This window comes from Ornithorhynchus anatinus, chromosome 16 (genome assembly GCF_004115215.2).
Source record: "Ornithorhynchus anatinus isolate Pmale09 chromosome 16, mOrnAna1.pri.v4, whole genome shotgun sequence".
NCBI classification, from domain to species: Eukaryota; Metazoa; Chordata; class Mammalia; order Monotremata; family Ornithorhynchidae; genus Ornithorhynchus; species Ornithorhynchus anatinus.
In genome coordinates, this window is record NC_041743.1 from 10,685,817 (window position 1) to 10,817,106 (window position 131,290).

The 131,290-nt window shown below is 43.4% G+C and overlaps 1 protein-coding gene across 1 annotated transcript; it reads left to right on the top strand.

Moving 5' to 3' along the window:
* The first annotated feature begins 12,876 nt into the window (after positions 1–12,876).
* On the top strand, positions 12,877–112,035 carry LAMC1 (laminin subunit gamma 1). The gene is given in 32 exon segments (XM_029080974.1): positions 12,877–12,988; positions 13,392–13,494; positions 13,598–13,956; positions 78,231–78,535; positions 80,184–80,314; positions 82,405–82,571; positions 85,212–85,400; positions 86,158–86,275; positions 86,437–86,535; positions 86,632–86,768; positions 87,235–87,357; positions 87,453–87,642; positions 88,339–88,451; positions 89,276–89,497; positions 89,618–89,806; positions 92,182–92,427; positions 92,821–92,974; positions 93,864–94,006; positions 94,957–95,135; positions 95,381–95,537; positions 99,434–99,461; positions 99,463–99,524; positions 99,527–99,615; positions 100,964–101,043; positions 101,555–101,692; positions 102,268–102,412; positions 102,687–102,836; positions 103,048–103,162; positions 103,877–104,076; positions 104,205–104,363; positions 107,327–107,426; positions 109,009–112,035. Coding segments are annotated over 32 exon segments (4,959 nt in total). The 3' UTR covers positions 109,266–112,035.
* Positions 112,036–131,290: the final 19,255 nt, after the last annotated feature.

The following is a 131,290-nucleotide window of genomic DNA, read 5'->3' on the forward strand; positions in this document are numbered from 1 at the left end:
AATGTTTCAGTCACTTAGAAGAGTGCTTGGCACATATTAAGCGCTAACATACTGTAATTATATATTGCTTGGTATGTGGCTACTGTAGTGACTAACTGTTACATTTAGGAGTAAAGACCAAAAGCAGGATTGGGAAGTACACTGCATTTTATCCCCCTGAAAATTCTAAACTGGTTCTTGAATGGTTGAAAAGGTCATGTAATTTGCTAGGGCATAGCTATCTTGGATAGTTACCTAAAGGTACCTTTCAGCCTCATTTATCTGGATATTATAATACCAAAGGAATGATCACCAGAAGTGACTTTGGGATGCTTAAATTATCAAAATTATCAAGGTAATTTTCCAGTGAAGGACCTAACCTTTTAAGTCTCTTATAAGTAGCCAGCTCAGGCATTCCCAAGTGACATCAAATGCTCTCAGAACTTTGCTCCTTGACTCACTCTGGTCCATAAATGGATGGCTCAGGTTATCTTTAGTGTTGTACTTATATAATAATTAGGTTTATCTTCTGGAAAGTTATCTCTTTGCCGATTCTGAAAAGTAATTCAGAGTCAACTGCCGCCTTCTTCTGTGTGATCTTCTGGAGCACAGTCTTAGCATAATACTCTGAGTTGGAAGCATACCCTGATAGTGGTGCATCCTCAAACATCAACTCCTAGGATAGGTTGAACAAGACTGGACCTAAGACACAACCTGATCTTTTTCCATTCATGTGGGGGAAAACTTAAGGGAAAACGTCTTCAATTCTGACATGTTGAGCTGAATTGTCATAATAAAAGCAAAGAATCTTGATAAACTTCTTAGGCCATTCAACCTTGTTTAGTTGTTGAGGCAACCCAGGACTGTCTAAAGTACCATTCTCTACCTGGAAAACCCTTTATAAAACCAAACATATCCATCAGTGACTCACAATTGAATCTTGTCACTGAACTTTGCTACTGCAAAGCACTTTTTCACTGATGTGAGGACATGTGAAGAAGTAGAAAACCAAATTAAGAAAGCTAACATATCTTTTGGGAGACTGTCTGTGGTTTATCAAGTTTTAGGCCAACAACATTTGCAGAGCAATTTTATTATCCAACCTTCTATATAACTTTTGAGTCCTGGACAGGCAATGCATCTGACTTCCTGAATAGTTCTGGTTCCAATAGCATCACTTATGAGCCAAACTTAACATCAAATGGCATGACAGGATGCACATTGCATCACAGCTTCCCTGGACAGGACATGTGAGGAAAATTGGCACAAACAGGAGTTAGGGGACCTTAATGAAGAGGGCAGAGGCATGGCTGATGAAGCAGTACAAATAAATGAAAAGTTTGCTATGAGGCCTAGGGAACAGAGTTCCTTCCTGCTGCAGCTCCATCTCCTGAAGGGACAAAAATCAGGGTGATAATTAAGGTTGATGATTTTAATGGCTACAGGAGCCATAGTAGAGATGGCAGAGATTCCAGAGACCTGAATGGAGCAGCAACAAAGGTGGATCTCCATCTCCCTTAAAGACTCCATATCTGTTTCTCCCCTCAGTCCACAGAGTGTGGTGTTTTTTTTTCCCTCCAAGTCTCTCGCTCTTCCTCCCCTCCATCTCTGGATCTACATTTGCATTTCTGCACTGCCCTATCTGTAACACCTGGTCCAAGCGTGAAGTTTATGTAGATAGTATATATACATAGTAAAGCATGGTGTATATATATAGATACACACGTACACGAAAATGGGTCTGAGTAATTATCCTGCTTGTAATACCTGAGTGTGCTAATAATAATTGTGGTATTTGTTAAGCACTTACTGTGTGCCAAGCTAAGGGCTGGGGTACATACAAGATAACCAGGTTGGACACAATTCCTATTTCACAAGAGGCTCACAATCTAAGAGGTAGGGAGAGCAGGTCCCTTATCCTTATCAAGTGACTTGTCCAAGTTCACACAGCAGGTAAGTGGTGGAAATGGGATTACAACCCAGGTTTCCTGAATCCCAGCTCTGGTTCTCTGATTAAACCTGGTTCTTGATTCTCTGATGCTACTTCTCCAATTGGCTCAATGGGCTCCTGGTTTGTCATTGATATGACACCCCTGCCTTCTTTAGGAGCGAAAACATGGATAAGGTGGTCTTAAAGAAGAGTCAGTCACCAGGCCTTCCCTATTGTACCTCCCCGTTTGTCACTGGCCCAATACTTACCCTTCCAGGAGTGGGGCTCCAGGCTTCATTCTGAAGAGTGAGGGCTGATCATTGACTTTTTTCCCACTGATTATTGGCTTTTCCCTTCTCTCGTGCCTTATTTTTTATAGCATTTGTTAAGTGCTTACTATGTGTCAAACACTGTTCTAGGTTCTGGGATAGATACAGGTCAGTTGGGTTGGACACACTCCCTGTCCCACAAAGGGCTCACAGTCTAAATAGGAGGGAGAACAGGAGAATTCAGATACAGAGAATTCATTCATTCAATAGTATTTATTGAGCGCTTACTATGTGCAGAGCACTGTACTAAGCGCTTGGGATGAACAAGTCGGCAACAGATAGAGACAGTCCCTGCCGTTTGACGGGCTTACAGTCTAATCGGGGGAGACGGACAGACAAGAACAATGGCACTAAACAGCGTCAAGGGGAAGAACATCTCGTAAAAACAATGGCAACTAAATAGAATCAAGGCGATGTACAATTCATTAACAAAATAAATAGGGTAACGAAAATATATACAGTTGAGCGGACGAGTACAGTGCTGTGGGGATGGGAAGGGAGAGGTGGAGGAGCAGAGGGAAAAGGGGAAAATGAGGCTTTAGCTGCGGAGAGGTAAAGGGGGGATGGCAGAGGGAGTAGAGGGGGAAGAGGAGCTCAGTCTGGGAACGCCTCTTGGAGGAGGTGATTTTTAAGTAAGGTTTTGAAGAGGGAAAGAGAATCAGTTTGGCGGAGGTGAGGAGGGAGGGCGTTCCAGGACCGCGGGAGGACGTGACCCAGGGGTCGACGGCGGGATAGGCGAGACCGAGGAACGGCGAGGAGGTGGGCGGCAGAGGAGTGGAGCGTGCGGGGTGGGCGGTAGAAAGAGAAGTTAAGTGACTTATGCAAGGTCACGCAGCAAGTGACTGGCAAAGCCAAGATTAAAAACAGGTCTTCTCACTCCCAAGCCTATGCTGTTTCCACTAGGCCATGCTGCTTCTCATGCTGCCTTGCCTAGTTACTGCCACAGCTCTAGCCTCCTCCTCTGTTTGAGCAGTTCAGTAGACTAAATAGTGGACTTCTCCCACCCTCCCACCCAGCAGCTGCCACTGTAACCCCAAGCCCTGCTCCTGTGGGGATGAAGAAGGGAAGAGAAAGAACACCAGGCTTTCCTGTTAGCTTCTGCCAGCTCACTGGTCTACTGTGCTCCACCTCCAGCAGAAATGGACTGGAACTATGGGCGAAGTCCCAGGGAAGACGGTCCAATCATTAGGCTTCCCATCATGTTTACGCACTTCAGCCCTCACCAGTGCCAGGCTAGCACGGAGCAGTGAATACAGCACAGGCCTGGGAGTCAGAAGATCATGGTTTCTAATCCCGGTTTCACCACTTGTCTCCTGTGTGACCTTGGACAAGTTGCTTCACTTCTCTGTGCCTCAGTTTCCTCATTTGTAAAATGGGGATGGAGACTGTGAGCCCCACATGGAACAGGGACTGTGTCCAACCCGATTTGCTTGAAGTCATCCCAGGGCTTAGAACAGTGACTGGCACATAATAAGTGCTTAACAAATACCACAGTTATTATTGCCATTTTCTTTCCCCTGGAATAAGATTTGAGGAAACTTCAATGAGTCTAGTTTTTTACAGTGGGAAATTTGGGGGAAGTAGAATCGGGGCAAGGTATAGAGAAAGAGGAGAGGGAAACTGAGAACACAGGGTAGGTAAAGTAGAAGAAGAAGACAACAATCAGATTAAAACAAGAGTACAGACTATAGGAGGAGAAGAGGAGAATAGCAGGGGATGATGGTGCTTATTGTACATAACTGTCCTGTATATTCAAAGAAGTTGGAATTGACAATGAAATTCACCTATGACTGAATTGGGTGTCTGAAAAGTCCTAGAAAGGAATTAGAGACAGACAGGAAAGGAGAAGTGACCGAGGAGGAGGAGGGAAAGAGCAATCGTTAGTTAACCCTGGGAAATCATGCCCATTGTTACCAGTGTTTGTGTATTCCCTAAATTCTTGCCATAAGAGGCTAGAACTGTGTTAAAGGGGACCAGTCTTGTAGAATGTAAGCTCCTTGTGGGCAGGGATTGTGCCTACCAACACTATTGTTCTTTCCCAAGTGCTCAATACAGTGCTCTGTACATAGCGCTCAATAAATATTACTGATTGGTAACACAAGCCTGTTTTTCATACAGCATACCTCAGTGTCGGAAGAAATGGTTTTGCCCACGTGTGCTTGAAAAACAGTCACCTGACAGTACAGGTGAGTACTACACCTGAATGTTCCTTAATGCAGGATACAACCTCCAGGCTCACAGGAGAGCTAGGTATATTATTTAGTTGTCATCAGTATCATTAATATTGGGATGATGATTGGTTATTCATATTTTATGGCTTTTTTCACAAGGGCCTAAAAGTATCCTACAGTTTTTGATTAAGTCCTGAAAACATATCTGGAAAGGGAACTGTGAGTTATTATACCTGTTTCATAGTTGGGAAACTATTCTCCAAAAATACTGTGCTTTAGGCATTCAGGTGTGAATCACTGGAATTTAAGAAACAGGATCTAAGTGTCTTCCAAGTACAAGAAATAATCACAAAGTAAAAGAGACTCAAGTAAGAGCAGTACAGTATATTTTAGATGGTGATACTTCAACATTTTACTTAAGAGTGGAACTGCTTATACAAACATTAGGATGGAGTTAATTTTGAAAAATGAATACCTAGCCCATGTTGGGCAGCTCCTTTCTATATCTATTTTGGCTTCCTTAATATTATTTTAGTCATAAGGGTTATATCCTCCCTTGAGATCTACAGGGCGGATGTGAGATAAGCAGCAGACAAGGTATCTTATTTTGGCTTTGTGAGGAAATGTGACTTCGCCAGATGCTTCCATGCTCCAAACACACTGGCTCCAATGCGTCTCCAAACTGGACTTACCCTGGCTGAATTAGGTGCTTTTAACTCAACATGCCATTATCTTAACGTTCTAGAAAATGAAGATTATTTCAAAAAGGGGGAAAAACTCTTCGATGCTGTTTAGTATCTCTGGAGAATGATGACTCTCGATAGTGGAATGGTTGCACAGTTTCAACCTCATGAGACCAATTTTCAGAAGAGCCTCCTAAAGTTAAATTGTCACAGCAGGTCATATTCTAAAGGATCTACAGCTATTAGATACCATGGTTGTTGGCTGAGTGAAGAAGTTTGAAATGGATTCCCTTTAGGTTAAAACCATTGTTATCATCAAAAACAACCACAGTGTTTATTGAGCCATCCTGTGTGTAGAGTACTGTTTTAGGTGATTGGGAAAATGCAACTTCAATTAAAGGACAGGCCCCTGCCTTCCAGGGGTTTATGATTGAAGCTAAAAAGAATAATAGTAATAATAATACTGGTATTTATCAAGTGCTTACTAAGTGCCATACACATTACTAAGCCCTGGGGCCGATACAATATATAAGTAGATGGAACACAGTTCTTGTCCCAAATGTCCACATAGTCTAAGAAGGGAGGGAGAGCAAGTATTTAATCCCCATTTTAACAGATGAGAAAATTAAGTTACAGAAAAGTTAAATGACTTGCCTAAGGTCTCACAACAGGCAAGTGAAGTAGCCGGGATAAGAACCTAGGTCTCCTGGAGCTTACTTTACATCCATGGTCAGCAGGGTGCTAATGATCATCAATCCAGAGGTGGAGCCAAACTCATAGCAAACCTCAGGGATTCATTACTCTGACATACCCTTTACGTAAAGCTGCTATAATACCAAAATTCCTTCACGTGGGTTCTCGGCCCTGAAATTACAGGCTCAAGGCTCTTCATTCCTGATGAGGGTCATCAAATTTGGAATATCAAAAAACTAGGTTACATAAACTCTCAGGAGGAAGAGTCACAAGAGAGGGAAGAGGATAGTTAAGTTGGAAGGAAAATATGGCTTGGCTAGGCTATTTTTAATTTGTTGTTTGGTTTTATAGTATTAGTTCTTTGAAATTCGTCATCACTGTCATCACTCACCCCTTTTGAAGACTCCTTTCTCGAATCCAGCTGATCTGGGGAGAAATGTGTCTCAAATCTACCACATCAGGAAGTCCTTCCTCTGTTTTGGGCGTAATTATTACTTTAACCCTCCGATTGTCAACTTGACAACTCCTTTCTAGGGCAGTTCTGAAATGGCATGGAAAGATTCATGATTTTTTCCACTAATTTTTGGATGCAGCATCATTAGGTGACTTAAAACCTGTTGGTTGTCCAGTGGAGAGATCACTGATCTGGGAGTCAGGAGACCTGGGTTCTACTTTCGGTTCTGCCCGTGGCTGGGTAATGTGCGTGATGACCATATATGTGATTTTCAATATGCTACACTGGGGTCCTCCTTCTGTCTCTGGGAACATGACTCAAAGGGATGGAAGAGTACAAGTGATGCTGGCACAAACCACTAGTGCTACAATACCCCACTGTGCGTCTGCTATTCCTGACGGCAGACTCTATCACCAGTTATCTGACCTGAGACATCTGCAAGGCCAGATCATTCTGATAATGATAGGAAAGCAGAGTGACGGTAATGAAGATCCATCATCGGATGCAACCTTAGAGGAGTGATGAAGAGGGAACATTCCAGAATGTAAAAGAAGTATAAATAAATTCTGCTTAAAGCCAAATGAAAAGAGATGATCATTCTTGATTAATTCTTTAATCTTTTTTCCCGCCCTCCAAAATAAAAATAATTTGAAAATACTGAAGATGTGCAAATACAATTGCAGGAAGTCAGACCAACTGATCCTTAAATACAATTACCAGCTCCTGTCATCTTGGCAATCAATGAACCAGAAGCTGTTTGAAACTGGAATGTTAATGAGGAAGACTCCTTCTGTAGGGAAGGCAATAGTCAAGTTTAACAATAAATGCCACACTTTAAATTGGGACATATTTTGACTTTCTGTCTAAAGAAAATTGCTCCTCTTGATGGATCCTGAGAAATACCATGATAAAATAGCTGAACTTTGTTACAGCATCACAGTTCTGATCCTCTGCAGTGAAATTATTCATTTTTATAGCTACTGGGTCCTGTGAGGCAGCTTTAACCATTTTAAATGGCTTGTTTTTTCCTTTGTTGTACTCCTGGCTGTTGGGAGTTTCCATAGTGCCAACTTCCCAGAGACCACTACTGTTTCTATTTGTTTTCCCACTCAGCTGTTTTCCCACTCAGCTGTTTTCCTACTCAGCTGTTTTCCTTCAGCCCAGCATAACTGGGTTTTACCCCTCCTAGGATTTTGAGGGGCTGCCTCCATTTTACAGAGTATTGTTGGGGGTCCAGTCCCATTGATCCAGTATCATATTTGGTTTGCTTATTTGCCTGCGTTGTGTGATACTCATATTATCCTGCAGTAGGCTTGCTTTCTCTTTCCTTTGGCTTTGCTCATTGGGAATGCCAATCATCTCAGCAGACCTTGCTAAACAGAAATGTAATAATAACAATTCTTATATTTGTTAAGCACTTACTATGTGCCAAGCACTGTTCTAATCACTGGGGTAGATACCAGGTAATCGGGTTGGACACAGTCCCTATCCTATATAGGGCTCACAGCCTAAATCACCTTCTCCAAGAGGCCTTCCCAGACTGAGCTTTCCCTTTTCCCTCTGCTCCCTCTGCTGCCTCTCTGCCCCCCCTTCACCTCCCCTCAGCTAAGCCCCTTTTCCCCCCTTTCCCTCTGCTCCTCCCCCTCTCCCTTCCCCTCCCCTCAGCACTGTGCTCATCTGCTTATTTGTATATATTTTTATTACCCTATTTATTTTGTTAATGAGATGTACATCCCTTTGATTCTATTTCTTGCTATTGTTTTTGTCTGTCTCCCCCGATTAGACTGTAAGCCCATCAATGGGCAGGGATTGTCTCTATCTGCTGCCGAATTGTACATTCCAAGCGCTTAGTACAGTGTTCTGCAAATAGAAGCGCTCAATAAATACCGTTGAATGAATGAATGAAAAAATCCCCATTTTACAGATGAGGGAACTGGGGCACAGAGAAATGAAGTGACTTGCCTAAGGTCACACAACAGACAAGTGGCAGAGCTGGGATTAGAACCCATAACCTTCTAACTCCCAGGCCCATGCTCTATCCACTAGGCCTCCATTTGGGCAACTCCTTCTCGATAAGGGATCAACAGTAGTCTCACGAAGTTTATCACAAACTTATCTTCCACTGAAGGAAGAAAACGTACCCAGTTGTGTCATAACATTTGCTTTCACTAGGGGCTTTGGCTAGAATGCTGTTTGGGAATTAGGGAACATTTGTACAGCAATTTAAGTCTGAGCTTCAAAGTGTCAAATAAATGGAGTCATGTATATGAATGCATGCATGTGTGTGGCACTGAAATGCATGCCTACAACAGGGTGAGCTTCCTTAACATGGGATACTGGAAAAACCTTGGAATGCTCTACCTCAGTGGTAGCAGCACAGCAGTTGGAAAGGAGTGAGTGAACCACCATCACCCCCTTCACCCTGGAATCTGCACTATCTCCAGACTTAGGGCGGGTTGGGGGTGGGGAGTGGAAATAAGCTCAGCATTCAAGCACCTGGGAGATGGCACGGTGGATGATGAAGAACTGGACCAAACCGAGCCAGGTTGGAGAAGAAACCTGTGGCACAACCCTGCACTCCTCAGGCAATGGTACATTCTCGGAATCCAGCCCACCTTCCCAGCAGTGCTCACTCCCCACGAGTTCCCCAAACGGTGCAGACCCCCATTCAAGTTGCCACCCGTGTTCCCTGCCCCGACCTACAGCCACGCCAGGCTGGCTGTGGGAGCAGGTGGGACTGACACACCCACAAGTGCCACCCCACAACGGGGATTTCTGCCATTCCCTCCTGAATCAGCATGAAATCTGGCACAGCCATGGTGGAGCAAGGCTCGGCGCTTCCAAACACTTCCTACTGGAATGTTCCAGCACTTTTTAAAAATCAAAACTATGATCCAGTGAGTGCTACTTGACTTGCATTATTATTATTATTACTTTTGCCTCTAACTACATGAGAATCCTGAAGGCCGTGCTTTCTTGGAAATGTGGCAGTTGTTATTAAAAGCCCAAGAACTTTCAGCAGGGGTATTTACAAAAATCTATTTTTACTACTACTGTATACCCTCTTTTAAATAGAACCATATTTTGTGTGGGCCCCACCCAATCTAAATGGGATAAAAACATTTTTCAAGGTCAGGGGTTACAGTGGCCTTTGGTGTGGTTTAATTTATGCTAAAAGTCACCTAGCATCACCCAGCACCACCGGCAATTCCAGTACCTATGAGCCTATCCCTTGCCACCTGAAGTCCTGGATTTTTTTCTTTTTAATGGTATTTATTAAGCGCTTACTATGGGCCAGGCACTATTCTAAGCACTAGGATAGATACAAGGTTGGACACATCCATGTCCCCTGTGGGGCTCACAGTTTTAACCCCCATTTTACAGATGACGTACCTGAGGCACAGAGAAGTGAAATAACTTGCCCAGGGTCACACAGCAGACAAGTGGCGGAACTGGGATTAGAACCCATTAAGCCACACTGCTTTTCAAATTGCAAGGAGTAGTGCTTGGAGAACACGTCCCTCAGCTCCAAGGGTACATAGCAGCAGCTTGGCTTAGTGGATAGAGCATGGGACTGGGAGTCAGAAGCACCTGGGTTCTAATCCCGGCTCTGCCACACGTCTGCTGAGTCACCTTGGGCAAGTCACAATTTCTCTGGCCCTCAGTTACTTCATCTGTACATTGGGGATTAAGAATGTGAGCCCCACGTGGGACGGGGACTGTGTCCAACCTGAATAGAACATAGTAAGAACTTAACAAGTACCGTTATTATTATCTCCAAGTTACTTCTGTTGCAAACCCTTTTCCCCATACCATCATCAGTGACAATGGGAGCAATGTGGGATGTTTTAGCCCTGGTACCTCTTCCAGAACAATTTAGGCTCTGTTTTGGTTGGTAATCAAATTGACAGCAGATTCAAATTTCCACCCATCTGAGGTCAAGTAGTTTATTTCCAGTATAGAAAAGAATTACAAATGATTTCAAATTTATTTTAAAATGAGTGACAAAGGTAGTACTGTATACTTTTATTTGCTCCCACCAACTGCATATATTTGTGTCTTGAATTGGACTATACTCAACTCTGCATCCACAGCCTTTGATAATATTAACTATCTCGCTTCAGGTTAATAATTGGTGATCTTTGTACTATTGTAATGAGTAAAGCAAACCTCTCAGTTACAAATTTCCCATTGGGCTTTGAAGGGAAGTGTCGGAGACCTCTGCCTGATATAGTCAATTTGTGTTAAATCTGAACTCCTGATATGCCTGGAGCGGGTGTATATGAGACCTGATTCTCTTTGGTGTAACTGTCTGCTGCTTTAACTTTTCAAATTTTTATTTTTTTTTGGTTTAAGGTTTGGGTGTGCTTTCATCACATGTGTGAGAAATAATCTCTATTAAATCCATTTCTTACACACAAATTACAATTCCTGACCTTCTACCTCCCAGCCCCATGCTCTATCCACTATGCCATGCCACTTCACAAATGACTTTTTAAAAACAACATAGTTTCTAGGCAGATAAGAGATACACGGAGACAGAAAAGAAGTTAAGAAATGGATAGAATTTCTTGGAATAAAGAACATGCTGGCCAGTAATAAAAATTAAAGTAAAAAACTTCCCTGGAATAATAGGATCTTTATAGTGTGAAATTCAAGGTATCGGTACTTAAATAACAGATGAGATTCTGGTGGTGCAATGATGAAGTAAGCAAACATAATCTATAGTTAGTAAAAGCTCACAGGTGGCCTTGGACATTGGAATACAAAAGGGAACAAAGGCAAAGGAACACATTTACTTTCCAGTGGTAGTATGTACTGCATTGTACTAAACGTTTGGGAAGTACAGCATAATGAAGTGATACATTCCCTGCCCATGGGGAGCTTAATTCTAAAGGAGTTTACAATGTCTAGTATTTCAAAATGTGTTATGGGGCATCTTAAATTGGGAAATTAAATTTTCATTTAATCATTCTAGAGGAGGATGAACTGCTGCTCCAAAAAGATGACATGCCCTGTTCCTCTTCCTTCATTGTTTGCTTATGATGACTACAGGGCTGCCCTAGACACGTATGATACTGTGTGTGCTATGGATAAAGTTAGGATGTTATGTGGAAGTTTGCCCAGATTACTGACTCCTAACCACAACCCTTGCCCCAGAGCCTTATCCCCCTTGCTGGTGCCTCACAATCCAGGAACACCTTCTGAGTCACAGGATTTGGCAACAAGAACCAGGGCAGAGAAAGATTGGGTGCTTCCAGGTTTTTAACCGTTGCCACTGCCCCCCTTAATAGTGCACTGAGGTGGCTGCTTCTCCGAAGAAGCAGACTTTAGAAGTTAGCTTAGTTCATAGAGTCTGCCTAGGTCAAATCCATGTCCCCTAGTGGATACAGCATGAGCCCGCGAGTCAGAAGGTCATGAGTTCTAATTCCGCCTCTGTCACTTGTCCACTGTGTAACCTTAGGCAAGTCACTTCACTTCTCTGTGCCTGTTACCTCATCTGTAAAATAGGGAATAAGATTGTGAGCCTTATGCGGGACCGGGACCGTGTCCGATTTGCTTGTATCCACCCCAGCGATTAATACAGTGCCTGGCACATAGTAAGCACTTAAATACCATAATTGTTATTATTATTACCCAAGGTCTGCATTAAAAAGAATCCACATCCCCCCAGAGCGGCTCCGGAAGTGAACCAGTTTCTTGGCAGCCTTTCGGGCCAGGGATGAGCTGGTGTAATAGTGGACCCCAGTTTAGCTCTACTTGAGTTGTGCCCCATCCAAGGCCGGTCGGTCTATAGAGTTAAGGATGGGAGGAGATGGGAATGAGGCAGTTTGAAGAGGCATTAGCCCCACTTAGCTGACGACTGGCCTTTCACCTGCCTATCTAATACTGTCTTACAACATCAGCACGGCGGGGTAGGAGCGCAAAACGTGGTTTGACACAAGACCTCATGATCTCCTGGCTCAGTTGGCAAACTGAGTCATCCTGGCAAGGAGAAGGTTCCGTGACTCAGCAAGCCCGAAAAGGAGGATGTCGGAATCCAGATAATTTTCAGTCTTTTAAAGGCAAGTTCGGGAACACAAAGAACACACTGGAATAATCTTAAGAGTTCGTTCGCTGCACCCAGGGGGAGAAGCGTCAATTCCATTCCCAGCCTCTTCACTTCCTTCCTTGCCACCGTTAAAAAGGCCGAAGAGCAAAGGGATTTAAAGACGGGAAGTCACTCAAAGATGCATTTTAATGCGGCCGTGAGGCCCTTTATTTTTATTTTAAAATAAAATTTATTCTCCAGAGGCCGTGTCGGCGCGGTGAGGGGGGTGGAGGGTCGGAAGACTGTCTGGGGAGAAGGTCGGGCTGCAGGGACTGGGCTCAGGGCGACAGGATGGAGGCCCCGGGGCCCTCCGGCCGCCGCGGTTCGGTCGACGGCTCCTCAATGGGGCGAAGGCAGCCAAGCCGGAGCCCTGGAGGCGAATTACGTGAGGAAAGAGGAAATTAGCGGCCTCCCCCTCGCCTCCTCCGCCGCTTTAAAATTCCAGCCCTTAGGTGCAGCTTTGTTTAGCGAGGCGGAGCTCCCCGCCCGCCAGGCCGGGCTCAGGGGAGGCGGGCGGCGCTGAGGCGTGTCCCCTCAGCGGGGCCGATGGCCGCCGCCTGGCCCCAGGGCGGGGACGGGACCCCACTCCCTTCGAGGGGGGGCCGTCGAGGAAGTCAAGCCTCCACCCTCCGAAGCCGGCGGCTGCCAACTGAATTAGGCGAGAGGTCCCCCCCTCCCTCGATTTCTCCCCCTGTGCGCCCCGGCTTCGGCCCTTGCCCCTTTGTCGTCGTCGTCGCCGCCCCCCTTCCTTCCTCCCTCCCTCCCTCATCCTCCCCCTCGGCCTCGCGCGGCCGGAAGCCGGCGGCGCGCGGAGGGGAGGCGGAACAGCGCGAGGAGGCGCCCCCTCCCTCCTCGCCCCCGCCCCTCGCAGCCCCCGGGCGCGCAGGCGCAGAGGCGCCGGCGGGGCAGCCCGACCGTTCCCGGGTGGGCGGGGGAAAGGGGAGGGGAGGGAAGGAGGGGAGGGAAGGAGAGGGGAGGGGACGGGACGGGACGGGCCCGGCCGCTCCGACGGGCGCTCGCCGAGAGCCGGCTCTTCTCCCCGCACCGCTCCCCTGCTGCAGCCCGGGCGTCCGGACTCGGCTTCGATCGCCAGCGCAGCGCCCCACCGGGACCCGAAGAGCAACAGCGGCGCCTGGCTGCCCGTGCCCCCGGGGAAGCGGGAGAGCAACATGGGGGGGAGCCGGCGGGGCGGCCCGGGGCTGCGGGGGAGGCCGCGGGCCCCGCTCCTGCCTCCGCCGCCGCCGCTGCCGCTGCTGCCGCTGCCGCTGCTGCTGCTGCTGCTGCTGGCGGGCGCCGTGGGCCGGGCGCCGGCCGCCATGGACGAGTGCACGGACGAGGGCGGGAGGCCCCAGCGCTGCATGCCCGAGTTCGTCAACGCCGCCTTCAACGTGACCGTGGCGGCCACCAACACGTGCGGGGCCCCGCCCGAGGAGTACTGCGTGCAGACCGGGGTCACCGGGGTCACCAAGTCCTGTCACCTGTGCGACGCCGCCCAGCCCCACCTGCAGCACGGGGCCGCCTACCTGACCGACTACAACAACCAAGCCGAAACCACCTGGTGGCAGAGCCAGACCATGCTGGCGGGGGTGCAGTACCCCAGCACCATCAACCTCACCCTGCATCTGGGTAAGCGCCCATCGTCGTCGGCGGCATCCCGCTCGCTCTCCGTTGAGCGCTCGCCGGGTGCCCGACACTCTTCCGAGCGCTGGGGGAGATGGACGGTATTCGGGTCCGTCCCAGGCGGGGCTCACGGCCTCGATCCCCCTTTTGCGGATGAGGAAACTGAGGCACGGAGGAGCGAAGAGGCTTGCTCAAGGTCACAGAGCAGGCAGGTGGCGGGGTCGGGATTAGAACCCACGTCCTCCCACTCCCAAGGCCGGGTTGCTTTCCACCTGACCGGGCTGCGCCGCCCCAGGCCCACTGCCCACCTCCTGGGCTTGCATTCTGCCATCCGGACCTCCCCTGTTTAATAATAACCGTAATGTCGAGCGTATTTGTCAAGGGCTTACTCTGTGCCAAGCACTGTTCCAACCGCAGTGGGAGATAAAAGGTATTCGGGTTGTCCCACGCGGGGCTCACAGTCTTAATCCCCATTTTACAGATGAGGGAACTGAGGCCCAGAGAAGTGAAGTGACTTGCCCACAGCCATACAGCTGACAAATGACAGAATGGCATTAGAACCCACGACCTCTGACTCCCAAACCCCTCCTCTTTCCACTAACCCACGGTGCTTCCCTCCTTCTAGACTATAAACTCGCCCTGGATAGGGAACGCGTCTACCAACTCTGTTGTATTGTAATTTCCCGAGCGCTTAGTACAGTGGTCCGCACACGGTATGCACTCCATAAGAGAAACAGCGTGGCTTAGTGGAAAGAGCATGGGCCTGGCAGTCAGAAGGATCGGGGTTCGTTCATTCAGTCGTATTTATTGAGTGCTTACTATGTGCAGACCACTGCACTAAGCGCTTGGAAAGTACAGTACAGTCCCTCCTCCGCCACTTGTCTGCTGGGTGACTTTGGACAAGTCACTTCACTTCTCTGTGCCTCAGTTCCCTCATCTGTAAAATGGGGGATATGGACTGTGTCCAACCTGATGAGGTTACATCTATCCCAGCGCCCAATACAGAGCCTGGCACATAGTCAGCACTTAGCAGATACCATAAATGAAATGAAAAAGACGATTGATTTTTGCCTCCCCCCCTAGTGAGGACCCGAAAGCTTTTTTTCCATCCCTACAGGGGGATGCATCCCAACTAAAGGCAATGCCCCAACTCCTTGACACGTACTGGCTTTGATTTTCCCGTCTGCCGACCCCATGCCAAACTCATTTTGGCGTCCAAGCTCTTAGCAGAGTGCTCTGCTCACAGTCAGTGCTCAGTAAATACCACTGAAGATGGTTCCTCCCTCTTGTACCCCCTGCCTGTTACAGTCTGATGTGGGTCACTTCTACATCTTCCCTGATTTAGAGAGAGGGAGGGGAGGCAGACGGACCCTTAGCTCCCTTAAACAATCAGAGACTTGTAATGCTCTCCTTGGACGCTGAATATTCGGTCCGGCACTGCAGGCCAAGGAGACGAGGGGGAAAGGATCCGAGTTCAGAAGGGCATTTGTGGTGGGAAGTAAATGCCTTTACTTGCCCCACCCGACGTTGCCTTCACGTAGTTGAACCACAGATTCACGTTAAAGGTTAAATTGTTTCTTTGTGCTGCACAGATTTAATTAAGGTCCACAAAGCAGCCTCAGTGCTAATCCCGGAGCAGCGGAAACAAAAGAGAATGTCTGCACCGACTGTAATTGCTGGAACAGCTTTTTAGTGTATGCAAACAGGTCGAATTTACAGCAATTTCTCTTACTTCAAATAGTGTTTAGAGAAACGAATTAAATAGCCTGCTGAATAACAGCAAAGGGATGTATAAGAAAAGTTTGATTATTCAAAAGTTATCTTCAGAGTGTTTCTCTGAACAATGTTCGGAATACATAAACCTAAATCCTCTAGTCGACTCTCCCGGGAAGATCTTATGGGTAGATAAATCTCGAGTTCTGCATTGATCTATAGAGAAAGAGCTATAGCTCAGTATGCCTTAAGGGTTGTAGTTTGGGAGGCATTGTTATATTAAATCTGCCACTAATGAAATTCCAGAGAGATCAAACAGGCCCAAGACCCAAGTCTTCTGCCCAAACAGAGTAAATTCACAAAGCAGAACTATTATATTTGGAAATTGGAAGGGAAAGACCGACAGGACCCGGCTACGTTTTGGTGCTTCCCTCACCTTTCTACTCTGCGCCTACCTGGTGCACTTATTTTGTATTTCTAGTTTTTATGATACAGAATCAGGTTTGGCCACTTTACGAGGTTGCTTTTAATGGAGTTTGTTTTAAATAGCCAACTTCATTAGGTAAACAGGATCTAGCCTATTTAAGATTAACTGTAATATGTTTTTAGTATGTGAACATTAAAGCAGCCGGAGCAAGGGTGTTTCTTCTGAGAAGTTCACTGAAGTAAAAGTATAGGGGCCTAAAGCTCTGCAGTGGGCAAAATGGTTTTGCATAGGGTACATCCGTATATGTGAATACAGCCTTCCCATCCAAAAAAAAAACCGCCGAAACATGCCGCAATGGAGAACTAGTAACAAGTGCCATCCTGTGAAGTTTTAGGGGAGGACTCTCCCAAAATCTTCTGATTACTGTACTGTTGCATGTGGCTCCTCCCTCTTCCATCCCAAGGCTATCTCCTCCTCCCCGCTCAACCTCACTCCTTATGGCTTTAGTCCCAAAGCAGACTAGGGAATATTTGAGATTTATCCAGTCGATTTTATTAGAGGATTTAACCTGCTGAAGAAAATTTCAGGAGTGAATTTTGAATAACAAAAAAGAATTCACCTGCGCATTTCCAAGTGCTCAACAATGAACAAAAGTAGAGTCTGGTTTAAAACAGCGTAGATTTCCCCGCGTTGTGATATATGATTTTTGCGTGACCCTGGGGCAGTAGTCGGCCTGTGACTTAGAGTTTCTCAATCAGAAAAATGGGACTAGTGATGTCGTTCTTCTTGAAAGGGGTATTGTGAAGAACTGCTAAATGATTGCAAGGCATTTGGGAAAGTATGAATATAAAATAAGGAATCCTTTAGGACTGACTTCAGTAAAACTTGTTATCTGAAAATGTGTGCAATTTTGGTTTCCTTTGTCAGCAGAAAAATATCAAAAACTCAAAGTGCACCATCCAAATGGGAGATTCTGAAAGGAACAGGTATAGTACACTGGAGTTATTAAATATTTTTGGAGTAGGAAGAGCTATAAATAAGTCTTAATGGTTATTTCAGTAGCTATAGCTGCACCTGTAGCTACATGTTCAGTAATGTACTTTAAAGGAAAGGAGGTGTAAATTTTCTTTAAAGTATCAAACAGCAACTGTCCTTCTTAGTATTAAAAATGTACTACTGGCAGTGCTGGTCACCAGCTTATACTGGAACAGTAAGCCTGCTTCACTTTTTCAGAGTGTATCTCTATGTAGTTATGAGTTTACAAATGCAATTCTGCAGGCTCTTTCACTCTAATCATTTGCACCAGTGCTAAATGTAATCTTTGTGCATCGTAAGCACTCGGTAAATACCACGGCTTGCTTGACTGATAGGGAATCCTAGATTAAAAATTTGATTTTCAAATTGAAAAGTCCAGGTACTTTAAAATACATTAACCGAAATTGTTGAATTGTAGTGCATTACTATACAGTGATTGTGATTTGAAAAAACATTGTGTCAAAATCTTTATAATTATAGAATTTCATTAAAATATTCCAGCCAGGTTGGAAGTTTTTGTATTTGTTCTGAGCCCAGAATTAAACTTTGAGTGCAGTGAAAGGCGAATTTAAAAAACAGCACATGCGCCTGCGTACACCATTAAAAAAAAGTGCCAGTGGTGGGTGGGGGCATGTTGGTATGGCCTAAGGAATGTATTTAGATCATTAATGTATGTTGACGTTGACCTTTCTGTATATTTGAATTTGAAAATAAAGCATCTGATACAGTGTCCTCATCTTCTGCGTTCTCAAATGTTTGGTAGCTCAAGTAGAATAAAGACAGGTGTTGAAAAATTGCATGGGAAAGGTACACTCTGCTGTAACTGATTCTCAGCTAATGTGTAAAGGTGAGTAATTAAGAGAACCTACTCAAATCCTGTGACGCTGGTGAAGAAAGGTTAAACCTCAGTGACTTTACAGACTCTGGCCAACCAGTGAATTCAAGTTCCATGACTGTTTGACCATGTGACTATTAAATCACACATTCAGTTCAAATTTCACATGCCCTGAGACTGTGATATGCATTGTTCTGCCCCTTCAGAGCATGTGAAACTTGAAATAAGCATGAAAGACTGGAGTTTAGCAACCTTTTTTTTTTTTTTTTTTTTAGCCTTTCTTCTGACAGCATGAACTTTAAACCCAGCAAATCCTGGGTAGCAAAATCTTAGTCATCCTTGCCTGCACATAGAAACTTGTGTTTATTGACATAGATTAGCTGGTCAGTTGATCTGATACTTTTCTTTGGTGTGGCAAAATATATCCCAAGGAGAATAAGTACAAATGATTTTATTGCAACATGAGTTGATTCTGCAGTAGCTTCAACTCAAACACCATAAATAGTAAATCCGGATGCAACATATTGTTGAATGTTACTAGTTAGATTTACTGTGGGAACCAGAATTGAACTAGTTGTGTTACAGAATCTTAGACTTGGGGTTGGGTGTTTTTTTTTTTTTCATTTAATTTCTGGGAACTTTTGTGCAGCTTTAGTTAGAGGTTATTCTCTTTAAATTGAAGGAAAGTGTGTTCTTTGTGTTTTCTGAGAAATAGTGTTCATAAGGGTAGCTGATACTAAGAGTTTAAATGTCATCTTGTTAAACATTCCCATAGTCTCCTCTTATTCACTTGATAATAAATGATTGGATAGAAGTCTAACATACAAGGATTTGACTTGGGTCAAGGTAGGGTTTTGTTTTTTTTTTTCCATTTTTAAAAGTAAGGAGGAAAAAATCAACTACCAGGAAGAAAGGTAGTGATACAAGACAGTCAAAACTTAAAGTTATAAAGAGGGTAGAAATTAATACTCTGCGCTCATTTGACCAATCTAATTGAGCATATTTTTATGTTTGTCTCTCCTTAGAGTGCATGCTTCTTCTGGTCAAGGATCGTCACTGTATTGCACCAAGTGGGCACCCAATAAATACCACTGCTTAAATGTAGGAATATTAGTGTAGAAATTGACAATGCCCCTTTTAGCTTCTCTTTAATGAACTTTCTTCTTTCCCTGGGTTAGAGATGCAGGGGTATAATTGTAAGGCATTTTACATTGCATTTTGCTTGGTGGGCATATATATGAGTAATATTTAATAGTGAAGAAACTGTAGTTTTGACAGGAATTCCTTTGGAACCTTGGTTAAATCGGGATCTGGGAATAGCTTGCTGAGCGCTAGAGTGACTTCACTGTGGTATTTGTGGAGCCCTGAGGGGACTCTATTTTAGTTAGTCTCACAAAGACTTGATTTACATTTTGCAGGTTTCAACTTGTGTAGTTAAAGAGATCAGCTTTTTAATGGCCAGCAGTTGTTCAGTAGGGTTATATGAAATTGCTTAAGGCTTTCCATTCCCACTCTGTAATTCTTAAGTTTTCTCTAAATTCCTTTTCTTCTATCTCTTTCCGAAGCTATCGGGAATATTTACAGAGTCAAACATTTATTTTTGGAGAGGGAAAGAACTGGAGTTGCTTGGTATTTTTCTTCACAGAATAGCTTCTATTTGTGGTGATAAAAGTCTGGATCCCAAACCAGCCACATAGAAGCAGGGACATGCTATTAGGTACCATGTTAGTCCAGTTACTGTTCAAACGTAGGAATTGGAGTGCACCCCATTTTAATCAATTAGTCATATTTATTGAGTGCATACTGTGGGCAGAACACCGCATGGGACACTTGGGAGAGTACAATATAGCAATATTACCAAGTTCGTTTTTGTTCTCTGCCCACAACAATCTTACAGTCTAGATTTTAGTTTAGTTATTGTCTTCCTTCCCCTCCCTGGTAATCGACTATATTAACCCTGCCCCTTTCTCTTTCCTCCCTTCTCCCCTTTAGCTTTCTCATCATCATCAGTAGTAATTATTGAGCGCTTACTGTGTGCAGAACACTGTCCTAAGTGCTTGGAAGAGTACGTTCAGCAGAGTAGGTAGACACACTCCCTGCCCACGATTTCACAGTCTGCCTCATCCTGCCTCTCCTGCTCTTCCTCCTCTAGGCCAGTACTCTCAGTGCTGCCTCTCCAACCATGACTCCATCCACCCTCCCGTGGACTAGTGTTCCATTTCAGTGCTAAAACCCCCTCATATTTATTTGTTAGTATTTATTAGGCATCTACTTTGGGCAGAGCACTGCACAGAACACTTGCAAGAGTGCAGTAGAGTTAGTCAGTCATATTTAGTGAGCACTTGGTACTAACAGACACAGTCCCTGCCCACAACGAGCTTAGTCTAGATGGGGAGGCAGACATTAATATAAATTAATAAATTACAGATATGTAGATAAGGGCTGTAGGACTGGGAGAAGGAATGAATAAAGGGAGTAAGTCAGGGTGACACAGAAGGAAGAAAAGGAAAAGAGGGCTTAGTCAGGGACTCTTGGAGGAGATGTGCCTTCAATAAGGCTTTTTAGTGGGAGAGAGTAATGGTCTGTTGGATTTGAGGAGGGAGGATGTTCCAGGCCAGAAGCAGGATGTGGGCGAGAGGTCGGAGGTTAGATAGACAAGATGGAGGTAGAGTGAGAAGGTTAGCATTAGAGGAGTGAAGTGTGCAAGCTGGATTGTAGTAGAAGAGTTGTAGTAGTAGTAGAAGAAGGTGAGGTAGAGGGGGCATGGTGAGTGCTTGAAAGCCAATGGTGAAGAGTTTCTGTTTGATGTGTTTCCCAGCTCTGCCACTTGTCAGCTGTGTGACTGTGGGCAAGTCACTTAACTTCTCTGTGCCTCAGTTCCCTCATCTGTAAAATGGGGATTAAGACTGTGAGCCCCACGTGGGACAACCTGATTCCCCTGTGTCTACCCCAGCGCTTAGAACAGTGCTCTGCACATAGTAAGCGCTTAACAAATACCAACATTATTATGTGGAAATGGATGGGCAACCACTGGTGGTTCTTGAGGAAACATGGGGACTGTGAGCCCATTGTTGGTTAGGGATTGTCTCTATCTATTACTGAATTGTACTTTCCAAGTGCTTAGTACAGTGCTCTGCATATAGTAAATGCTCAGTAAATACGATTGAATGAATGGGGAAACATGGCCTGAACATTTTTATAGAACAATGATCTGGCCAGCAGATTGAAGTATGGGCAGGACTGGGGAGAGACAGGAGGCTGGGAGGTCAGCAAGGAGGCTGATAGAGTAATCAAGACAGGAAAGGATAAGTGATTGGACTAATGTGGTAGCAGTTTGGGATGGGGAGGAAAGGGCAGATTTTAGCGATATTGTGAAGGTGGAACCAACATGATGTGGTGATGGCTTGAATATGTGGCTTGAATGAGAGAGGGAAGTCACTGAAAATGCCAAGGTTACAGGCTTGAAAGACAAGAAGGATAGTGGTGCCATCTATAGTGATGTGCAAGTCAAGGGGAGGACAGGGTTTGGTTGGGAAGGTAAGTTCTGTTTAAACATGTTAAGTTAGAGGTGACGGGAGGACATCCAAGTAGAGATGTCTTGAAGGCAGGAGGAAAAGCTATACTGTAGGGAGACATCGGGGCTGGAGATGTACATTTGGGTATCATGTGCATAGAGATGGTAGTTGAAGCCATGGGGGCGAATGAGTTCTCTAAGGGGAATAGAAGGAGACCCAGAATCTTGAGGGGCAACCACAATTCAGGGGAGAGACAGAGGAGAACCCCATGAAAGAGACTGAGCAGCCAGAGAGATAGGAGGAGAATCAAAAAAGGGTAGTCAACGCAGGCAAACTTGGATAATGTTTTCAGTAGAAGGGGTGGTCGACCATGTGGAAGACAGCTGAGAAGTGGATGAGGATTAGGATGGAGTAGAGGTTGTTGGATTTGGCAAGAAGGAGATCATTGGTGACCTTTGAGAAGGTGTTTTCTGTGGAGTGAAGGGGACGGAAACCAGATTGGAGGGGTTCAAGAAGAAACCAGATCGGAGGGGGTCAAGAAGAGAATTGGAAGAGAGGAACTTGAGACAGTGGGTGTAGACAACTCACTCAAGGAGTTTGGAGAGGAGTGGTAACTGGAGGAAGCTTTGGGGTCAAAAGAGGGTTTTTTTAGGATGGGGAAAAATGGGCATGTTTGAAAGTGGGGAAGAAGCCATTGGTGAGTGAATGGTTGAAGGTGGCTGTTAGGGAGAGGGCAAGTGTTGTGATAAAGTGCAAAGGAATGGGTTTAGATGTGCAGGTGGAGGAGGTGGATTTTTGGAGACGGCAGGAGATCTCTTGAGTTACTGCTGGGAAAGAGGGGAGAGTTGGAGAAAGGGCAGGAGTGGGGAGGGACTGGAGAGGAGGAGAGGAGATTTTAGGGAGATCTCTCCTGAGAGCGCCAATTTTCTCAGTAAAGTAAGTGGCCAGGTCATTAGGGACAAGGGATAGAGAGGCGAGGTCCTTGGAGGAAGGAGTTAAATGTCCGGGAGGGCAATGAGCATGTGTGTCAATAAGGATGGAGAAATAGATAAGATTAGAAGATTCAGTGTCTTCCTTCTAATTTAAAGGAAAAATAAGGACTATGGTTGTAACAGTAAAATCGCTGAGAACTGAAGTTGTGTCTTTGACCTCTATTGTACAAGCCCATCGGTGAGCGGTAGAATGCTAATAAATACTATTTATTAATTCAGAGACAATATTTTACTTGAGCCTGATTTAAAAGCCAACTCTTGGCCTCTTATAAGTGCTTCTAACCACATGTCCCTTTTGATGGGTTTTTCTGAGATTGAGGCAATGGTAATACCTGGAATTAAATGTGGTTTTGCTTGCACTTGCTATCTACATTTAAAGAGCAGTGTAATGGAGGTATCACTCTTGACCAAGGAGATGGAGCATTTATATCCCTAATGTTTGGGATTCCTCCCCTTATAAATAGAGTTGTGTTTTGGAGTTGTGTTATGGAGCTTTTAAAAAGGAGACTTGAGAGCTTCAGTGTTAAATGAACTCCTACAGGCTAAGTGATTAATCTACAGGGCAAAGGATCTTTTAATGAGAGTGTTTACATTGCTTCCACTGGAGTGTGATGTATGGTAGCCCTTATATAGAGTTATAGGTAAGGTGGTTCTTGTAAGTAGTTTTTTTGTGCAGAATATACATTTTCCCAGAAAATAACGGCAAAACAATTGCACCCTTTGCTGGCAAATAAGTAATCAGATACTATTGTCTGTGTAACTGGACTGAAGCAGCAAATAATTCACTTGTTAACTGTGTTCAGCTGGACCCATTGGACTACTCTGATGCTGTTCTGGCTCTAGAGAAAAGAATTAATTAGTGTAGGAGTGTGCATTATCACAATCCATTCTAACTCCTACGGAGGAGATTTTTTTAAAAATCAGCCTTTATCTTTGATCTGGCTGAATGAACTCTAGTCATCAACTTCAAAGTAGAAACATTTTTGAATGACGATGTTGCATTTTCTCTGTAGTTTTGCCTGGCATGCTGTAGTTGTACTGAGTTGGTCTCTGCCCTTCAAACTGTCTTTAAACTGATGAAGTTAGATATTTATATTTTGCATTTCCTCAACCACAAGGGCTTGAGTTGGTAGCCATGTGGACAGCAGTCATTTATGAATTGCTCTTGGTCATCATCAATGATATTTATCAAGTGCTTACTTTGTACAGAGCACTATACTAGGAGTTTGGGAAAGTAATAATGCAACAGAGTTGGTAGACAAGTTCGGTGGCCACAATGTTATGAATTTTGAGGTATTGTCTCAGACAACAGTCTCATTAACAGCATCTGCTTTTCCATGGGATTTGCCACGGTGCCGGCCTAAAATAACATGACAGTCACACTGCTGCCCTGTGCTGAGTAAATTATTAGTGAAATAAAATAAAACAGACCTGTCTTGCTTAACCAAGTGGAACATGAGATTTCTTTTGGATTGAGGGAGTGCTAACACATTAGGGAGGTCATGTAGGAGGTTATTTTCTTTGAGGATGGATAAATTTGTATGGTTTATCCTTTCCTAAGTCTGGTAATGTTCCCTCGGCTCTTTTGTTTCCTCTTCTCAAAATGGCAATCCTTCTGCTTTGGGAGAGACTGTGGATGAAGCTAAGGGTCTTTTTTTTCTATTGCAGAAGGTGAGTGTATCTGCTAGATTGTACTCTCTAGGAGAGCTCGGATCATGTCTACAAATTCGACTGTACTCTCCCAAGCACTTAATACAGGGCTCTATACAGAGTACATCCTTGATAAAGGCCACCGAATGATTAGCCTGCAATTTCATGTATCCTCTTCTGAATTCCTGTGGTTCAGTTATTGTTGTTTCAGGATCATCCATTTGAATCTTCTTCTGGACCAGCCTGGCTCGGGGTGGTATCTATCCAGTCTCTCTGAAGAGATGTTACTGGCTCCCTCCACTTAGTATTCATTCATTCAATAGTATTTATTGAGTGCTTACTATGTGCAGAGCACTGTACTAAGCGCTTGGAATGTACAAATCGGCAACAGAGAGAGTCCCTGCCCTATGACGGGCTTACAGTCTAATGGGGGAAGACAGGCAGACAAGAACAGTGGCAATAGGTGTGGTACCAAACCCTAAGACAACTGTAAGCCTACAATCACAGTCAGTATTCCTTGTAACTGCCATGAGCCCCAAAGTAGCAAGGTCATCAGCACCTGGGTTCTAATTATGCCCCACCACTGCTTGCCATGTGACCTTGGGCACCCCACTTCACTACTTAGTGCCTCATTTATCTCATCTGTAAAATGGGGATCAAGATAGGGAGCCCCATATGGGACACAGACTGTGTCCAACCTGATTAGCTTGTATCTATCAGAGGGCATAGCATGGTGCCTGGCACATAGTAAGTGCTTAACAAATGCCATTTAAGCAACAAGAACAAAAACGTTGCTCTGAGTTCATCAGGTCATGGAAGATAATTTGTTTCCACAAAGACACTTGGGCTTCCTGTTGGTAGAATTTGCTTCTGACACTTGCTACTAGGACACTTTGATGTTTTGCTTTCTCTGGATTTTTGTTTGGGCTGCTCATAAAAAAAAAAAAAATTTAAGGGGTGAAGCTGAGAGGGAGGGTGGGGTTAGTGGAAGGAGAGAACCCTGGGACAGGTAGTGGCTTACCCTGTATGATTAAAACGAGTAAAGGACCCAAAAGATGTAGCAGTCACCCCACTATAGTTCAGAGGCTTATTAAAAACCTGTCTTTTCCCAACAACTTCCATTGGTTGGGTTTGAAAGAAGTCCCTGTATAATATGTGTCAGTAAACCTACTACAATGTCATCAAGGTATTGATGGAAGTGGAGTATGCTGAGGTTTGCCTGAGCATGTTGTGAGAAGTGTGCACAGAGTGCAGATGCTGATACTCTGTACGCCTGTCTTTAAGCTGGCTGATGGTTACAGTGGCTATTGGGTGGTTGGAGGAGGTAAATTGACAAGTTTTGCTGTGTTTTTCGTTGCAAGTTTTAAGAGTGCTCTGTAAGAATGTTTCTTCATGGCATACGCTTTGGTCAGAGTGTGTGGTTTCGTGTGATGTGTAACTTAATTTTTGTGGTGAAAGTGAACGATTTCCAAAGGCACTCGGAAAGATATACCACCCCACCATCTCACTCACGTTTCCATGCTCACGGAGCTGAAGAGTTTATGCTCTAGTAGGTCATTTCCAGGGAAGAGACTTGGGGCAGTCATTGTTTTGAAACCTGAATCCTGTCGTTTCCTTTCAAAAAATCCTAGTTGAAAGGGATGCATTTAAGGGATACTTTGTGAGTTTGGTGGGGAGAAGATGTGTCCCTCTTCCAAGCATCGTGGTCAGCATCTGGCACTGTGAATGTAATGGAAGTGGTGGACCAAAATCCCAGCTGGTGTGGTGAATTCCCTTGGGTTATTCTGGGTCAAAAGGATATTTGCCTATAGGAGTTCAGTTTTTTGGAATTTTCTTTAAATGAAAGTTCAAAGGCATTCATTTGTGAATTTGAGCACAGGTGGGAGCAGTGACTTTTTTTCCCTGAATTACTTTCTGGCCCCATAGGTGGATAATTTGGGGTTTATCACACAGTTTTCTGTATTATTAGGAGATGTCATTAAAGACAGGCTTGAAGATGGGGTGAGCAATGGACTTGCAGAAAAGAGATAATCCTGCACAACTTTTGGGGTTAGGATTCTAGGATAAAGTGTTCTTAGAATATCTCTGTAGATAATTTAATTTTCATAGAGATAATCACTTCCAGATAAATTCATGAGATAGGAATTTCATGGCAGGACAACTTCACAGTAAGCCACTACAGAATTTGAAAGTGTTTGGCGACATCTGTAATGCAGCTGTAATGAGTTCTGTTTATTCTGTTAGGATTTTTGGTAGAGGCTCAAAATAGTTTGTTTACAACTCTTTCCATAGCATGCCACAGGTCATAAATTGAGTTAGAACTGGCTCTTGGCAGAAGTGGCATAAGTTCAGCTCATTGCCCACTCAGTGTTTTTTGGTTGATTTGTAGATCTTTTGTTTTTAAAGTTCTTTAAAAACACCTTCTCTACTCCCAACTGAAGATACAAATGGCAAGGATCTCATGACTTAAGTATTATTGTGAGGAATTCATTTTTGAACTGTACATAATTTCCAGATATTTGGAGGAAACAAAATCGTTTTCCATTCTACTTTTTGGGGTGGAGGGCATTTGTATATATCTATAGCTGTGTCTCCCTGTTTCTGGAGATCCTTGAGGGAGAAGTCTCTGATTTACATTTTTTAAAACAAATAACTATTCCATTTCTCAGCTGAAATATTTTCTATTGGCATTGGTATTTTCGTGAGAGGGAGGCCAACTTTGGAGTTCCCTTGGAGGACAGTATTTGTGCAGGGTGACAGGGAAAACAATCCAATTCAGCAGATACAGTAAGTTTAGGTTCTTAAATGTGCCATTAGGGCAGTGTATCAGCAGTCTTTAAACTATGCCTGACCAAACAGTTGGAGTCTTTGAAATTCACAGCAGTCCTGAGAGCCCCACTGACTTTTTGTACCTCCTCCTACTACACAGCTGTTTTTGCTCACACATCATTGTATGTTCACCCTCCTGGATGCTTCCTTAGGTCCCTTATATGGAGAACAGCTTCCACCATTTGGGAGCAAATGTGTATCTTTTTGGTCAGGAAGTCTTAAGGAAGCTAGGAAACCTTGCCAAAGTTCCCTAAGATATTTGGAAATGAAGACAAAGGAATACTTTTTAGGCTTGAAGTAACAACATCTCCAGAGCACTAGAATTGCAGATTTTTAATTTTTTTATTTTTTCCTAGCTATCTGGAAAAAGGTGTGTGTTCCATCTTGCTGGAGAAAGAGGTCGGGGGTAAAGGAGAGGGAACCAGAGGGGCAGGAATTGAACAATGAGAGCTAAATGCTACACCTAAGGACTGGATGGAGGAAGCCAATGTTAGGTTGAGTCCTTTTCATGGCCCTGGAAGACAGCAGTTTCCAGTTTTTGTCAATCAGTGGTATTTGTTGAGTGCTTATTATGTGCAGAGCACTGTACTGTCAGTTGGAAGAGTGCAGTATAACAGAATTAGTGGACAAGTTCCCTTCCCATAATAAGCTTACACTCTAGATGGGGAGAAAGACATTAATATAAATAGAAATGTCAGCGGTGTTCAATCACACCTCTTGCCAAAGGAGGTGGGTGACCTTTTACAAAAGTTGATGGGTAACTTAAAAGCCAAACTGTTTGTTGTGGGTTATTCCACTGAAGGCCATTTTCCTCTTGAAAAATCTCTAGAAAATATATATCTTGAAGATTATGAAAAAATCTAAATTCTTAACATAGCACTTTTAAGTCACTGCTACACTTGTGGCCTGTTGACTTTCCATTTTTCACATTTCTAAAATCTTGTCTCCGTCTCCTCCATGTCCTGCCCCAGTACCTGCTCTGACTCCTACTGCTTCTCCTGTCACCTCATGGGCGTCTTCTCTCAACTAATTGGAGGCATCAACGCAAAGGAAAGTAAATAACTTCTGGCTTAGATATGAAGACTATCTGGAATTCAATTTGCAAACCTCTCGAAAAAGCCCGTAGGAAGCGACCAACGTGGTTTCAGAAAGAACAAATTCTGTCAGACTAAATCCAATGTTCTTGAATGAGAGACTGGTAGCCCTGGATGGTGGTGAAGAAATTGGATCATTTTATCCAGACCTTTAATTTTGTCCCATATGAGATCTTTTGTAAACAGGAAGAACATGGGCTAGATCCTACAACTATAAGGAGGATTCAGGAGTTACCTTAGTTCCTACCCACCGAGTGATTAACAGTGAAATGGTGAAAATAACAAGTGACATACCTCCTGGGTGGATCTTGGGTCCTGTGTTTCAAAGCAACCTTAGGAAACTTGGCGAAATTTTTCTATGGTGGAAATAATTGCCTACCCATAGAAGAAGCCCATCTACTTTCCATGTGACCTCAAGCTTAGGGGTTAAGGGTGGGGATGGCCAAGTATAGTGGAAGATAAGAATAAAATTTAAAGTGACTTCAGTAAATTGGAGGAGTGGTCAAAAGCAAACAGAATGAAGTCTGGTAGGGAAAAGTTCAAGGAAAAACCCCACCAAGTGGTATAGTAGTGGCTGAGTGCCTCTGCTAAAGGGTCTCACCTTCTCTCCAGAGTAATGGATGCACAGGGAAGATCTGACTGATTAATTTTTTGATCTTCAGTGTGGGGAAGGTAGAGGCTGAGTAGCATTATATTTATTTTGCAGGTGGGAAGCAGCTGGCACCAGTGAAATGACTTGCTTCATGAGTCAGTGGCAGAGTTGGATTTAGAGTTTTTTTAATTCTTGGTCAGGCTATTTCCTTCCAGATAGATATTGAGAGAACACTGTACTGTCCTCACAGTGGGCAGATTTTCAGAACTGAGGTGGTCTTTCAGCAAAATTAGGTCTGTCAGCTATTGACCAAGGTGCTACACATTTACTCAGGAGACTTAAGGTAAGTCAACAAGGGAAAATTGCATATGGATCATCTCCCAACTGACTCAGAGATCAGTACTTAAATGACCAGTAGTACTTGATGTCTTCCCCTGCATTAAAGACTGTGCAAGCATGTTCTTACATGCAGCAGGGAGGTCATAATGTCAGCATTCTCTGCTCCCTTCCCTGCCCCCTCCCCCCCCCATCATTCTTGCAGAAGCAGGGCTCCATCCTGACTGCGAAAGCACTTCTTGGGCTACAATGTCACTTTATTGAGGTTTTCTTTCTATGCAGGAGGCAGAAAGATTGTCGTGGTGACTCATATTACCTACCTCACCTCATTTACACATAAACACAGGGTGATACCATCTAGCATTGTCAGAACCGTTCTGTAGATGCCACTGAAAAAGCTATTAGTGGTTCATGGTTCTCTGCTCCTGGAGGCTTAGGCTACAGTTCTGCTGAGCAGACCATGCCGTTCAAACATGCCCTTTAACTAAAAAGACTTGGACCCATTGATGCTATCTGCTTTGGGTTGACTGAATTGTAGGACTGTCTCATTTTCCTAGAGCTTACGGATGGCAATTATTTCTCAAAGGTTTAACTCCCCCGCCGAACTTTCAGGGGTGGGGTACTCCCAAGGAGTTGGAATACACTCATGTTTCCTCGTGACTGTGTTTAACTGCATGGGGAAAACAGTTTCCCATACCCTGGAATGGCTGCTTAGCATCAGTAGCAGTTATTAAGCTCATTGTGAGCAAGAAACATGTCTACCAACTCTTTTATATTGTTCTGACCCAAACACTTAGTACAGTGCCCTGCACATAGTAAGTACTCAGTAAAGAGGATTGATTGATTGAGGTAGTAACATATATTAAGCACCCACTCGGTGAGGTGAACTGTGTAATAGGCACTTTGGAAATAGTGAATAGGGAAGTGACCCATTCCCTGTCCACATCCTGTGTAGCCTGACAGATTTGGTGACAGCTACTCAGCTCTCTTCTGCCTATTGCAGACAACGAATAGTTGAGCACTCATTCTAGTTCTTTAAATTTTTTTTTTCCTTTCAAAGGCAAAGAAAACACTTGGTGGAGGATTTCCAACTTTTATTGTACACCAAGCTGTCAATAGTATACTGAGCTGCACATTTAGGCCCAGGCTATGCTCGTAGAATGGAAGTGAAAATCTGACTAAACTGCCTCATGTTTAAAGGAATTAAAACCCACTGATACAGAAAAGACAGGTGGAAGCCCAAATAGTTTAATGTCTGGATCTGGTTGTAATTACCAGGACAAGTTGCTGCAGAATTATTATATTCCCATATGGGACTGGTCATGGTAGTCTGTAAATTTTGTCAGCATTTCTATTGTTGGCCTACATTTTTATTGGTTTTCCTTTGGAAGGAAACTCTCAGAGGAATTTCTAAACTGTAAGCTCATCGTGGGCAAGGAGTGTGGCTACCAACTCTGCTATATTGTACTCTCCTAAGTTCTTAGTACAGTGCTCCACACACAGTAAGTGCTCAATAAGTACCATTGATTGCCTACCAAACTTCTTGCCAGGCCTCCTCTCCCCCACATCCTTTTTCTTGGGCTGAGTTGATCACCTTTGTTTCAGTTCCTTCTTCTCCCCTCCAGAAGATTTTCTGAAGAGCATATAATCTAGAAACAGTGGATTTATAAGACCTGTGGACTCTGGGTGACATGGCCCCTCCTACATGCTCTGCCAACATAGCAAGGGAGAGGAATCAGAAGTTCCCTCAAGCTATGCATTTTTGTATGAGAACGCAGCAGGAGAAATTTGGAGCCAACTGACTATTCACTAAAGGAATCCAGCATTGGAGTATTCCTTCCTTCCCACCTGATATCTGGTTGTGTGTTAGTGGTTTGGGAGGCAGGTGCCATTCACTCCTTCGGGGAAAGCTCCAGGGGGAGCAGATTGGACATGAACCCAGGAAAATGCCTTTGTATTACAGGTGCAAGCCTAGTAATTGCTAGCTGTGGTTTAGGAAGGCAGTGATTGGGGCACTTGAGAGAACACAAGTTGTGATTCTTCTGTTTCTCTACCCATTCTTTCCTTCCTCCCAAAAGGAATCCAAGCACCATCAGTTTGAAGTCTGAAAACTACCTTACACGAGTTTAGCTTCCCTTTCTGAAGTTCTTTGTACAGTAATTAAGGCTACAGAACTACACAGTAGTGGCAGTGTTTCTCTTTGCGTTTGTCCTTTGTAAACTTCCTTCCTGCTGGAGGAGGCGAAAGATTGGGACTTCCTATATTTGGGTAAATTTATGAAGTGTTATTTCTCTGCAGGTCTGCTTTTATATGGAACACTCCAATTTCAAGGCAGGAGGGCTTGCACCCCTCAAAAAAGTCCAACAGCCTAAAGACATTAAGTTTGCCGATTGGTGGGCTAGGGGAAAGAGCACAGGCCTCGGAGTCAGAGGACCTGGGTTCTAGTCCTGGTTCTGCCATTTGTTTGCAGCGTGACCTTGGGCAAGTCCCTTAACTTCTCTGTGCTTCACTTCCCTCTTCTACAAAATGGGGAGTCAGTACCTATTCTTCCTCCTTAGATTCTGCATCCCATGTGGGACCTGATTATCTTGTATCTACCCCACTGCTTAGTAGCAGGTTTTTTTGTGGAATTTGTTAAGCGCTTACTGTGTGCCAGGCACTGTACTAAGTGCTGGGTCAGATACAATCTAATCAAGTTGGACACAGTCCTTACCCCACATGGGCCTCAAAATCTTAATCCCCATTTTACAGAAGAGTAACTGGGACACAGAGAAGTTAAGTGACTTACCCAAGTCAGGATTAGAACCCAAATCTTTCTGACTCGCATGCCCGTGCTCTCTCAACTAGGCCATGCTGCTTCTCATATAGTGGTTGGCACATAGTAAGCGCATAACAAATACCACAATTATCATCATCATTATTATTATTCTGGTGAAATAGGAGTACAGTCCTTCACTTGACTAGGGACCACTATGTAAATAACCAGAAATCCCCTATAGAGGCCTCCTGATGTCTCCTGCTCATACCCACCATGATGAAGAACAGAGAGATGGAGAACAAAGTATTAGGTTGAACTGAGTGATTGTCTCAAAACATAGTCCAACTACATTATCTACTCTGGGTCTGAGTCTTAAAATGTTATCTTTCCTATTGAGTAAATGTGTGAGTACCTGGCTTGATGGACAGAATACACAAGTTCAGTTAGTGGTGGGCTGTTACCATTGGGCTGAACATGAAGAATGAGACATTTATTATGTTCTTTTGCTTAGTGACAAGTCTCAGAGGTGCTGCTTGCTATAATTATTGTTACTTGAGCAAATGGGAAATGTGGCAATAGAAGTTTTGCTTTCTACCAAGCAGTGTGGCTTAGTGGAAGGAGTCTGGGCTTATGAGTCAGAGGCCCTGGGTTCTAACCCCTTCTCTCTGTGATCTGGGGCAAGTCACTTTACTTCTGTGCCTCAGTTACCTCGAACTGTAAGATTGGAGATTCAATACCTGTTCTCCCTCCCAATTTAATCCGTGGGTTCTATATGGGACAGAGACTTATTTGCCCTGATTGATTTGTGTCTGCCCCAGTGCCTAGAACAGTGCTTGCCATATAGTAGGCACTTAAAAAATACCATTAAAAAAAAGTTTGACAAGCATTCAGTGATGACAGATTGAGTTGTAGCTCAGACACTTCAGATTACAGGGGAAGAAGATGAGGACTTTTTGTGGAAGTGATCCTAGACCGTTCCTTTCAGAGAGAAAGGTTGCTGTTCAGATTAAATGAGTATTTTCTAGTACAGCTAGACTGATTCTCTAGTGAGGGAATTTCTACTTCTCTTGGTGGCTTATTGCTCCTAAAGTGTCCCTTACTGGAGTTGATTTCTTAATTGCTTGCTGTAAGACTTAGTTTGGAGTCACCCCCTCTAGATTGTAAACTTGGTTGTGGGCAAGGAATGTGCCTACAACTCTGTTGTATTACTCTCCCAAAAGCTTAGTACAATGCTCTGCACATAGCACTCAGTGAGTATGATTGATGATGATGATAGTTTTATGAGAATGAAGTGAACTGTAGTATGTGGGAAGAGTTCTCTGTTGTGCTATCACCTCAATGTGCTTACAGCACAACCCTGAATATTTTGACATCATGTATTTGCTTTTGTTAATAGATAACTTCATTTTCAATTTTTGGTAGGTGACTTGCAGGACACAATTAAATTGACTGAGCCATAGCCTTTTGGGTCATTGCGGCAGGCTAGGTTGTAGGTCAGTATGTGAAGAAGCAGTTGCTTAGCTTGGTATCTTTTGTTTTTTTTTCCCCCTTTGTTGGTTTTTTTTTTTAATTTAGCTTCTCAACTTCCTCAATCACCTTTCCCAAGCAGACTTGTTACTTTGGGGGCCCCTGGGAGGGAGATAACTTTTCCTGCTGTGCACTGGGATATATCAGTAGTGTAGGAGACAGTCTGCTTTTGTTTCTTGGGGGCGGAAGATGGGGGGAGGGGAATTAAGTGGAGAGGAGATTCTAGAGGAGAGCAATATTAGCTTAAAAATTGGTTGAGCCTTCTAGCCATGGCTGTATGGGATATTTGAGCCATTTTTTTTAGCTCATAAAATAATCTTAATTAAAGCAAGCATAGCGAGTCATTTTTGATGCGTCTGTACAAGTTTTAATGCTGTCCTGGTGAAGAGAAACAAGAACATTCTCTTTCTAAAAATAAAGAAACAGTATTTGTTCATAACTCTGGTAGTCAGCTGGAACAAAAAGAGAGGCAGAGAAACATCATCCTTCCTATAGGACTTTTTTCTTTTTTTAAACATAGACAGGATAGAGAGGAGAGCTAATTTGACCCTGTGATCTAATTTCCTAAAATGTTCAGTGCCTTTGGTTTCTTCATTCCAGTCCTAAATTTAGAGAATTCCTGGCAGTTTGCTGAAGGAGACAATGTAAAGAAGGACTCATCTAAATCCTCTCAAGCGATGGGGAAGCAGGGTGGATTAGTGGATAGAGCTGGGGCCTGGGAATTAGGACCCATATTCTAATCCTCATTTCGCCATTGGCTGTGTGACCTTGGGCAAGTCACTTAACTTCTCTGTGCCTCAGTTACCTCATCTGTAAAATGGGGATTAAGACTGTGAGTCCCATGTGGAACAGGGACTGTGTCCAACCTGATGATTTTGTATCTACCTCAGCACTTAGAACAGTGCCTGGCACATAGTAAGTGCTTAAATGCCATTCAAAAAGAAATGATGGGAACATTAGAGGTTGAGAGGGAGGAGGGGAGATATGGAAGGCAGCCAATAGGAGTCGATTCTAGGCAGGATGTGGAGAGGAGAGGTAGAAGGGACCGTGAGAGACCAGACTGTGTGGAATCTGTCTCTCCTTATTTAAGGAGTGCTAGTCCAGGGGGAGCTAGCTGCCCAGTGGGATCCCCTAATCCTGGTGAACTGGCCCCTGGGTGGGCCACATTGGCCCGAGTGACTGAAAGAAGTTTCTATACTACCGCATTGCCCTCTCTGGCTACAAACTAAGTAGTGTCTTGGATGCATACTGTGTGCAGAGACCTGTATTAAACATTTAGAAATGTGATGTATGCGCAGAAGTTTGTTAACCAGTAGATGCTCATGGTGTAAGCCATTTCTTCTAAGACCATTGATTTATTCATTTGATCGTGCTCTGCCTATTTTTGTTCCCATTTCCTCCCCAAACCTTAGGGCGACTTGGATTTGCTCGAGCCCCTACTAAATGTACAAGTTTATTCATGCATTCTCTTTATGTGGTGAAGACACTACTTCCTCTGTGGTTATTTTATTGTGTGGTGCAAACCCACAGGTTTCAAGTCAGTTGATTTTTTTTTTTTTTTTTTTGTCAAGTTCTTAACTGACAGTGGGAACTGTTACCGATTTTTGTCCCCTATTATTTTTGGCAATTTTAGAAGGTAGGACTGCTGGGTAAAATAGATTATTAGATAAAAAAGACTTTGTTTTTCATTTTTCTCGCTTATATTTCTCCTGGCTACCTGGGTAAATATTTCATTTCTCCCTACCCTCCCCGCCTCCTCATTAACAGATTGTCTCCAAAGTTTGTTTGTGTCTGTTTCATATACAGTAATTTTGTGTCTGGGGTGTATGTGTGTTTTCAACTACCTCCCAGAAAGTCTCTAGGAATTTCTGCCCACCTACTTAGTTTTCCCTGAAGGGTGGGAGGAGGTTAATTCTCCCCATCTAACCTCTCTATCCCCCCCACAATTTAGAGAGCTTTCTCACATATTGCCATCAGAGCAACAGCTCTTCAAACGAGGTACTCTCCATAATATTCCAGAAAAACCCTCCACCCTCTGGAAAGTCTCTAAAAGGATTTTTGCTTTCCTATTAAGGGTGTTCGTTGTCTATCAGAAACCCCTCTAGGATTTTCTGACCAATCAACACCCATCTGGCTGCTCCCACCGAGGTGAGGAGAGGCAGGGAATGTGCCTGTTTATGATGTCATACTCTCTCAAGTGCTTAGTACAGTGCTCTGAACACAGTAAGCACTCAATAAATACAACAGAATGAATGAATGAGAGTAATGGGGAGGTGTTTACTGTGCTTGTGCTGAAGTCCATTGTATTCTTGTGTATTCTCAGAGGTGCAGGTTAGGGAAGTGGCCCGGGCAGCTGTTCTACTGTGGAGTAAGCCATGATAGCAGAGTAGGTAATCTAGTCAAAAAATCAAGTAGAGGTGAAAGCCATTTTTAGACTGTGAGTCCAAGTCCAAAAATTTGCCTTGCTTGGGGATTTGGGATGGCATCTGATGTGTGGGTCTGCTGTGTGTGCTGAGGCTAGCGGAAGTAGTGTCTTTCTAAAAATAAACAGAGGTAAAAAAGGAAGAAGAGAGGAAAAAACCAACAATGAAAACCCAGCTTTATTTTAAAAGGTAGACTTGTTGCTTTCTTTTTTTCCTCTCAAAAGCAAAGTCATTCCCCTCCTGGAGATCCTAGGGTGGATGCTGCAAAGATTGTGATCCTGAACCTAGTTCGCTAGCTTTGCTTTACATTCTGGATTTTTTTCAAAGATGTACAAATAGGTTTTCTCTTTCAGTATTTTCTAGTCCCAAATGATGTGAGATTGCTTGCTATTTTATCTTGTTATTGTTGGGCAGGTGACCCGAAAGAAAATCTGTAAAACCGTTTGGCTACATGCAAGCATCTGCAAGGTAAGGTGTTCATGCTTCCTTGCAGACAAGGTTCATCAAGGTGAACAATTATTCAAAATCTATTTTGTTTTAGATACATGCATATTGTCTCTTTTTTAAAGCTAGCATCATATAATGGATTCAGCTTAATACATGTACCTGCCATATGAAGACAACTGCAAAAAAGATGGCCTAGATGAGAGGAAATAGAATTTAAGACATAATCAGTACTCTTGACTAAGAACAGTGACCACATATTGTTTGGAATAACAAATTTAGTGGATGTGTTCTCTATCAGCCCTATTAATTGAAGATTAAAAACCGGGCTTGAAATATGACTGTAACCAAATATTTAGGCAGGAACGTAAGGGCTGTTTTGTTCAGAGAAATGAAATGGGTGGAGGAATAAAACAAAAATCAAGAGGCTGACAGTCCTTTGTTTACCATCATTACTAGCTAATCAGGTGACAGGTTCAAATTTATTATGGGATGGAAGGGTGAGCCTGAAATCAGATCTCAGTATTATCAGTGTTTCTTTAAGATACTGTGCTTTCTGGGGAGATACTAAAGGAATGGGCCACCTTCCCTCAGTTTCTGCACCTACGCCACAGGGTTAATGAAGTTCAGGTTTTATGTAACACGGATGATTCCCTTCTACTGGGAGTTTGCTCCTGAAACAAAAATTGCTGTCAGGACTTTAAGCATTTTCATTTTACTTGACCTGGTGAAGAAAGCACTGTTTTGCGAGTCAGAAGAACTTGGGTCCTAATCCCTGCTCTGCGACTTGTTTGCTATATGACCTTGGGGAAGTCACTTCACTTCTGTGCCTGTTACTTCATCTGTACAACTGGGATTAAGGCTGTGAGTCCCATGTGAGACATGGACTGTGGCCAACCTGATCAGCTGGTGTCTACCCCATCACCTGGCACATAGTACTTAACAGATACCATAAATAAAGAAAAGGTTTTAGAATTCATATTTCAAGTTCTGTGACTTAGGGGAGCACATTCAATAAGGCACAGTGTCAGTGGTGTTCAGAGCAATAACATTAATTTAGGAAGGCAGGAAGGTCTAATGGAAAGAGTTTGGAGACCCAAGTTCTAATCCCAGCTCTGCCACTGTCTGCTTTGTGACCTTGGAAAAGCCAATTTACCTGTCTGTGACCCAATTTCCTCACCCATAAAATACCCATTCTTCCTACCTGTTAGGATTGTGAGTCCTGTGTGGAACAAGGAGGGTGAGATTTGATTATTTTATATCTCCTCCAGTGTTTAGCACAACATTAATGTTTAGCACAATTTTAATGTCACAATCTCTTTCCCAACCACCCCCCCTTTAAAAACATTTTTCAGAAAACACATGGCTTGTGCACACAAAAGATGCATGCCTTTGCGTTCTCCTTTGTTGCTGTAGCACCTTATTAAATATTGACTGTTCCAAAGTGTCTCAGGATTGACTTACTATAGTATAGGAAGTATCATGGCAGTAGAAAGGTTCTTTGGAAAGTTCCCTTGTGGGTGGGCAAGACTGCTGAGAAGACATGAATAGCCAGTACAGACTTAGTGATTTCTAACTGGTGCATTCTCTTGCATTTTCTCAATTGTATGCACCCTGTTCCAGTGAATGGAAGAATCACTATGAATTAAATGTGAATTTCTTGAGGCAGAGGGAGAAGTTTGGTGACCAGGGGGTACATTTTCTTTATAAAGTGGTGGTTAAGGCCCAGACCACCTCCCTCACCTCTAGTGCATGCCTGAATCCTTAAACTAGAGATCTAGGAGTTGCTGGTTTTTGTGTATGCTGGTTTTTATTTGAGGTCACATTGAATTTTTTTTAATTGAATGTGCATTGGGTATTGAAGTTTAGGAGTGGGGCTATAGTGAATAGTGCTAAAGGGAACATGCAGTGGTTGTTGAATTTAATAGGCCTTCCCTTTCCAAGGTGCTTGTTTGAGCTTAAGAAATTCTTGCTCATTTTTAAGCAGGTGAATTAGGTTTTAATACTAAACAGCTGGCTTGTGGGACAGTTCCAACCCAAACATTTGCCACAATTCATGCCTCTTAAAAGGATCTGGGCTTTCTTATTGCCTCCAGGAAACTCTTTAATGTGGGATTCCCTTTGTTGTTGCTTCTCCCCCTTATTAGGATTTGAAAAAAGAGCCCAGTGATTCTTGAATTGAACTTAGTTCTAAAGGGAAAAAAATCATATTGGGTGAATTCTCATTGCCTGTGCTTTATTTGAATTGCTCTTGAGTAGGTAAATGTTGTGAAAATAACCTGAAACTCGGTAATTGAGGGCTTCTATTCTCCTAGGGGTTTAGGATGTTGCAAAAATTCAATAAAGCAGTACCTTATTATTATTGTTACTGTATTTATTGTGTTTGCTTATGTGCTGAGCTTTGTACTAGTACTGGGATAAATAAAAGATAAGCAGATCAGATACAGTACCTTTCCACATAGGGCTCACAGTCTAAAAGGAAGAGAAAGAGGGTATCTTATCCCCACTTTACATCTGGTGGAACTGAACTGCAGAGATAAGAGACTTATTCAAGGTCACTTGGTGGGCAAGTGATAAAGGTGAGACTTGAACTGGTTTCCAGCTCCTAATCCCATCGTCTTTCCCCTAAAGCATGCTTTATGTATGTTTGCTTATTATATTTCCCTGTAATTTTGAAAAGCTTGAAGTGCTACAGTGTTTTTTTTTAAATTTGTTTAGAGATCTTAGGGGATAAAGAAAGTAGCTTGGAGTGGTATCTCCATTTTATCTTACTGTCCTTCACTTTTCACATATAAATACTACAGTACTCTCCCAAGCCCTTAGTATAGTGCTCTTCACACAGTAAGTGCTCAATAAATTGTTTGATATAAAATTAATTAACTGTCTCCCCCACAATAAGCTAATGGCAGGAGGGGGCTGGAACCCATGTTTCCTGATGCCCAGTTGGTTTTCTTATCACCAAGCTCAGGGCCATGGGTATCATCCTCCAATTGGAGGTATCATTCTCCAATTGTCATGAGGGACAGAGACTCTGAAATGCCCTCTTTTGTAGTGTAAAGTTTCTGAGTGTACCATGAAAGCCATTAACTCCCCTTCATGGTAAATTTTTACCATGAAACCTACCATATGCACCCTTACTTGCCTAGTTCTCCTATAACACAGGAGAGTTCTCCTGCTCTCCTGTGTCTCAAATTTAACATACTCTGCATTGTGGCACTCAACAGTTTCCACCTGGCAGACATATTTCTTAGACTGGGAGCCCATATGGGCTAGGGACTGTTTTTCTTGCATCTACCATAGTGCTTAGCAAAATGCTTGGCACATAGAAAACACTTAAATATCGTTATCACTGAAGGGATGTTTTCTAATTCTGCTTCCTCTTCTACCCAAGGCAGGTAGTAAAACAAGTTCTGACCCAACAGAGTGTACCTGTCTGCATTTGATTCTGTGGAGTTTGCTTTGTATGCTGGTCTTTACAGGCCCTTCTGAAACAGCTCTACTACAGTTGATGTTCCAAATCTGCTAAAATCCTTTGGTTTACAGAGGTGTTTTTTATGTGTGTGTGTATATAACAAAGGCCTTTTTCCCTTTCTGAGGTTTTGCCTATGTTCATTTATTGCCTCTCATCCTTCTTCCATTCTCCCGAAGAATTTGTTCAGTGTTAAAATGGGATTCCAGTCTATGACTTTTATTTGCACAGAAGTAACACAGCACTTGGTGTTTTCTCTTATGTCCTCTTGTGTTTTCTTAGGGTTTTTTGAATAGTGTGTAGGGCCTTCAGGAATGACCTGGGATGTATATGAAACCTTGTTTTTTGGCTAACTTTATTATCTCAGTGCTCTAAATGAACACAGTTACAGAAATCTGATAGAACTAGCCCCATAATGTTGGCAAAGATGAAACTGAGACATAATTCTGCATCTTTGCCCAACCTGTAAACTTTTACTTTAGTTTTATTTTACTTCTCTGGTTCTTCTCTAGCCTGTAAACTTGGTTTGATCAGGGATTGTATCTGGTTTACTGATGTGTTGTATTCTCCCAAGTGCTTAGTACACTGCCCTGCATAGAGTAAGCACTCAATAAATACAAATGATTTATCCTCAGTGTTCATTCCCCTGCAGTTCATTCTCCTGTGACTATACTCTAAATTGTATAGAATAATAAATGTACTAGACTGTAAGCTTGTTGTGGACAGGAAACCTGTCTACCAACTCTGTTATAATAGTGATGATGGTACTTGTTAAGCACTTACTATGTGCCAAACACTGTTCTAAGCACTGGGGTAGATACAGTGTAATCAGGTTGCCCCATGAGGGGTTCACAGTCTTAATCCCCATTTTACAGATGAGGTAACTGAGGCACAGAGAAGTTAAGTGACTTGCCCAAGGTCACACAGCAGACACATGGTGGAGCCGGGATTAGAACCCAAAACCTCCGACTCTTTAGCCTGTGCTCTTTCCACTAAGCCATGCTGCTTCTCAATATTTTACACTCCCAAGCACTTAGTACAGTGCTCCGCGCACAGTAAGTGCTCAATAAATATGATGGATTAAATATCCAGAAGAATCTTTTCTAGGAAATGAAGATAGTTGTCAAGTCTTCCTGTGAAGGAAAATATCAATTTTGCTATATTGCCATCACCCAGGATCAAAAATGGACTTCTGGTAAAACAATACTTTTGACTTGAGTCCTATCGCCTTTTTTATAGCCCAAATAAACTATTTTCCTCTGAAATTTCTTAATGTACAAAGAAGTTTAGAAAGTTTTAAAACACTAAAATTACACAAGCACTGTACTTGTGATTGTGGAGTTTAAAGTCAATATTCAGGTATCCTTTTACTGCAGCTTACCTCAAGCAAAAAGAAAATTCTGAATATGAATGTGGTCATGTTATTTGTATTTATTCCCCACACTACTCTTAATTCTTAACTCATTTGATTCACAGATCTGTTATTTGAGGAATAGCCGTATCTCTGAACAGTTATTTTAATTATTGTAATAAGCATTAGCCTTCAGTCCTCTTCCCTGTTTAATACAAGTTTGTGAAAATCAAGGTTTTTAAACCTTTTAATATACAATTTATACAAAAGGACTGAGACACCTACAATTTTAGAGGGAATCATGCTGAAGGAACCTAGAAGCAGAGTGGCCTAGTGGATAGACCATAGGCCTGAGAATCAAAAGGATCTGGGTTCTAACCCGCAGCTCTGCCACTTATCTGCTGTGTGACCTTGGGCAAGTCACTTAACATCTGTGTATCAGTTATCTCATCTGTAAAATGGGGATTAAGGTTGTGAGCCCCATGTGGAACATGGATTGTGTCCAACCTGATTATCTTATATCTATCCCAGTGCTTAAAACTGTCTGGCACATAGTAAGTGCTTAACGAATACCATACAAAAAAAGTTGAAAGAAAACCTATTGTAGGCCAAATTAGCATGCTCAAAATAGCTCTGGTGACTGTTTTAGAAAATACTTTGACTCATTTTCAGTATTATGCTGATTGGTGCATAACTCACAGAACATCAATACTGAGAAGTTAATGGAGCATGAAGTCTTTTCATATGTGTGCATTTTGCTGACTTTGAGTAAACAAAGGAAGAAAAATTATACAAATTGGATTTTGCAAGACTCAGTAATATCAGTATGTTATGAGAAGAAATGTTTTGCTTTGTTTTTTGAAGCAAGTTTGTGCCAAAAACCATTGCAGCATGAAATATAAAGTAAGCACATTGTGGGCAGGGAATGTGTCTACCAATTCTGTTGCATTATACTCTCCCAAGCGCTCTAGTACAATGCTCTGCACATAGTAAGTTCTCAAATATGACTGATGGTTATGCATTTTGTTTAAGGTTACGCTCTTAGCTTTTGTTGTATGTTGATATTCAACTACCATGTGCTGAGACTCTCACCATGGAGATCATCTGTTTTCTGTCTGGTAAAAGACAGCTGTTTGAGAAGCAAACCATCACAACTTGAAGTAAGTAGGAGAAAGGAAGGCAAAGGAGGAAAAGGCAGATTTGTGTTACACTCTGGACTTCCAGTTCCAGTCTCTAGATTTGTTGTGTCGACGTGTGTGTTACCTACGTATACAAGCCTGAACCTGTGTTGGTAAACATACCCTTGTTAATACTGTTTAGGCCATCTCTTTTTGAAACATCATGAATGATATTGAAGAACTTTGTTTATGTTTGGTGGGGAGAGGTTGAGGGGTTGGAGGGCAGTGACTCACAAAGTGCTTGAAGCAGAATGATGTCTGGTTCGTATTAGAAAGTGGCCCCACTTCACCTGTGTGTAAGCAACCATCTTACAGGTTAGTGGAAGCAGGAATTTCACTGGGCTCTTGTGACTTTGTTTCTCTGTAGTGTGGATTTCACCGGTGGCCATTTGCTGTTGGTAGGATAGCAAACGGGACTGTCTGAATTTGGGACTGTGGTCTTTTTTGCTGTAGGGTTCAATGTTGTGCACTTAAGAGTGAATTTTTTTTCCCTTTTAATAGCTGTGTTAGTGTTCATTTAACTCTTATATCATTCCTATCATGTAAAAGTAAGGAAGTAAAAGTGTGGCCTAATGGAAAGAGCACAGGCCTGGGCATCAGAGGACTTGAGTTCTTAACCTGGCTTCACCACTGGTCTGCTATGTGACCTTGGTCAACTCACTTAACTTCTTTGTGCCTCAGTTTCCTCATCTTTAAAATGGGGATTAAATGTTACTCCCTTCTACTTAGAGCATGAGCCCCATGTGAAACAGGGACTGTGTCCAACCTGATTATCTTGTATTTACTCCAGCATTTAGAACAGTGCTTGACACATAGTAAGCAATCAACAAGTACTTTAATCATTAAGGAAAACCTAAACCCTTCTCTTCCTGTACTTTCACTTGCTCTCATTCCATTCTTCCACTTTCCTCCCCTGGCATAGAAAAATAAAAGAATCTGTCAAGTAATTACTGGCCTGTAGAAGTTAGAGGAGTGAAGAATGAATTCAGGGAATAATTTGGGAAGTACTATAATAACCAGATTTAAGAATTTAGGTCTCTGCCACATTGAAGATTGGAAAAAAAGACAAAAGTAATTTAGAAATATTTTATATATTGATTTTTAAAAAATTTCACATATTGGAAGCTTAGAATTTTTCACATATTTGCCTAAAATGAGAGCATTTGGAGCAGGTATATGTTAATTTGAAAGTAAAGTCTTAACAATGTCTCAAACTGATCTTCGTTTCTGGAAGAGTAAACATTTCAGGGCTTGGAAGCAGCTGCTTTTGCCTCCCCATTTGCTTTAGATTAAGATGTCTAGCATACATTTTATGCATTTTCACACTAGGGCTCTCTGTGATGCCCCAAACTTTTTTTAAGCTGGTGGGTTGTATTTGCAAATCCTGACACATCAAGAAATTAAAAGCCTGAGATCCCTAGTGAATTTTTAGTAGTTGTAGTATATTTAGAAAAAAAAAGTGAACTGCCTGGGGCTTCTGCTGTCAGCAGAATCTGTGGTTCTTTCAGAGTCCCTGTGATGTGAGGGGAGGGATGAGCTCCTAGCCCTTTCACTGGTAGTGCTGTTAAGCAATTTTATTTTTAGGAGGAAAAAATTTCCAAGTGGAACCCTCGCTTGTCTCTCTGGTGGTTTTTTTTTTTCCTTTAAAAAATAAGACAGTGTTGCCACAATATTGAAATTGGGCAGCACTGTGTGCTAGACTGCATTTTGTAGCAACCCCTGGCGAGCTGGGGAGGGGGAATAAATAATTGATGGCCCTCTGCTCAGGATTTCTAGATCCCTTGAGTATATTGACAACAGCAAGCAAGCAGTTTGAGTTTATCACCAAGTGCCAGATTTTCAAGCCAGTATTTATGCATTGCCTTTGGGAGCAATTATTGAGCTATAATGAAGCATTTTCAGGCAGTGACAGATTGTTCTGTTCATCAAGGTAAATGGGAAATAGAGAAAGGAAGCCGTGGGCCACTTTTAAAATGTAACTCCTAGTTTTTCTTCCTTGGAACATTCACGCAATAGATCATCCTTATTTATGTCCATAGAGTTTATTTTTGAAAGAAAAATATATAACTCCACATTTCTCCCTGTAGCCCTGAAGTCTTGTTTATTTAAAAAAAATATTAGGGGCTATTTTAATGCGGTGGCATCCTAAATTTATATCCAGAATAGGTGTATGAGCTCATTGGTGGTACATCTGATTGTGTGTACAGATTCTCCACATGCTCCCCTGAATCAATCAATTCATATTTATTGAGCACTTTTTTTATGGTATTTGTAAAGTGCTTACTGTGTGACAGGCATTGTACTAAGTGCTGGGGTAGATACAATCTAATCAGTTTGGACACAGTCCATACCCCACATGGGGCTCAGAGTCTTAATCTCCATTTTCCAGGTGAGGTAACTGAGACACAGAGAAGTTAAGTGACTTACCCAAAGTCACACAGTGAGTAGGGATTGTCTTGGGTAGGAATTGCCTCTATCTGTTGCCGAATTGTACTTTCCAAGTACCTAGTACAGTGCTGTGTACACATTAAGCACTCAATAAATACGATTGAATGAATGAATGAAAGTGGTGGAGCTGGGATTAGAACCCAGGTCCTTCTGATTCCCAGGCCCATGCTGTCTCCGAGCACTTTGCTAAGCATGTGGTAGAGAACAGAGTAACAGAATTGGTAGACACATTCCCTGCCCACAATGAGAACCTCTCATTGTTTTGGAGAATGGAAAAACTGGGTATATTGGCCAAAATTTCCAAAGGTGAATAAGCTAGAAGTACCTTAGAAAGATCAACTCTTCCAGTGCTTTCAAACATTTTCCTGCTGTTGGAACATCAGTTCTGCATGCTTCTAACTTGAATTTAATCAGAAGGCCTCTGAGCTTGGGACCTTCCTTTGTGTCCCCAGGGAAATTAAAGAGGTTGATGCCATGGAATTCTAGGACGCATTCCTATTGTCTACTTGACTACTCCAACTGTGAATCACTGGTCTGATCTGTCCTTCTGCTACCAATGCAGGGCTGCACCTAAAACCAACAGGAAACAGTCAGCTACGCTATTTTTATTCAGAATTATTGAACATTTTGAGCATCTGTAACTTGTCTGGTTGGCAGCCACAGACCTCTAGGTAACAGAAGAGGATTTAGTGAGCCATTGGTAGGGGACAACATGAGCCAGTCAGGCCATGGGATATGCTGCACTTTCTTTGTATATTTTTATATGGCACGACTCTGACAGCAGGGGAAATGCATGCACTCAGGAGTGAAATTAATAATTGGGGATTTTAAGTTTAACCAGGTATTCAGCAAGTTCTGACTGAGCGGTTTCTTGGGGACTGTCAGCCCGAAAGCCCAGTGGTGACTAAGGGAAATGTCAACCAAAACAACTGTGCCTTGCAGGGACAGGGTGATTGGGACCGAACTTCTCTTCTTAGGAATCTCTCTGGCTCTGTTGGCTCTTTGAGAAGGACTGGGAAAAGGTGGGAAGTGCATCAGATGGAGGTAGTTTACAACTCTGAGGATCCCGGTTGGGTCACAGCAGCTTTTCTTTGGGGGGAGATAACCAGCAGTTTCAATACCAGCCAATCAATCATTTATTGAGTGCTTTCTGTGTGCAGAGCACTGTATGAAGTTGTTGGGAGTATACAATGTAAAAGTTGGTTACCCACAACAAGCTTACAAACCCTGCCAAGGACACAGGAGCAAATAACGAAACCAGTCTGTGTATCAGTTTACCCTTGTAAACTAGGACTTCCAGATTCCCAGGGACTTTTGAGATGACTAAAGCAGAGTCCAAAGTGCTCTTCAGAGAAAGGTACCAGATCAAGATCAAAAGTGTCATTATTAGCAATGATGTTAAAACTCACCTCCTCCAAGAGGCCTTTCCAGACTGAGCTCCTCTTCTCCCTCTACTCCCTCTACCACCCCCCCCTTCACCTCTCCGCAGCTAAACCCTCTTTTCCCCCTTTCCCTCTGCTCCTCCCCCTCTCCCTTCCCATCCCCTCAGCACTGTACTCATCCGCTCAACTGTATATATTTCCATTACCCTATTTATTTTGTTAATGAATTGTACATTGCCTTGATTCTATTTAGTGCCATCGGTTTTTACGAGATGTTCTTCCCCTTGATTCTATTTATTGCCATTGTTCTTGTCTGTCGGTCTCCCCCGATTAGACTGTAAGCCCGTCAAACGGCAGGGACTGTCTCTATCTGTTGCCGACTTGTTCATTCCAAGCGCTTAGTACAGTGCTCTGCACATAGTAAGCGCTCAATAAATACTATTGAATGAATACTGTTCCCATCTTGCTCAAGTGTGGATGGGAACCTGTCCTGGAGGACAGTCATTGCGTATAGCAATGTGAATTTCATGTGGCACCATCTCCAAGCAGATGACACTGATTTGTTTCACACTGCCTTTTCCTGACGCTTCTGAGAGAATAAAACACCAGCCGTGGCAACCACTTTGCACTTGAAATTAGAAGAAAGGGTTTTGCAATACCAGAAACATTGGCTTTAGATATTTAAATTGTGGGAACAAGCGGTGGGTAAGATGAAGGGAAGAAAAGGAGTTTTTCCCAAATCCAGTCAGTGAGTCCCCCATCTCTGCCCAGGAATGCTTTCCCTGGCATAGAGAATGTGCCCCTGCTGTTAACTGCTTCATGAAAAGGGTCAGGACATGTGCAAGAGATGACTGAGAAAATATGTGGGAGTGAGTTTAGAGAGTAGAAATCCCAAGACATTGTTTAGTTGAATGGAAAGATGTGGGATGGTACATATATTTCCTGTGGTAGTCTACAAGTTTGTATGTAGGAGGTTTTTGTTGCCCTCATTTCCTGCTCCATTATAGCCTGCCACCTGCTGGGTAGCTAGACAAAGCAAAAACACCCCTAAAGGATCACAGTTTAGTGAATTGTGTGGTGGTGAGTTGTTTTTTTAAAAGGGGAAGCTAATACTTAACAAGAGACCTGCATCTGAATTCTAAATTTTAAGGTTTATGACTGTGAGCATGTGGTTTTGAGGGGAGAGAGGATGAGCAATTTGGAGTTCTGTGCATGTAGAGATTTCTTGCATGAGGTGGAAAAGAAGTTCTTTAACATGGTGTTGTGCTGCCTATTACCCTTTGGGCTTTCTGGGTTGGGAATCAAAAGAAGTCCTTCCCAGCAGCTGTGAGTTTAAAAAAAAAATAAATCAGAAATAAGGGTACAGTCTGTGCTGCTGCATTATATGAATAGGCCCAGAACACTATGCTGTGACTGTGGAAGATTTGTCTAATTATGGAAGATTTGTCTGATTATGCTCGATTTGGCAGCCCCGACTGTGGAACAGAATTCTAGGATCCTCTCACGGTTTAAGCCTTTGGATGGACGTGGTGGCGATTTCCATTTCATGATTTTTACTGAATAAAAAGTAATCCTTGAGAAAAGAAGGAACATTCCAGTTTGAAGCTGGGAAGAAGCCAGTAGCATGTAGGAAGGTTTGATTTGCTGGACAACATGTGGAGTCTTTGATTTGGGGGAGATCGATAATTTAATGTCTGTCTCCCCCTGTTGTAATCTTCTTATAGGCAGGGATCATGTCTACTAATTATAATGTACCTTCTCAAGTGCTTAGCACAGTGCTCTGCACAAAGTAAGTGTTCAATAAACACCATGGATCGATTCACTGCAGCTTCAGGCGTGGAGTGTTCAAGCCTTCCAGACGGGGCTGCGGCATTGGCTTCCTGTGAGTGCTGTGATTTAAAGGTGCTACTGGCTTCTATTTGTTGTCACGAAAGAGTAACTGTCAAGGTATGGGTTGCCACTATCTGGTTCCACCTCCCAACCACAATTCTCTCCGCTCCCTCATGTCTGCCTTGACCTTGCCTTATAACAATCTCTTCCACAGTGCATGCTTGAATGAGGCTGGGAACAACCTCAGAGTACTTTCCCACATGGCTATTAAAGATGAGTGCTGTGGGTTGGGAAAGAAGCTTCCCTCTAAATGCTGTGGGTTTTAAGTGGAGAGGAGGTAGAGAGGATAGAGCATGCCTGCTCTCACCTTGGAAGACCTAACATTCCTGTTCATAGCTGTTGAATAATGTGGTGGATACTGTGAATTTTCCTCCCAATTGAAGTTGCATTTAGAGTCTCCATCATGTACCCTCAGTTCTTCCTCAAACAATGTGGCTTAGAGAGAGCTCAGCCCTAGGAGTCAGAGGACGTGGGCTCTAATCCCGGCTCTACCACTTGTCTGCTTTTTAACCATGGGCAAGTCACTTAACTTCTGTGCCTCAGTTATCTCGGTGTCATCCTTGACTCGTCCCTCTCGTTCACCCCACACATCCTATCCGTTACCAAGACCTGCCGGTTTCACCTCTACAATATCGCCAAGATCCGCCCTTTCCTCTCCACCCAAACGGCTACCTTACTATTACGGGCTCTCGTTATATCCCGGCTAGACTACTGTGTCAGCCTTCTCTCTGACCTCCCTTCCTCCTCTCTCGCCCCGCTCCGGTCTATTCTTCACTCCGCTGTCCGGCTCATCTTCCTGCAGAAACGATCTGGGCATGTCACTCCCCTTCTTAAACAACTCCAGTGGTTGCCTATCGACCTCCGCTCCAAACAAAAACTCCTCACTCTAGGCTTCAAGGCTCACCATCACCTTGCCCCTTCCTACCTCTCCTCCCTTCTCTCTTTCTACCGCCCACCCCGCACGCTCCGCTCCTCTGCCGCCCACCTCCTCACCATCCCTCGGTCTCGCCCATCCCGCCGTCGACCCCCGGGTCACGTCCTCCCGCGGTCCCGGAACGCCCTCCCTCCTCACCTCCGCCAAACTGATTCTCTTTCCCTCTTCAAAACCCTACTTAAAAATCACCTCCTCCAAGAGGCGTTCCCAGACTGAGCTCCTCTTCCCCCTCTACTCCCTCTGCCATCCCCCCTTTACCTCTCCGCAGCTAAAGCCTCATTTTCCCCTTTTCCCTCTGCTCCTCCACCTCTCCCTTCCCATCCCCACAGCACTGTACTCGTCCACTCAACTGTATATATTTTCGTTACCCTATTTATTTTGTTAATGAATTGTACATCGCCTCGATTCTATTTAGTTGCCATTGTTTTTACGAGATGTTCTTCCCCTTGACGCTGTTTAGTGCCATTGTTCTTGTCTGTCCGTCTCCCCCGATTAGACTGTAAGCCCGTCAAACGGCAGGGACTGTCTCTATCTGTTGCCGACTTGTTCATCCCAAGTGCTTAGTACAGTGCTCTGCACATAGTAAGCGCTCAATAAATACTATTGAATGAATGAATGAATGAACCTCATCTGTGAAATGGGGATTAAATAATAATAATAATGGTATTTCTTAGTGTTTACTACTTGCCAGGCACTGTACTAATTAATAATAATGTTGGTATTTGTTAAGCGCTCACTATGTACCGAGCACTGTTCTAAGCGCTGGGGGAGATACAGGGTAATCAGGTTGTCCCACGTGAGGCTCACAGTTAATCCCCATTTTACAGATGAGGTAACTGAGGCACAGAGAAGTTAAGTGACTTGCCCACCGTCACACAGCTGACAAGTGGCAGAGCTGGGATTCGAACTCATGACCTCTGACTCCCAAGCCCGTGCTCTTTCCACTGAGCCACGCTGCTTCTCTAATTCTCTAATTACTGGGGTGGATATAAACAAATGGGGTTGGGCACAGTCCCTGTCCCACATAGGGCTCACAGTCTCAATCCGCATTTTACAGATGAGGTAAATGAGGCCCAGAAAAGTGAAGTGACTTGACCAAGGTCACACAGCAGACTACTCCCTCCTACTTAGGCTACTTCCTCTTACTGAGCCTGTATTCAACCTGATAAACATGAATCTATCCCAGAGCTTAGTACAGTGCGTGGCAGAACCTAGTAGGTGCTTAGTAATTACCATTAAAAAAGGATAATAGCTAAAGAACACTTTTTGAATTTACAAAAGAAAGTTTATACTGTATTTATTTGGAAACCACGCTCAGGATTTCAATTCACTCACAGTGTTTCTGTTTTCCAATAGGATGTTTTCCATGAAAACCATGCCACACTTCAAGATGGCCCATTTTACCTTTGGCCCTAGCTTTTCCTCCCCTTCCTAATTCATCTTCCGCAGCTGTCTCTTAAGAAGGAATACACTCTTAATCCTGTTTTCTTTTCATCCATCTTTCTATCTTTAAGCAATTGGAATCCCCCCTGCCCATTCAATTCTTAAATGAAATGAACTTTTGTTCTAAGGTTCTTTGCCTTGATATATATATAGCTGTCTTTTGTTTTTGAAAATGAAATTCTATCTGCATGTCTGGGTGGCTGAAAAGCCTGATCCATGAGTGACACTGTTCTACATTAAGTGCATATAAAGATAGTTCCCTTGCTGTGCTAGTACACTTTCTCCATGTAGAGCCTGCCTATTTCCAAGACTTTTTTTTGTTTTCCTATCTTTGGAAAACCTCTACTCAGAGTAGTCCTTTTCCCATTTGCTGCCCTCCAGGCTTGATTTTTCAACTTAGGTGATCTCTTAATAGCCCACTGTGATATCACATTGTTTGAGACTGTGCTTCTCTATATCTCTCAAATATATACTCTGTCCTCTCTGGCTTGTGGGGTCTTCTTTGAGTTCATCATATGGCTGACACTTTCAGTAAGTCCAAATCGATGTAAGACTTTTTGATTCTGTTTTCTGTAATGAAACTCAGTGATAGCATTAAGTTTTGTGTAGCCCTGCCACTGGTACAGTGGAAAGAGCACTGCTCTGGGAATCGGGAGTCAGAAATTCTAGTCCTGATCCTGCTAGTAGCTGGCTAATGTGGGCGATACATGTCTTCCATTATGAACATGACTGCCAGGGATGAGAGACAGTATGAGTGGCCCGAGCAAGGCACAGCAATACGGGCAATTCCCCTGTGCTGGTTCTTGGTCTTGAAGTCTTGGGAATGAAGCTAGGTAGAGAGTGTCTTCTAGCTCCATTATTGTACCATCCAAAATGCTTAGAACAATGCTCTGTACACAGTAATCGCTCTATAAATATGATTGACATCCATCATTCCTGATGGGTTACCCCCATCCATCCTAAATTCCATGTTGCATATTAAAATACTTTATTGTAGATAGGGATTCCTGGGTGTAAGCTGGTACATAAGCTCAGTTTTTTCTGGGTAATCATCATAATATAGTGTGCCTTTTCTCTGAAGTGATTCATATTCATTTGCATATATGAAGAATCTCTTCAACAGTAGAAGGCATATTAAGTGTTCTTCCTATCTGGGATGAAGATGTTCTTGGTAATACTCTTCAGCTGGGCTGTGGAAGTGAGGATAGGGTGAGTAACATCTTTATTCATGAGTACAAGTCCTTAATTTGTGGCCAGAACAAAGCTCAATCCCTTCGGATTTGTATATACTCATTATTACTTTGATTTGAATATCCCACGACAGGTTTTTGTAGACCTTCCATTGTGTTACATTCATGAGCAACATCAAGGCAGTAGTGTTTCATTTCCTGCTTGCTAAAAGAATTCCTTTTTAAAAAATTTGAGTCATTTTGATCAAACTAGTCTTATCATATCTTTGTCTTCCAGTGTTGATGGCTGTCTGACCTTGTTTTGGAAAAGTGCTTGTTGAGTGTTCAAGCCAATTCTTGTAACTGGGGTTTCCTATACCAATAGGGTGGTTGGGATTTGTGGCAGAGGACCTGGTAGGAGTTTGATATTTAGCCATCTTAATGGTTTAGGTACCATTTTTTGCTAAATTGGTGGTGTTGATAATTCAACAAACATTTAGTGTGTGTGACTCTACAGAGAGTCTAGTTCTTGGGAGTATATCTTAGGAGACGATATCTATGATGGCATTGTTTAATCCTTGGCTGCATCCATAATGTGTTTCTCATATTTGGGAGGTGGAAAACAGTGTTGGTAGTTATGAGCTGGTATTTGGCCTTTTAGCCAAATAAGGGCAGACTATTTCACTTTCCAATCCCATAATATCTGATTACATCTTTCCATGCTTCAGCGTTACTTCCTGCCCATTCATTGAAATCTCCATTGTGACCAGTTTGTCAGATTTGGGAGTAGTTATATTGAACGTATCCATATTATTAAATAATTTTAATTTCTCTTTTTGCAATTTGTCACCATTGGAGAGCAGATACAATAATAATGTTTTTGTTTGCAAGGCAGGTATAAGGTCGCACTTTGCCTCTGGTTGGGCAGAGTTGTTGACCCTGTGTTAATATCTTTTAGTCACATATTTAAAATTGGTGATCATGGTATTAATTAATTGAAATAATTTAGAAAAACTTCAGTAAAGTTTATTATTCACATATGCTTGTTTACAGGGTTATAAAGTATTACCATCTAGGGTGCCTTGAGCAGTGAGTTAAATTTCTGTTCTATAGATGCCCATCTAGAACAACAATGAAGTTTTTCAAGACATCAAATGAGTCAGAGCAATTTGTCTTTGAACACCTGTTCCTGCAGTCTCCATAAGCATAACCATAAGAAAAATAATACAAGAAGTGATGCAATTGAAGGATCAGTCCTTATATCTTACTGTCTTCTGGTCACCTTTAATGTCTAATAAAGTATCCACAAATAGCAAGGTAAGGAAGTTGTTTTACTTAGGAAGGAGTCTTCCTTATCATTGAAGAAATGATGTGATGATGTGCAAAGTTTTCCTTAAATTTAAGAACAACTCTGGTGCCAGAGATTGAATGATATGAGTAAAGGGTATAACCCAGGGGTGGGCCATTATTTTGGCTCCTGGGGAGGGAAAATTTAAAAGGTGGAAGTGGCTATGCAACAGGCAGTATGGCAGAGCCAATCGAGCCATGGATGCCCTCCACAACCCTCAGATGACCTGGCCCCCAATGTATTCGACATCACTGGAGACTGGAATGGGTGGAGATTGGCTTTGGTGTCAATCTCCTGAGAAATTTCCATGGGTGACAGTGCAGCTACCTGGTCCACTTAGCAGCCTAGATCCACACCTCGGGTTGAATGAGGCCATCAGTGACACAGATCCAGCCCAAGAGGTACATCTGTCTCATTCCTGTTATAACCAGGGGGCCATGCTAATTTGACAGCATTAGAGTGGCATAAATATTACCTTTCCTTCAGAGCGCTCTCTCTCTTACTTTAGGAGGGACGTACACTGTTCTTGTAGGCAAGTCACACTGACTGCAGTGGATATCAAGTTTTCCAGGGCTTTTTGTCCTTTTGGGTGCTTAGGATGAAAGCATTAAATTGATTAAATTGATTAAACTAATTAAATTGGCTCAGTGCACACAGTATTGTCACCATTCCCAGGACCTTCTACCCCCCACAGGGGTTGCCCCTGCAGCTCTGGGCCACTCCCCACATCACATAGAGGGTGATTTTTAGAGGAGGGCTGTGTTGTGTGGCCCCAGGTTATTAGCAGTAGAAGTAGTTCTATTAAGTGCTTACTGTTTGCAGAGCACTATTTTAAGTGCTGGGACAATACCCAGTTTGGAATTAGAATAGTGCTTTGTTGCTTGGGGGTGGCGCTCACAAATAGAGGATCAGGAAAATGTCCAGGAGTTGAAAGCAGGTGAGATTCCTGCTGCTTATCCAGTCTGAAAAGGTTTGAAGGACCACTGTGGTAAAGAGTAACACTGGAAGTATTCTGCCTATTTTATCATTTACATTGCTGTTTCTGCTAATTCTGTTATACTGTACTCTCCCAAGTGCTTAGTACAGTGTTCTGCACATAGTACACACTCAGTAAATACCACTGATTGTTTTAAGTTTTCGGATCAGCGTGGTAATAGTTTGGGTGGCGAGGAAAGGGTGGATTCTAGAGATGTTGTGAAGGAAGAATTGATAGGACTTGGTGACAGACTAAATATATGGGTTGAATGGGAGATGTCGAAGAAAATGCCAAGGTTACAGCTTATGAGACAGGGAAGATGGTGCTGTTGTCTATAGTGACTGGAAAGCCATTGGGAAGGACAGGGTTTGGATGGGAAGATGAGTTCGGTTTTGGAGATGTTAAATGTGAGGTGACTGTGGGAAGTCCAGATAGAGATGTCCTGAAGGCAGGTGGAAGTGCAAGACTGCAGAAATGGAGTGAGGTCTAAACTTGGGGGAATCATTCATATAGAGATGTAGTTGAAGCTGTGGGAGCAAATGAATTTTTCCAAGGAAGTGGGTGTAGATGAAGATTAGAAGGGGATCTAGAACTGAGCCCTGAGGGACTCCCACAGTTTGGGGGTGGGGGGAGAGTGTCAAGGAGGGAATTGGAGGAAGGGAATTGGAGACAGCGGGTGTAAACAAGTAGCTGGAGGAGTTTGGAAAAGAATGGATGGAGGGAAATAGAGTGATAACTGGAAGATGTCTTGGGGTCAAGCGAGGTTGGATTTGTTTTGTTTTGCTTTAATAAGGATGGGGCTACACAGGCATGTTTGAAAGCCCTGGGAAAGAAACAATTGGAGAGTGAGTAGTTGAAGATAGTCAAGGAAGGAGTAATAATAGTAGTAATTGTGGTATTTTTTGTGCTTATTGTGTGCCAGGCACTGTACTAAGCGCTGGGGTGGATACAAGCACAACAGGTTGGACACAGCCCTTGTCTCACATGGGACTCATAGTCTTAACCCCCATTTTACAGTTGAAGGAACTGAGGCACAGAAAAGTGAAGTGACTTGCCCAAGGTTACCAACAGATAAGTGGCAGAGCTGAGATTAGAACCCAGGTCCTTCTGACTCCCAGGCCCATGCTCTGTCCATTAGGCCACACTGAATCTTAAAGGAAAAAGGGAGGGGGCAAGCATTTTAATAAGGTGTGAGAGATGGGGTTGGAGGTGCAGGAGGAGGGAGTAGATTTTAAGAGGAGGTGGGAGATGGTCTGTTGAAACTACTGGAAAAGACGGGAGAGTTGAAAAGGGGACAAGAAGAGAGTGGGATTGGTGAGGTGTGGAGGAGAATTTAGAAAGATCATGCCTGATGGCTTCATTTTTATTGATGAAATAGGTGGCAAAGTCATCAGGGGTAAGAGATGGGGGAGATTTTTTTTTTTAAAAAAAAATCCCTGAGTAGGAAGGAGGAGTTTATAGATTGGATGTGGGTGTTATATTTTTATATCATACTATCCCAAGCACTTATACAGTTCTCTGCTCATAGTATGTGCTCAGTAATTACAGTTGACTGACTGACTGGAAGACCTGCCACAGTAAGTTCCTTAAGGCAATCTGCTGGCACCCTAGGGCTTATGAAATGGGTGAATTTGGTATGTTGCTCTTTAGACCACATTCAGAAGGATGTTTCCAGCCCATCCTAGGTTTTTTCTTTTTTACCATTTCTAATAAGTTCCCCTCATTGATAGATGAGATCAATCTTCGATCGAGAAAGGAAGTCCCTGAGAAGCACTTTCTCAGTTAATTTTTCAGTGGCACCAAAATCAAGAGGTAGGAAGGTAAGCATATACGGAGAGTCTATTATCTCTCTTTTTAAAAAATATGGTGTTTGTTAAATGCTTACTCTGTGCCAGGCACTGTACTTCGCTCTGGAGTAGCTCCAAGGTTGGACATAGTCCATGCCCAACATGGGGCTCACAGTCTTTATTCCCATTTTACAGATGAGATAACTGAGGCAGAGTGAAGTGAAGTGATTTGCCCAAGGTCACACAGCAGAAAAATGTCAAAGGAGGATTAGAACCCAGATCCCTTTGACTTTCGGCTCTGTGCTGTACCTGCTAGACCACACTGATTCTATGCCTCTTGCACCATGTTGGTAACTAAGTGATTTATGAGTGCTTATGGTTGCCCTTTTTAATGCCTAATTCAACCAAATGTGTTTCACCATTTGCTTCCTTGCCTTTTCATCCTTCAACCCCAGTTAATCTTCACTTGACTGAGTGTGTCAAATAACCTTTGTTAAGGGGAATAGATATCCTACACAGTGAAGGAGGTCCTAAGGAAACCAGAATGACCTCATTGATAGTCACCTTAGTCATTTAGCCAAATAACTAAATCTATTATTTCCAAATGAGCTATGCAGTTTCCCGTCTTTATTTACCGTAGCCTAAGTGTGTTTAAAAGAAAAAATAAATCCACACAGAGTCCTGTTTTTGATGCAAGATATTAAAGGGCCTGTTGAGTTTTTATGTTGTTGCATATTTCCTTTTCTATCCTGAAATAGCATCGAAAGGCTGACAGTGGTTTGTAAACTAATTTCTCCTTTCAACTTATTACTGTTGTAATTAGAGATGTTTTTTGGTTAATAGTAATAACAATAATAATAATAATGATGGTATTTGTTGAGCCCTTACTATGTGCCAAGGAAAGAGTAACGTGGGTTATTTCTGTCCTCTCCGGGTTAGAGAGAAATAGAGAAGGGCTCTAGAAAGTAAAGTGGCTCGAGTCTAAATTGCCCTCTCATTCCTTCCAGGTTCTGAAAAAGAGGAAAGCATCTAGACTTGCTGCTGGGGGCCTTGAGCCCCAATTTCCTTTGAAGTACCAAGCAGTATAATTCTATAGCATTTTCTTTTAACAATGAGATCCCAGAGATAATCCTGTTGAGTTGGTTTGAACAGAGGAGCCTAATCATAGGAGACATTGCTGACTACCTTCTTAAATGCAAGTGTCACTTTTTTCTTTGCCTGATTTTTTCCTTCCCTTTAGAAATGCCATGATAGAACCAAGTTTTCTCTTTCTGAATGTGTTTACCTGTGTGCTTTTTACTGATGTAGCCAATGACCTCTTAGAAAACTTAGTTTTATACTTAGTTTTTCCTCAGTGAATGGTCTCTGATCAGTGATTGTCACAATGATCAGTGATTGTCACAATGTTATATTTTGGAAGGTGTTTTTAATGAGAACCTTAGTGCTCCAGGTTCAAGAAAACTCATTAATTCCAGTCCCACTAATTCAGAAATTGTGGTAATACAACTTTTCTGCCTCCTCCCCTTCCTTGCCTTTCTTACTACCAAAGACAGACTTTGATCCCAAGAGGAAAGTATTTTATCTATACTGTAGTTTAACAAGTTTGTGAAGCTGCAAGCAGCAGAAGATACCAGACTCCTGGGAGAGAATCAGGAAGTTAAATTTGGTAAGCAAAAGATACCCCACACAGACCCACAGAGAAACAGCCACCTTTAAAAGTCCAGAAGTAAAACTGCATTAAATGTTCTTATCAGTTCAGACTTTTAACTGATTTAACTGATTAGTTTAAATTAGTGAGAGCTAACTGAATAGGATAACATGGTAAGATCACATTTCAAAGACAGTGCTTAAAGGGGTACACCCTGAAGAGCTTTTTTTTTTTATTCTGCTCTTGTGACTTATTCTCTTTAGTACTTCCCTATGTCCAACCCATTGCACATGCCTTTCCCCTTGCATGGAGTTCTTTCTCTCTCAAATCTCCCATGCCTCATTTCCTCCCACTTCTTAAAAAGCGATTTCCACCAAGAGGCATTCCCTGTCAATTTTTCTCAATTAATCAGTGGTATTAATTGAGCACTTACTATGTGCAGAGCACTGTACTGAGAGCTTAGGAGACAACAATACAAGAGCTGGTAGGCACTTTCTCTACCTACAACGAGCTTACAGTCCATTCATTACTCTCCCCAACCTCAAAACCAAACTAAAACCACTTCTCCTCCAAGAGGCCATCCCCGACTATATCCTCATTTCCCCTATCTGCCCTCCCCTCCCTCAGCGTTAACTACGCGCTGGGCTTTGTATCCCTCAAATATTTTGACATTCATTTCAGCCCCACAGCATTTATGTTCATATTCTTATTCTATACTACTACTCTTTCTGTAATTTATTTTAATGTTTGCCCCCCTTAGTCTATAAGTTTCTTGTGGGCAGGGATCATGTACCCCAATTCTTTTATATTTTATTATCCCTCGTGCTTAGTACAGTACCCTGCACACAGAAGGGCTCAATAAATACCAATGACTGATATTTAATTTTGATATTTAAATACATATATATATATAATTGTCTAATTTTGTTTTTAAAATTGGTTTCTATGCTGTTACTTTTTTTAACCTTAGGTGTTTGCAATTTGTGTCTGTCTCCACAGTAAGATTCTTAATAAATGTAACTGTTGACATTGTGACCACCTTAAATGTCTTTAATATGTGTCTGTATATTAATGGTTTATAGCAGTTTTCTTTGGGGGCCATAGCAAGATAGAAAAATGGTTTCTTTAATCAAACTTTGGCTTGTGATGCTTGGTTTTTTTTACTCTACTATGAGCTAGAGTCAGAAGGATAATTTTGTCTTTTCAAGTTTCAGTGCTCATTTTTTACAGTGTTCAAAACAGTTGACATTAATTTCACTCACAGAAATGGTCAAATGCAAATCTTACGATCTTCTCTCCATTTAAAAAGACCATTTTCTGGACTTGGTTCTCAGTAATAACATAATGTAGATGTACTTGAGGAAGTATTTTTTAGTGTGGGAAAATCACATATTTACATGTGCAGTTTGCATGTCACAGCTTTTGAGAGCCAGGATTTGAAATGTCTAAATGCCATGCTTTTCTAGGCAAAGAGGCAGTACTTTATCTTCAGATCCAAACAAAAGACCTTTACAGTTTCTATCTTAGAAATGCTTTGACTACAAAGAGGAAATTCTTTGTGATTTCTAAATTAGAGGTGCTTGTTGATATTTGGCTCTTCTGTACATACCTGAAAAATTATATGCAGTTGGGATTTTGTTTTAAAGGTCCTGGATGAATCATGACTCTGAGGCTTTTACAATTTTTGGCATTTTAACATCTCAAGCCCATTCTCTTGTATCCATTGGAGACAGTAGATGGAGAGGTAAAATCCCAAACATGACATATGCTTTTAAAACTAAATTAGAGAATTTGGTTCTGGAGTGATACATTAGGGCCTTTTTGTTTTGATTTTTTTACTCATTTTCCCAGCTGTGTTTTAATAAACTTAAAAAAAGTTCCAGCACAAATCTTTGGGAATATAATGTTCTTTGATTTTATTACTCTCAAAATGAAAACTATCTTGGAAAAAAAAATGAAGTCCATTTGGATTCCAAACCAAGGGAAAGGGCTTTAAATTAATGAGTCTAATTTGGGAACCATAAAAGTTTGTAAACTTGGAGTATCAGAACCCAAAGGCCATGGGGCCCTTGCAAGGCCATCCTGATGGTGTGGCAGTTGTTTGTCCCCCTGCCTAGGTTGAGTGCAGTGATAAAATCTTTTATGCCTCAGCTGCAAGCGAAAGCAAGCACTATAGTTGGGATTGGAGTAACAAGCCTTTGCTTTTAGTACCTCTTTTTAAAGTCCTATGTAGTCTGGTCTCTTCCTGCATGTAGTCAGTTCAGTAGGTCTGTTGTCTAGATGGGGCCAAGCTCCTCAAATCCCATTAGGTTCACCTGCGCTCACATGCACACCTTGGGCTTTCTTTCCTACCTTCCACCTTCACTGACTCCTCCACTGTTCATATTTTAGGGGTGCGTTTGGGTGGGGAACTGGGGAATGGCTTAGAACAGTGTTCTGCATATACTAAGTGCTCAATAAATACCAAATGATTGGTTGTGTGATGGTCCCATAGTCCGCTGGGATTTGGCTTATAGGAATGTGCCCTGATCCTTGTCTAACTCTGACTAGGCCCAGCCTGGACTTGGATTCCTCAGAGGCCTCGGTTTGGCTCAGCTCAGTTGGGGCAGGCCAAGACGGGAAGCAGAGCCTTGGTGGGAAACTTTGGTCCTCTTCGCAATTCTCTCCGCCATTGCTCAGCGGGAAACATTGGAGCTGCCTGGAGGAAGGGATTGTGCAAGTCATGTTTCATGTCAGCATATCCCCCACTGTCCAGTTATGCTGCAGCTGTCTGACGTGGCCCATCTGCTAGCAGTCTTTAGTTAAGAGATGGTGTGCTAAGTGTGTTTACAAACTGGCTGCTGTGTAGAATTAGTACTTTTGCCGTGCAAAGAGGCTCTGCAGCTGCCCCCACCTGACCTCCAACTCAGCAACCCAACTTTAACAGGGAGTGACCAGTGGCTGAGTCTGTAGGGTCACTGCTGCTTGTTGCTCATGCTATTGTGCTGCTGCACTTGGACCTAGAAAGCCTGGGAAATTTTGAAATCAGTCACTGGTATTTATGAAGCTCCTACTAAGTGCAAAACATTTCCTAAGCACTCGGAAGAGTAGAACAAGCAAAACCTAGGTTTTGACCCTCAAAGCCTGTGGCCTAGTTGAAAGAGTGAGGACCTGAGTTCTAATTATGTATGTATCTGTTATTTATTTATTTATCTACTTATTTATTTGTATCAATGTGTATTTTCCCCTCTAGGCTGAGAGCTTGTTATGGGCAGGAAGCTGTCTGTTATAGTCACTCTCCCAAGCACTTAGTACGGTGCTTTGCACACAGTAAGCGTTCCATAAATACGATTGAATGAATGAATGAATAGTCCTGGACCTGCTGTGTGGCCTTGGGCAAGACATTTGACTTCTATGTGCCTGTTACTTAATCTTTAAAAAGGGGGTTAAGACTGTGAGCCCCACGTGGGACATGGACTGTGTCCAGTCTACCCTAGAGCTTACTACAGTGCTTGACACATGGTAAGTGCTTAACAAATACCATTTAAAAAAAGGATTTACAGTCTAGTGCGGTGGGTATGGTAGCAGAAGACATTGCATAGCTAGACTGTGGGCACTATCAGCCTCAATTTTCATGCTATTTGGATTCATATCATCTTCATCAGTTTTTAGTGAGCACCTTATATGTGCCAAGCACAGTACTAGTTGCTTGGAATGGTCAGTAGAAGTAGAAGCTGTCACTTCTCCCAAGGAGCTTACAGTTTAATGAGGAAGATGGACAGACTCTGATTGCAAGAACACAATAGGTAAAAGAGTAAGGACAGAGCAAAAAATGATGAAATGAATGGAGATAATTAAATACATAACTAGACCCTCCAGTGCGAAGAGAAGTAGGTAAGCAAGGATTAATCAGGGAATGTCTCTTGTTTTTTAGGAGTGTTTTGAAGGTGGAGAAGGAGGTAGCAGATTTGTTGGACAGGGGAAGAGTTCCAAGCAGGAGGATAGGCATGAAATCAAAGGTCTTGTAACCATTAAGCCACCCCAGGGCTCTGGGGGTGAGGTGGAATCTCAGGCTTTGGCTGTGCTTATGCTTTTCTGTAGGGCTCTGTAGTTTGTAATGAAATGCCTTCAGCATGAGGCCACCCATTCTGTGAGGTGAAGTGATATCAGTTGTTTGCATTAGATACAACTGAGTGTTACCTCTCTGACCCGAGATGGTGATAACTTCCAGCCAGTTGAATTCCCCTTCTCTCTAAAACTAGGACCCCTCTAGCGTGTTTGAACTTGGCAATAACTGCAGGCTTATAAAATATTTTTAAAAGACACCCTGTTGGCATTTTGCAAGCAAATACTAGGGAAGGGGGAAATATTTTTTATCTTAGGTATTAAAATGGCTCTCCAAGCACTGATTTTTTGGCTCCTCCAAAGGCACATTCCTCAGTTCCCCTTTTCCCAAAAGGGACTGGAGAAGGCAGATGAGAGTCTTTAAAGCAGTCCTTATTAGAAATTGGTGTGCCGGGTTTGTTTTATGAATTAGGTACTTTGTTGACTTGTTTCTTTTTCAGTGCTCACAATCTCTGTACAGAGGGGTGCTCCCAACTGCTTCTTCCTCTCCTCCAGATCACAAGTACAACTTTGGTGACAAAGTTATGTAGTTACCCACAGTTCTCATTCAGTCACTAGCGATTTTGCCAAATGTGGCCTCGGATTCATTGGAGTGGATCTCACCCAGTAAATGCTCGCAGGTTCTCAGCCTCAACCTTGAGGACTATAACTTGAGTTTCTCATGGCTCTTCATGCAGAACTTCTCCATGGTTTCCTTTCATCAACTGGCAGTGCTTAGGTGATATCAATATTGGTGATCAATCAATCATATTTATTGAGCACCCACTGTGTGCAGGGTGCACACAGGATACATATTAAGCTCTTGGAGAATGCAATATAGTAGACTGTATTCCAGAATTCTACTGTATTCCAGTAGACTGTATTGCTCAAGTATTCCAACATAAGACTTCTTCAAATGAAAGTGTCCTATTAAAAAATGGACTGGGGTGCAAAGCAGGGTGGTTTATTAAAATTTTAAAACCAATTATGGGTAAGTTTTCATCTGTGCAAATCACTATATGGTACAGACCGCAAAATCAGTTAAGTAGCCGGCCAGGATGAATTTTAATAAACTGTACCTCACCATGTTATCCTTTTCTTCTCTGTGAAATCAAATTCATGGCTTGGATGTATACTTCGTTGTCGGTTTTCGTATCTTTCCCACAGGTCCTTTAGTCGCTTTTTGTTTGGATTTCATGAGGAAAATTTGCATTTGTGGGAGAACTGAATATTTGGTTGTAGTATGTGCTCTCTGTGCCTAGTAATTTGGAGAGCAGTAAGACTGGACTAAGGGTAGTATTGGTATGCATTATTAGGCTCATGAAAATTCCTGTGGGCATATAGATATTTTTGGAACCTTTCCAATTCAGAATTAAACAATCTTCCTCAATTAGCTTTATGAGAGATTTGAAGTTACTTTTTGTGGGGAAGTGAAAGCTGAAAGGAAGAACTAGTGAATGCTGCTCTGCTAGACTTATCAGGCTTGAATCACCATACAATAATGTACTACACAGCCTTGGCTGTACTGAACCGCCTACGTGCACAAGTCAATGGGGTCTTTGTTCCAGGCTGGTTGGAAGAATGCATGAGCTAAGAGAGTGGTAGGAGTCAAGCCTAGTTCTACTGTTTTGGAGGTTGTCTTAACATCCTCAAGGGTCCCAAAGGAGCCCTTGAGTTAGGCAAAGTGGGAGGAGAAATGGGAGAAAATTCACCACCTACTTCTCCATGGAAATCCATTCTTTTCCCAAGCGTTTAGTACAGTGCACCCAGTAAGTGCTCAGTAAATTTGATTTGCCACTTGTCCCTCAAGGCTGGTTATGGGCAAGGATGCTTAGATTGGTGTGAGCATGAAGCGCACGATCCACTTCCAGCATTTGTTGGTTCCCAGTCCAAGACACTTTCTTTCCTGATCCAGAGCAGTTGCGGGTCCATGTGAATTTTATGCTTAAGCAGTGGGAATTCTTCAGCCCTTAAAAGTAAGTCAAGTCTTTAAGCTCCCTTCTTCCATTGCAAACAATTATGTCCTCAGAAATAGCTTACACACAGCTGGGCATTTAGGCCTTTCTAATTGAGCAGAGAATGTTGGCAGAAGCACCATGCTGGACTCCAGAAATTATTCTCCAAGTGTTTATAGAAATTAGCTCACTTGGAAATATGCCCCCTTCTCCAGTACTCTTCTAATGGGAAAGCTGATCCTCCTAGTCCCGGTTTTACATCACCACAGCAAGATGGCAGAGTTCTACTAAAGATACACTCTGAAATGAAATTTAAAATGTCTAAAAATATAATTATGCTGACTTCTATTTGGCAACCAAATGGCTTGTGTTGAGTCACATTTCCTTTTCATTTCCATTTTACCCATCTTTTAAGAGGAAACGGTTTCAGTCCAACCCATAGACAAGAGTCAGTGGCAGGCTGAGACACACACATACACACACACACGTATCCCCTCCTCTCCTGGTTCCCTGTGTTTTGGATTAAAATCTTCTGTTTTGCCAGCATTCTAGGAATGACCTAATCTCTGGTACATTCTCATGCCTCTTTTTATCAAATAGCTCCTATGCTATGATAATAAAAAAAGTAACAATTGTGGCTTTTTAAGTACTTTGTGCAAAGTGCCCTACTAAGTGCTGGGGTAGTTACAAATTAATTAGGTTCAGTTCCTGTCTCGCATAGCACTTCCAGTCTAAGCAGATAGGAGAACAAGAATTGAAGCCATGTCTGGTCTTGGCACTTCAGAAGAGGGGAACTCTCACACCACGTCAGCTTAAAATGTGTAAATGGAAGAATTCAATAACTTTTTGTGACATAATACATCTCACCTGAAATACTAATTTAACCAAAACAAGGCTTTATTCTCCCCAGGGTCAAAGTAGGGCCCCTCTTATTTTCCTTGAACGACTTCAACATCCAGAATTGCTAGCTTTCCTTCCTTTTCCCAGTTTATCTTATTTCTTTGCTGAGAAACCTTCTGAGCTATTCTTGCTCCACTCTATATGCCAAAGATGCAATAACATTGTGTCTGGCCCCTGATCATATCCCCAGGCTGACTTGTCAAGCATCTGTTCTGATGGGTTTCCTCATTCAGAACACAGAATATCAAACACCTGGGCTTCCAGAATGCAGGGCTGCTATGTCTAGGACAAATTGTGCTGTTTAGGGGTAAGGGAAGGGACCTGAGAAGAGTGGAGTCTCAAAAGAAACAAACAGGGACCCAGCTGAGAGAGAGTAAAGAGGAGAAGAAAAACCGGGGACTGTGCAAAATATAGGGTGGAAAAACTGATGCATTGAAAAACAAATTAGGCTAGGGGAGTATGGACACTTGATGAGATGGCAGGGGGCATCTAAATTTGCATAAATTGACATGTTAAACTGGAACAAAAGAAGAGCATAGAAAGAAGAGCATAGAAAGGATTAATGATATGACATTTTCCAGCTATAAATGCAGATTTTAGAGAAAACCTTTGCTTCTGCTCCTTCAGCTGTTGCATTTTATGTGTGCTATTGCTTCAAATCCCCAAAATTATAGCAAATTTTAAAGTTAGCCTGTTCAGTCTTTTTCCTAAATTAATATTAATAACATATGACATAAAATTTTTGTTAGTTAACTTATTGATAGTCACTCCTCCATTTTTCTCTTTCCTGTTTTCATCAGTGTCCCTTAACCTTTTACCCCCACAGAGAGCCACACACATAGTGTTCAGAACCACATATCCACATGTGCGCACACTCAGACATATCACTTTGGGAGTTAAAAGGCAAATCTTACACGTGAAGGCTGACTCACTACTGTTTTTAATACTTGCAGAAGCAGCCTGGCATAATGGAAAGAGCACAGGCCTGTGAGTCTGAAAGACCTGTGTTCTAATCCTGGCTCCATCTCTTGTCTGCTGACAAGTCACTTAACTTCTCTGTGCCTCAGTTACCTCATCTGTAAAATGGGAATGAAGACTGTGAGCCCAAAATGGGACATGGACTGTGTCTAACCTGATTTAGCTTGTACCTACCCCAGCACTTAGTACAGTGCTTTGCACATAGAAGGTACTTACTATTATTATTGTTATTATTATTATCATCATTATCATTGCCAGTGGGTGAAAGACATCACTGGGGCTTGCTCTGGGAACCCAAATAATACTTATGGTACTTAAGTCCTTACTGTGTGCCAGGCACTGTAATAAAGGCTTTCTTAGGTAGTCAGTGCCTCAAGCTCAGTTGCCTGGGCAGTTGTTTACTGCTTTTTCAGGCTTCTGAATATTCCAAATAGAGCTCTGTTCAGCTCAGTATGACCAGGATTAATGAACAGACTATTTCCTCTAAGGTGGGGGGCTGAATTGTTAGATTTTCAGTTATCTGCTCAACAGCGCTCTAGTAATGGGGATTAATGCAAAGGTACTGCAGTTCCTTAGGTTTGTTCATTGTCATATTTATTGAGCTCTTAATGAATGCAGTGCATGTACTAAACACTTGGGAGAGTACAATACAACAATAAATGGACACATTCTCTACCCATAACGAGCTTCCAGTCTAGAGGGATTTGAAGCTTGAATTTAGAATGACATGATTTCCGGTCTTCATTGTGGAATGACATGGTTATTCTTCTCTTGTGCATAATTCTCAAGTGTTAAGCTTCACTTCTTGTCATTGTGCATACCTTTTTGCCCTCCCCCAAACAAGAAGTGCCATTGTTTCAGAGTCTTTGAGTCCCACTCCTTGCACCCATGTCACTTTTGTGGAATGGTTTCAGGAAATTTATTCTTTTTTTTTTTTTTAAATCATTCATTTATTCATCCAATCATATTTATTGAGCACTTACTGTGTGCAGAGCACTGAACTAAGTGCTTGGGAGAGTTCAATATAACAATAAACAGACACATTCCCTTCCCACAACAAGCTTCCAGTCTAGATGGGGAGACAGACTTTAATATAAATAAATTACTGATATGTACATAAGTGCTATGGGGCTGGGAAGGGGGTGATGAATAAAGGGAGCAAGTCAGGGTGATGCAGAAGGGAGTGGGAGAAGAAAAGGAGGGCTTAGTCAGGGAAGGTCTCTTGGAGGAGATGTGTTTTCAATAAGGCTTTTAATGGGGGAGAGTAATTGTGTGTTGGATTTGAGGAGGGAGGGTGTTCCAGGCCAGAGGCAGGACAAGGACAAGGAGTTGGCGGTGAGCTTGACTAGATCAAGGTATAGTGAGGTGGTTAGCATTAGAGGAGCAAAGTGTGCTGGCTGGGTTGTAGTAGTAGGGGAATAGAGAGATGAGGTTAGAGGGGGCAAGGTGATTGAGTGCTTTGAAGCCAATGGTGAGGAGTTTTTGTTTGATGTAGAGGTGGATGGGCGATCACTGGAGTTTCTTGAGGAATGGGGAAACACATCCTGAACATATTTATAGAAAATGATCCGGGCAGCAGAGTGAAGTATGTACTGGAGTGGGGAGAGACAGGAGGCAGGGAGGTTCAGCAAGGAGGCTGATATGGTATTTAAGTGCTTTACTGTGTGCCTGGCACGGTACTAAGTGCAGAGGTAGACACAAGATAATTGGGTTGGACACAGTCCCTCTCAGTCAATCAGTGGTATCTGTTGAACACTTACTGTGTGCAGAACATTGTACTAAGCACTTGGGAGAGTACCATAACAACAGAGTTGGTAGACACATTCCGATTCCAACCCACATATTCAGTCTACCGCTAAATTCTTTCAATTCAACCTTCACAATATTGCTAAAATCTGCCCTAGCCAATGCTGTTTCTCAAATTACTCACTTTTACACAACAGTATGGTCTAGTGGAAAGAACATTGGCCTGGAACTTTGAAGTATATGGCTTCTAAGCCCGGCTCTGCTACTTGCCTACTGTGTGACCATAGGCAAGTCACAACTTCTCATTGCCTCCATTTCCTCATCTGTAAGACAGGGATTCAGTATCTGTTCTCCCGCCTACTTAGACTATGAGCCCTGATTATATATTATCTACCCCAGTGCCTAGTAGAGTGTTAGGCACACATTAAGCACTTACCAAATGCCACAATTATATTATCAATATTGCTATTATGCACTGTTTCTTGCCAGGTCTGCCGGCAGGCTGACTGGGTACTTTGGGCTCCTCCTGTCTCCTCCCCAGATCCTAGTTCTGAGCCAGAGAGTGTGAAGATGGTGATGTAGCCAGAGCCCCATCCATCCTCCATGTCTGCAGATTCCATCAGCTCACAAGATTATGTATGTTGGCCCTATTCCTACTGCCCTTTCACCTTCAGGGAAATGGAGTAGGTCCATACCTGGCTACCTCATTTCCATGAAGGTAAAGGGACAGTAGAGGCACTGAGATAATGGAAATGAAGTAGCCAGGTATGGAACCTGCCATGGTAGCAGGGGAGGGCACTGGGCTCCACAGCTGTCTGAGCTGGACCCCTTGCCTTTCTTGTCCCAAACCTCTAAAAAGGCCAAGGGCTTTCCAGTCAGGTTTGAAAGGACCACAGATGGAGGCTTTCTGGCCTGTTAGATCTCATAACCCTGCCCCCTTTCTTCACACCACTTAAATTAAGCAGGTAATCATACTCATTGAGTACTTAATATGTGCCAGGCACTGTACTAAGCACTGGGATGGATACAAACAAATTGGGTTGGCCACAGTCCCTTGTCCCACAAGTCCCCATTTTTCAGATGAGATAACTGAGGCCCAGAGAAGTGAAGTGACTTGCCCTAGGCCACACAGGAGACAAATGGTGGAGCTGGGATTAGAACCCATGACCCTCTGACTCCCAGGTCCGTGCTCTATCCTCTATGCCATGCTGCTTCTCTACTGTACTAAGTGCTTGGGAGAGTAAAATGTAACACTTGGTAGACACATTCCCATTCCTGCCCACTTTGTACCCAAAAGTGCCCCAAATGAAAAGTTGGCACCTACCAACCCTGCACTTTCGACTTCAGGATGGGCCCCAGGCTTGGTCCTCATTTTTATTCATTCAGGTCTCCCTATGCTATTGTCTCTTGATTCCCCCCCGAGTCTCTCTCCTAAATTTGGTGTCCTCTTTGTGCTCCGGATTCTTCAAACAACACCAGATTCTCTCATTGTGAAATAAAGATCTGCTAGCCCAAGCCCTAACTCAGATGGCGAGAAACTAGTTTGAAATATTTTTAGCTCTTGGTTTCTCTGACTCAAGGGCCCAGTCTAGACTTGTAAGCTTGTCCTCTAGACTCTAAACTCATTGTGGGCAGGGAACAAACAGGTCTACCAACTCTGTTATATTGTACTCTCCCAAGTACTTAGCACAGTGCTCTGCACATAGTAAGCATTCAAAAAATACAATTAGTTGACTGAAGCAGTTCTTTTTTTAACCCCAGAATGTTTAAACTACTTAGTCGGACTAATTAGCTGCAATCTGGTGGGTGTGGAATACTGTCCAAAGCTTTTTCAACTCCCACATCTCAGCACTTTCCCACTGGAGCTCCCGAGGGAATTCCTTCATAGGTGGGTGGCGGATGTCAGATCTCTGGCAGCATATCAAAGAAGGGAGGAAAGGGTTTTGGCTGCCCTCCAGAATGTAAACAGAAAGGTAGAATGGTGTTCCATTGTGGGTGAGGAGGAAATGCTCCCATGGGCTGAGAAATGTAACTTTGTGCCTGAAATAAGGGGAGCAATGAATAAGTAAGCTTTTTGGGAGTGGGGAGGCAGAGACTTTTTGCAGACTTCCATATAGTCTGAGGGGACATAGGACCCCATACTTCTAGAAGTTGAGTACGGAAAATTGATTATGACTTAGCCTATATGCATTAAGCTTATATATGTACATGTATGTGCAATTTAGGTACTGGCATTTGAGTTAAATTGCAATTCAAAGTTTTAGTACTATGCTAGTGCTTCCTCTTGAGAGGTGGATTTTTTTTATAACAGTTTCCAAGGGCTAGGGAAGTAATTCTGGCACTAATGTAAGTCACTTGGAAGTGAGTTGAATGCTCCCAGGACTCCTCAAAAATTCTAGTGAAGAACTCAGCAAAGACATCAGAACCATACACCACAATTAAAGACATGACATTCAGCCTAGGCTGAGGAGAGGGAGGTGGAAAAGGGAAACTTTAATTTCCAAAGTGTAGTGTGAAGTGGGTGGATTTCCATTGTACAATGTGAATCAAAAAATGAAGGGGAGTAGTGGTTTATACTTATCTTACGAAAGCATCTGCTCACAATCAGGCATTTATAGAAAGAGTGCCAGCTGGCTGGGTGTTTTCATGATGTAAATTGTCCATCCGCTCTGAGGAGCAGAAGTACAAGAAGGCCTTGTGTGAAGAAATAAATTCCTATCCCAAAGGACAAGAGAGGGAGTTTCTCTCCTATATCCAAATGGGAAATCATGTCCATTTTCCACTTAATTACAGTTTTCAGCCTGTCATTTTTCCCAACACCACTGCTACTATCAAAGTTTGTTTGCATCTGATTAATCTGTTTTTCCTCTTTCCTCCTATTAATACAGCTTATTAAGTGTCCAGTGGAAAAAAGAATATAATACTTTGGACTTTTTGTAGCAGGGTCCATGTTCTATTGAACTCTGCCTCTATTTTTCCTTGGCTTGTATGTTTCTACATGAAATGCACCCTTGGGGGTTTTTTAAACTTAGTTTTCTTAAATGAATCAAGGTTTTTTGTTTTGTTTTTGGCGTCAGTTGCTAATCTTTTTCCCTTCTTCAGATGCCACGATGAAAAGAACTGCTCTTCCTTTGGAGTTAGGGTTTCAGCATTCCCAATGCCAGTAGCCTTCCAACAATATTGATCTCAAAACAGTTTCAAATCTGTTCACTTAATGCACAGCCGTTCCCTCTGGTAATGGTTGTTGGAATCTGCATATTTCCCATTGCCTCGGGGCCTCCTTGAAGACTATCTATCCCTTGAAAGGAGTGGAGGTAGGAGGTATAGCCCTTTGAAGGCATAAGTCCCTACTGTTGGATCTTTTACAATCTTCCCAGCCCTGGAAAGAAGGGAATCATGGCTTTGTACTCTGACGGGCTAGGAACCATCTCCCAGCCCACAGATGTTAGGCAAAAACTTCACTGTTAGAAAACTTGAGCCCCAGAATCTCATGTCTAGACTTATAAGAGTTCTTATGATAAAGCTTCAGCTATACACCTCTTAGACACACTGTACTTTGCTCTTAAGCCCCCCTTTTTAAAAAAAACATTTTTTTAATGAATAGCTGGAATTTCTTCCCTGAAAAGTAAATATTTCCACACCAGCTTCCAGCTACATATTGTAATGCCCTCCTGAAACTACCAACAGTACCTGACACAGATGAGGGTTAGACATGTTTGGGCTTCTAGGAACAGAAGAAAAACTATTTTCTTATCTTTTAAAACATATTGAAGCAGAAGTTAACTCTTTGGTCCCATCTTTGTAAGTTGCTCAGCAAGTTCCAAGCGCCTCTAACAACCTTATTTCATCATGACTCCTGGACCTGAAATGGTTGAGCAGTAAGGCAAGGGGGCTAGCAGTAAGCCATAGAATGCAAGAGGATCATGCCCAGGAGATATAACCAGCTCCTGTGTGACCACTGACTGCATCCAGGTTCTTTCCATGACCTCTTTCTTCTTAAGTGGAACTGGGAATTCAAGCAGTTTTTCTCCTTGGCACCTGTCCATCCAAAGAGGTGTAGGGAGCAGAGCTCCAGGGAACAGAAGGCTGGGAGACAGCTATCTCCAATCTTTTGGAGAGGGATGCTGAGATTCTTTCTCCTCGCCTCCCAATCCTCCAGTGACCACTGAACCTCACCGTCAAGGTACCTCCTGGTGGGATGGAGGGAGAGGAGCTACAATCCATTTGCCCACTTCTTTCCTGGAATGGGGAGGGGCTGGGAAAGCAGGAGAAACTAGGTCAATCCTGACCAGGGAATCCCAGGTAGTTTTTAAGGAGGGACCTGTGGGGAGTTGAGTAGACTAACTCACCAGTCATTGGAGATCTGAGCCAAATTCTTTTCAACTTTGTCCTCTGTTGAGCCAGCATCTGAAAATGATGAAATGTTCTTGTCCTGTCTCTAGACTCTAAGTGCCTTATGGGCATTCCAACTCTGGTAATTTACTCTCCCAAGTGCTTAGTATAGTGCTCTGCACACAGGAAAGCACTTAATAAATACCACTGATTGATTGTCCCAGCATTTGTTTTGAAAGCATATGACCTTCCAGAGCCTGGCATAATTGTTCTGGGCCATTTCCCTTCCTTTAATGGGTAGAAAGTGTTATGCATAATTATGGACCCCTGGGGTAACTTTGAGGGCATTTGGTGTATGAAATTTGCCATTGTTTTCTTTCTGAGAACAGATAAGGGTTTAAGGGAATTAAGACCTTGGGCAGTTTGAGCAAAACAGTGACCTGAGTGAACAACATCCCTTATATAGAAAATCTCTTCACATTTGTCTTGTTCTTTCTTGTTGGTATAGATGGGTTGTACTGATACTGTTAGCCCGATCCCACTAGTTTTTTTTTATCTTCTACTTTAAAAATTGGAATTGCCTTTTCCCCATAAGATTCTTTTCTTCTTCCAGTACTTTCTTTGAGCTTTTTCCCCTCCCTACATCAGTCCCTAGCAGTCATATTGACGAAGGCCAAATATAGCTGTTGCTCAATTTGAGGAATGTTACAGAGCAAGAAAAAGATGTTCTCCACATTACTGCCCCTTTCTGGATCTTAACTTTGAGATGCACCACCTTTACTATTGGCTGTTTTACCAGGCAGCTCTTTTGTCTCCTTTTCTTTTGCATATCTTTATTGCATCCCATTGTGACCGGTGGGCTTTCTTTTTTCATTAATGTTGATTACAGTGGAAATTCCACAGTCCTTCAGTTCCCATTCCTTCAATGGAGTGAGCTGGATTGCTGTATGTTCCCTGTCTTAGCTTGAATGAATGGGAGTAAATACTGCCCTCATTTTTTCAGCTCTATGTAGGGTTGGGTTTCTGGCATGTCTCTGACCTACTAGCCTGGTTTGGGGAACTGGTGTGGAATTTTGGAAAAAATGCACCCGATGTTATTGAAATCTATATCTCAGAGAAGCAGATCCCTCAAGTATTGCTTAGATTACTCCTCATGCTTGTTATAAAATTGTGTCAGAGAGCAATGCCAGTAATGAAAATAGTAAACTTCTGCAGAAAGGATAATCTGATCAAATTCTCAGTACCTTTAGTATTGGACAATCTATCAATCTATTGTATTTACTGAGTGCTTCTTGTGTGCAGGGCACTATGTTAAGCACTTGGGAGAATGTAACATCATTTTGCCGGGGGCAGCAGTGGATAATGGCTGTGTGCTGAGGGCCCGTGGGAATGCATACTGCCATTACTCTTGTGGTTCTGAGTTCCTTGGCATTTTTTGTCCCTGCCTATGCTGCAGTGCTGCCTCACTGGCTGCTCTCCTTGGTCTCATGCCCACTGTCCTGCCCTGCCTTTCAAAGAAGAAGAGGAGGAAAGGTGTAAACTCCAGGGGACCCAGATGTGGCAGCTTGGGTAGTCCTAGAAATTCTGTGAAATACTGGGAAATACAGCAGTGATCAACACTGTACAAGCATGAATGATCAGGCATGGTAACTCGTAGCCCAAATGCCTGAATGCCTGAAGCCTAATCTTTCAGGCTTTGAAGCAGTATTTCTTGTGGGTGTTTATTTGCCCTCTTAAACTCTTCAGTACAATGGTGTGATCTGGGAATATACATCTTAGTTCAATCTCAACTTTTGTTAAAAAAAATAATTATGAACTGATACAGTCCATTCTTCTGTAAGGCATGTTTTACCTTAAAGTGCTTTGGGATTTAGGGAACATTCTACTGACAGCACCCCTCTATCCGGAAAGAATGCAATGAAGTGTCAGAAGAAATGGCATATGTGCATTGTCAATAAAGGTATGAGTATCGGAGAGAGTTTTTGTGGACCCCTAGAGCTGGATTGAACATAACCCCCACATTATAAGAGAGGCGACTGTATTTTGTCACTGTGTTATTAATTTAATATTAGGGAATTTATTTGGCAGCAAAGTATAATGTATTCTTTGTTGACAAATTGAATTCCCTTCAAAAAGGGCAACCCTGTTCAAATTTTCCTTTCTTGGCTTTTTTAGCTGGACTTGGTGATCTGAAGCTGTGCCGCACTGCCCATGTTTATTCCTTTCTTATTGATCCTGATGATGATGATAATGATTAAGCGAGTTGAAAGAGGAATGAAGTGAGTGTTAGGAGACAACACTCTATCCCCATAGGTCAGTGGAATTGAGTTAGTCATTCAATCAGTGTGAGGGCTCATTTTCCTTATCTGTAGCATAAGCACTATAGGCATTACCCATTTCACTGGATTGTAAGATTTCATCATACTGAAGTTAAGGGGGTGGGGACTGCCCCTCAGAAGTAGATGCTATCTAAACACATTCACGGTATTTGGGTATCGGGTTTACAGGAGAGACCCCAATGATTTGTACAGCAGATATGAGCGTCTAACCCAGCACTGTGTATAAACTAATTGAAGGCCCATCTGGCCCTGCCGGTGAAGAGGAGGGGAAGTGATGATTTTGTACTGTGGCTATAGACTGCACCTGGCTTTCCATGTAGACCTCAATGTTTTGCACAGCCGTAACCATTGCCTCACTCGAAATGGGTTATAAACTGAATGAGGCCACAGTAGCATCTGCCGTTGAAGAGGACGCACGTAGACCACGGCTCTGACTCCTCTCTGACACCCTACTCCCCCTCCCCGTCACAGACCTCATTGCTTCTCATGTTCTTGCACCAGCCAGACTCCCTCCACTGCTCTTGCTCTCCCTGCAGCTGGATTCTCTTCCCAGGACCCTACTTTGCCGTTTGTTCCCCCAGCTGCTTTGGCAGGACCAAACCCTCTTACCCCAGCTCTCCAACTTCCTGGACCCCTCTGTTTCTTTCCTGTTGCTTTCCTCCTCTCATCTCCTATTCTGGCCCCAGCCATGGCTGGCTCTTCCTGAAATTCCACCCCCATCCCCAGGGAGTGGTCTCCAAGCCAATCAGAGCTTTTATAATGAGAGCTACACATCACTCTTAAGAAACCTGTATTTTACCATGTGACAGCCAAATCAATACTAGAATCCTCTACCTTGCCCCTACTTTGATCATTGAAATTACTGTGGTGTGAATTCCTGCATGAATTTGATACTAGTCCAGGTAGGGATGTGTGATCTAGAGATCCACAGTAATTTTGTCGACTGAAAATGGGCTGTTATTGTAAGTCTTTCCCACTTCCTTTGATCAGAAACCACCCCCAAGCTTTTGAGTTTTATTTCAGTTGCTTTAATTGAGCATCCTCATTTCTTGAGGTTTTCTTACCCCAGATAGGTTTCTTTTGTCTGGGAGTAATATTGTCTTGTCATGCTAAAACAGGAAGTTGTCATGTTTATAGGACCATGATCTCACTCTGCTCGGTTTGTAACTTGCCAACAAGTTGTGACAACATACCAATAATTTGGGGGATTTAAAGGAATGGAAGAAAATAATTCCCTTAAAAATATTCCTTTGAAGATCTTTTTATTGGTGTAGAAATTGGTACAGTTAGGACTACTGATTATTTGGGAAAATAGAGCTCTCTTATAACCTAAACCTTCTGTACATTTTTGTATGTGGGCAACTTTGTTGCCTCTGTACTCTGATTATCCAACTGTGTCTACCTCTGGATCAGCATTAACTTGGCTCCAGGGTTTCTTGATTTGGGAGATTGTGTATGTACAATCTATTTGCTGAGGTGGAACAATAACAGCTGGTGTGCAGCTGTACACATATGCTTGGGAACTGTTCTCTTAGCTAGTTCAACCCTACTGACAAAACTGAAAAGTTTTTTGTTTTTTTAAATCCCTTTCCCTGTCTGCTGTTTGTGTTAACTGTTTGGGGAACTGTACAGAAGCCAAAACTTAGCCCTAATTGTACTCAGGCTGAATATATGTATAGTATGTTGAAGTTGTCCCCATTCTGATGGGGGTCCTGCTGTAAAGAAGACATGTCACTGGCAGACCTCTAGGTGGGGAGTGATGAAGAAGAATGGTGAAACAGTTACTCCTAACTGGAGACACTCCATTAATCAGAAAGTTCCACTTTTCTTCCTAATCCAGGCCAAGGAATGCAACCAGTTCACACTGTCTGCAGTTCTGTAAAGCACCAACAATAACCATTGTTCTTCAGTCCTACACTGTGGTGGAAGTTGTGTCACAAGGCCATGATTCCCTAGCCCTGCATACAACAGAGAAGTATTTCTGTCCAGTAGCAGCCAGCATTTAAACTGAGTTCCAAAGCAGAAAGGGTTTCTCCCCAAGTCAAGAGATTAGAAATGCCTTTTCATGTAGGAGGTTTAAGAAGAATTCTTTGGCTTGATACCATATGAACAAAAGCTGGAGCCTCATTCTTGGTTCTCTGTTGCCCCTCTTCCCCGCCCACCTCCCCCCATCCCCAGCAAGAACTGTGGCATTCAGAGCTGGAGGCCTTTCTTAATTTGGGGTTTCGTTTTAAATGGCCTTTAATGAAAAACTGGAATGTTGTAGTCCAAAGCAAAGGATTGAGCAAGCCACTGAAATGTGAACTATATTTTTTTTTTGAGGAGTTGAATACCACTGATTGGTTCCTGAGTGCCCAGAATTGGAGTGGGTGAATTTACTCCATCTGGGAGGCGTTTTTGTTGATTTTCTTTAATAAGCCATCTTTAGGTGAATGGGGACTTAGAAAGTTTGCTGCCTTGTGGGAAGGAGCATCTTCTACTTCTTGTTTTACACTTTGGTAGCAATATTCATTCTTTAATATTCCGTATTTGGAAAATGTTTGCCAGGTAACTTTCATTGCCTCTTTATTGCCTCCTAGTCTCCAAGAAATAGAGTACAGTAGTATGGTCCTGACTGATAAGAAAATCCTCTTGGACTTTGAGAGAGTTTAAAAGGGAATGAATCAGGCCTCAACTGTTGCTCCTTCTTTAATGTTCCCACAGTGGATATGGGCCTTGCCACATCATCAAGATAAACATTCCTCTCTGGTTGCCTAGAGGACTCAAAGTGGCCCTCCCCTTGCCTCACAAGTTATCTCTCAGCTTCCTTTAACTGTAGGGAGCAGTGTGGCCTAGTGGAAAGAGCACGGGCCTGGGAATCAGAAGACCTGAATTCTAATTCCAGGTTTGTAACTTGTCTGCATGTGACCTTGGGCAAGTCACATACCTTCCTTGTGCCTTAGGTACCTCATCTGTAAAATGGGGATTAAGACTGTGTTTCCCATGTGGGACATAGACTGTGTCCCACCAGATTATCCTGTATCTACCTCAGCATTTACATGTATTAAACACTTAACAAATACCATTTTTAAAAAAAACAGACAAAACCGTGATGTATCTGATCTTCAGAAAATCCATCTCTTGAATATCCATAGGTAATTTAAAAATCTGTTTGAGGCTATTTGTTTCAACTTCATCCCTAGTGAAATGTTTCATTATAATTACCAAGTAGTAGTATTGATTAAAATGAGTTGTACTTTTTCTGCCTTAGTTTGCTCTTCCTCTTGTAGGAGTTCTAATAGTTAATAGAAGGTCCAAAAGATTATGAGAAGCACTGGGTAATGCGCCAACTGGATAACCTACCCCTAGATCATCAAGAATTGGCTATGTTTGAAAGATAATGTTCAGAGTTATGGAGCTGGAATGGTAGTAAGTAGTAGTCCGGGCAGTAAGTCGAATAAATGATTTCAATCAATGGCATTTTTTGAGTGCTTGCTATATGCAGAGTATTGTACTAAGTGCTTTGGAAAGTACAGTCCAACAAAATTAGCAGACATGTTCCCTGCCCATAATGAGCCTACAGTATAGATTTCTCTTCTGAAAGATTGTGCCTCAAGGCAGAATGGACTGGAGCAAGCTTGACTGCAGAAGCCCCTCTCCAGAGCTGCACTGAACTTCTTTCCTCCAAAGTCTTAAATTCAACTCAAGGGACGAGGAGCATGGCCTAGTGGATAGAGCACAGGCCTGGGAGTCAGAGGAACCTGGGTTCTAATATCGGCTCTGCCACGGTCTGCTGTGTGACCTTGGGAAAGTCAGTTGACTTTTCTGTGTTTGTTACCTCATCCGTAAAATTAGGGAATGAGACCGTGAGCCCCGTTTGGGACATGGACTGTGTCCAACCTGATTAGCTTGTATCTACCCCAGCACTTAATACAGTGCCTGAGACATAGTAGCACTGTTAAGCACCATTTAAAAAAATGGAGGAGATTGGGGAAATAGAGGTGCTTCTAGGCCTTTTGTGTGTTCTCTTCTTGTTGAGCAGGTGGTCAATGGCATTAGCCATTTATTCGTGCCTGAGCTTCCGTCTTGGGCCTGTAACTTAGTACTGTCTCTGAATCCAGGTCCAGGAGTCAAACCTGACCATAGATTCTCCTCTTAAACTGGTTAAAGGAGGTGCTCTGTGGTAAAGGTACGGCTTTGGCTGTACAATGAAACCGTCATTGCCAAATGGTTTCCTGTCTTTCTTTGGCAGCCCACTCCAACTAGCCCTAGGGTCCGGGGCTTTTAGATTGCAGGTTCTTTGAGGGGGACCCTCTGAGGTGATGCCTTTCTTGGAGAGAGTAATTTTTTTTTCTTTTAGCATGCTTTAACCTGTTTTGCCAGTTTATTCCCTTAGGCTTGAAGCTTTCACTGAGGTTCTGCAATAAAACAGAATGCTCCTTGTCATCCCCTTAGCCTGTTGTATGATGAGGCTGATTAATATCCCATATCTGTGGAGGGGTTAAGACCCATTGGTGTTTGGTCGGGATTTCTTCAGCATCAGATGTGTCATCATTAATCTTTCATTCAATAGTATTTTTTGAGCACTTACTATGTGCAGAGCACTGTATTAAGCGCTTGGAATGAACAAGTCGGCAACAGAGACAGTCCCTGCCGTTTGACGGGCTTACAGTCTAATCAATGGGTTTACAGTCTAATCTTGACTAGTTAAACGTTTACCACAGTGCTCTTCACACAGCACTCAATAAATATGACTGATTGATTGTTGTCCACAGGGAAGGCCTTTGACATTACATACGTGCGCCTCAAGTTCCACACCAGCCGTCCTGAGAGCTTCACCATATACAAGCGCACCCGGGAAGATGGGCCGTGGATCCCCTACCAGTATTACAGCGGCTCCTGCGAGAATACTTACAGGAAGCCAAACCGGGCCTTCATTAGGACGGGCGAAGATGAGCAGCAAGCGTTGTGTACGGATGAGTTCAGCGACATCTCTCCTCTCACCGGGGGCAATGTGGCCTTCTCCACACTGGAGGGGCGACCCAGCGCCTACAATTTTGACAACAGCCCTGTCCTGCAGGTAGGAGAGGGAAGTAGGGCAGAAGTACGCAGGCCCTTGGATTCTGGGAAAGTTTATTTGGTTGCATGTGCATTTGCAGGGTGGGAATTCATTCACTCAGTCATTTATTGAGCGCTTACTGTGTGCAGAGCACTGTTCTAAACACTTGGGTGAGTACAATACAACAATAAACAGACACATTCCCTGCCCACAACGAGCGTACGGTCTAGAGAAATCGAAGCAGGAATCTGATGCCAAAGGCTGACAGCCCTATTTCAGGGCTAAGCGATAATGGAGTAAGTGATATGATGCCCATCTGGTACATAGGCATAGATTTATACCACTTTTGGCTACCTATTTTAAATAAGCTACAGAAAAGTGATTGTGTTTCTGCTCTCTAGCTAAGTTTTGTAAGTTGTTTTGTATTTGCAGAGCACTTGAAAGCATGTCTTGAGAAATGAACTCAGCAATTTTCTCTCTAGTGAACCTTTAGCCTCTTCCTTAAAGTTGGGGAGGGGAGTACAAGGGGGTGAACAGAAGCCCTTGCTTATGACCTTTTCTAGAGGGTGGTTAGGGATGACTTATTCAACTTTATTGGCTCTATTTCTGTTCTCCTCTTTGACTTATTTCAAACAAAGTCAGGCTTATTCTAAACACTGTCAAAGGAATAAAACTGTGGCAAATGTTCCATGAATGTCCTCAGCTTCCTCTTAACTATTAACTCCCCCGTAAGTCTGGTTTTTATTTCCTCCACCTTGCGTTGACTCAGGACAGGGTAGAAATCATTGATGGGTACATCAGATGGCCATTCTCAGGTGGCCCCCAAGTGGGTATTCTTCTCATTTGTGTGGAGGTTGATTTTTATGGGTAGACTCCAACAACTAGAAGAAAGTTTGATTTTTCAGTTGTAAAGGATGCACTTCTTTTTCTTTTTCAATTGCTTTTCTAGAGAAAGGCACCTATTTGCCAAATTTGAAAGCAATCGTATTCATATTTTCCAAGTCAACCCGATCTACCTGTGCCACTAATCTCTGTCCCTTCTCACTTTCTAAAATCACCTGCACCCCCTTTGCTTCCTTCCCTGACTGCCACTTTCAACCATTCACTCTCTCTGATGGTTCCTTGCTCTGTCCTTCCAGTTCCTAAAAACAAAACAAAAAAACCCTTCTGCATCCCACTGTTCTCTCCATCTCCTGCCCCATATCACCATTCCCATTCCAATCCACACTCCTCAAACAGGCTGCTAGTCCAAAAGTACCGGAAGTCTTTGTGCCTGGAGCTTGGCCCCAATTCCTCCAACGGGAGAATCCTCTACCTCTGTGCCCACTGACCTCGGGCTTCTCAATCTGCTCAGACAAATCAGATCCAAAATCTGCTGGAAAGAATTCTGGAATCTTTGGGCTTTAGTCCTGCCTCTGCTGCCTTTGCCTCACTGTTGACATGGGGAAAGTCACATACGCTTTTTAAGCAAGCACTTGGAGACTCTTGAGTCAATTTCAAGGGTTTGTTTAGAAGAATAACTTTGTACATATTATGTAGGAATTATGTTAATAGCTACTACTGTTATTCTTTATTACTGTTAATAATACTATTATTCTTAATAATATTCTTTATACTGTTAATCTTTATTCCTTTTCTTTCTCTCTTCTCTCCCTTTTATGTCCAAAAGGAATTCGTAACTGCTACTGACATCAGAGTTACCCTGAATCGCCTGAACACTTTTGGAGATGAAGTTTTTAATGATCCCAAAGTTTTGAAGTCGTACTATTATGCAATCTCTGACTTTGCTGTTGGCGGCAGGTGAGTAGATTATTGGGTTAGTCTTGAAAAGGGAAGGAACTTTTTTAGGATTGACTTTCATCTGATTAATCCATTTCTTCTCTGACATGGGCTGATTAGGCACAGTTAGGGCTGGGAAAAGGGGTGGTATCCCACAGAGTAATTTTCTGCTAAAAATTCTAGCTACCCAAGGTGACCAGAAGTTAGAATAAAATGGATAACTGAATAAAGTTGGATGCATGCCTGCCTATTTTTTGTGGTATTTGTTAAGCACATATGTGTCCAGTACTATTCTAATAATGTTGGTATTTGTTAAGCGCTTACTATGTGCCGAGCACTGTTCTAAGCGCTGGGGTAGTCACAGGAGAATCAGGTTGTCCCACGTGGGGCTCACAGTCTTAATCCCCATTTTACAGATGAGGTAACTGAGGCACAGAGAAGTTAAGTGACTTGCCCAAAGTCACACAGCTGACAAGTGGCCGAGCCGGGTTTCGAACCCATGAACTCTGACTCCAAAGCCCGTGCTCTTTCCACTGAGCCCACTGGAGTAGATTCAAGTTTATCAGGTTGGACACAGTCCCTATCCCACATGGCACTCCTAGTCTAAGTAGGAGGGAGAAGAGGTATTGAATCCCCATTTTTCAGATGAGAGAACTGAGGCACAAAGAAGTAATGTGCCCAAGGTCACACAGCAGGCAAGTGACAGAGCTGGGATTAGAACCCAGGCCCTCTGACTCTCAATCTTAAACTCTTTCCACTGGGTCCTGCTACTTCTCTGCCTATCACAGCTAAACTCAATTCTTCAGTTTCCTAAGCTTTTGATTGTGAACCTGCCCTATTTTGAATTCTCATAATTGATCATCTCCTGTAGTAAAGGGACCCAAGCCTCAAAACCAGGGATGGTTTGCAACAAAAAGTTCACTAAGATGAAGCAGAGAGGAAAGGTCTGGTTTATATATGGGATTATGTATGTGAAGTGTTTTGGGCCACTTGGAAGAGGTCCTCTCTAAACTCAGGATGTTCCCTGAGAGGAGCAGTTACTGAAGAAAAACTAAATTTTGTTGGGAATAATAGCATGGGTAATAGCATGGTTAGTTGTATTTATTAAGTGCTTCCTGAGTGCTGAGCACTGTGCTAAGCCCAAGGACAGAGATAGTATTAATTAGATGAAGTTCTATCCCTGCTCTGCAAGAGGCATACAGTTTAAAGTGCACCCCAACTCTTCTTACCTCTCTGTGGAATGTGTAAAGACAACTGTTATTAAGCTCCACAATCACATCTGCGTGCAATCAGCCCCACCTCAGAGTAAAATGCTTTTGTTTTCCCCCAAAGAACAAAAGCAATTAGGTGGTGTCATTATCATCATCACAAGGCTGAAAGAGACATCAAAAGGTCACCTGGCCCATTCCCCCTGCCTTTAGGCAAGATCCCATTTAAGTCTTCTCAAGCAGATGGGAATCTGTTCTGCATTCAAAGACCTCTAGAGAAAAAGATTTGCCGCTTTCCTCAGCATCTTGTTCCAAAGTTCAACTATCGTAATTGCCAGAGAATTATTCCTTGTATTAGCATAATACCATAATGCTGCAGTTTAAACCAGCTTGGCCTAATGGAAAGAACATGGGCCTTGCAGTCAGGGTACCTGGGTTTTAACTCCAGCTCCACCGCATGCTTGCTGGGGACCTTGGACATGTCACTTAACTTCCCTGTACCTCAGTTTCCTCATCTGTAAAATGGGTATGAAATACCTGTTCTCCCTCTCCTTTAGACTGCGAGCCCTATGTGGGACATAGAGACTGACTTGAGTACCTTGTGTTTTACCTAGTTCTTTATTCAGTGCTTAATACATACTACATACTAATCAGCTATCACAATTATTATTAGTTCCCTTTTGCTTATCTTAAGTTCACTACCTCAGGATGGAATTTTCCATCAGTTTAAACTCCCTCAGATAGAACTTCTCCAGTGTTATAAGTGAGGGTAGCTGGAATGTTTGAAAAATCCGTAGAAGGGCCCCAGGCCTTTGGCATTTATGACCACCCAACATGTACTTCTGGGATTTTGAAGGTCTTAAGGGTAGCCTTTTTTTTTTAGTTTATCTAATCTCTTCTCAGGTGTAAGTGTAATGGACATGCAAGTGAATGTGTGAAGAAGGACTTTGATAAACTCGTGTGTAACTGCAAGCACAACACCTATGGGGTAGACTGTGAGAAGTGTCTTCCCTTCTACAATGATCGGCCATGGAGGAGAGCAACAGCAGAAAGTGCCAATGAATGTCTGCGTAAGTGGTAAAATTATGTAGCCGAAATGGTGGGCGATGCAGTAATTCTAGGAGAAGGAGTCTTCAAAACTCCCAGCAAAGAGAAAGCACATTCTTCATTCAACTTTGTCTAATTCCTTAGTGAAAAGGAAAGCTGTGAAAGGGCAGTTTGTTAAATTCACATTCCTTTTAGCAGGGAGAGGAAGTAAGAGTTGTGTATATTTTTACAGAAGGGAGAATGGAGGCCCAGAGAGGGAACGACACTCTCTTTGTATTGCTCAGTGAGTTAATGGCAGGAATCAAAATTTACAAGGCAGGCTTCTTGACTGCTGGGCCTAAGTACTTTGTCCTCCCTTTGCTGTTACCCTTCTGGATTGTTTTGTCTGGACCAGCAATTTCATGGCCGGAAACCATATTCTCATTTAATACTTGTGGAGACTCTGAAAACCAATAGCTATCTTGGTGACATGATTATCTTGTATCTCCCCAGTGCTTAGAACAGTGATGGTCACATAGTAAGCGTTTAACAAATACCACCATTATTATGACTAGACTGTAAGCTCGGGAATGTGTCTGTTTATTGTTTTTACTGTACTCTCCCAAGCATTTAGTACTGTGCTTTGCACACAGTAAGCGCTTAATAAATACAAATGAATGATGCATAAATGTTGGTGTGTTCTACCTAATTGCCTAGTCCTGAGGTAGCCAAGTAGAAACTCCAGATTCTTTGACTTCTCCCTGTCAGGGCTTTTTGTGGCTACCCAGGTCCTGCCACTGCTGCCAAATCCAGCCCTTTCCTTTTAAAGACAATTTTCACTCCTTAGTTCTCTCTCATATCCTTCCCCTCCCAAACTTGAGACTTCCTGCTTTAGATTAAGTCATCACATCCTGGGTATATCAATCAATCATATTTATTAAGCGCTTACTGTGTGCAGAGCACTGTACTAAGCGCTTGGGAGAGTACAACACAACAATATAACAGAGACACTCCCTGCCCACAGAGAGCTTACGATGTTGCACACTGTCCTCTGAGTGCAAGTCGGAAGCTTCTAAAGCCATTTAAACCTCCAAGTTGCATTTGGGCTACATCCTGGGTAATCTTCACTCTAGCCCACCCCCTCCTCCCTTAAAGAAAATAATCAAATTAAAAAGAGCTGGTCTGTGCCACCCTGCCACTTCTCAGCTGTTGACATTTCCCTTTGAGCTGGCTGTAAATTGCGCTTTCCTTCCCCTTATCCTCCCAAACTTTTGCCCCCTTCATCCTCTCTGAATCAGGCTGGTTTTTTTCCACCATTAGTTTTTCAGTGAGCCTGCCTAAAATGCAGCTGGTTATTAAGGGTTTACAAAGTTACTCAGCTAATAAGTTGGTTTGTTCTCTGAACCTCAGAATGAAGGATAATGTACACATGCTATATGCCCAATGTCCTTAGAGTTTCCCTGCTTTTTTGCAAGCAGAATCCTTTTAACGAAACTTGGGAACAAGATTTCAAAAACGCCTTTGCCAAGCATATTGCATTTTGTGGTCCAGCTGTGAAGTAAATCTGGACACTCACATCCTCTTAGCTAACTCCTTAGGCTAAGGTGTTCCCAGAGTCCGAAGGGATCACTCATCCCTGGGTGCTTGTCTAATTGTGGATGTGAATATAAAATCTTTTCTTCTCAGTATCCTCAAGTGAGGACTGACTCAAGACTTGTGCAACACCTAGTGTATTCATTATCTCAGAAACTCCCTCCTTACATGCCTCCCCTCTGCTACACCATTGCCCCAACAAGGGATTTCTGCCTGCACTGGCAGAGGGGGAGAGTATGATGACACCAACCTGCTGCTTTGGCCCCCATGGGGTTGGGTGGCTGGGCTTCTGGAAGAGGGAGCTATGGAAACTTCCAGTGGTGACTCCCACAGCTTCTCTTTGAGCCACCACACTGCCACTTCTACCCACTGCCGCCGGAGGGACTCGGGCCCTGGGCCAAACATGGGTCTGGACTTTCCCCGTGCCTCCCTGCCCTCTCTCTGGCCTTGACAGTAGCCTGAGAGGAAATCAGCCCCTCGCTTTCGGGTCTATAATGAACAAAGGACCAGGGGTGCAGAACACTTGAATTCACTTCCCCTGATGACTTGGGTAGAATTCAACAAGCTGGGAATATAGTCAAGCAGAACTCATGTCATGGGTGGCTGATTTAAGAGTGCTTAAAAAATGAAACGTGAATAGCTCGTTTTATTCCTAACTGTTGGCAAATCAAGAGTATCTTAGGCGGAATGGGAGGGAGAATGTTCGAACAGAGAATGCTCTCAATTTCCAACTCTCCCTCCAAAGAGAGAGCTGATTTTTCCACCTAACTGCCAGAGTCCACGACATCTCCCTCAGCACAAAGCCCAACATTTCATGTTGAGGTTGAGATGAACCAGCCGCTGCCACCCTAAGGACGTGAACTCTTAATAATTCTTCTTTTTTCCCCACTTAGTGCTTTCAGCATCCAGCTGCCGTAAATCGCAAGATAATCCTCATTCCAGTCCCACCCCTCTGAAGAATTTTGGGTACCAAAGTTCAGGCAGAGACACTATGGTAGTCAGTTAGGACATAGGGGAGTTTTTGTGATTCACTTGGAAAAAAAAAATTGTTCTCCTTTGAATATGTCTAAACTCACAATGTTTTTCCGCAGCCTGCAACTGCAATGGGCGATCACAGGAATGCTATTTTGACCCCGAGCTCTACCGATCTATGGGACACGGTGGACACTGCACAAACTGTCAGGACAATACTGATGGTGCTAATTGCGAGAGGTGTCGGGAGAACTTCTACCGCCTGGGGAGTGAAGAAGCGTGCTTACCCTGTCACTGCAGCCCTGTTGGTAAGTGAGGAAGAGGGCAGTACACCTCCATCAATCAGGTGGAATTACAAACTAAAGTATCCACTGAGTGGTAAAACTTTGTTCCGAGGCCTTCTGGTAGATCGGGTATATAATTTTCCTTTTTTACTGAGTAGGGACCCTCATCCCCCCTTTCTCCCCACCTTAAAGAGCTTGTTGAACTTTAGATCCGTTTCTAGTATGTTTAAAAATGTGTGGGTTGGCCTGATTAATGGTTTTGTAAATAATTACAGACCGGATCAGAAAGGAGATCTGAACTTTGTCTGAATAAGGTAAAGACTCCCGGAGCATTTCCCTGTTAATGATTCTATTAGATCTAATCACCGTACAGTGTTGGAAAGCAGGGAGAAATTCCTTCCCCTTTTCACAAGACTGACCTTTCTGTTGGTCATCCATTCTTAATGCTCATGTGCACTTCAATTTAGATGCACCCATGATCTTCCCAGAGTTAAACATCCAAGCTCATATGCAGCGTAGTATGATGAATCTTTGAATTGGTAATAATCTCTGAGATTTCATCTATGTCAAAGGTGAGCTGGGGGAGCCCCTGTGCTAAAATCCATCCTAATAAAATATAATCAAGTCCCAATTTTAAACGCTTCAATTTTTAGATGGTCATTCAAAGTTCCAGTTTTTGCCAAAAGTCTCAAATTAACCCAGCCCGTTTGTGAATTTCCCACTCCTTCTCTGCCCTCATACTCCCATGACTTTAGTGACAGTGGCCTCTCCTCCTCCACAGGTTCTCTCAGCACCCAGTGTGACAACTATGGGCTGTGTAGCTGTAAGCCCGGGGTGATGGGAGACAAATGTGATCGATGCCAGCCCGGCTACCACTCCCTCACGGAGGCTGGCTGCAGGTAAGAAAGTTGAAAGCAGGCCCAACAGAGCAAACCTCTGCTCTGAGCACGTAGGGAAGGAAGGGAGGTATTCATTACTCTCTTTCTTGAGGGTGGAGGGAAGAAGCTTGTGTCCTGACCCTTTCTAAGTCTGTCAAGGAATTGTTCCATCCTCCCAACAGACCGTGCGCTTGCGATCCTGCCGGCAGCACAGATGAGTGTAACATTGAAACGGGACGATGCGTCTGCAAGGATAACGTGGAGGGCTTCAACTGCGAGAGGTAACGCGTCGCGGTCGTTGGAGCCAGTACACTACATGCATCTCAGGGTTGTATGCAAATGATGAAAGACTAATACCATTTCCCATTCATTTTCAGATGTAAACCTGGATTCTTTCATCTGGAATCAACCAATCCCAGGGGTTGCACCCCCTGTTTCTGTTTTGGGCATTCATCTGTCTGCTCTAATGCTCAGGGCTACAGTATCCATACCATAATTTCTACCTTCCAGATCGGTAATTTAAACCTAGTTTTGGCAACAAAGCTGGACTCTTTACAGAAAAGAAAATTTCCAACTGGAATGTGTCTGTCACTTTGACTCTCTCCCTGTTTCTCTTTCTCTCCCTCTCTGTTTCTCTTTCTCTCCCTCTCTGTCCCTCTTGAGGCATTTGGAAATGTTATGTGTATTCATTTAGTTTCCACTGCTTGAGTTAGTTTTTATTTAATATGGCAAAAATGATATAAAGAGTCCATGAAACATCTGTGCCTAATGAAAGGAGTTGTTCAAATTTTATCAAATCAGAGCTTAGAAATTTAAAACTTGGAATTAAGCAGGGTTCTGGTTTTCTTTCTAAGGACCATATTAATTTGCAATTCTGCTAAGTAATGGTGTAGAAGAGCAAAGTGCACGTGCTGTAATGTAAAGAAAGAGCTCTTGCAAGTCTAGTAAGAGCTGTTTGCATTTTCCCACTCTCCTTCCAGATCAGGAAGGGTGGCGTGCGGAGCAGCGAGATGGTTCTGAAGTTTCACTGCAGTGGTCTCCTGAAAACCAGGACATCTCTGTTATTTCCGACAGCTACTTCCCCATATATTTCATAGCACCCGGTGAGTGGAACTAGAAAGCGGGTCGGTCATATCGGTTTCAAAACATTCATGCATTGCTGGGTTTTCACCTGCCTTCCATTGTGTGTATTTTTCAGACCAGTTCTTGGGCAACCAAGTTTTGAGTTATGGTCAGAATCTCACCTTCTCTTTTCGGGCGGACAAACGGGACACCCGCCTCTCAGCAGAGGACCTGGTGCTTGAAGGGGCCGGCCTGAGAGTGTCTGTACCTCTGATTGCTCAGGGCAACAGTTATCCGAGTGAGACCACACTCAAATATGTTTTCCGGTAAGAGAAGCCATTCTGTGCCCTACAAAAGGTAGCATTAAGTTCAGCTGCTGCCAGGAGAAGGAAGCAATTGCCATGACTGAAATCTTACCCACATCAGGTTGTTTGAATTTGTCTAGGCTTTGCTAGACAATGTGTTTGAAAGAACATTTTTCAGGATAAAAATCCACTTTTGGCCAGTAGTGTTGGATTAGCCCAAGACTGAACATAGACCTAATTTTAGTGGTCAGTGTGCCTTGCAGATGAGATTGCAAGAGTTTATAGATTTGTACCACTAGTTCATTCTTCAGTAACCCCACATCTAAGCCTGGTCCAGGAATGCTATAGCCCTGCCCCATTAATAGAGCATTTCTGGCCTTTTAAACCCCTTGGCTTTCTCCCCACACCCTCCTACCCCTGGTCTGTCAGCATGGCCCCCAAACTCTTTTTCAGATATTTGTTAACACCATTAAAGTACAAGCAGGTTCCTTAGGTTATCACTGAGGGGAAGGTTTAAAAAAAGATCTTCCACTCTTTGCTCAAGTGTCACTGTAGTGTCTAGCTTAGTTGAAATGGCCCACGCTGGATATTTCACCACGCATTTCTGTGATTAGCGCAACTTGGTATTTCATCATTGATAGCTGAAGAAATGAAATAATACTTTGTCCTCAGCTAGAAATTATGACTCCAGAGAATAATTCCAGTCTCTCTTTATAGACTCCATGAGGTAACCGATTATCCCTGGAGGCCTGCCCTGACCCCCTTTGAATTTCAAAAACTGCTCCACAATCTGACCTCTATCAAGATCCGTGGGACATACAGCGAAAGAAGTACGTGACGGTGTCATTTGGAAGAAGAGAGCCATGGAGTGCAGTGGTTGAATAATAATGACAATAATAATAATGAAAAATACAATCTATTGATTGAAGTATCCGTAGTAGATTTCTAAATAGGAAAGTGGAAGAATTCCTGTTCGGAGTTTTGGAATTCAAACAGGGGTTTTGGTGTACGTAATGGTAGTAGGGAGAATAAAAGGCTCAGTTATGTAACACTGAAAAGAAATCAGGACCTAATCGGTTTTAACCTCGAGGTTATTGCGGCCCCACATCCTCACACATCCATCATCATGGGAAAAAGAATAATATGAATGAACACAACAGAACCAAGTGTGCCTTCATCCTCTGGATGTCATCAGCCCCTTGCTCCATCACAGTGCTCTGTAGAAGAAACAAAAGCACCACAGCTCAGAGATCATCATTCTTTCCCCGCCCACATTCCACAGATCTCCACCCACCTGTTGCCTCCTGCTCCCTGGTGAGGAGAGAACTGACTGATATGTAGGGCCAGTGGATAATTTCTTTGTATGCAGCCATCCTGCCCCAGGGCACTTTTACTGTCCTTAGCAGGTGCACAAGCTGAGTGATTAAAAAAATACTTAGTCCTATATGGAAAACCCAATTGATGAGATGGTATAACTGACTTCTTTTCCATGGCTGGCATGCCGATTGCTTTTATTCTTTAATTTTATTGGATTATTTTGAAGATAAATCATGCAGAGGTGCTTTTTCAGTGAATCTCAGATAGACTATCTTCCTGGGGGAGGTGGGGGGCGAAACTCATTGACTGTTTTAAACTTCCATGAATTCCTGTCCAGGTGCTGGCTATCTGGATGATGTCACTGTGATGAGTGCCCGTCCAGGGCCCGGAGTCCCCGCGACCTGGGTAGAGTCCTGTACTTGTCCCGCTGGATACGGAGGGCAGTTCTGCGAGCATTGCATCCCTGGGTACAGAAGAGAGACTCCTAGCCTTGGCCCTTATAGCCCATGTGTCCTGTGCACATGCAATGGCCACAGCGAATCCTGCAATCCGGAGACAGGTAAGGTACCACTAATTTGGGCCGGGGGCTAACGTGCTGATCGTTTTCCCACTGGCATTTGACAGAGTGTCCCACAAGCCGCACTTAAATCCATCCTCTCTCATCCTCACCCCCAATCAGGCGTTTGTAACTGCAGAGACAACACAGCGGGTCCTCACTGTGAAAAGTGCAGTGATGGGTATTATGGAGATTCCACTGCTGGCACCAACTCTGATTGCCAACCTTGCCCCTGCCCCGAAGGTTCAAGTTGTGCCGTCGTGCCCAAAACTAAGGAAGTAGTCTGTACCAATTGCCCGACTGGCACCACCGGTAAGTTTCAACCAGAGTTCTACTGAACCAGTTCTTTCCTGAGTTAGCTTGTGTGAGGTATTTCTGGGTCTTTGCAATTTTATTGGGATTTTGCTGGTGGATAAACACTTTGCAGCAGGTCTCAGAGTCTTGAGTCATCAATTAAGGGAAAGAGAGCAAAAAACTTATTGCTTGTTTGCCTGTAGTAGAGTTGTACTTGGTTTGAAAATGATACTGTAGAAGGGGAGATGTATTTTATATCCATGGGTGTGAGTGTTTTGGGGAGATAATCCCTTTCACACTGTGAGAATGCAGTAGGTCACGTATCATTCGAAGTGATTACTAGATGGACATCACCATTGAAGTTCTAGATCTCTAATTTTGGGCAATTAGATTGCCCAAAATTAATACAATAATTAATACAATAATTTTGGTATTTAAGTGCCTACTCTGAGCCAGGCACTGTACTAAGCGTTGGGATAGGTACAAGATAATCAGTTCCCACATGGGGCCCACAATCTAAGCAGGAGGGAGAAGAGGTATTGAGTCCCCATTTTGCAGATGAGGGAACTGAGACATAGAGAAGTTAAGTGACTTGTCCAAGGTCACACAGCAGGTATTTGGCGTGGCCGGGATTAGAACCCAGGTCCTCTGATTCCCATGTCTGTGCTCTTTCCACTAGGCCATACAAGCCAGTGGTGATCTGCAGTAGATGTTTAGTTAAATCTTCATAGTAAATATCAGAAAATGTCAGGATGGGTTTTTTCGTGGTTTTTTTTTTCCCCACAAAGTGCCTCTCTTGGCTAAAACCCCTTAAATTTTGGAATCAGGAAACGGAACATAGTTGTTGATCTGTTTCCTTCAAGCTGCTTTAGGCTTTAGGCTCACTAGAGGAGCCAAACAGAAGGATCCAAATAAAAAGCAGCATGGCCCAGGGAAAAGAGCTTGGGCCTGGAAGTCAGGGTACCTAGGATCTAATCCCAGCTCCATCTCTTCTCTGTTTTGTGACCTTGGGCAAGTCGCTTAACTGTTCTGCCTCAGTTACCTTATCTGTAAAATGGGGATTGAGCTCTTTGTGGACAGAGACTGTGTCTAACCTGATTATCTTGTATCTACCCCAAGTCTTAGTACAATGCCTGGCTCATAGTAAGCTCTTAACAAATACCACAGAAAAATCCTCTGCCAGTGCTCTTAGCTGAAGATAGCTCTTGGATAGATTTGGGAGTGGGGATGGTGTTTGGCCTTCTGCAGGTAGTTGGTGGAAAGAGCTGAGACTCTGATAATGAATTTTAGACTGATAGCCAACATTGGTTATAAAGAAACTAGGTTCACCCAGAAATAAGATACTCTTTAGAGAAGCAGCGTGGCTCAGTGGAAAGAGCACGGGCTTTGGAGTCAGAGGTCATGGGTTCGAATTCCGGCTCTGCCACTTATCAGCTGTGTGACTTTGGGCAAGTCACTTCACTTCTCGGTGCCTCAGTTACTTCATCTGTAAAATGGGGATTAAGACTGTGAGCCCCACGTGGGACAACCTGATTCCCCTGTGTCTACCCCAGCGCTTAGAACAGTGTCTGGCACATAGTAAGCGCTTAACAAATACCAATATTATTTTCATGTGGTTAATTCAGTTGAGAATCTCAAACTTGTTTTTACAGTAGATGTTCCCATTTTACAGTGGGGAAGATGAAGTGAATGGGGAATTAAGTGATCCTTCTAAGGATCTACAAGAATTTTAAGCTTGCCTAAATTCAGAGATTTAGGCCCCTTGTTTCCTTGATTGAAACCATGTTCCAAATTTATAGAGGCTCTGGTTAGATTTAGGAAACTGGCCTGTTAACAGGTATAAATTATGGAAAAACATATGGAAAATGGTTCAGCAGTTTGATGACTGACTTTACTTGTGGTTTTAGTTTCCATTTCACTCTGAAGGTTTGCATGGCAGAGTTTAGTTGTCCCCTGATTTTGGTATTAGAGGTAATTTTGATACCATCTCTAGATGGAGGGAATGGAACTCCTTTGTGGACAGATTGGAAGAATGGAATATAAACTATTAGGGTTTAAAAATGGAATCCCAGTTTTCTTCCTACTCGGCTCTGAAAAGTGTGGTAATTATTTTGACAAGGATCAGCTGAGGGGAACAAACTGTTTTGGGGTTTTCTTCCCCACCCTGCCCCACCAAGTTTGTAAGCCCCTATAGACTGGCCTTAAATTCATATATTTATTTGTATATTCCCTAGGGCCCACCACCATAGCACCGTACATAGGATAGGTTGTCAGCATTATTAGTAACAAAAATGAAGTCAGATACTAGAACACTTGTAAGTGGCTATAATTTTTGAGTCCCATAAATTGAAAAACACACACCGCCCTGACTTAACAGACCTCCTTGTTTCCAGGTAAAAGATGTGAGCTCTGTGATGATGGTTATTTTGGAGATCCTCTGGGTGAAACCGGCCCTGTGAGGCTCTGCCGACACTGTCAGTGCAGCGACAACATTGACCCCAATGCTGTTGGGAACTGCAATCGCTTAACCGGAGAATGCCTGAAATGCATCTACAACACTGCTGGCTTCTACTGTGACCGTTGCAAAGATGGGTTCTTTGGTAATCCGCTGGCCCCTGACCCAGCAGACAAATGCAAAGGTAAGTGTCTTTGACTTAGTGCCCGGTGACTTTTGGTAAGATCAGCTCATGTTGCCCCCGCAGAGGGGATTCATTTTCTGTTGTCCAGCGCGCCGCAGCTACTCGATTTTGAGACTCTGTGGGTCAACCTTCGGCGGATAACTAAAGCATATAGAGCTCCGACTGAGGAGGCTGCATTCCACCATGTTAATTGCACTGTTTCTGCAGATGCCAAGTTCCACCTTCTGTATGTAGGATAGGTCCCCTACTCTTGGAAGATGCCTGATAAGACATAAGACTGGTGGTTTAGATTCCAGAACTGGGTACCACGGTTTGGTTTTTACAGTTGCGCTTTTGGGCATTGCCTCAATTAACGTGGGTGCTTTTTCTCCTCTCTCTCCTCTCCTTCTGTAGCCTGCAGTTGCAATCCTTACGGTACTGTGAACCAGCAGACGAGCTGCAATCAGGTCACCGGGCAGTGTGAGTGCCTACCCCATGTGACGGAGCGGGATTGCAGTGCCTGTGACCCTGGCTTCTTCAATCTGCAGAGTGGGCAGGGATGTGAGAGGTGAGGCTGATCCCCTTGCTCATATCAATTGGATTTTTTTCTTTTATGGTATTTGTTAAGCACTTACTATGTGCCGGGCATTGTTCTAAGTGCTGGAGTTAGATCTAAGGTAATCAGGTTGGACATAGTTCTTGTCCCACGTGGGGCTCACAGTCCTAATCCCGATTTTACAGATGATGTAACCGAGGCACAGAGAAATGAAGTGACTTGCCAAAGGTCACCGGCAGACAAGTGTGGAGCTGGGACTAGAACCCAGGTTCTTCTGACTCCCAGGCCCATGCTAAGCCACACTGCTTGATTTCTTTGTTTCTTTTTGAGGGTGAGATGGCAGAATATTTTAAAAATCAGGATGTATGTTGAATTGGTATTGTTTGGAAGGCGATCACTCTAGAGGAGACAATGATTGGGTCAATGTTTTGTCATAAAGTGGAGATACATATATCATTTAAAAACGAAACCAGAAAGAACTCAATGCAGGTATTTTTAATCACATACACATAGAAATTGAGAAGCAGCCTAGATTAGTGGATAAACCATGGGCCTGATAGCCAGAGGACCTGGGTTTCTAATCCCAGTTCTGCCCCTTGCCTGCTGTGAGACCTGGAGCAAGTCACTTCACTTCCTCTGTGCCTCAGTTTCCTCAACTTCAAAAATACCTGTTCTCCCTCCTACTTAAACTGTAGACCCCATATGGGACAGGGACTTGATCCAAACTCATTACCTCAGCCCTAAAACAGTGCTTGCCACATAAGTGCTCAATAAATACCATAAAAAAAAACACACCCGGAATGCCTACCTCCTTATTTGGAAGGTTAACTATCACCATTGACAAGTGTGAAGACTAGTTTGTCCTTTTGCCTAACTGATGTATTTTGGGTTCCCTTTCCAGATGTGACTGCCACGCTCTAGGCTCTACAAATGGCCAATGCGATATTCGCACTGGGCAGTGTGAATGCCAGCCAGGCATCACTGGTCAACACTGCGAGCAATGTGAGGTCAGCCACTTTGGATTTGGACCTGAAGGCTGTAAACGTAAGAGAGGCTGATGGCAAGAAACATATGTACACTACATTTCCTGTACTGGGAACTGTAGGACCTGAAGCAAGAGCACCTAAACAGAGTGGAAACAGACTTACTTGTCTTTAAGGAAGGCACCCTTACACCCTTTCTCAGCAAGCCCCCTAAACTATGTTTTTCCATCTATATATCTCCATTTCATTTACCTGTGGTTTATTTTTCTTTCCCAAAGGAATTCCTTGCTTCATTCACTCCCTTTTCCTTTGGCCAGATCAAACATTTTGTTTTCTCCTTCCCTTCCCAGATAGTGAGATAGTGAATGAGACTATTCACAGTAAAGATCCGTTCCTATTGACTGCTTGTGGCAATAATTCCCATCCCTGGGGCTGCCTTGTTGGTTTTACTTAGAGACATCTGCTTCTCCTTGGCACGAAAACACACTTGGAGTCGGAGCCCAGAACAGTCGGGTTTTTTTGCTTCTAACTCCTACGTTTCTCCTCTGGAATGTAACACGAAGCCTCTGACTCAGACCCGAAAACAAAGTTTGTAAATCTATCACAAAAAAAATAATTCTCTGCATCCTCTTGTTAGTTGTTGGTTGCATTGTAACACAAGATTGTCACCTCCACAAGTGATCATGTCAGCCCAGAGTGCCTAGAAATGCGGTAGTAGGTAGGTGAATCTTCATAGGTCCAAGAATCAATCAATCAGAGCTATTTAATGCCCCACAGAGGGTGCATATTTATAGTCAGAGGCTTGTTCTTTGCTCTAAAAGTTTCCATCTCCTCTGCCAGGAAGACTCACCCTGTTTAAATCCTAGTAAAATAGGACTGCCTTTTAGGCAGTCTACTCTGTAATGATGGTGTAGTCGGCTTTTCGGAGAGCAGTCTGCAGTTGAAAGTACACTCCCTCCCCTCTTTCCCTAGTCCCGTTATAATGTCCTCTTCCCCCTCTTCATTCTGCAGCATGCGACTGTGACCCTGAGGGGTCTCTTTCACTCCAGTGCAAAGACAATGGTCGCTGTGAGTGCAAAGAAGGCTTCGTCGGAAACCGTTGTGACCAATGCGAAGAGAACTATTTCTACAATCGGTCTTGGCCTGGCTGCCAGGAGTGCCCTGCGTGCTACAGACTAGTGAAAGATAAGGTATGACCGTGAGGCAGTGTCTCTTCAGCCTCTTGTATGGCTCAGAGTGGAGCAACAGTGGAGTGGCCCAGGTCTGGGTTGAAGTGAGTGAGGCCCATCCAGTGAACCGAATGGGCAGGTTCACGTGATGCCTGGGTGACACCTGCTGGAGGCTTGAGCTACTGAATACCCTGCCCTGGCACCCGCCTGGCGGAGAAGCTTAGCAAGAGGGACCTTCATTCTCTTCTTCTCTATGCCCCAATCAGGTAGCCGAGCATCGACTGAAGCTGGAGGAATTAGAGAGCCTTATCGCCAACCTTGGGACAGGGGATGAAACGGTGACAGATCAGGCCTTTGAGGACAGACTGAAAGAGGCAGAGAGAGATGTCATGGACTTGCTGCGTGAGGCCCAGAACATCAAAGGTAGGCCCTCCCGGTGCTTCCCTTAACTGACCAGACTCTCAGTGCCATAGGTGAAGAACTCAGGACTTGAACTTTCTGGCTGCCAGATTATTTTCGCCCAGGTTACTGTATCTTCCAGTGTCATGACTCAGGCAGGAAATGGGGAACGGCTATCCAGGAGAGCCCGGGGTGGACTTGTTAAGCACTTACTATGTGCCAAGCATTATACTAAACACAGGGTTGGATTGCAAGATAATCAGGTCAGATACATCCCTGTAATACAGAGGGCTCGCAATCTAAGTAGGAGGGGAATGAGTATTTACTGCCGTTTTTTACAGATGAAAGTACCTGAGACACAGATGTAAAGTGACTTGTCCAAGGTACACAGCAGGCAAATGACAGAGCTGAGATTAGAACCCAAGTCCACTAACCCAGGTTGGTGCTCTTCCTCTAGGCTATGCTGCTTCCTGTAAAATAGGGTGGAAAAGTTAAAATAGAAAGAGAATCAGTTAAAATCTCATGCTGAATAGAGTGTGGATTTTATTGGAGATGGGTGTTAAAGAAACCTAATTCTGGGATTAAAGGATTTGGTTTTAATTTTTTTTAATCTAGGGTTTAAGTTACCTTAAATTTGTAAGCAATGGTCCAGTCTAGGAATATTCTAGAAAACGGAGTTGAGGGAGGGTGAAGGGGCCAAGGCGGTAGGGATAGGGAGGCGATGACCGGAGATGGTGCTGCTGGGACGCTCCCACAAACAGAAACCTAGGTAGGGGGAAGAGGAGTGGGAAAACAGGTGGTCACGCATGCCACATCAGTGGAGGAGCCCCTCTTGCTCCTATTGGCTCAGCCTTCTAAGGTGGGAAGGAAGCAGTGGAAGAGCGAGAGAAAAGAATGGCTCAGCGCTGCCTGCCAAAGAGAGAGGAGAGAAGAGCAGTGGTGGAGAAGGTCCTGGCAGCCACTGTAGGAAACTCCGCAGACAAAGGCACACTCCAGGTTTGGGGGGATTGACCCAAATCTTTTTAAAAAATTAAAAGAGGGGTTGAAATTGGGAAAGAGTTGGGTAAAACCCAAAATACCCTTACTCTAATGATAATCCATGATATTGAGTTAGAATGCAAGTGTCTTTGGGTTCATCCTCTTCTGCACTATGTATTGTAACTGTTGCTTGAGAGAATCATCCCTAGGTACAGTTAAAGTGGAGGTTTTTTTTAAAAAAAATGCCATTCTAGGAAGCCTTTTGCTTCCTGATTTGGCCTTTTCACAGGCCTCCCTACTTCCAGTCTCTGCTGATGTGTGGTTTATTTTTCTAAAACATCGTTTTGCATACGTCTCCCTTCTCAAAACCCTCCAATGGTTGCCCAGTCCTATGCATCAACCAGAATATCCTCTCTCCCAGCTACTATTCTTACTCTTCTCCCACTACAGCCCAACTCACAAGCTGCATTCCTTTTAACCCGGTCTACTCACTGCCTCGTTCTCATCTTTCTTGCTCTTGACCTCTTGCTCATGTTCTCCCTCTCCCTTAGTATCTGCAGACCACTGCTCTCCCAACTTTAAAGCCCTTCTGAAATCAGATCTTCTCCTGAAGGTCTTCCCTGATTAGCCTTCCCTCTCCCCACCTTCTCTTCCCCCTCAACTGCCACTTCAGCATCACCTAAGCACTTGAATATGTCCCAATGCCCAGCAACACTTATGGACATGTGTTTAAATTATTGCTTCCACCAGCACGTAGTTTATTTTAGTGTCTGCTTCCTCTGCTAGATTGTGACTCTGTTGTTTTCTCCCAAGTGATTAGTACAGGGCTTTGTGCAGAGGAAATGCTCAATAAATACCAGCTATGTCATCATATTTACCTTATGTTTACTTTTAAATGTATTTTAGTAATATAATAGAAAGTGACATATGTCTTAGTTTTAGCCTCATATGTCTAATCTTACAAGACAGACTTCCATGATTATTTCGACTGTGGTAATTTTTTGTGTGTTTAACTACACTGTTGTGGCAGGGGTTTTTTTGTTTGCTTTTTGCAGGGAAATGGAGAAATGCCTTTAACCATTGATGACTAGAGAATTTTATCATCTTCTCATTTCTGGTGCCTATTAGCTTCATGTGGAGTTTCCATAGCCTACTCTGAGCTATCAAGGCCTTTTGTGGGTTGCCCTCTTTGTCTTGGAGGTTGTTTCTTTCTCATTGATTTGTCAATGGGCATATTTTGTAGGCCAGTCTGACCTTTGAGGAGGTATGTTATGAGAGACCAGAGGAGGAGTGTCCCTATCAGGACATTCTTCATAATGGATCTTCTACTTCCAAAGGCTCTCCCACACATGATTTAGCCTGAGTCAATGAGTTTTTGACCTTTAGACCCCAAAGCAAGATGTGTCCGTTCTCCCAGGCTTTTTCTGAGATGGGTGACTGCATTTGGCAGGGACTGGCGGTTGGGTGGGTGACCTCCTGGCAGAAGAATGTTATTGTTGGTTTTGGCAGGTTTATTGTTTGGGGCATTTTTATTTATTTTATTTTATTTTTTTTTTTACAAGTACTCAAATTGTTCTGTGGGGTGTGTTTTTTAGAGACTTGAAAATAAATTCATGAAGTAGGTCAGTAGCCCAGTTAAGCTAGTTTTCATGAGGTTTTGGGCCTAACTTGAGTTTTTGTGAGAAACATAAATGCAGGGAATATAGTATCTTTTTATACAGAAACACTTGCATGTGGGAATCTTGAATAAAAAAATTAAACATTTTTACTTAGCTTTAGTGACAGGATTGTAATATCCATGAGAGTCTTTAGAAAACCATTTTTCTATTGTTTGAATAACAAGTCGTCTTTGGATGTGAGAAGAAATTGCAGCAGCAACAATTTCTTAAAATAGGACATATCTGGGGCAAAAGGAGACTGAAGAATATGTTAACCCATCTAGCTTCCAATTATCACAGATACAAGTTTGTCTAATGTGTTCTTCCAGGTCTTCAGGGAAAGGGATTCATCAGCTCCTTCAGGTCAAACTCATATTCATACCAATTAGTTTTTCCATATCCGTTTAAACGTCCTAATTCAGTTCAACTTTGTTATTTCCTCAATGGGAGGTGGGAGAACAGTTGGCTGCCATCTTCCTCTTCTTCCCCTAACAAACTTCTGTGTCCATGAAGACTGTTGTACATCCCCTAGCCTTCTCTTCTGCAGTATAAATAACCTGGTTCCTTTAATCTTTTCCTGGAAAGTTCTGTTTCCCACCTTTTTAATTAATTTTGTTGCATGGCCCCTTACGTTTGTCTGTAACCCCTTAAAATATAAAATCCATATATGTTTACATAAATATATGCACATATGGATGGGATGGGGAAAGGATGAGTGAGTGAATTTGGTCAGTTGTAGATATATGGAAAGACTTCATGGCTTTTGTATACTGAATCCCTATTAACGGCCCCTATGAGGTTTTATTTTTTAATAATAGTACTACGGTGTTGGCTTGTATTCAATATATGTTATTTTGGCCAAATATATAGACTGAGTTAAAATTGAAAGAGCAAAGTCATTAAAACCAGTCTTGAGAATTGTTCAGAATCCCAGAGGTAGAATGTATGGGAGGGTGGAAGGGTCAAGTTCTAACTTTTATTGTTTAATTGTAAAACCTAAGTTCAGAGACTGTTTCCTGGGCCCAGATTTTCCCTAGCCATCTTGTGAAATGTCCTGCTCATGATTTCTTCATCAACTTGCTTTAGTTTGTGGCTTCACATCAACCCAGAAAGCCTAGAACTGACTGAGAAAGATCAGCTGTCTTCAGTTAAAATCTTTCCTGTGTATTTTAGAGTGGTACAATAGTAGTTTCTCACTGGGGTAGAGGCAGCCAGCTCTAAATTCCTGTGGGCATGGTCTCTTCCCACTTCAGATAAGTCACCCACTTTGTTTTCCCCCCGCAGATGTAGACCAGAGCCTGATGGATCGTCTCCAGATTCCAGAGTGAACAACACAGCCAACTTAGCCGCTTGCAAAATATCCGCAATAAGAGACAGTCCTGGCTGAGCAAGCCCGTTCCCGGGTAGCTGACACAGAGAGGCTGATTGAGAAGAGAAAAAAGGCCAAAGTGGCAGTTGCCAATGTGGTAAGTGGCATTAGAGGTATCTGATGCAGTTTTACTGCACTCCACTGCTCACCCGGGCGGGGCAGGCGTTTTGAGCCATTTTGATGTTGATTCCTCTCCTACAGATCAATGTAGCAAAAGTTGGGGTTTGGGTCTGCTTCCAGTTCTGCCACTGGCCTGCTGGGTAAATCACTTACTTCTTTGGACCTCAGTTGTCTCATCTAGACAATGGACGTAATAATACTTGTGATGATAAAGTGAGAAAAGAGTGCGAAAACACTTTGGAAAAATAAAAGCATTCTATAAACAAGGTGGCAATAATCATAATCTTACTAATAATAACGGTGGTATGCGTAAATCCTTATTATAGGCCAAGCACTGTTGTAAGCTTATCAGGTCAGACACAGTCCTCTGTCCATCATCGGACTCAGTATGTACAGGAGAGGGAGGACGTGTATTTAATGTATTTTATAGATGAGGAAACTGAGACTCATTATGGGCAGGGAACGTGTCTGCTAATTCTATTGTATTTTACTCTCCCAAGCTCTTCATTCAGTACTTTGCACATAGTAAGTGCTGAATAAATGCAATTGATTGATTAAGGCACAGAGATGTTGTCACTTGCCCAAGGTCACCCCACCGGTATGTGGTAGAGCTGGGATTAGAACCCAGGTTCTCTGACTCCCAAACCCATGCTCTTTGCACTAGACCAAGCTACTGGTATTCTCATTCTCACATTCTTTCATTTTCTGAAAGTGACAGTATAGTATGGAGCTTAGAAATCAGCTTGCCTAGATTCTATTTCTCTATAGGCTCTCTGTGTGTCTCTAGGTGATTTACATATTCTTAATCAGTCGGTCTCTAATGGCCTTCTGACATAGTAATGACCAGAGGTAATGGTGACCATCTGATAACCCTACCCCTGCCCACCCAGAAACAAAATTGCTTTGAGGGCATTTTGCACATGCTTCCACAAAGACAAACTCTTATGAAGAGAAAGAAGATTTCTGTAAAATCCAGATAAACTCATTACAGGAACACCGATTTTGGATAAACTAATTATAATGGTTGATTTTCATATTAAAGAGTTGCTGGGGTGTCCAAACCTGGAAGAAAGTCACAGGCCACATGGGATTGGCAAACTCAACACCAGTGGCTTACCACTGCTGAGTGAATGCACCAACCACCAGCTTGTGAATACTGACACCATCTGCAGTCGCTCAATCAGTTTGATAACTTGACAATTTTAAAGAACTTTAAATATGTGTTTCAAAGCTGAATAATATCATTTTTATTCAGAATTATTCCTTCCATGAAAATTCACGACTGTCCTTTGAGAAAGTAAATTCTTTGTTGTTTCATTTTTCAGTCCATCACCCAGCCAGATTCTACCAGTGATCCAAATAACATGACTCTTTTGGCAGAAGAGGCTCGTAAGCTTGCTGAACGGTAAACTCCTGACTTATGCGTTACAGTCAAAGTAGTTTAAAATCCCCTGTCCCCTGTTAGATGTTTACCCGGTCCCATCCAACATTCCCACACAGACCCGTTCTTACATTTTGTCAATTTTGAGTGCTGTGTGCCTCCATCCAGAAATGGTTTGTTCATTATCAGCATCATAGGAGGTCATATTAAAAATAACTCATTTGAAAGCCATGATTTTATGGTGAGAGAAAGGCACCTTGTTTGTTCCTTTGGGACTTGGAAGCTTGGATGGAGTGACATCAAAGTCTAAAAAGCAAATGTACATTTATGTGTTCTAATCCCAGCTCTCTTGGATTCTCAAAGCCACTTATCTGTGACTCAGGCTTGGGGGTGTGATATAACCATAGAATGTTATGAGACATATCAAACACATTTCAGTGCCCCTAATTCTTAAGGTGGTGCACGTTATATGTTAGAATAAAATATTGGCTGATTTTTGTTTCTGTGGGGCTTTATCTCTTCTTGTGATACCTAGGCACAAACAAGAGGCTGATGACATTGTTCGCGTAGCCAAGACAGCCAATGATACATCATCTGAAGCCTATAATATGCTGTTGAGGACTCTGGCAGGCGAGAATGAAACAGCCAATGAGATTAAGGAACTCAACCGAAAGTGAGTATGCAATTTAAGTGAATATATGAACCAGTCAGATGGTCTAATTGGTGACAGCAGGTGCAAGGAGAAGTGTGAATGATCAACCTGAGGCCCTCAGGGAGCAACACCAAGCCTCTTTTGATTTTTGTAGGCTGTGAGAAGCAGGGAGCTCAAAGCCAGCTGCTGGTTCTATTCAGGCTCAGAAACAGTTCCTAAAGTATGCCGAATGCATAAAGTGCTGGAGAAATAGATCAAGGGGAAATATGACATAATCAAGTGGGTGAAGTAAATTTGATGAGTGGGAAAAGTATGTTCATTGACAGAAAGTATTTGAAAGTAGTTAATATGAGGGAGAAAAATCACTTTTGGTTTTTAAGATATCAAAAAAGATAGAAGTTGCTTACTGTTTCTGGGTTTAAAGACCACCAATAAGATAGGACCCTCTTACAAATGGTTCGTTAACTTGCAGTTCTCTATTCTGCCTTTTCTGGCCTGTGTTATCAGTGGGCCAAGAAGCTGGGCTCGCAGTAATGCAGAAAAGGCCCCCACATTCTTCCAGCTAAATCATTTAAGTGATGTTCACTACCCCTTAGGTATGAACAAACCAAGAACATTTCACAGGACCTGGAGCAGCAGGCAACCCGTGTACATGATGAGGCAAAGAAAGCCGGGGACAAGGCTGTGGAGATCTATGCCAGTGTGGCCCAGCTCACTCCTGTTGATTCAGTGGCACTCGAGGTTTGTGCCCCCTCGAGGTTGAGGGGGGGAGGGGTCTGTCAATCTATACACAACATGCTCAGGGCCCAAACGAAGGAATTGCCATTTTGCAGAGGGAAAAGTTGATATATTGTAGAACAAACCTGTTGCACCATCAACCATCTTTCATTCCCTCCAAACAGACATCTGAAAATCCCTGAATGTTGGGTCCTAGCCCCTTTGACTCAGAATGTAAGTAACCCTAGTTTAGTTCTCCTCAAGTAAATTTCATTATGGGTTTCTCTCTTCCCTCAAGAATGAAGCAAATAAGATAAAAAAGGAGGCTAAAGATCTGGACCAGCTGATAGACAGGAAGTTGAAGGATTACGAAGACCTCAGGGAAGACATGAAAGGGAAGGAATTGGAAGTAAAGAATCTTTTGGAGAAAGGAAAGACCGAGCAACAGGTGAGTTCTCTTAGCTGGGACCCTGGACCCAAAGGTACCAAGTCATTTGACTGAGAAAGAACCTTTATTTTTGGATAAATCATATTTTTGATGTGTGGACACTGGTGGTCACATTTGGAAAGGCAGAGCCAATGAGGGTAGATTTGGTGAAAGAGAGAGAAGGCCGGATGGTTTATTAGAGGTCCCTGATTTGTCTGTCCTGCATTTACAGACAGCTGACCAGCTCTTGGCCCGAGCTGATGCTGCTAAAGCTCTCGCTGAGGAAGCTGCTAAGAAGGGAAAAAACACATTGCAAGAAGCTAATGACATTCTCAACAACCTGAAAGGTACAGACTATCCACTAGGCCAGAGGCCTGGGTAGTCTGATGGGGTTTCTTTCCTTGGTGGTGTAGTGGGTGGCATAGGCACTGGCAAATGAAAACCAAGTTGTCCTTATTGAACAAATTTTCTGTTCCCCCAATACTTAATTCTTTTCATTTATCACATCGGAAAGGACAAGACAAGGCATAAGTGTTTCTTGAGTTTTAGTTACCTGTCTGCTGAAAAAGGTTTTTTTAGAATCATTTGGGGTGATCAGTGACTTGCCTTAGGTCAATTAATCAATGGCATTTATTGAGCGCTTCCTGTGTGGAGCACTGTAATATTGCACTTGGGGGAGTGCAGTATTACAGAGTCGGTAGACATGTTTCCTGCCTACAATGAGCTTAAAATCTAGAGGGGAAGACAGACATTAATGAAAATAAATCACAGGTATGTACATAAATGCCATGGAGCTGAAGGTGGAGCCCAAAGGGTACTGAAATGCAGAGAAAAGACAAAAGAGCCCCTCTAAACTCAGCCAAGTTGGTTTAGGGCCCAAATGTGCTGCACTCTTTTTTTTCTAGGGTCATGTTGACATAGGCTTCAATCATCAGGTGACCCAGATGCTGGCTTTTCTGTCCTTCCTCGTAGTGAAATCCCGTTGAATTTCCCAGGATCTGAAAGTGTTCCCAAGTGCCAGGACCAGCGGGATAAAGCCCATTTGCTTAACTTGCTTTTAGATTTTGACAGACGGGTAAATGATAACAAGACAGCAGCAGAAGAGGCACTGAAGAGGATCCCTGCAATTAACCAGACTATTGCTGAAGCCAACGAAAAGACAAAAGAAGCACATATGGCACTGGGCAATGCTGCTGCAGATGCCACTGAGGCCAAGAACAAGGCCCACGAGGCGGAGAAGATTGCCAGTGTCGTCCAAAAGGTTTGTGGTGGCAGGGTGGGAAGGAGTTGGGAAAACAAAGAAAAAGTATCAAGACTTGCTACTTTCTTACGTTCAACCCATATTTACATCTTTCGGCAAGATAAATAATTTACATATGGTATGCTTAGAATGCCAACAGCACCAAGGCAGAAGCAGACAGGACTTTTGCAGAAGTCACAGGTCTGGATAAAGAGGTGGATGAGATGATGAAGCAGCTGCAGGAGGCAGAAAAAGAACTGCAGAAAAAGCAAGATGATGCTAACAAGGATATGGAGATGGCTGGGATGGTAAGTTATTCTTATATCCTGGTTCATGAGTAAAGGGTAATCAGTCATTTATTGAGCACTTACTGTGTGCAGAGCACTGTACTATAACAGAGTTGTTAGATTCTTTCCCTGCCCACAATGAACTTAGAGTGAAGAGGACTGTGGGCAAAAGGGCATCCAACAATGAAAATGAAATGAATTGCCCAAAGGGGCAATTTTGGCATTCCACTTCTCACTTTGGATCTTCACCAGCTGTCTGGTTTGAGTAGCGAATTAGAGACTGAAATGAAAGACCCAGATGAAGGATTACCTGACAAGTGTTCCTGTTGCAAAACACCATTGCCCCCTAGCTACCAGGTATCAAGAATTAAGTAACAAAATAGTATTATTGCAAAGTTGGAGTTTTATGAAGGGTTTGCACATTTTGAGGGTTTCACCCATCAGCTTTATTTTCTTTGCTGTGTGATTGTTTGCTGAAGACATCCTGTAGTAACATGCAACAGAAAACCACTTGTGTTTGAAAGATTCAAAAAGAGAAAGTTCAGTGAAATCAGGTTTCAGGGGTGGAAAAAATTTACTGAGTTCCACCTAATAGTGGGTAGTAGAATTCAGTTTTCACGTGCCCAGTTAGCCTCTACTTGGCTAAAGCATTGCTGCTTGGACCTAATATAAAGGACACTGGTGTTTTTACCTTAGCTGCAGCCCTCCTAAAATCCCACCTGCTCTGTAAATCCTTCCCAGTTTATCTGCTAACATCAGTCAATCAATCAATCAAAGGTATTTATTAAGTACTTAATGCCTTGCAGAGCACTGAACTAAGAACTTGGTAGAGTACAGTACAACAGAGTTGGTAGACATGATCCCTTCCCACAAGGAACTAGGATCCTAAATTGTGTCAGCCAACTCTTAGACTTACAAATTTATTCATAACCTCTTCAGCAGTCAACTATTCATGCATATTCAATTACTGTGAGCAGTCTAGTTGTAAATATTTTTATGTTTGTCTCTGTCAGAACGTAAACCCTTTGTGAGCAAGCAACATGTCATTTCCAAACTCCTAGTACAGTGCCCTGCACCAAGTGAAACACTCAGAATGCTGCTGCTATTACTACTATAGCATCAGTTCTACTATAGCATCAGTTCTGCTATAGTCAAGGAAGTCCGTGTCAAAGGTGTCCAAAAGAGGAAGTGAGGGATCCGATTGGGGTTTTGATTACCCCCCGTAACATTCGGGCAAAGTTTTCCCAAGTTGCCAACCCCATGCTCCATGCAGGCCGCAGGATTTCCCCATTCTGGCATGACAGACCTGCCTTACCCAGATGCCAGGCTCCTTAGCTCCCCCAAATCCCTCAGAGTCCTTGAGGATCCCAGCTAAAGGGAGCTGGGGGAAGATGTCCTTGGCATCCTTACTTAGGGACTGGAAGGATAATCTCAATTGTGTTGATGGAAGGTGGGGAACTCCATTAATTTGACATTGCATTGTAGTAGCATATCCTGTCAGTTACTCTAACAGATGTGAAGATAACTGCATCCTAGTTTCACGTAGCACTCTCCCCAAGAAAGTTCTATATGCATATCATTTTATTTAGCCTCAAGCAGCCCTGGAGGGAGAAGCAGGATAAGTGGTGGTATCCGCACATTCTCAAATGGAATTGAAAGCACAAATGTAAGCAACTTGCTTAAGGTCACATTGTAAATTGATGTCATTGCCAAGTGTAGAACTCCAGTTTTCTTAGCTCCTGAGCCCAGTGCTCTTCTCTAGACCTCTCAAATCTAACATTTGGGCGACAGTGGCACCCTTAATTTCTTAGAGCATCTACAAGCCTTATAGCAAACTTCATTTCTGAGGTTTATGTGTGTTTCTATTAATTTTGATTGAGGAAGTGATTTCTTTTTTCCTCTGCAAAACGACTATTTTCCAACTCCCCATCTGAATTGTGAAGTGAAGACCATATGTATAAGAATTTCAACGATCCATTTCATATGTCAGAAAGCAATTTATATTTTAAATTAAACTGTTTCTGAGGAGCAGGGGAAATTAAACAAAGCTATACACTTAGACTGTAGTGAATTACTTTTTGGTTACGTTTTTTAAAACCACCCAGAGATGCAAGTCGAGTTTTCTGCAAAGGCAATGATAAAAAAAATCCAAAATAATGCTAATTAAAGCGTATCAGGGTGTATCATTCTCAAGTATCCAGCATCCCAGACTCTCATCTCCATCCTGGCCAGAGTTAGTCAGACCAGTCAGCGCATCTGTTTTTCCAACATTCATTTGCTTCCTCTTGAGTTAATTTCCTGTGACTCATGCACAGTTTGTTCATTGGTTCAAGTTTCATGGAAATTTTCCCAAAGCCATTCTCCTTTGCTGATCTAAACCGAAGAAATGTTAAACCCAATGGAATGTTTTTCTTTTCAAAGGCAAGGATTCTCATAGGTATGAAAGCACTTGAGGGTCATATGGAATAGCTCTCCAGCAACCCTATTATCACCCTGACTTATCTTGAGAACAAGTTTGGGAATGGGGCCATTTTCTCCATCTAGTCCCTTGGGAGAGAACTTGCTGCTTCTTGATGGGCTGGCCAGGGACATGAAAATTAAATAAATCTTTCTCTACATCTTCAACTCTAGTGCAGAATACCAACACTCTAGAAGGGAGGAGGGATGCGTGAGAAAGTTAACCCCCATTTTGAGTACTTGGATTTGGTTGTGCTGTCGTTACTGTTCATGAGGCGTCCGGGTGACTGAGTATAGGTTGTGTGATTTACATATTAGTTGTATTATCGGGAGAGGGAGTTAAGGATGAAAAATCCATTTGAAATCTATCGTAGGGCAGTTTAGAGCGTGATATACTTAGAAAAGGGAAAGCAGAAATTGGAAGTCAGAGCCTAGCCTGGGTACCTAATGGAGAAAGTGACAAAAGGAAATAAAATAGTTTCAGGAGGGACCTTTTCACATATTTCACGCATACTGCTTCCTTTTAGGCTTCACAGGCTGCCCAGGCTGCGGAGATCAGTGCAAGAAAAGCCAAGACCTCTGTTGGCAACCTGCTCACCACCATCAATAGCCTTCTGGAACAACTAGGTATGTGGCAGTAGAAGACGATTTCACCGACCGTCACTGTGAAGAACCATCTGGGTCTCCGCACTTTATTTTGCTACGTATTTTGCAAACTAGAAGACAGGCGTAGTATTATCTTTGACTTGCCTTTTGCAGTCAGCTCATTATGCACAATGAAAGTGATCCTCCCATGCCACCAACCCGCTAATAGGGAGGTGCAGAACTGAGTTGATAAAAGCCTCTTCTAACCCCCATCTCAGTTGGTCACATTCCAATCTCTGAGTCTGGCTGAAAGCATCAGCCCTCTGAACACCTATGTTCAGGGAATATCCTAATGAGTTGAGAAACTCAGTGCTGACAGCAAACACTTGAACTGGGGCAAAAACAGAGCGATCTTCATTTCTTATCCCTTGACATGCTTTTTCACTGAAGTTTTCACAGGTGGATGCTTTACAGAGGACTCCATCTTGTCATTTTAATATAATCACATCCCTCCCCTCCACCTCCATTATCTTCTCGTAGCGAGGGAGTGCCCAAGTGGAATTCTGTAGGGAGTTTTTCATTTCAGTTTTTACCGATGGATGTTTGACAATGAACTCAGATTTTGGCTATGGCAGATGGGTGCTGTTAGGAGAGTAGGAGCTGCAAGTAAACTTTAAGCAGCTGGTGGCATTTCCAAACTTGAGAATTTTGCATATTTCATCATCACTTAATCAGGAGAAGTATCTTTAGTCTGTGACCTTGGATACAATATTTTCAACTATCTGCTATTACTCCAAGTTTATGGTAGAAAACTGTCTGCTTGAAATAACCTTTTATTTTAAATTTGATATCAAATTTTATTTTCCCTACATGCCCAGAACAGTGTTTTGCATTGAGTAGGCATTCCATAAATATCATTGATACTGATATGATTGATGATGAGCCAGCTACCATCCCTGGAGGTCCACTTGGATTCATCTCAGCCTGGTTCCAGTCCAGAGTGGGATTCAGGGATTTCTCAGTCTCAGACCAGGACGTCTCCCTCTCACCCTTCTTCCCTTTCCCGGGATAGACCCACCCCAGAGGAACCTCCAAGGTCCGTCAATAGTCCAGGCACAGACGCTAGCAATTCTTGTGTTCTTTGGGAGGCACAAGAATCACCACCACCAGCATCTGCATCACAGGCTAAGCATAATACTGTTGCAGTTTCAGTCTGGGACTTGAATGACCTTCAAAAACCACACAAGTGAAGTTTGAGGTCTCAGGCCCTGAAGATTCCCTTTGAATTTAGTATGCTTTTGATGATTATCATGCTGTCCCATAGGCAAGTATGTAGTTAGCATTTTATCACAAACCCAAATAAGTACTTTTTCTTGTCCCGTTCAAACTAATCCCATAAATTAGTAATTAGTAATCCCGTAAGCTACTAATTACTCCAGCTGGATTCAGGTTAGCTCTGTGGGTGGCAGGGATCCCCATGTGCTGTTGTCCAAAACCCAGAAGTCACCTTCTGCCGTCTTCCATTTACCTGGTTTAAGCTTCTGGGCCTTTAACCTCTTGAGGTCCAATAACTCTGACTTTGCCAGCAATAATGTTACGTTTCTTTTGCTCATCGGTGTTCTAGGGCAGCTGGACACAGTGGATTTGAACAAGCTAAATGAGATCGAGGGGACCCTGAACCAAGCCAAAGAGGAGATGACAGTCAGTGACTTGGACCGGAAGGTGGCCGACCTAGAGAGCGAAGCCAAGAAGCAGGAGGCTGCCATTGTGGACTACAACAGGGATATCGAGGAGATCCTGAAAGACATTCGCAACCTGGAAGACATCAAGAAGACCTTGCCATCTGGCTGTTTCAACACTCCCTCGATTGAGAAGCCTTAAGGGCTCACCGGCAGGGCGGGGAGGGCAGCTAATCCCCCCAGGGGCTGGTGGAGCGGTTGTAGGCTGGGGAGTGCCTTGACTCACAGATCACCCGATTCAGACCCCCCAACTCTCCGCTGCTGTCAGTCACTCTCTTCTTTCCAAACCAGGAAAAGTTGCAAAGTTTAAAGAGAAGCCAATTAAAAATTCACCTCTGGACATGAAAGGGTTTTCTTTTCCAAAAGAGTCTCTCTTCCACCCGAAAAGCTCCACCTCATTTTCACTTTCCCCTTTGATTTGCACAAGGACACGGCCTGACCTGGATGTCAGTTCAGTGGTGCAGATGTGACTGTGAACTGTACTGTTCAGCGAGGCACGCAGACTCTGGCCTCCTGCTCACACAGCAGAACCTCCTCAGACCCAGAATGCTCTCTTGTTTTGATGAAGGAAAAGATTGACAACCAGAATAGCTTGGAGCAGTACAGTTGACTCTTCCCCTTACCTTTGTTCCTGGTTTAGCAGAGTCACGAAGGAAACATCTCTCTGCCGAAGCTGGTGGCAAACTAGGATTTTCACTAGCCATTCATCTAATGTTTTAGCAAGTGTTCCGAGCGCAGTATGCTAAAGCAGCCACAGAGAAAGATGGAGCCACTTATCAAGTCTTGAGGAGAATCTGGTTTCAGGAGGAGTGAAGTGAAAGGTTTCCCTCAAAACAACTACCAGCAAAAGAAACAAAAATTTTTCCCCCAGGCTCCTAGCCAACTGGCTAGTTTCATTCTCCCAGGTGGCAGCTTGCAAGTTAGAAACCTTTCTGCATCCCTGAGCCTGTGGTTAGTAGAGATTTGGAGTAGGGATGGAATAACCACTGAAGTCTTTTAAAAGGAAAGAAAATGTATTCGTAGAGCTTTTCTTATTGGTTAGTGATGGAGCTAGTGTTACTCATCTAGTGAGAGTGAATCATTTGATTGACAGATCTTTTGCTCATACTCCATCCCGCAAAAGACTAGGATTTTTGACCCGATCGACGTCGCCAGGCCTGGCTGCTTCCGTTGCTCTTTCAGGGGAGAGAGATGAAACGTTCAAACCCTTAGTCCCAGTTTTCTCCCGAAAGCCCCGCCTTTCTGAATCGTACCAAATCGGTTTGTTTATGCCTAACTTGGTGGCAGATCAGTTGCACTCTTTGTATTTCAGATAGCTGGCACCACCGACACGTCACTCCATCTTGTCATTTTAAGTGTATCACAAACCCTCCCTCCCGTTCTCTTCTTGTAGGGAGTTTTTCAACCTCTTTTTCCTCAATCCTGCAACCGTCTCCTTAGATCACAGTTTGACATCTCCCCTGCCCCTGCCTTTATGATTCATATATAGCCTTTAACACTATGCAACTTTGTACTTTGCGTAGCGGGGAAGAAACTATTATCTGACACACACTGGTGCTATTAATTATTTCAAATTTATATTTTTGTGTGAATGTGGTTTTTTTTTGTTTGTTTTGTTTATCATGATTATATAGAGTGAGGAAAAGTCATTTTATGTAAATATACTTGGCCCTATTTCCAGAGTGGCAGTGTCTTTTCTCTTCTATGTGCTTTCAGGTAGTTCAGCACACCTTTACCGCTCCTCATTGCTCCTCCTCCACTGCCTCTCCCACTCTCCCCTTGAATTCTTCCTTGGGATATTCCAATTGTTCTTTGGGATAAATTCCTTTTCTCCCCCATTACTCTCTCTTGCACCCGTTGGTTTGTGTCTTGCGGTATCTGTATTCTGTGGTATTAATAATAATAATCTGCTTGCCTGAACACACAGCCTCTCAAGAGAAAGGAGCACCTCAGATCTTTTAGATGCAGTGCCAGGTGATTCAGAGTCGTGACTCCAAGATAGGAGATGGTGGGAGGGAGTGCTTCTCCAGGGTTTTCCTGGCACCATCTTGGGTCCAGAAGGTGCCGAGAGCTGGAAATGTCCCAGCAGAAGGGAGATATGTGAAGTGTCAGAGCTCAATTGCTGGGTATCTGTCAGGGATCAGGGACAGTGCTTCAGGAAGGTTGACTGGGCCATTTGATGAGGTCTGGGATTATTCCCTCCCCCCCATCCGTCTTCCTGGAGCACTTGCAGTTTGCCAAAAATTCTCTGACTTGGAATGCTCCTACCCTTTGACCTCTTTGCTTCTCTCATGTCCCCCACGCCACCACAGGAGGAATTGTTTTCTCGTCCGGTTTTTCCATCAGTATTTCCTGGCCAGCTGCTGTTCTGGTCCCCTGGCCCACCATCCCAGCCAGCCTGCAGGAAGTGACTAAAGAGAAACTGCCGGGGGATAGGGGGGAGATCTCCCCTCTTCTCCTACCCAGGGACACCATGGCTAGTCTTGGGCCAGGGTGTTTTCTTGCTTTTCTCCTCCTCCTCTTCTCCTTGAACTGTGTGTTTTTTTTTTAACAGAATTTTATTTTTTAAATAAAAGTTCTTTATAAGAAAATCTTTTCATTACACTCCTACTTTACAGCCGTTAGTCCACTGTACTCTTGCCATTCTCTGTTCTTCATGTAATGAGATTGACAGGAGAACTGCGGCAGACACCAGGTATCACGGAGAACGCCCACCGCTGTTCTCTCCCTAGAGTTTCCCTTTGAGTCTTGACCGTGGCCCCAATGTGCGTGCCTTCACTTCAGCTATTTGCCTTAACCTTTGCAGTCTGGCTCTCTCTGGGCGGCAAACAAAATGGAACACTTCAGCGGTTTTTATGTACAAAACAGTATTTTTATTTATAATAAAATCGGAATATTTGTAACCCCTCATACCTATCCGGTGTCCCCTGAGTATGGCTTTTGGGGTGTGTGGGGGGATATTAAGAAAAGTGGGGGGGGAGGAGTAGCTAACCAACCCTTGGTTATCTTTGAGAATGTGGAGCACAGTTTTCCTGTGGTGAAAGTCACATGTGTTGGATCTTTCTTGGGTCGGAGCTTTGCGTGGCTTTATTCCGAAGGAGGGAGTTGGATGCGCTTTTCACCCCTGTCGGGAAGAGCTATTCTTAAGTTATTTTGTAAGGTTTATCAACTGTAAGGTGACACTTGGAAAGACAGACCCACCCCATACAGTTATGAAAACTTGCTCAGAAAGGGCTTTAGAGGGCAGTAGTTACCAGCCTCCAAAAAGGCAGCTGATCTCCGAGAGATACTTGAAGTGGGTGCCTCTTTCCAGTACTGACATTCATTGTTGACAGTTCTGATGTGTTTGGGCTGGTTTTAAACCTGAAGGAACTCCCCTGCCTTGCCCTCTCACTTAAGCTCGTTGTGGGCAGGGAATGTCACTGTTTATTGTTGTACTTTTCCAAGTGCTTAGTACAGTGCTTAGTAGAACCACTTAGTAGAATGGTCCCACTCTCTGCTCCTCCTCCACCTTCCCACCCTCCTGATGTCTTTCTCCAGTCCCTTCTCCCCTTTTACGCACTTAGATTGTAAGCCTTCTCCTCCTGCCCCTGAGGGGCAGGGACAATGTCTAATGGGAAGCAGCGTGGCTCAGTGGAAAGAGCATGGGCTTGGGAGTTAGAGGTCATGGGTTCGAATCCCAGCTCTGCCACTTGTCAGCTGTGTGACTGTGGGCAAGTCACTTAAGTTTTCTGTGCCTCAATTACCTCATCTGTAAAATGGGGATTAAGACTGAGCCTCACGTGGTACAACCTGATTACCTTGTATCTACCCCAGTGCTTAGAACAGTGCTCTGCACATAGTAAGCGCTTAACAAATACCAACATTATTATTATTCCCACCCGTGTATCTTCTCCCAGCGCTTAGCACAGCGCTCTGTACACAATCAGCACTTAATAAGTACAATTACTATTTACTCCTATCTTCCATCCCCCTTTATCCTTCCCGCTCCCATTCTTTCACCTTGCTTAGCGGAGGTGTGAATTTCCAGGCAGCTGTTTAAACTCCCTCAGCCAGCCCTTACGTCATAACGTTTCAACCTGCTTTTCCATCCTACCATTGCTCAATCAGTCGGTGGTACTCATTGAGAACTTACTGACTGAAAGCTCGTCGTGGGCAGGGAACGTGTTTCTCAACTCTGTTGTACTCTCCCAAGTGCTTAGTCCAGTGCTCTCCACACAGTAAGTGCTTAGTAAATGCCATTAGATTGAATGCAGAGCACTGTTCTAAGAACTAGGGAGAATATGCTATGATAGAGTTGGTTGGTAGGACGCAACCCCTTTGCATAAGGATCTTTTCAAACTAGCGGGGGAGGTGGGCACTGAACTAGATTACAGGTTGGAAGAAGCAGTTGAGTGTAAACATCTCTATAGGGGTGTGATGGTGGGGCGAGAGTACTCCGATGTCAAAGTGGAAGTGCAGGGAGGACATTAAGTGTACAAGGGCCAGTCGCTGCTGGATATTAAACCCAGCATTAAGTGTACAAGGGCCAGTCGCTGCTGTATATAATACCCAACAGAGCACACAGTTGCTTTTCCTGGGAAGGTTCGACTATAACTCCTCTCTGATCACACTGAATAAAACTTCCATTCTAGGTTTAACCTGACCGTCAGAATGTAGGTCGTCTGTCGCCTTTCTTCCAGCGGGTAATGGAGGTGGAATTTGGGAGAAGCAGCCGTGGTCTAGTGGAAGGAGTATGGGCCTGGGAGTCAGAGGACCTAGGTCCTAATCCTGGCTCTGCTACTTGGCTGTTGAGTGTCCTTGGGCAAGGTACTTCACTTTATTGTGCCTCAGTTGTCTTATCTGTAAAATGGGGATTAAATCCTACTCCCTCTACTTAGCTTCTGAGCCCCATCTGGAACAGGGACTATTTACAAACTGATTAGAACAATGTTTGGTACATAGTAACTGCTTAACAAGTACTATTTAAAACAAACAAAAAAGTCGTAAGTTCAGCCTTGAGGGGAATCTGTGTCTGGAAGTGTGTGTCTGTGCTGGGGTGGATTACAAATTACAATACTGCTGAGCCAGCCCCTGTAACTCAACTGGAGCAAGCGTCTGTGATTTTAGTGATTACACAGTACCATGATCAGAGAGGCTCATGCCTCTGCTTGCTGATTCTGCTTGGGTCAGGCTTGATGCTAAATTAATCTGCTCTAGAGCAACAGGTCACACCTAGTCCCCTCTCCCTCCCTGCACTTAGCTCTGAGGGGACTAGGGTATACCTCAGCCTCCTTCCCCGACTCCAATCCCAGGACCTTACGGCTGGAGTCCTCAGTCCTGTGGTCAGTGAGTTAATGGTGGTTTACAGTTGTCTGGGCCCATGTTTACTGCAGTCTAGACTGGTGTTTCTCCCAGCGGACGTCATGGCTCCAGAACGCTAGGGGCAGTTCCAAGGAGCTCATTGAGAGGACACAGGGCTGCTCCTTGGTGGCAGTGGTTTTTACTTCCACTCCTAGAAGCAACGCCTTTGTGCTGGGTCTACTCCTTCCAGCCCAGTCCTGGCGTGAGGGCTAGGCCGTGTTCAGCACTGCTTCTCCAAGTCTGGGGTGATCTGGTTCTCTAAATTAGGTCACAGGAGCCAGTGTACTGATGGTAACCATTTGTCTGAAATGGGGTGTTGCCCAAGGCTAGAAGAGCAGAAACTTTGGTTCCCTGAGGTTAAATGATCCACAGCTGTTTGCCCCAGAGGGAGCTGGGAGAAATTTTCTACAGCTTGGCCTCCTCAATTCTCACTTTCCTCTCCCTCCCCCACCACCTCCTTCCCTGCTCTCCCAGCTGGGCCCTCCCACTTGCCCCTCTTATCTAAACACCTGGACTTTACTTTTGCTTCCTTTTTCCTTTTCACTAAAGCTGAGTTTTGAAACTAACTTAGCTCCCCTCTATTTCATGGACAAATTGGGGCTATATATTTAAATGCCTCAATTGTTTTTTTTTCCTTTCCCTGATGGTTATCAATTTTATTTCCCCTAAAGAAAATGGTGAGTCAGTCTCCGTCATAACCTAATTACTCATGAGTCTGACCCAAGCAAAGTAATAGTTAAGTCACATTTTCTCCCTTGGATATGGGCAGGGTGGAGGACCTTTTCGAGTAAACATGTGACTAGGCCTCACTCAGAAGGGCCAGCTATATAAGAATGTCCCTGAACTGATGCTTTGCTCTTCTTCCCATTGCAGGGATGTTCAACACATTCCATTCTACATCTGTCTGTACAGCATGCAGCAAAGTATCTCCCATCAGTGGGATAGTAGTTTGGATCACCCTTGGGGCTTTAAGACAATTTGAATCATTCCTGAAACCCACTTAGGGAATACAGCCTTGAGAATCACAGTTTCAGTGCACTCTTGATCACTGTTGAAGGTCTGGGAGTCCATTACTTGGACAGAATTAGACACTGCTGCACAGTGAGGCTCGAGACTGAATTCTTCTTGTGGATAGTCCTTTCAGCTCAAGTGAGACATCATAGGGAAAGAAGAGAAGAAAAATGATGAGAGAGACTTATCTAAACCTCTCCATTGTGCTGTCTTCTACACGTTGAACCCACCTGAGTTCAAAGAATTCTACTCAGAATCAGAGAGAAGCAGAATTCTCAGAATTGAGAAGCAGCGTGGCCTAGTGGACAGCACATGCCTGGGGGTCAGAAGGATCTGAGTTCTAATCCCAGGTCTGCCACTTGTCTGTTGTGTGACCTTAACTTCTCTGTGCCTCAGTTACCCCATCTGCGAAAAAAGGGATTAAGGTTGGGAGCCCCATGTGGGACAGGGACTGTGTTCAACCTCATTAGCTTGTATCTACCCCAGCACTCAGTACAGTGCATGACACACAGGAAATGCTTAACAAATACCATTAAAAAAATAGTGGCAGACTTAGATTCCAGAGTAGATGCAGTTAGTAGTTAGTAGACTACTATTCTGGACCTGTGGCAAACTCTTCCAAATGACCAAGTCATAATTGTAGTAATAGCAACAGTAATAATAAAATTGTACGCCCACTGGGCATGATGCACTGTATTTCACAACTGGGAAGTGCAAAACTATCAGTAACGAAGTTGGATGCTGTCACTGAATTCTGCTGCCTAAACACACTTCTTTGAGAGACTGGCAAAGTGTGGCACTGACAGGACAGCAAGTTTCAAAACAAACTGAGTGTAGAAAAGCAGCATGGCCTACTGGATAGAGCAGGGGTCTAGGAGTCAGAAGGACCTGAGTTCTTATCCCAGCTCTGCCACTTGCCTGTGTGCTCTTGGGCAAGCCACTTCACTTCTCTGTGCCTCAGTTACTTCAACTTTAAAATGGGGATGAAGACTGTGAGCCCCATGTGGGATAGAGATTGTGTCCAACCTGATTAGTTTGAATCTACTTCTGCACTTAGTACTATGGCTGGCACATAGTGAGAACTTAACAAATTCCATTTAAAAAAAAAAATCAGCTGTGAAACCCTGGCTTATCGCAGGCCTCACATCTGACTTCTAGAACAATTCCATCCATGCCATCTTTGTACCGTAAGAAGCACTGAAAGGCAAAGCAAGATCACATATGTGATCCTGGAACACAGTCCACCAGCATTCAAAGCATTATTTGAGTGCTTTGCTGGATAGGACAAAGAAAATGAGGGAAAAAAAGGAGAATACTGAAATAGCTGCTGCTGGGGAAAGGGAAGGCGGGGGGAGGGAGAGAGAGAGAGAGAGAGTGTGTGTGTTTGTGTGTGTGTGTATTGGGGGTAATTTTAAGCAAGAAGGACAAAAGACACGTTAAATTTAACCTCAGAAAAAGGGACATGACTGAATAGCTGGAAATGGCAGCAGCAGCAGCAAGGCCAGCCTGGCATATGAAAACAGGACAGTTCTTCAGTGAAAGGTTTCTGGAAGATCATCACATCAAGAGCAGAAGTAAAAACTGGACCAAGCACTTCTGGTATGCTCTGCACACGTGGCTCAGTGGAAAGAGCCTGGGCTTCGGAGTCAGAGGTCATGGGTTTGACTTCCGGTTCTGCCACTTGTCAGCTGTGTGACTGGGCAAGTCACTTAACTTCCCTCATCTGTAAAATGGGGATTAACTGTGAGCCTCACGTGGGACAACCTGATTACCCTGCTTCCCCAGCGCTTAGAACAGTGCTGTGCATATAGTAAGTGCTTAACAAATACCAACATTATTATTATTATTATTATTATTAAGTGCTCTATAAATGCTACTGATCGATTCCAGTAGGAACAGCAAAGGACAGTCAGTACATGAACCTAATGTGCAGGGAATAAGTCATATAGCAATCTTATTAGCCACCTCACACAGTTGGATACCATCCGTTATCTGGAAACCCCAAACAGCCATGGATTAGTAACCCAATCAGAACAGTAAATTCAGTGAAAGTGCAAGATGACATAGCTATTGCCACCATTAGGGATGTGATGAGTCAATCGGAGTCTCCCAGGCTTCTCTCCACCTCAATTCTGTAACCCTGGAAAAGGCTATCAACACGACAACCCAGGGCTTACTCACCTCATCACGACCCTTGAAATATCCTGTATTGGCTGTCTTTGCAGCTGAGTGTATCCAGGCCCCAAACTTTGGTCTAATTTGGCTGCTGCCTGCAGTTTGAAACAGCACTAGCATTTTGGAAAAAGGAAAGATCACAGGAACTGATTCTCTTCCCTGTCCATTAAGACAAGCTTCTTGCTCTATGCTAGTTTCAGAGAAAAACTTCAGGTCGGAAGAAGGTCTGGTTTTCAAGAAGTCCTTGTAATGGGAATGGGGTTGAAATGGGAACACCAGTTCTTGGCAGACTGAGAATTTGGGTAGGAATAGCACTTTCCCAATTAGCACCTCAGTGGATTCCAAAGAGGGTTGGGAAATTGGCATAGAGAAGGAGAGGAGGCTCAGATCCTGGCCAGTGTGTTCTCAGATCTAAGCATTAAATTATTTATTTTCCCTAGGAATTCTAAGCATCTCCTCTGGCATGAGGTGATTTGATATGTGATTTTTTTTCTTTTATCCCATATTTACTTTTCTTGTTTAAACCTAAGTCTGCCAGTCTCTCACACCTGGAATAGTTTTGCTGAAACCCCTGCAGCCCTTTTTATCTTCAGCTAGAAACCTGATTGTAACTTCTGGATTAAGGAGTAGGGAACTGGGAATAATAATCTCAGGATACTGGAAATTTTAATAGTCGTTACTTTGGTGAAATTGACATTCTAGGTCAAGCCTCTTTGCTGGACTTGGCAAGGTTCTACAGAAGCTAATTCATCCCAGTAATTCAAAGAGCCTCATGCACAGCAAATCCACTTTCCCAGCTGAGGATGGTCTTGCTAAGAGATCTGAGCATTATCAATCAAACAATAGTATCTATTGAGTTCCTTAGTACAGGGCACTGTACTAAGAGTTTGAGAAGATGGGCTAGTAAAATGGTAATTAATTCTCCTCTCTCTAACTTAAACTGTGAATTTCATGTGGGACATGGAGTGTCCAACCTGATTTGCTTTTATCTACCCCAGCACTTAGTACAGTGTCTGACACATAGTAAGCACTTAACACATACTTTTTTAAAAAAGATGAGTCTGTCTCTCTTAGTTGTGATTTGCTATGTACTTACCTGTTATGGGTATTCTCCTGGATCTCTTCCTTCAGAAATTAGATCTCTCGGGTCCCAGTAGTTTAGTGATAATTCTGTGGCAAAAGATGGACTAGATGAGCCTAAAAGAGGCCAGGTAGCCTTGGTATTGCATGATTTGATTTCTTTGTCATAGATTGGAAGCAGCATTTTTGGTGTTTTCAAAACAGCGAGCCAGTCACCAAGAACATAAATTAAAAATCAACAAATTCTGTTTGAATTGAAGTCAATTAGTCTGAGAGAATCATTAGCTTTAAGCAGGGAATTCCCAGTCAGGGACACGTAAGATAATAAAAATGCCTGGAGCCCCCTCCAGCTTCCTACCACTGATTAGCAAAAAGAACTTCAAGGAGGAGAGCAGGAGGTAAGGGAAAATGAGAGACAGACAGACCAGGATCATCAAGTGACTAGACACCAGGCCTGGGAGTCAGAATGACGTGCGTTCTAATCCAGGAAACGCCACTTGTCTGTGTGATCTTGAGCAAGTCACTTCTCTGTGTCTCAGTTACCACATCTGTTAAATGGGGATGAAGACTGTGAGCCCCATGTGGGGCATGGACTATGTCCAACCTCATTATCTTATCTCTATCCCTGCTGGTAGTAAAGGGTTTAGCACATAGTGAGGACTGAGCAAAGAAGAGAGAGAGAGCATTTGCTGCCTAAAGGCTGGGTGTGTGCTGAGCAAATATAGACACGCCTGGGCTGAACTTCCTTTCAGCACTGACACCTCAGCTGCAGTCTCGCCGGGCAAACCTGCTTGGTTTGCCCACCGGGTGATGTCAGAGGGCCCAGGTCCAAGTGATGTCCTGCAGCCTGGGGAACGGAGGCCGAGGAATCAGACTTTCCCTACAAGAGGAAAGGTAGCCCCGAGGCCCCATTCCTTAACCACCCAGATCTTGCCAATCGGTTTGCCCAAGAGGCCTTGCTGCCTCCTTTATTAGTCTTTGTCCTCTGCCTGCGGGACATTTGGAAACTCACGTTCCCTTGGAGAGTAACTCCACCCTCGCTTCTCCTCCAGGTATGTGGCCCACCCAACCCGGGCCCTGCCCCCCCCCCCACCTCCTCCTCAAGTGATTTGAAAGAAAATGCCAGTGACTGCGGTGTATTCTGGGGAGACGCCCCGTGGAGGAGATGGGCTTCAGGAAATATGCTCACCAGTTGCGCGGAGTCTAAAAGAAAAGGAGTCGTGGAAGGCTGGGTGAGCATTTTCTCCAAGCACCGTGAACCTTCAGAGTCCTTCAGAGGTAGTGAACCACAATAGACTAGTCCTGCAAACCGACTTTGGAAGCAGGGTGTCAATTGCTTTTGGTCTTTAAAAAAAGGCAGAGAGAGAGAGACTTAGAATGAAGTCAGCAGTGGCCTTTCTCGATTTATGTCTTCTGACCAATCAGTCCATTACTTTTGCCCAGATATCTTTAAAATAACAAGAAACCAACCTAATTGAACCTTACTCCCAACTTTCCTGCCTCCTTCCCCTCACTTGCAGTTTTCCTAACTTAGAACTCCTGCTCTCCCCAAATCTGATAAACCACCGCACCCCCTACATTCGAAGGCCTCCTAAAAACCCACCTCCTCCAAAAAAAGTTCCCCTTGGCACTTTTAGAAAGATATTTATTCAAATGTATAGTCAATTATTTCACAAGACTACTTAATGTATAACTATTGGTATGTCTGTCATCCTCATTCGAGTGTAAGTGCCTTATGGGCAGGGAACAAGTCACTTTTTTGTTTAATACTTAAGTGCCTAGTTCAGTGTATCATACCAAGTAAGAGTTAAATGGTATTTCTCCAGCTACAACTAAGAGCATAATTCATGAGACTTTAAGCATTGTAAAGAGCCTCTCTAAGGAAAGATTCAAATACACTCAGCTCTTCCAAATGTGTTTTTACTACATAATTTTGGAAGAACACTTTTAAAAACTAATAATAATAATAATGTTGGTATTTGTTAAGCGCTTACTATGTGCCGAGCACTGTTCTAAGCGCTGGGGTAGACAAAAGGGAATCAGGTTGTCCCACGTGGGGCTCACAGTCTTAATCCCCATTTTATAGATGAGGTAACTGAGGCACAGAGAAGTTAAGTGACTTGCCCACAGTCACACAGCTGACAAGTGGCGGAGCTGGGATTCGAACTCATGGCCTCTGACTCCAAAGTCCGGGCTCTTTCCACTGAGCCACGCTGCATCTCAACTAGATGTCAGTCAAGAAACGTGCTATAACAAAAGTTTTCCTGAACAAAGTGTTCATCAAAACATAATCCTCCCTTAAACACAATGTATATAACCCCAACATATACACATACACATCCTTAGGATTTTTTTCTAATAACAACAATGATAGTGTTTGTTAAGCACTTGTAATGTTCCAGGAACAGTATTGAGTGCTGCGGTAGGTCCAAATTAATTAGGTCAGACACAGACCTTGTCCCACATGGGGTGCACAGTCTTAGTGAGAACAGGTATTTCATCCCCATTTTACTGATGAGAAAACTGAGGCAGAGAAGTTAAATGACTTACACAGGATCACACAGCAGACAAGTGTTAGAGCTAGGTTTAGAACCCAGGTCTTTTGACTCCCAGGTCCAGACTCTTTCCACTACTAGGCGATGCTGCTTCTCTAGGGTTCTGGAGAGGAAATGTGTTATGCTGTTATACTGTACTCTCTCAAGTAAACAGAGCCAATTCTTGGCAATTTTTAAAGTAATAATAATAATAATGTTGGTAATAATGTTGGTATTTGTTAAGCACTTACTATGTGCCAAGCACTGTTCTAAGCGCTGGGTAGATACAAGGTCATTAGTTTGTCCCTCATGAGGCTCACAGTCTTCATCCCCATTTTACAGATGGAGTAACTGAGGCACAGAGAAGTTAAGTGACTTGCCCAAAGTCACACAGCTGATAAGTGGCAGAGCCGGGATTAGAACCCACGACCTCTGACTCCCAAGCCCAGGCTCTTTCCACTGAGCCATGCTGCTTAAAGGCTAAGGGATGAGTTATATGGGCAGCCCAGAGGAGTATGGTCCATGCCTTCTTAGGGAGGACGAATGTACTGAGGTTGTGTGAAGGCAGGATCTGGATCTTGGAGATGCTAGTTCAGAACAGGCTGAACATACAGATTTCGGCTTGCCTTAGAATGCTATTGCCACTTGCTCAGAGCCATTCATCCCTCACATCCACAGCTCTCTTTCTGCTTTTCCCTCAAAATATCCTTGGTTAGGTTTAAGCAGGAAATTGCCAGATCTGGAACTCACCCTGTTCCAGGGAAAAGAGGTATCAAGAGAAAAAAAAATATGTTTTTTACCTGCATCTGCAGAGGGCAAGCCTAATAGATATCCACCCAGTGAAGATGCTTAAGACAGGATTCACAAACCACCGTCCTGCCTCCCAGTCCATCCTGAGTCGATCTCTCTCTCTCTCTCTCTCTCTCTCTCTCTCTCTCTCTCTCTCTCTCTCTCTCCCTCTCATGGAACATTTTAGTATTTTCCATTTCCTAGCTCTGTCTAGGGGAGCCATGGGACAGGGGAATAGGGAACCTTGGTCAGGTGAGAAGAGCCAGCAGTAATGACAGAAACTATCAATAGCATAGAACTCTGGACCCATCGGGAAATTAGTTTCAAGTCTACATCTCAGGAAAACCCTCACCATCTCATTGTCTTGCTGTATTAAATGGCAGCATATAGTATTAGGGTCATGTCCTTGTCCCTAGAACTGTCAGCTGGGGGAGAACATCGCCAGGCTATTAAGAAATAAGGAGATTCTGGAAAAATGTTCAGCCTGCCTTTAGTTAGGTTTGTCTATTCAATTGTTATTATTAAAGTTCTCCAGTGGGGGAGACAGGCAGACACTATTATAGATATACAGTGGTATCAGGACTATAAATAATAATGTTGGTATTTGTTAAGCGCTTACTATGTGCAGAGCACTGTTCTAAGCTCTGGGGTAGGTACAGGGTAATCAGGTTGTCCCTCGTGAGGCTCACAGTCTTAATCCCCATTTTAACAGATGAGGCAACTGAGACACAGAAAGTTAAGTGACTTGTCCACAGTCACCCAGCTGACAAGTGACAGAGCTGGGATTTGAACCCATGACCTCTGAACTCCCAAGCCCCAGCTCTTTCCAACAGAGCCACACTGCTTCTCTAAAAAGGTAGATATACTTGATAAGAGTATACTAAGAGAATAGGTGCTTAGGCACCAAACTGGGGGTGTGGGAAATTAGTTGAAGAACTCCCCCTGGAGGAGGGGCTTTCCAGGAGGTTCAGCATTTTTTTTAAAGTGATGCTTTTTTCCCTCTCACACATTGAATGAAATAAACCTGTTACTCATTCAAAGTCATGAAAACCTCCCAGCGCTTAGGCTAAAGTTGCCATCCCCATATTGTCTCCATCCTCCCCAGTCCCCAGTCCTGTGAAGTGCTTAATACCACTTTGCCTTGAGAAAATGACATAAATAGCTTCCAAAGACAGCAGGCATCTTTTGAGGAACTTTATCAAATAAAGGTATTCCTAAAAAAGGAAACTTCTTCTGTGGCTTCCCAATCTGATGCCTCAATCAAAGCCTCCTTAGAGTGACATTCCTGAGGAAAATTGCCATCTGAGGGGCAAGCCTGCTTTTTCTGAGTGATTTAAAAGGTGAACTGAATCACATTTTTCTCAGTAGAGAGGGGATATCTTTCTTGGAAACTCACGAAGTGTAGAAAGGTGTGTGCACATTCCTGGGAGTGGCTCCTTCAGTGGCTGACTCTGTGAACAACCAACTGGCTTTCGGAGATTTCCTGCTGTGGAATGATGCGTGAGAGACCTGATAAGGTTGCTTGTAAATCAGGTGGGGTATTTTTCTTTCGTTTTGTTTTCATGATATATGTTAAACGCTTAGTATGTGTCGAACACTATTCTAGGCACTGGGATAAGCACAAGTGTAACTAGGTCGAACACAGTCCCTGTCCCTTGGGGGCTCACAGTCTAAGGAGGGAGAATAGAGGAGGGAGGACATTTTACAGTTGAGGGAACTGAGGTACAGAGAAGAAGTGGACTTGCCCAAGGTTGTAGGGAAAGCGACTGACAGAGTCAGGAGTAGAATCCAGGTCCTCTGACTCCCAGGCCCATGCTCTTTTCACTAGGCCATGCTGCTTGAGGGTGGTTGGCCCTTAAAGAACTAGGGGAGAAAGTATTCATTCATTCATTCAATAGTATTTATTGAGCGCTTACTATGTGCAGAGCACTGTACTAAGCACTTGGGATGAACAAGTCGGCAACAGATAGAGACAGTCCCTGCCGTTTGACGGGCTTACAGTCTAATCGGGGGAGACGGACAGACAAGAACAATGGCACTAAACAGCGTCAAGGGGAAGAACATCTCGTAAAAACAATGGCAACTAAATAGAATCAAGGGCGATGTACAATTCATTAACAAAATAATAGGGTTAACGAAAATATATACAGTTGAGTGGACGAGTACAGTGCTGTGGGGATGGGAAGGGAGAGGTGGAGGAGCAGAGGGAAAAGGGGAAAATGAGGCTTTAGCTGCGGAGAGGTAAAGGGGGGATGGCAGAGGGAGTAGAGGGGGAAGAGGAGCTCATGTCTGGGAATGCCTCTTGGAGGAGGTGATTTTTAAGTAGGTTTTGAAGGGGAAAGAGAATCAGTTTGGCGGAGGTGAGGAGGGAGGGCGTTCCAGGACCCGCGGGAGGACGTGACCCGGGGGTCGACGGCGGGATAGGCGAGACCGAGGGACGGCGAGGAGGTGGGCGGCAGAGGAGCGGAGCGTGCGGGTGGGCGGTAGAAAGAGAGAAGGGAGGAGAGGTAGGAGGGGCAAGGTGATGGAGAGCCTTGAAGCCTAGAGTGAGGAGTTTTTGTTTGGAGCGGAGGTCGATAGGCAACCACTGGAGTTGTTTAAGAAGGGGAGTGACATGCCCAGATCGTTTCTGCAGGAAGATGAGCCGGGCAGCGGAGTGAAGAATAGACCAGAGCGGGGCGAGAGAGGAGGAAGGGAGGTCAGAGAGAAGGCTGACACAGTAGTCTAGCCGGGATATAACGAGAGCCCGTAATAGTAAGGTAGCCGTTTGGGTGGAGAGGAAAGGGCGGATCTTGGCGATATTGTAGAGGTGAAACCGGCAGGTCTTGGTAACGGATAGGATGTGTGGGGTGAACGAGAGGGACGAGTCAAGGATGACACCGAGATTGCGGGCCTGCGGACGGGAAGGATGGTCGTGCCATCCACGGTGATGGAGAAGTCTGGGAGCGGACCGGGCTTGGGAGGAAGATGAGGAGCTCAGTCTTGCTCATGTTGAGTTTTAGGTGGCGGGCCGACATCCAGGTGGAGATGTCCCGGAGGTAGGAGGAGATGCGAGCCTGAAGGGAGGGGGAGAGGACAGGGGCGGAGATGTAGATCTGCGTGTCATCTGCGTAGAGATGGTAGTCAAAGCCGTGAGAGCGGATGAGTTCACCGAGGGAGTGAGTGTAAATGGAGAACAGAAGAGGGCCAAGAACTGACCCTTGAGGAACTCCAACAGTTAAGGATGGGGAGGGGAGGAGGCTCCAGCGTAGGAGACCGAGAATGATCGGCCAGAGAGGTAAGAGGAGAACCAGGAGAGGACAGAGTCCGTGAAGCCAAGGTGAGATAAGGTATGGAGGAGGAGGGGATGGTCGACAGTGTCAAAGGCAGCGAGAGGTCAAGGAGGATCAGAATGGAGTAGGAGCCATTGGATTTGGCAAGAAGGAGGTCACGGGTGACCTTAGAGAGAGCAGTCTCGTTAGAGTGGAGGGGACGGAAGCCAGATTGGAGGGGGTCTAGGAGAGAATGGGAGTTAAGGAATTCTAGGCATCGATTGTAGACGACTCGTTCTAAGATTTTGGAAAGGAAGGGTATAGGGAGATAGGACGATAACTGGAGGGGGAAGTGGGGTCAAGGCGGGTTTTTTAGGATGGGGGAGACGTGGGCATGTTTGAAGGCAGAGGGGAAGGAGCCCTTGGAGATTGAGTGGTTAAAAATAGAAGTTAAGGAAGGGAGGAGGGCAGGGGCGATGGTTTTAAGAAGGTGAGAGGGAATGGGGTCCGAGGCGCAGGTGGAGGGGTGGCACTTGCGAGGAGGGAGGAGATCTCCTCTGAGGATACTGCAGGGAAGGATGGGAAAGTAGGGGAGGGGAGGGGAGGGGCGGAGGGGTGACTTGGGGAGCTCAGACCTGATCGTGTTGATTTTCGTGAGAAATAGGTGGCCAGATCATTAGGGGTGAGAGATGGGGGAGGGGGAGGAACAGGGGGCCTAAGGAGAGAGTTAAAAGTCCGGAACAATCGGCGGGGGTGACGGGCATGGGTGTCGATGAGGGAGGAGAAGAAGCTTTGCCTGGCGGAGGAGAGGGCAGAGTTAAGGCAGGAAAGGATAAATTTGAAGTGTGTGAGGTCGGCTTGGTGCTTGGACTTTCGCCAACAGCGCTCAGCAGCTCGAGCATAGGAGCGTAGGAGGCGGACGGAGGAGGTGATCCAGGGCTGTGGGTTAGTGGAGCGAGAGCGGCGGAGGGAAAGGGGGGCGAGAGAGTCGAGATGAGTAGAGAGGGTGGAGTTGAGAGCGGAGACCCGCTCGTCGAGAGTGGGAAGAGAGGACAGGGCGGCAAGGTGAGGCGAGATGCTATTGGAAAGACGGATGGGATCGAGAGAGCGGAGGTCTCTGTGGGGCAGTAGCGAAGATTTGCAGGGGGAGGGAGTGTGAGAGATGAGGCAGGTGAGAAGGTTATGGTCAGAGAGAGTAGAGATACTTTGAACCCCTAACCCCTTGTTTGTGCAACCTTGCTATTGAAAGGGGCTTGGGGTTGTTGGGAAATATGCATTCTATTCATGTAATAATAGTAATTGTGATATTTATTAAGTGTTTACCATGTACCAAGCACTGTACTAAGTGCTGGGGTAGATTCAAGATAGGTCAGATACAATACCTGTCGAAAATGTGGCTCACAGTCTAGAAGGAAGAACAGGGATCTGATCCCCATTTTACAGAAGAGAAAACTGAAGCACAGAGCAGTTAGGTGATTTGCCCAAGGTCACCCAGCAGGCAAGTGGGTGGACTGTAGGCAACCTGACAAACTTGTATGTACCCCAGTGCTTAGTACCATGCCTGGCACATAGTAAGTGCTTAACAAATGCCATAAAAAAAGTGACAGAGTTGGGATTAGAACCCAAGTTCCCTGACTCCCAGGCCTGTACTCCTTTCACTAGTCCATGCTGCATTTCAGCATAACAGCCCTTCAGAGTCACAAGTGACATTGCTGATAGAGTTCATCCATGTGTATGAGCCGTGGCCTTTTCCTGCCCTGACCCAGTTTGCTGCAACAGACCCAGATGATCCTGACCACCTCATGAGACATTGCGTGGGCGCTCCCATTAGTCAAACCCAGCACTGGAATGAGATACAATGATCTTGTCAGCCCACAGAATGCTTAACAGCCCTGCCTCCCCAGACAGGTACGCAGAAAGTAAAATAAATGAGATCAATGTCCATGCCGCATTTCACTCTGCTGCCCAGAAATTTTTTGAAAAACCATTCAGTCCGTATAACCCCAACTCCTCCACAAACTTCCAATGTTACCCATCCACCTCTGCATCAAACAGAAACTCATTACTACTAGGTTTAAGGCACTCAATCAACTCTCTTCCTTCTACCTTACCTCACTGTTGTCCTACTACAACCCAACCCACACACTCCACTCCTTTTTTCAAATGGAATTTAAGTACTTACTCTGTGTCAGACACTCTTCTAAGGACTGGAGTAGGAACAACTTAATGAGGTCGGACACAGTCCCTGTCCCACATGGGGCTCACAGTCCAAGTAGGAGGGAGAACGGGTATGCCCATTTTACAGCTCCTCTAATGGCAACCTTCTCAATGTTCCTCGATCTTATCTATCCTGCCACCAATTCCTTGCCCACTTCCTTCCTCGGGCCTGGAATTTGCAACTGTCCACCACTCTCCCCATCTTCAAAACCCTCCTAAAATTGTATCTCTTTCAAGAGGCCTTCCCTGACTAAGCCCCCATTTCCCCTATCCGCCCTCTGGTTTGCCTAGACTATGCACATGGTAGTGTGCCCCATAAGCACTTTGATACTCTCCCCAGCCTCACAGAACTTAGGTAAATAACCTTAAAATCTATTTCCCTCATCTGTAATTTAATATCTATCACCCCATAGAGACTGTAAACTCCTTATGGGCAGGGATCGCTTCAACCAACTTGGTTATACTATACTTTCCCAAGTGTTTCATTCAATGCTGTGCACAGTAAGTGCTCAATAAATACCATTTATTGATTCACTGCAGAACATTTTACTAAGTCCTTAGGAGAGTAGATTACAAGAGTAATCATAGATGATCCCTACCCATAAAAATCTTCATCAGCCCTGCCTCCCCAGTTGGGTACACAGGAGTGTCTTTCCTATATCTTCAGCATAAATTAGACTACTGGCTATTTGCAAGGCCTTCCCTTCAGGGATTTGGCTTCAGGAGTATGAGTGTGTCTGTGGGCAAGCTAGGACTTGTTTCCATGTACTTGCATTTTCTCCTGTGTTGTCCTTCCTCCCTGTTAAAATTGGATTCTCCATTTCCTCTGCTTAGCTCTGATGAGCTGCAGTGTAAATGTTATCTAATTTAGAATTGTTTTTAGAGTCAATCTGTATGAAGTTGCTTGACAAAGTATACTTGTTAGCATGAGATTACTGAACAAGTCCCTTGCAAGAACTTTCTTATATTTTACCTTAAAAATTTCTCCTCTTCAAGATGAACAGATAGTGTTATTTAAACCTGCAATTACAAGGACACTTTACACTCTGGAATTTTTATTTCTAAAGGATTAGAATGCTGGAACAAGCAGTCACCAATTTTCAGGGATGCTTTGTTCATTATTTGTATTTTATATTGTGTTCCAGGATCATTATTTTAGTTCCTCAGAATATTCCGGGAGGGAACTCAGTATTAATATCCTGGCTTTACAACTGAGAAAACAGATAGGCAGTGACTCTCCCAAGATCTCCCAGCAAATCATCAAAAGAGTTCAGATCAGAATACTGAGCTAATGAATCATGTCCTCAGGCCCAGCCCACTCAGTTGTACTGCTTCTCTGGGATAATAATGTGTTATGCCAGCAATATTAATAAAAAAGCAATAAAAAGGAAGATGGCATATATGATAAGGCTTTTTTTAAAGTTAAAATATAACAGCACCATCAATGAACGTTTATCCTCTTTCAAGTGTGTTTGCTTGACATTGACAAAAGAAGTCTCCCTGTCTATTTTGTCCTCTTTTCCATATTTATTGCTCTTTTAGAAGACTGGCAGGAAAGGAGCTGGTCAGGGATTGAATTTTCTCCCCATCTAGGAGGCTTCTTATTAGATATATATATATATATATTTTATCACATGTCTTTCCTTTTTTAAGAGTTCCTTCTGGACAGACTAGTATTTTCTAGAAGATGATAATGCAAAGAACAGCTAGGTCTGGGATGCAGAAAAAGATGAGCTTTGCATCAGGCCCTGAAAATCCAAAGACAGAATATTTCCAAGGAAGGGGAAAGTTAAGTGCAAAGTAAATATTTCCCCAGCCCTCATTTGAAAAATAATAATTGGCTGGTCTCTATACTGTAAACTCATTGTGGGCAGGGGACATGTCTGTTTATTGTTAAATTGTACTCTCTCAATTGCTTAGTACAATAAGTGCCCATTAAATACGATTGAATGAATGATTTAATTATTATTAACAACAATAATAATCAGCTAGAAAGGGAGCTGGATGAGAGGTCCTTCTAGCTGTCTCCTGCCTGGGAGTCAGAAGGTCATATGTTGTAATCCCAGCTCTGCCACCCGTCTGCTGTGTGGCCTTGGGGAAGTCACTTCACTTCTCTGGGCTTCAGTTACCTCATCTGTAAAATGGGGATTGAGATGGTGAGCCTCACGTGGGACAAGGACTGTGTCCAACCCAATTAGCTTGTATCCATCCCAGCGCTTAATACAGTGCCCGAGACATAGTAAGTGTTTAACAAATACCACAATTTTTATTATTATTATTATTATCCTGCCCACCATACTCTTAATGTGGCTTCTGTCCTCAGTTGTTTATAAAGAATGGCTTTGTTTGTGGAGATTCTTGCAACAGCTGTTCTCTAGTGAACCATTTGCAAACAGGCTAGTCTCCCAGTCTTAATAATAATAACTGTGGTATTTGTTAAGTGGTTACTATGTTCCAGGCACTTTATTAAGCAACGGAGTGGTTACAAGCAGATCAGGTTGGACATAGTTCCTGCCCCGCATGGGGCTCACAGTCTTAATCCCCATTTTATAGATGAGGTAACTGAGGCACAAAGAAGTGAAATGACTTGTCCAAGGTCACATAGCAGACAAGTGGCAGAGCTGGGATTAGAACCCAGGTCCTCCTGACACTTGTTAAAATTATATTGAATAGAAGGGAGGGAATGCGATCTAGCACATGATGCCAGACATTCTAGATTTTATTCTTGGTAGCATTCTCAACTTAAAACATGGTAAATCATTCTGGATCTCTGTAAAAAATGCTGGCATCCTGGCTATGGTCTCCCTTGGGAAAATACTGTATGTTGGTAAGGCTCCAACTTAGAGAATGTACCCAACAATGGAGCCCAGAAAACACTCAGCTGTTTCCATCTATGGACATCTTTCTTTCCTTAATTAAGATCAGGAAAGGATTTTTTCTTTGCTGGCAGAGCTTTCAGCTTTGGGCGCTTATGCAAATACCAAAATAATTGACATTATCTTGGGCTGCCTTTAATGGGGGAGGTTTGTTTTCTGCCCAGCAGCACACCCCGTGGCTGGTATTAAAGCAGCCATGGCTTCACTACTATCACAAGTGAGCGGGTAAGTGGGTGGCATGCCATGCATGCCTTAAAAAGTGAGCTCAGGTAACCAAGGAGGTTATGGCAAAAACCTACCAGGCCCTGGTGATTTTCATCTGAGAAGGGCCAGTTATGTGATTGAAACATGAAACTGCATTCATGGTTCACTGTGAAAAGAAAAATCCCCCAAGAGATATTTGAAGGGCAAAACAACCAACTAAATCCTGAGAGAAACAGGGGACTTCCATGGCTGCAGCTAATTTATCTTGACCACATCCTGTCTGCCCACTTTCCTGCTGGGGAGCCAAAGAGGACTCGGTTATCAGAAACAACACCGGGAATCAAATCTGGATTTGAATGCTCCACAATTTGGGAGATTAAGAAGAGACCTTAAATACTAATTTCCAGAAACAAGAGCTGAAATTGTTTTAGATGCTTAGCAAAGAGAAAAGGCAGAGGTGACAGAGCTTGGACTCAGGACCTGGAAGTAGGGTCCAGTTGTGTGGAATGTTTATACAACAGCACTGGTGTTAGTGTTCTTATTGACATCTGGATCTGAAAAGAATCCAAATTCCTTTTGGGGAGAGTGGACTTCATTTTTTAGGAACTACTTATCTATAGAAGAAAATCAGTGGATATGGATGTAAATCCATCTTCCCATGAACCATTCCCGAAAGGATCCAGAATT